At 41.9% G+C, this 144,179-nt stretch overlaps 1 long non-coding RNA gene across 1 annotated transcript; it reads left to right on the plus strand.

Annotated features, from left to right (window-relative positions):
* The first annotated feature begins 30,376 nt into the window (after nucleotides 1-30,376).
* On the plus strand, nucleotides 30,377-84,511 carry LOC132342586 (uncharacterized). Its single transcript, XR_009491008.1, has 2 exons — nucleotides 30,377-30,771; nucleotides 83,054-84,511. It is a non-coding gene; the product is annotated as an uncharacterized lncRNA (long non-coding RNA).
* The last annotated feature ends 59,668 nt before the right edge of the window (nucleotides 84,512-144,179 follow it).

Consider the following 144,179-nt stretch of genomic DNA (forward strand, 5'->3'; position numbering starts at 1 on the left):
CATCTGAACCACCAGGAAGCCTTTTAGAGAAGCTAGTGCTCCTCTATTACATGTGAGATATTAGGCAAGACACATGGTTCTTATCAGCTCTACTTTCTTTTTTTTGTGTGTTTCTGTTAGCTGTTTTTTTTTTTTTTCCCCCAGGATTTAAAAAATTGAAGTGTATTTGCTGTATAATGTTATGTTACAGGTGTACAGTATAGTGATTCACAGTTTCTAAAGGTTATACTCCATTTATAGTTACTGCAAAATATTGGCTCTATTCTTTGTGTTGTATAGTATATCCTTGTAGCTCATTTTGTACTTAATAGTCTTAAACCTCTACCCATATCTTGTCCCTCCCACCTCCCCTCTCCCCACTGGTAGCTACTAGTGTGTTTTCTGTGAGTCTATCAGCCCACTTTCCTCACCTATAAACTGGGGCAACTAATGTCCATTTAATGGAACTTTTTGGGTAAGGATTGAAAGAGGTAAAGTTTATAAAATGTTTAACCTATTGCCTAGCATACAGTAAATACACAGTAAATGGTGGGTATTAATAACAATGGGCTTCCCTGGTAGATCAGCTTGTAAAGAATCCACCTGCAATGCAGGAGACCCTGGTTCAATTCCTGGGTGGGGAAGATTCTCTGGAGAAGGAATAGGCTACCCACTCCAGTGTTGCTGAGCTTCCCTGGTGCCTGAGACAGTAAAGAATCTGCCTGCTCTGCTAATAGAAACGTTAGAGTGTTTCCTTTTAGAAGTTGAAACAAACTAGTTTTTTCAGTTCGTCCTAATGGATTATGAGATTAATTATAGTAAATGGTTTTGGAAAGACTGAGGCAGAATTAACAATTTAACACTTAGTTGAATATCTTAGGCTAAGTGGGGAAAAAAATAGAATGTCTTACTTGATTTATTTCTTTGGTGATGAGAAGTAGATAAATAGAACAGACTGGATGAGATGTATGAAACTGGGGGCTCTTAATTCATCTCATTATCAGACACCAGCGTGTGCTTGCTAAGACCTAAGAGCTGACAGCAGTGTATGCCAGGCACTGCTGAGGTGCTTCACGTGTATCCTAGGATCCATCTGAAGCAGGCACTATCATTATGCCCATTTTACAGGTAAGGAGATTAAGGCATGGAATGATTAAGTACTAACTCGTCCAAGGCCATCCCGGCTAGCCAAAAGCAGAGCCAGGATTTGAGTGTGTGAGGCAGCCTGGCTCCACGGTCCATGCTTTGGACTGCTGTCCCCAACACTCCTGTAGAGGGAGTGCTCCATAAATATTTATTTGTTCAGTAAGCAAATGATGGTTTATTTTCAGAGACTTATATCACCAATGGGAATTGGAATTCCTGGATAGCAATCAGATCCCTGATTCTTTTAAGACACTAAAATATGATGGGAGGTAGTGTGATGGGGGAGGGGTCAGAGAGCCATCTTAGATTTGTCGGATGCTAAAATTAACCCAGCATTCAAATTGAGGTCAGGAGATGGACACAACCCATCCTGGTGTGGTGCCTACTCTCTGGCTTGCAGAGATTAGGGCTCCACTCCAGTGTTCTTGCCTGGAGAATCCCAGGGACGGGGGAGCCTGGTGGGCTGCCGTCTATGGGGTCGCACAGAGTCAGACACGACTGAAGCGACTTAGCAGCAGTAGCAGCAGCATCCTGCAGGTAAGCCTAATGGGATTTGACTGCCAAGTACGCCTCAGTGTCCACCTGCAGCCCTTTGAGAAGCTTCTGATTGGGCTTGGTGTGCTCTTCATGGGGGTGTCAAGCCTCACTGTACCTTCTCCAGCAATCTCCTGTGGTTCTGAGGAAAAAGAAACATCCCTTGAAAATGGAGGCACATTTTACACTTAATATTCCTCAAATCACTCTTGGCGGCTTATCTGCTTTTCCAGCAATTTTATGATAGATATCACTGATTATTTTGTTACCAGCTACCTACAGTTGGTGATTTTTTAAAATAAAGATCATAACATGAGTGACAGTATAGCGTTCACTATCTTGTCTCCAAAGGTGTTCACATACATCTATCTATAGATAGATCTATATGAGGATGGGAAATAGACCAAGTTGACTTGTGATTCCTTTCCTCAAATTTCCCTGTGTCATGGCTCTGATCTTAAATCTTATTTGGCAAGTCACAGAATGTGCCAGTTTATCAAAGAGATAAAAAAGTAGACTTTCCCCCTGCCTTCTGAATTTCAATGAAAGGAGTATTCGTCTTTACTATTGATCTCTTCCATTGAGTAGTCCTTGTGATGATTACCACTTTTCTGTATTTATGGAGAATCAGCACTTCATAAATGTCAAAAGGCACTTTGCTTTACAGAACTGTCAGTGTTCTAACATCTCACAAAGTTAGCAATTATCACGAGAAACCACGTGTGGAAACTGGAAAATAAATAATTACTAAGGAAAGTAATTTTTTCCTTGATAGAATCAGGAACAGAGCAAGCCCTTCATTCTCTGTCTTGTTTTGATTGTCCTTATCCATGGAGGCATTGTGATCCAGGAACTTTCTTGTCTCCCTTTCCCACTTGCTTCTCTGCATCAGAGTTCTTCTCCTACAGGGTTTGAATATCAAGTGGGCTATAAAAATCTCCTGCAATGGGGGATGCTTGTATTGCAACAGAGGAAATTACATTTTGATCCTAGGAATCAGAAAGGGCAAACTTTTGGGGTCCAATGTAATTATTTTATTAAGGTTTATAAAGAAATTTCTCCATACTTTTATTGAGAGCATAAGTGAAGATTTCTGACAGTTTTCAAAATTGGGGGTGGAGGTTCTCTAAATGAATGTCCTGACTATTTACCCTCCACTGAATTGGCTTCCTCTTTCATGTCCTGTAGACATAATCTGTGCTTGGAAGGTGGCTTTTTATTATTTTGGTCCCTAGTAATGCTACTTTGAAAAGTTGTCATAGCAACACTGGGCACTGGTCTCAGATAATATAACAGGGTGAGGAGGTGGCCTCCACTGGACTTCAGGCTTTGTTAGCTCATGCTGTTGTGTGCTGGAATGGCTTGTTTGGAGATAACATTTCATTGCAGCAAAAACACTCTATGCCAGAGACCCCTAGAAAAACCGTATCTTGTTTTCAAAGTGGATAGGTCACACAAACCTCCCCCACTGTCCTCTGACACCCACCGCCTATATTATCTAGTGGGAACTTGGCACATGGATTGCTACTCTTCACATTTCTGATCACGTGCTTATAGAGTGATGTTAATTGGAGTATGCAGTGTCTTCTCAATAGATGTAGTTGGAACTGACAGGTTTTCAGCTTTGCGGGGGAGCCCTGTGTGGGTTTTTCTGGTTCAGTCTGCCAGCTAACTTGGTAACGTCCTGGGTATTTTTCAGCAGATTTCTGTCATCTACACACGGTTGTTATACATGTTATGGCTCTTGCATTTAATGGCTGTGTTAAATGATGTTACTCTCGTAATTCAAAGGGACAGTGAGCAAAGCCCTGTGTGTTTTTCTCAGCAAACTGCAAAGGAATGATGAATTCCATCTGTCTTCCTGGCACAGAATTTGGTTTCAAGTTTTCTGTGCTAAGGGTCCTGGGCTGTCACATTTATGTTGATTGACTTTTCATGGCTTTTCAACGGATGGAAAAAAAATGTCTGCTTTCGTAATTTTGTTCTTTGATTTCAGTGGTCTGATTGCTGGTATTTTGAAAAATCCTCAGAATTTCCTTGCGGCCGCTTTTCTTTCATCTGTCCAAGTTCTTATCTGCCTCTGTCTCTTCCGTTCTTATTTTTCTGGCTCCTCACTTTGACCTTAGGGGAACATGATAGGCACCTAATACATTTGGATTGTGTTGAATTTTAGAAGGCAGAGAGAGAAGGCACAATTTGGATGAATGCTATTTTAGTGGAACCTCTTTATTCTCATGTCTTTCAAAGGGTTATGGCCTTATGTCAGAAAGTAGAATAGAGCTGAGCTTTTCCTGCTGTTAACTGGCCATTCCCTGTTTGAAATCAGGCACAGATGTGCTGGCTGCAGGAAGAGTGTTCGGACTGACACAATTTTTCAGGCTGATCTGATAATTGAGAATATTCATATATTGAAAAGATGTCTGTGAGTGCTGTGGGAAGCTAGCAAAAAATAAATAAATAAATAAAATAAAGGAAGACAGTAATTCCTGTCTTGAATGAATACAGGAATTCCTGTGTTCTTGAATTCCTGCCATGAATAAGCCATGTTCATGTTTGGGTATTTCCATCAGATTTATTGCCATGATTATTTTAAATACTCTTATGTAGACTGAACAAAGAATGTCTTTTGCCTTTCATCCCAACAACTCTGGTGATATGTGGTCCTTGATTTTGATCAGCTGAGGTAGTGCCATGTGAGAGCAGTGTGATAATAAATGAGAAGGCAGCAAAGATAAACTGCCCTGTCCTGCCCACTCACCTCCATCCTTTAAACACAGATTGACTCCGGGACATGAAAGGACTGCCAAGTACAAGCCTGCACAAACAGCAGTAGAGCTGCAGCAGACGGACTGTCCTTTGATGGAAGCATCTCAGTGCCTCTTTAATTATGTCCCCAGGGATTCGCATATCGTAACAATCAGAATGGTCACGTTGCAATAGCCACACAGAAAATGAGAAGGATCAGGAACCAGCGGATTAAATTATTCGGGGGCTGTGGTTCTCAGAACTCTAACAAAAGGTTGAGGGGAAATCTGGGCAGGAGAGAGACTAAATCACAAAAGCATCTTAATATTGTTTCAGGTCCCCCACCTTCCTTCAAACTTGCGGTACCCACTTAATTCAAGAACAGAATTTTCATAACGGAAAAAAAATTAGGGTGAAATATTCACACGTTTGCTTTCCCCATGGAGGAGAAAGTCACATAGAAAGACTTGTTTACAGTACTGACTTACAGCTCTGAATGGCAAAATTTGAAGATATCAAATACCAGAATATCTCTAAGTCATAGCGACCCATAATGATATCACAACCAATGGAGTCTCATTTACTATTTAAGAGATACTGTAGAAAAATTAAATACCATAGATAGTGCTACAAAATACAATATCATCTGGCACAGAGTTGGTGCTCAATAATTATTTGAATCAAATATGATGTGGGTTATACAACTTGATCTTATAACTCAGAATAATCCAACTCAGTTCAGTAGATTTCAGTTACTTCAGCACCCGTTTACTGCCAGTAATTTGCAAGGCACTGTGTTGGGGGCTGCAGATACAATCTGGTATTGTTGATGATGGTGGTGGAGGTGACTGCCAGTGTAAGACAAATAAACAAATGTAATATCTATAAAACAGGCAATGTGAGCTCCATCAGAGAGCTACCTAAAAAGTACACCCAAGAAGCATATGTGGATGTGTGACTATATCTAGAGTATAGGTGATAGGAACCACCAAGTACAAGTCACATGCAGTGGTCATTCAGTTAAGCGTGATGGAGGTCAGACAGGATTGAATGCACACCTGTAGCCCAGAATGGCGGAGAAGGCAATGGCACCCCACTCCAGTACTCTTGCCTGGAAAATCCCCTGGACGGAGGAGCCTGGTAGGCTGCAGTCCATGGGGTCGCTAAGAGTCGACACGACTGAGCAGCTTCACTTTCACTTTTCACTTTCATGCATTGGAGAAGGAAATGGCAACCCACTCCAGTGTTCTTGCCTGGAGAATCCTAGGGATAGGGAAGCCTGGTGGGCTGCCGTCTATGGGGTCTCACAGAGTCGGACATGACTGAAGTGACTTAGCAGCAGCAGCCCAGAATGATGTGGTGGTTTTATGGAAAACTTTCTCTAGTAAAGGATGCTGCATGGGTCAGTGGGATAAACACAGATACTTTTAGTCCAATGACCTGTGATCAGATCCTACTTCCTCTAATGATTAGCATGGTGAAAACTGGTAAATCTCTGATTCTTAATTCTTTTATCTCAAAAATAGAAATAATGTGGCTATAAATACAAATTTGCAGGGTTGTCGTAAGGATAAGAGAGGATACAAATAGTATCCTTCATTCAGCACCTGGCAGGTAGAAAACCCTCAACAGAGATCCCTACTCTATCTTTCTCCCTTCCAGCAGAGAGTAAGCTTACACCAGTCAATATATCGGTCTGATGCTTTTGCCATAATTGTTCCAAGGAGAAGGGTAGGAACCCTTTTTGGGTTGTTTACTTTTTAGTAGTGCTAAGGAAACTTAAGAAAAGTAAGGGGCTGCAGATAAAGCAGGGCAAGTCTCCCAGGATGAGGGGACCCAGTCTACTGAGCAGGGTATTATCTGTGTTTATAAAACCTAGTGTTGCTGTTCAGAGAATTATTTCAAGCCTCTTTTACACATGATCTAAAATTCTCCTCATTCACTGTTGAATTATATTTGAAAAGTAGCCAGCTTCTGATTATGAACTGGTTTGATGGCTAAATATTTTATTCACAATATAGCTTAGATTTATATTCATTTCCTCCAATATATATATATATAATGTATATGTTAATATATATAATGTATATGTTAATATATATAATGTATAAATGTATATATATATATAAATGTCTATTTAAAGTTTTTGCTAAAATTGAATAACAGTGCACCTATGACTGTAGGTGGTGGTGGATTACATTTCTGAGTTTTTTTCTCCTAGAGTTTGGGGTTCTTTCAGGTGCTAAATGCCTTATATTTTGTAGTTTCCCCTCATATCCTATCCTGGAAGTTTCTAGTTTTTTTTTTTTTATTTCATTCTTGAAGGTTTTCTTGAAACACAGATTCCTCTTTATATTTTTTCTTTTTTTCCTCCTAAGATTCTTACTGAAGACGACCAGATTTTAAACTCTCTGAAAGAAGTCTATATATCTTAAATCTCTTTGCTCAGCAAATATTTACTCATATGCCAAAAGCCCAGGAAATTCTCTAGTAAGTCAACTGCTCCATTTGCAGCGTTCTCATCTATATTCTAGTCACCAAAGCATTGTTCATCATGGGACATTGTTTCTAATTCTCCTGATGAGTCAGAAAACCAGGCAACACTGTACTTGGAAAACTCACAGCAAGTGAATATTTTCACTCATTTTATACAATACATATTAATTTTTAGAAGATCTTGAAAATCCAATGGATTACGGAAGTGATAGTATTTAAGCACAATACTGTGTATTCCTATGCTAAGTAAAGATGGATTTCTCTTCTTTTTTCCCTCTTTTCTTACCCCTACTCCTTTCTTTGTTACCTAGACCATTTCATGAAAGGGGGAAGATGAAACTGTTGCAGTGGCTGATTTTCCAAGATTTACTGCTTTGCTTGCTCCAAATATTCTTCCATATTATTCTCTTCTTAGAGCTATGTCTGATGTTTAAATGGAATCGCAAACAAGTGAAAAAATAAATGGGAATCCACTTTATTTTTATGCCATCCTCTCTTAAAAGGTGTAATATAAACTAGTAGTTTTCACTTTATTACATAACGTGTATTTATGGAGTACTTATATGCCAGGCCCTGGGCTAGTTGCTCGAGACACAGCAGTGCACAGGGGCTCGGTGAATGAGAGCCCAGTCAGACAGCAAAGGTGTTGGAGGCCCAGTGCAGTCTGTTTTCAGTAAGGCTGTTTGGAGAAGTACATCTGGCTTCACAGAAGAGTGTGGATTAAGACTTCTGGTTAAATAAATTCCTATTCAATTACCCAGCCACAAAAAAGAATGAAATAATGCCAGTTTCAGCAAGTGGGTCTCTGGACCCAGAGATGATCTTACTAAGTGCAGCAAGTCAGACTAAGACAGTTATCATATGGTATTACTTTTATATGGAACCTAAAAAAATTATACAAATGAACTTATTTACAAAACAGAAATAGGTTCATAGAAAACAAACTATGGTTTACAAAAAGGGAAAGGGGTTGGGGGCGAGGGATAAATATGAAGTGTGGGATTAACAGATACACATTCAGTTCAGTTCAGTTCAGTCGCTCAGTCGTGTCTGACTCTTTGCAACCCCATGAAGCACAGCACACCAGGCCTCCCTGTCCATCACCAACTCCTGGAGTTCACTCAGACTCACGTCCATCGAGTCAGTGATGCCATCCAGCCATCTCATCCTCTGTCGTCCCCTTCTCCTGCCCCCAATCCCTCCCAGCATCAGAGTCTTTTCCAATGAGTCAACTCTTTGCATGAGGTGGCCAAAGTACTGGAGTTTCAGCTTTAGTATAATTCCTTCCAAAGAAATCCCAGGGCTGATCTCCTTCAGAATGGACTGGTTGGATCTCCTTGCAGTCTAAGGGACTCTCAAGAGTCTTCTCCAACACCACAGTTCAAAAGCATCAGTTCTTCAGCGCTCAGCTTTCTTCACAGTCCAACTCTCACATCCATACATGACCACTGGAAAAACCATAGCCTTGACTAGACGGACCTTTGTTGGCAAAGTAATGTCTCTACTTTTCAATATGCTATCTAGGTTGGTCATAACTTTCCTTCCAAGGAGTAAGCGTCTTTTAATTTCATGGCTGCAGTCACCATCTGCAGTGATTTTGGAGCCCAGAAAAATAAAGTCTGACACTGTTTCCACTGTGTCCCCATCTATTTCCCATGAAGTGATGGGACCGGATGCCATGATCTTCGTTTTCTGAATGTTGAGCTTTAAGCCAACTTTTTCACTCTCCTCTTTCACTTTCATCAAGCGGCTTTTTAGTTCCTCTTCACTTTCTGCCATAAGGGTGGTGTCATCTGCATATGTGAGGTTATTGATATTTCTCCTGGCAATCTTGATTCTAGCTTGTGCTTCTTCCAGTCCAGCGTTTCTCATGATGTACTCTGCATATAAGTTAAATAAGCAGGGTGACAATATACAGCCTTGATGTACTCCTTTTCCTATTTGAAACCAGTCTGTTGTTCCATGTCCAGTTCTAACTGTTGCTTCCTGACTTGCATCCTATTTGAAACCAGTCTGTTGTTCCATGTCCAGTTCTAACTGTTGCTTCCTGATTTGCATATAGGTTTCTCAAGAGGCAGGTCATTTAAAAATAAACAAACAACAAAGACCTACTGTATAGAACAGGGAACTATATTCAATATCTTGTAATAACTTATAATAGAAAATAATTTGAAAAAGAAATACATATGTATATCTAAATCACTTTTCTGTACAGTAACTGAATCACTCTGCTGTACGATTGAAACATTGTAAATCAAGTATACTTCAAAAAAAAAACCTCAATTCACGTTTCCCTAAATTACCAATAACGAGGAGAAAACTTGGCTTCCTGAAGTTCTAGCATAGATTAACAGAGAAATTATTAATCATTAGTTTAAATGATTTAAAATCATTTCCACTTCCTGTCATTTAGACAAACTTTCCTCTGTTGGAAAAACTGGCCATGCCGACCGCTGGTTACTCATCACAGCCCTGAGATGGGCATTAAAAGCTGCTTTAGACTCCGAAGAGTTCCCCTTACTGGGAAGTTGGTGATAATAGTTCTCTAACAGGCTTTCTTAATAAAGGATAAAAATAACCTTTTAGATACTTAAATCATTTGGCTGCCAAGGGCATTTAATCAGGCCCATTGCCAAATGCTAATTAATGATACAAGTGGAAGATTTTATTTAAATTTGTTATACTAATATGTGGAAATATAAATAGAAACTGCCGATGGAGGGAAACTTGTCAAAGGTGGAATGTGTCAGGTGACGGAACAAACACCAAACTTTAAAATAATAGACCTGCTGTGTTACAGGAGGTAATTGATGTAGAAATCTTGCAATGAAAATAATTTATTTGTAAAAAGCCTTTTGTAATTTAAAGTACTCAGAGTGCTGAAAAATATAAAAAATCATCAGGATTATTGTAGGCTAATACTTATTGAATAGGATGAATTCAACTCAGTTGTGAGGGAGGTAGGTTATGGTGAGGGGTGTGATGTAAAGGCCGTCTCCTTCGTTGACGGTATTTTCTTTTCCAGTGTTTATGTGTCCAGTTGGTGTTAGTCCTGAGTTTATTTCCAGCACCAGCTGTGTTGATGTCGTGTTTTAGATCTTTCTGATTTGCAAAGAAAGTTTATGGTAGGGCTGTGGTATCCCTGATGGCTAATGGCTGACATGATTTCTTCCGTGCTCAGTGGAGTGATGTTATACTGCTCAACCCAGATATGTCTGGGTATTTATCAACATGGTTTCCACTGGATAGCCTCATGGTTTGGCTTTGGCCACTTATGCTCCCGACATGTCCCAATGGCTTTATTGTGGATTAAAACAAGCGGAGTAGCTAAACATGGAAGATCCACCTAAAGTTAAGAAGGCAGAGAGGACTACATGGTGGTCTATTCTTGCTGGATGAGAGCAAAAATGGGAAGGTCTATAGATAGGTGTTTTTTTCTTGTGTTAATGGAAAGATTGGATTTACAGATCTCTAAACGTGAGTCTGGCAACTAACCACTTAATTTAATGAAGTGAGTAGTTCTGGTTAGAGGAACAAGTGCTCTGAGTCGAGTTGCTATGCCTAAGGATTAGTTTGAGTGAGGAGGAGCTGAAAGTAGTTGTCACATTGAGCAGCAGTGCCGGATTTGATCTGCTGTATTCTGGTTGCTTCTGAGACTTCCTCATTTAGTGCCTTTGTTTATGCTCATGTCCCTACCAGGAGTGAGCCTTTTTTCCATTCATTCCTCTCTTTACATCCCCCCAATACATTCAGCTCAAATTCCACTTTCACTGGAAAAATCTTGGAGCACTCCATCTAGAATTGATATCTTATTCAGCTGAAGAAAGATACTGAATACATTTAAAATCCACCAGATAAGCATCACTTATTGCCTAGAATCATGTGACTGACACTCAGGGTATATTATCTTTTTTATAATCAGTTGCCTAACTCTTCAAAATTAGATTTCACATTCATGGAAGGCAGGGATAGCACCTTTGCATTTCCCACATCTTAGCACAGTGCTTCGCTTAGGAGAGAGAAACAGTAACTGTTTATTGATGAACCAATGAATGAACCCAGAGGGTTGAACTCAAATGGCCAATGTCATCAGTCGACTGGTGACTATAGCGTGTCATTCTCACTATGAAGGCCAGCTGCCCTGTTCCTCCACCTCTCACTGTGGCTCTAATGCCAGAAAGGGGCCTGGGTGCATCTCATTAAGTGAAACATTAACTTCTTACCACACGTCCAAATGGTATAAACATCTGGGAGTGCTCAAGATAGACACATTCAAATCTGCATTGCCAAATGACTACAAAATGCCTGACAAGGCTTTTCAGTGTTTCTTTTTGCTTACAGAAGATCTCAGTCAACATTTGGATGCTTGTAAGCACGGGGTGATGTAACTCCCTTGGCATTCCAAGGAGACGGTACTTTAAACTATGCTTGTCAAGACCTGGCCTCTTCTATCTGGAACCCTAGGGTCATGAAATAGACTTTACAGACCCTTTCCCTTTACTGAGGTGGATAGTGAGGCTTACAGAGTTTAAAAGACTTGCTCAAGGTCACTCAGCTTGTTATTGACCAAGCAAATTGACAAAGGGTTACTCCAGTCTTTCTGCCACCTGTCTGAATAATGTATAATTCACAGATGGCTGTGCTATTTGACCGTCAGGTGTAGACCAAACCTTTCATTTTTTTGTGTGCTTTTATATGCTCTCTGTACCATATTGAGCTCTTTTGATCTTCATATATCAAAATTCTGGGAATCTCCATCAAGTAGACTATTACCAGACGAGGAGACAGCATCAGGTGTGTTAGAAGAGTTTGAGATCAGCAGTAAACAAACCCATGAAAAAATGACCGCTACCTACGGCTCTCTGAGCTTTTATTTTGGCATTTAGTCCTGGAAAAGAAAAAAGCCTTCATTTCTCTCTGCTCTTGGCTGGTCTCCCTTGGGACCAATAACTAGCATTTATGATGAAAATTGTTACTGTGACTCCTTACCCATCTGTAGACGCAGAGCAAAGCGTGGGGAGGGCAAGGACCTGGGGTTCCTGCTCTTGTCCCTTCTCTGCTCTGTGGGGCATAGAACTGTCCCACAGAGATCTTTCCAGGTGTGTGGGGCTCCCAAGGGAAGCCTGGCATGTGCTGACAACTGAATTTTCAGTTTTAGAAATTAAGCTTTCCTTGCTTTCTGTGATGATCCCTTACACGCAGCCCTCTGCACCATCTGGGGGAGCATTCCACTGCCATTTCAAACGGTGGCAGCTGTGAAGTCATTGATACTTATGTCAAGTCCTGTCTTTTGATTCTTCTAACGATGCCCATCTTTAGGTTTCTGTGTGGCATTGAAATCCACACAGAAATGCAGAATGGCTCTCTCCCTGTTTCTTAGCTTCACTTTATGATTTGGGCACACCAAATAATAATACAATAAATGTTATGTGCTTGAATCATCTTGAAAACACCCCCTGCCTGGTCCGTGGAAAAATTGCCTTCCATGAAAGCAGTCCCTGGTGCCAAAGTGGTTGGGGACTGCTGGTTTGAATTGTTTTAGAGAAATTGAAACCCCCACCAAGTGGAAGAAGTAACTGCACTGCCTACAAGCATGTAGACCCCAGACGGGTTGGAACCAGAAGGTTGATGATGCTGACTCCCAATTACCTCACCACCAACCCATCAGAAGAATGTCCATGAGCTGATCACATACCCCACAGCTCCCTCCCTCATCCAGTCTGGGTAACCTGGGTGTGCAGTCACAAAATATCTCTTAAGAAAATAGCTCCTAGAAGTTCCCTGGTGGCCTAGTGGTTAGGATTTGGTACTTTCACTGCTGTGGCCCAGCTTCATCCCTGGTCAGGGAACAGATCCTACAAGTTGTGTGGCATGCCCAAAATTCAGAAAGAAAGAGAGAAAGGAGGAAAAAGAAAGGAAGAAAGGAAAGAAGGAAGGAAGGAAAGAAAGAAGGAAAGAAAGAAGAAAGGAAGAAAGAAGGGAGGAAGGAAGGAATAAAGAAAGAAAGAGGTTCCTTCAGACCATAGCCCTAATTGCTCCTGTCTTGGGGACAGTCTGAAGTCATATGTGAGAATCCAGACAGGTCCCATGATCACCCTCTCTGTTTCTTCCTCCTCTTCCCCAGCACCCCCCCCCAAAGTCCCCTGCAACAAAAAATAGCATTTCTTCCTCTCCTTCAGCAAAACACCAAAGGGATCCTGTGTATCACCTCACACAGATGGTTGTGGGAAAGGGCCACAGTGGTGCGCAGTAAGGCCAGTGTACTGACAGCAGGTGCTGGTGAGGAAAAGCGCAGCGTTTAGTGCAGGGCGCCCAGCAGGGAGTCCGGGGCAGGAGCAGCTAGTGCTCAAGACCTGAAAACTCCCTGAAGGCTTTCAGAGAAAGGTTTTTAAAGACTGGATGAGGGAGGGCAGTTGTAGGGTGTGTGATCAGTTCATGGACATTCTTCTGATGGGTTGGCAGTGACGTAATCGGGAGTCAACATCATCCAACTTCTGGTTTCAACCCGTCTGGGGTCTGCATGCTTGTGAGCACTGCACAGTTAACTTCTTCCACCTGGTGGGGGTTTCAGTTTCTGTAAAACGGTTCACAGCAGTGGTCCTCAACCTTTTTGGCACCAGGGACTAGTTTTGTGGAAGACAAGTTTTCCGCAGGCGGGGCGCAGGGAATAGTTTCAGGATGATTCAGCACGTTACATGTATTGTGCACTTTATTTCTATTATTATTACATCAGCTCCACCTCAGATCATGAGGCATTAGATCCTGAAGGTTGGGGACCCCTGGGTCAAAGGATTTGGCTCAGAATATTATCTATAACCCTTGAAGTCATACAAAAGGTCCTTGACTTTGTTGAATGGCTGAACTATAATTATTTTGTCTTCTTTTTCTTTCTTCCTGCATTTTCTCACTTCTCTGATTAAATTTACTCTTTGGAACTTGGGGAAGGCCTGGGAGGCTAAAGTTTTCCTACAGACAAGAGGCAGCTGAAGGACATGGCAGGGAGTCTGTTCCCAGGAGGCTCCCTCAGTCCTGCTCAGTTACAACAGGTTCTGCTCCTTGGACAAGTGGGCAACACCCAAAGGAGAAACCGCTTGTTCCTCCTGTTTTCAAATTTCTACCCTGTGCACATATTTTGACATACATTATCATATTTAATTCTCACTACAATTGAAGGTTAACACCATTATTCCAAACTAGAGAGAGGTAACCAAAGCTCAGAGAGACTAAGTCAGAGTTAAGAAACTTGGGAGTCAGGCAGTTATAAGCAAAGTATCTTGGATTGCCAGCTAGGTCTGTCTGACTCCTTGGCTTTGGTCTTATGTAGTTGCTCATCAAACTTCGGACTTCCCAGGTGTGCTAATGGTAGAGAACCTGCCTGCCACTGAAGGAGAGGTAAGAGAAATGGGTTTCATCCCTGGGTCAGGAAGATCTCCTGGAGTAGGAAAATGGCAACATGCTCCAGTATTCTTGCCTGGAAAACTCCATGGACAGAGGAGCCTGATGGGCTACAGTCTGTTGTTCAGCCACTAAATCATGTCCAACTCTTTGAAATGCCATGAATTGCAGCATGCCAGGCTTCCCTGCCTTTCACTGTCTCCCTGAGTTTGCTCAAACCCATGTCCATCGAGTTGGTGATTCCATCCAATCATCTCATCCTCTGTTGCCGCCTTCTCCTCTTGTCCTCAATCTTTCCCAGCATCGGGGTCTTTTCCAATGAGTTGGCTCTTTGCTACAGTCTGTGGGGCTGCAAAGAGTTGGACACGACTAAGCATACACACACACACACACACACACACACACACACACACACACACATACATCAAACTTAAGGGTTTGTAAGAGTCACTTGGGGTGCTTGTTAAGAAAGCAAGTCCCAGGACCCAGTGGTGGTCATCTCTCCAGATTATACAAGCACAGGAAACTATGGGAAAGGCTGGTATGAAGGACGTCCGCGGGCCTGGAGCAGAGCTAGTGTAAATGCCATACTTGATCCACAGCTCTTTTTCTGCTTGAGCGCTCTCATCTGGGGCAAAGGTCACACAGATTGTTAATATCCAGGTTCAGGAGTGCACTTGGTTGAACACAGCATTTCATCAGGTCCTTGGACCATCTGCTTCAGAATAGAGCGTTTATTTAAAGACTGCAGTTACCCTGGTGCCTTCACAGATCCACTGATCTGTGGACTTTGAAGCTCAGGAACTTGCATTTTTACCATGTCCCTGGTGGTGGTGGTTTAGTCTTTAAGATGTGTCCAACTCTTTGCAACCCCATGGACTATAGCCTACCGGGCTCCTCTGTCCATGGGATTCTCCAGGCAAGAATACTGGAGTGGGTTGCCATTTCCTTTTCCTCCCATGCGCCTACCTGTGTATTATGTACAATCAACACTAGATATAAAAACAAACAAATGAACAAACAGTATAAAAACCTGAAACATATTCAGAAATGAATAAACTTGCTATGCTGGTTCCAAAATTAGTCTGTGTTTAAATGGTAAATAAATGGGGAAAAAATATGACCAAAGTCATCTCTAGGCACTATTTCAATTAAATTTGTCATCTGGGCTCTGCTTACCTGTTCAAATTGATTCAACAGAGAGGATGGTGATGATGACACTGTAAGAAACAGACAAAATCAGAGCCTGTTAGATTAATCTCTTTCTTCTCCTTGGGCCAGTGAAGTGTCCATTTCCTAGCTGTTTATCCCCAGGGGCTTTCAAAGCAGATCTGGGGACCAAGGTCCTGTGAGCATACGATTGATTAAAATGGCAAGAGTTTTGGAGCATAAGGGCTGGAATTAATTAGCATCCTTAAAACAGCAGCACCAGGCCCTTGAATTTTGGGAACATATGAATGGTAACTGTTGATTTCTCAACCCAAAGCAGAACATCTGTTCTTTTGCAGAAAGTCGAGCAAAGATTGCAATGCGGAGTCAGGTGGGGGTAGGGTTGTTAGGAAATGTTCAGATCATAGCTGTCCATTTGGATTTATTATTAGACAGCACTCAGTATAATTGCTTTCTCAAGAATTTTTAGATGTCTGACACACACACTGTATATCTTGTGCAATTTTATTGGTCCTTAATCCTCTGTAAAGTTATTCCAATCCCAACTGCACATGGGAAGTGTCCATAAAATGTAATGAAGAATTTGTATTCAGAATTAATTTTACATTAAACACAATTCATTACTTCCCATCCAGTCATCTTGCCTGTCTGGATCTTTGGGAGATATAGGCAAGTCAACAAGGAAAGGAAAGATGACAATGAAGCAAGGGAAAGAATGGATACAGATGGAGTTGTTTCTGAAGAAGTAAATGATTAGATCTAAGAATAAGTTCCCTGGTGGCTCAGACAATAAAGAATCCACCTGCAATGTGGGAGACCTGGGTTTGATCCTTGGGTTGGGAAGATCCCCTGGAGGAAGGCATGGCAACTCACTCCAGTATTCTTGCCTGGAGAATCTACATGGACAGAGGAGCCTGGCGGGCTAAAGACCATGGGGTCACAAAGAGTTGGACACTACTGCGTGACTAAGCACAGCATAAGAATAAGTTAACAATAAGATAACAGCAAAGTCAAAACTGAAAAATATTATATTGCTTATGTGTAGAATCTACAAAAAAGATATAATAAACTTATTTACAAAACAGAAATAGACTCACAGATACAGGAAACAAATTTATGGTTACCAAAGGGGATGGGGGGAGTTCCCTGGTAGCTCAGTTGGTAAAGAATCTGCCTGCAGTGCAGGAGACCCAGGTCTGACCCCTGGGTTGGGAAGATCCCCTGGAGAAGGAAATAGCAACCCACTGCAGTATCCTTGCCTGGAAAATCCCATGGATAGAAAATCCTGGTGGGCTACAGTCCAGGGCACGACTTAGCTACTAAACCACCAGCAAGGGGATGGGCTGGAGTATAAATTAGGAGTTTTGGATTAGCAGATACAAACTGCTATATGTAAAATAGATAAGCAACAAGGACCTACTGTATCGCACAAGATATTCAATATCTTGTAATAACCTATGATGGAAAAGAATCTGAAAAAATATATGTATTAAAAAAACCTCAAACAGAATTATTAAAGGTACCAAGTACAAACCCTCATCTTGTATAAAGTGTCATCATTTTTTATCATTCATTCATTTTCATTTTAACTCAAGGCATCTGCAAGACCTTGGGTACATCCCAGCTTTGCCACAAACTTGTTCTGTGATTTGGGGGAAGTTATTTAAATTCCCTATATAAAGCGAGTTTATGTAAAGTGGAGATAGTAATTCTTTCCTTGCAGAGTTCTTGTAAGGTTGGACATGAAAGAATGCCTGTCAGGGCCTACCAATGTGTTTGAAGGTATTTAAAACGTGGAAGGTATGAATATTTACAAATGCTAGTTACTTCTCTTCCTCCTCCTATGTCTAGGATCAACTATGCAGCTGATATTTTTATGTTCAGACTTGAGAGAATTGGATTTATTTAGTTGCTGCTTCACTAAATTAATTGGCAAGCGAATGGCTGACTACATTAATTTTCTGTCTGGCGCGCCACTAACAAACACAGTTCCTTGTTATGAGCTGAGGTGGGCGGAGATGGGTGCTGTCAGGAGCGAGGAGCAAGGTGATGCTTGAAAAGCAGATTCATTTTCATTTTTATGAAGTGGGTTAGTTATGTTTTTTATTCCATTGTAATAAAAATGCAAACATCAAAATATTGCGGCCTTCACTTTTGTTTCATTTTCTGCCATAGTTTTGGACAGGAGGCAGCCTCCAAAGTCTGGGAGGGAGAGCGTTTGGGATGAGAGGCGTGACGCGGCTGGAAGCACTTGCTCTAGTTCAGCCCCTTTTGGCTTCAGGTGCCTCTTTTAACCTTAATAAAAGCTGGTATTTTGGTGGGCTTAAAAAACACTGCAAATGCTTTCCATTAGTATTTTCACATTTTATAAACTTTAGTTGTTCAGTTGTCCAGTCGTGTCCGACTCTGCAATTCCATGGACTGCAGCACACCAGGCTTCCCTGTTCTTCACCATCTCCTAGAGTTTACTCAAACTCATGTCCATTGAGTTGGTGATGCCATCCAACCATCTCCTCCTCTGTTGTCCCTTCTCCTCCTGCCCTCAATCTTTCCCAGCATCAGGGTCTTTTCCAACGAGTTGGCCATTATAAAGTATAATGGGGACTGGTGAGGGAGAAATGGAAGGAGAGAGGTCAATAACCAGATTTAGATTATTAGAGTCATCAGGAACTAGGCTTTTTCCAGTCTGTACTTTAATGGTTCAATGTCTAGAGTTACACTGAGTTGGCTGGATGGTGATTAACACTGTTGTGGGTATAGCTGGCCTTCTGACTTCTCTAATGGGCTTCCAGATTATGCCATTTATTAATTAAATTAGATCAGCCTGATGATTTTATCTCTAGAGCTTCTTTTAGTGGTGAGTACCATCTCTGTGATAGGAAAACTTGAAAGCTTTCAGATTTTACTTGGCGATAGTTGGCTGCATTTCCCCTAGCTCCTTTGTCATTAGGGCTAGGAACTGGAATTCTTCAATACGAGGGAGAGGAAGAGAAATAAAGTTTAAGAATCAAAGGTAAATGACATTTTGTATTTTCAACTTCCCAGAAGATTCACAACGGTTTTCAAGGATTCCTCATGCCTTGACCTCAGGTAAGAGAGGGCCACCTTTTTATAAGACAAAACAATATTATAAGTTAGCTATAGACTGTTAACAGTTTAAAGTTATTCTGCTTCATTTCCCTTCTGTAAGAGTGAAATAGAGGCACAAACAGTGCTGCTTCAGGGTTAAGTGATAGAAGTGAAATTAGCACCACTATTAGGAATTGATACTCTGGCCTGGCTTTGGAAGAGAGGCCAAATCTACTTCCATACAGATAATACAGAAATGATTGATTCTGGGGTTTTCTGAAGTGGTATCTACATATCATTATCTATCATGTATCTTTCCATCTATTTATCAGAGGGCCAAGACTTTGGTTAAGCCTATGTTGGCCCCTGGAGATAGAACTGGCAACCCACCCCAGTATTCTTGCCTAGAAAATCCCATGGACAGAGGAGCCTGGTGGGCTACAGCCTGTGGGGTTGCAAAGAGTCAGACACAACCTAGTGACTGAGTTTGCATGTTGGTTGCCAGTCAAGCTGTAATGAATGTAGTGCTAACGTTGGACGTAGAGAATATAGAAAAAAATTTAAATTTAAAAAAGAAATATAGAGTGACTGTATTGACCCAGATTGTTGTTGTTCAGTCGCTCAGTCACATCCAACTTTCTGAGACCCCATGGACTACAGCAAGCCAGGATTCCCTGTTCTTCACTATCTCCCAGAGTTTGCTCAAACTCATGTCTGTTGAGTCGGTGATGCCATCCAGTCATCTCGTCCCCTGTCATCCCCTTCTCCTCCTGCCCTCAATCTTTCTCATCATCAGCATCTTTTTCCAGTGAGTTGGCTCTTTGCATCAGGTAGCCAAAGTACTGGAGTTTCAGCTTCAGCATCAGTCCTTCTGATGAGTATTCAGGACTGATTTCCTTTAGGATTGACTGGTTTGATCTTCTTGCAGTCCGGAGACTCTCAAGAGTCTTCCTCAGCCCCACAGTTCAAAAGCATCAATTCTTTGGTGCTCAGCCTTCTTTATGGTCCAACTCTCACTCCATACATGACGACTGGGAAAAACCATAGCTTTGACTATATTGGCCTATATTTGACTATATTGGGAATAAAAATAAATCCATGCTTTTGATACTTTTCCTCTGCCATCTTACATGAGGTATGGCATTCTGGTTTTTGTTTTTTTTTTTTGAGTGGGTGCCAGAAGGAAGATGCACAGGTGTCACAAATGTATTTTTTTCCTGGAGCCTCAAAAAGAGATTTCAGGCAGATTTTGTTAGGAAATGGTATTCATTGCTGAACTGCAAATTAGATGCAAGTGCTTTGGGCCTTCTTAGTAAATTATATAGCTAAAAGCTGGAGCTACACTGAACCCTTGGAATTTAATTTGACGGCTGGCAGTCATCAATGGTTAAAAGATTTTAGAAAACCTGAACGCTAATGCTTGAATGTGCTGGTAGGGGATGTTGCAGAAAAGAGGTGGCTCAGAGAGCCAAGTAAAACACTAGACTATTCAAAAACTAATACAATAGAAATGAATATACAGTATAATATTGCAGTAGTGCTACATAATCAAGGCACACAGAGACTTATGAGTCTTATAAGTTCATTTTCCACCTTCTGAGTTATTACAAATTACCTCTCTCCTCTGCAGTCTTCATTCTGGGGAAGCTTGTCTTTTCCCTGTCTTGCCAGCCTGTGTCCTTTTGCATGCTAATACAAGATTCTCTTCTAACCTGAGCGTAACAGATTAATGCGTATCTCTGACTCCTTTTCTTGCGTAATGCATTTTTAGCCAAGCAGGGAACCTGACATTCGTCTTAAATAGTCTTAAACATTTTTCATATGAAATTCAATTAAACTATTTCTGAGTCTGAATGTCTGTGCAGTTTCTTACCTTTCAGCAGAATGAAGTTTTCCTTCCAGTGAAAATACTTAAAAGCAAGCAATTGAAGGAAGTGGGGAGAGGGTGGGGGCGGGAGGGGGTGAACCATGCTGTTCGGCACAGTCAGCTAATTGTTTCAGCCTTTGTTTTTCTGTTCCCCTTGAAGATGAGCTGTATTTTAATTACCGCATGAAAGATTTGTCTTGATTAGATGGCTAGGAGGTGTCAGTGCTTCTGAAAGAGATGAAGCTGCAGAAGAAGCGAGGGAGGCAGAAAAAGTGAGTTCATTTCGGAAACTTTTGAGGCTTCTGCTGTCCTCCCTGCCCTCTTGCCACCATGCACCTCACTTCGTTTAGGCTCCATTTCAGGTATAAAAGGAGTCCTGAGATGCTAGATGACACAGTGGGCTGAATGAACATCCCCTTTGCTTGGGATGAGGAATGAGTAGATGAGAACGTTGGTGGAGTGTGCTTAGAAAGAAATTAGGCAAAATCTCTCCATCTTTAAAAATAGTTGTTATTGGAATATCATTGATTTACAATGTTGTGTTACATTCTGTTGTGTAAAACAGTGACTCAGTTATAGATACCAATATATCCACTTTTTTTTTTTACATTCCTTTCCCATATAGATCATTACAGTGTATCGAGTAGAATTCCCTGTGCCACACGATAGGTTCTTATTAGCTATCCAGTACTGGAGTGGGTAGTCATCTCCTTCTCCAGGGTATCTTCCTGACCCAGGTATTGAACTAGGGTCTCCTGCATTGCACCCGGATTCTTTGCCATCTGAGCCACCAGGGAAGCTCTATTTTATATATAATAGTATGCATATGTCAATCCCAGGCTCCCAATGTATCCCTCCTCCTTCTCTCCCTGGTAACCATAAGATTGTTTTCTCTGTGACTCTTTCTGTTTGGTAAATAAGTTCATTTGTACCATTTTTCAAGATTCCACATATAAGCGGTATTGTGTGGTATTTATCCTTCTCTGTCTTACTTCATTCATTATGACAATCTCTAGGTCCATCCATGTGGCTTCACATGGCATTATTTCGTCCTTTTTTATGGCTGAGTACATTTCATTGTAAACACGTACCACATCATCTTTATTTCTCTGTTAATGGATATTTAGATTGCTTCCATGTCCTGGCTATTGTAAATAGTACTGTAATGAACATTGGGGTGCATGTATCTTTTCAAATTATGATTTTCTCTGGATGTATGCCCAAGAGTGGAATTGCTGGATCATATGATAGCTCTAATTTTAGTTTATTAAGGAACCTCCATGCTGTTGCTACTGCTAAGTCGCTTCAGTCGTGTCCGACTCTTTGTGACCCCATGAACCGCAGCACGCCAGGCCTCCCTGTCCATCACCAACTCCTGCAGTCCACACAAACCCATGTCTGTTGAGTCGGTGATGCCATCCAACCGTCTCATCCTCTGTCATCCCCTTCTCCTCCTGCCCTCAATCTTTCCCAGCATCAGGGTCTTTTCAAATGAGTCAACTCTTCGCATCAGGTGGCCAAAGTATTGGAGTTTCAGCTTCAACATCAGTCCCTCCAATGAACACCCAGGACTGATCTGCTTTAGGATGGACTGGTTGGATCTCCTTGCAGTCCAAGGGACTCTCAAGAGTCTTCTCCAACACCACAGTTCAAAAGCATCAATTCTTTGGTGCTCAACTTTCTTTATAGTCCAACTCTCACATCCATACACGACCACTGGAAGAACCATAGCTTTGACTAGACAGACTTTTGTTGGCAAGGTAATGTCTCTGATTTTTAATATGCTGTCTAGGTTGGTCATAACTTTTCTCCCAAGGAGTAAGCGTCTTTTAATTTCATGGCTGCAGTCACCATCTGCAGTGATTTTGGAGCCCAGAAAAATAAAGTCTGACACTGTTTCCACTGTGTCCCCATCTATTTCCCATGAAGTGATGGGACCGGATGCCATGATCTTCGTTTTCTGAGTGTTGAGCTTTAAGCCAACTTTTTCACTCTCCTCTTTAACTTTCATCAAGAGGCTCTTTAGTTCTTCTTCACTTTCTGCCATGAGGGTGGTGCCATCTGCATATCTGAGGTTATTGATATTTCTCCCAGCAATCTTGATTCCAGCTTGTGCTTCCTCCAGCCCAGTGTTTCTCATGATGTACTCTGCATATAAGTTAAATAAGCAGGGTGACAATATACAGCCTTGATGTACTCCTTTTCCTATTTGGAACCAGTCTGTTGTTCCATGTCCAGTTCTAACTGTTGCTTCCTGACCTGCATATAGGTTTCTCAAGAGGCAGGTCAGGTGGTTTGGTATTCCCATCTCTTTCAGAATTTTCCACAGTTTATTGTGATCCACACAGTCAAAGGCTTTGGCATAGTCAAAAAAGCACGTTGCTCAATTCCCAATTTCTCTGCCTTTGTAACACAGCTTTTAAAGAGGACTGTTTCTCACAGGAATTTGTGAAATTATCTTCTCTTTACTCTGGACATTTTTGAATTTTTTAAAATAACTGAGATAAAGGACCTGGCTTAAATAAGTGTATGTGATACAAATGAATTTTAGTATCACATACTAGCTAAAGACGCAATAGATGTTTAACCTAAGGTGACATTTAGTTGTATAAAGCATTTTTTTTAACTCACAAACCACATTTGATTAATTCATTTTTAAAAATAGCAATTTTCAGCTTCTATATGAAAGTTGGTATGAGACCCACATATTCCATATTTTTGGCTTGTTTGTTTTCCCTTTATTATTAAACTGCATAGCATTTTCTGTGTTCTCAATGAAATGACTTTGCAAACACTGATTGTGTTAGGGGAATAAACACAGCTCTTCATTCTCTCACTTACCTCCTCCTCCCACCCCTCATGATTGAGAAAAAATAACCGGAAGTTAATTTTTGGAACAAGGTGGGGAGGAAGGGAGGAGTATTTGGGGTCTTGGGTGTCTGTGTGTGTGTGAGCCGGAATCAGTCCTTGATCTGACCCTGAGTTAGGTGGATTCTGGAATAAGCATTTGTGTTCACAGTGGGGTTTAAGCTTTCAGTATCCAGGACTACTGCCAATGAGTTGAAATGAGGTAAAAGAGGAAGGAAAGTGTTAAAGATAAAAATGAAAAAAAGCGCATTGCCAATTCTGGAAAAATTTGAGTCATAAAAGAAGGCATCATATTTTTATCATAGAGGGCATAATTTTCCCTATCGTTACCACTAGAGTCTGTTTTACTTAATGTAAGCAATTATTGAATGCCTGGTGAATGAATATGTGGTCTATATATGGCTCCTTCATTCATATTTAGGTGGATGCTATTTTTTTCAATCCTACTTCTTGAAATTTTTATATTTGAAAAATACCAGGGACATTTTGAGGTCCCAAAAGCTCAATAAATGTTGAAGCTGAATTTTATGGGATGTGAAAATACTGTAAGAAGTTTGATCACATTGTGAAAGTATACACTTATCTTTTTAAAACTTTAATGAAATTTTGGGAAAAGTTACCCCCAAATCAGGAAATGAATGTCAGAAATCATTGCACATTATTTTAATGGGGTGGTTCTCCTTCCTGCTGCCTCATGTGGAAAACACTGAGAAAGTAACTAGGAAACTTGATTTGAAATAGTCACATACACAGAAGAAAACCACTATTCCTCAAGACTCTGAGGGAGATGTTTAATTATTTAAAGGAAAAAAAGTCTGAGTCAAGAAGCAAATAATACAGGCCAAGAAAAATTTACATTGGAATTTTTTCCTGAATTTTTATTCTAATAAAAATTCATGTTTATATTTTTAGGAAGCTGTGAAGCTTCTTGAACTGAAAAGCAATAGGGATTCCTGCAGATGATTGCTCAGGTTTGCCTTTTAACTTGGTGACAATGACTCGCAATATTCCCAATAAAGGGAATGTTATATTGCTGAAAACTGGCAATAAATCAGTCTAAATCAGTTTCTCTTCAAAATGCCTAGTATTTTCTTAGGTTGTGGTGAAGATGGAGGGGCACACAAATTGTGTATAAATTAGGTAAAAAAAAAACAGTCTTAACAGAACTTGCCTGGCGGTCCAGTGGTTAAGACTTCCAAGTTACCAGTGCTGGGGCATGGGTTCAATCCTTGGTTGGGGAAATAAGATCCTGCATGCCACATGGCACAGCTCGGGGAAAAAAAGTCTTACTACTTTGAGAAAGGAAAGATCAAATGTTCTTGATGAAAAGTCTAGAAGAGGCATTTTGAATCTACTGAAGGGACAGATTTTAATATGTTATCTAGTGCAATAGAAGATATTTAAAGCTATGCCATGCATCTGATATTAAAATCTTCTTTCTGAGGTTGCCTTGTTACTGACTGTTATTCAATAAAGCATAAAAGAGTTTTAGTCCAATTTATCTTATTTGTTGTGGGGGGAGAAAAGCCATCTGAACCATTCATCTAAATTTACAGTCATTTCGAAAAAGACAGAGGCTTAAAAGTATCTTAAAAAGTTAATGCAGTTAACGTCCCTGTCAGTCAATTTATGATACTCCCTCAAAGAAAAGCAGTTTTAGAGAAATGGTATTTCTCATAAGGACTAAAAAGGCCTGTCTTAACTTTCGTAGTTTCAAATTTAAAATGAGATACGTGGACATATGGAGTGTCAGAGGCATCTGTTAATTCAAATCGTGGACATTGCTAGGGTTTATGTATGTGTAAATATGTAGGAGTGTAGAATTTCTGTAGATGATACTGACTAAAGAAAGGTCACAGAAGGACATATTTTTTCCCCAAGTTTTAGAGACTAATAATTTTAGGCTATTGAGTTTTAGGGTAATTGCATCTTGCCTAAATAGACTGATCTGGAATACAGAATGGTAATTGCTATAAATAACACCTATTTAGAAATTTTAATTGGATAGTTTAGTAGGGTAGTACAACAAAGAGAAATGAGTTCATTGTTTATTCTATGTAGGTAGAGTTCAGGTAGGGCAGAAATAGGGTATTATAAAAATCAAGTTTTATGTAGCTCTAGTAAAAAAGAAATATGTTATCAAGTAAATGAAAGTTTTTAGATGATGAATATTTAAAGAATATTTAGGATCCTTATTGGGAGGGAGTTGTATGTCCATGCTCCACTTCAGCCAAATCTTGATTAATCAGAAACCAACTCTCCTGACTAGGAATTACCTAGGGCTGCCTCTGCTGCTGGTCATTTCACTTCTTATTAGCATAATCCTCAAGCAGATGGAAGGGAGTTGGGAGATAAAACTCAAATCAGCTTTGTTCCTTGCTAACAACTCTGGCAAACTGTTGACACTTCTGGCTAAAATGAAGTTTGGGTATTCTCTGTGGATTTTTATTATTTGTGCTGTCCTTGTCTCCACAGATAATCAACAGTTCATTGCATAACATATAGCAGATGCAACCTGGCTCATTCTTTCAAATGAGTAATCAGAGGCAATGCAAATTAACATCTTCACCTCAGAAAAAAATCACCTGAGAATTCATCCAGTTCAGTAAACAGAGGAAGTAATCATAATGATAGGGTTTTAATGATAAAGGAGTCAAAGAAAAAGCCAGGCATTTCCCTCCTCGTATAGAAAATATACATTCTAATTATCTTACATCTACCAGAAGGAGACAATTCAAGTTGGATTGACCCTACATTTGGATGATGTTGAATACAAAATAACATATGTAAAAACAACTCATGTTAGTTCTCTTTTCTTTCTTCTTTCCCAGCAGCTGGGTTGATCATTATTATTGAGGAATACTTAATTGTTTGAAATTTAAAAGTAGCAATTAAAAAATGTTGTTTTATTATTTATTTTAAATAACCCATACTCCTACAAACTTTAGAAGCTACACCAAACTATTAACAAGTCAATGGAGATTTTGATTTTCTTAATTTTGCTTACTCATATTTTTTATAATACATTCCTAAAATAGAACCATGCTATTGATACTGTTCTATAATTTTTTTTTCAGTTACCATATTTCCTCATTAAAACACTACTTTTAAATGGTGCATAGCCTTTCATACCAACATACTAAAATTTATTCAGCCCCCTAATGCTGGACATTTGGTTGTTTCAGGTTTTTACTATTATAAGCAAATACAGATTGAATATCCTTATACCTAAATCTTTGCATAAGTCCATGATTTTTTTTAGGACAAATTCCTAAATGAGAAATTGCTGAGTCTAGGAGTATATACACATTATAGAGGCTTTTGAAAGGTATTGCCAAATTGCCCTCTACAAAGGTTAAGCTATTGATAGTTATGTTTGCGATCATTTAAAGACAGATCTAAGTCATATGGCAGAGTTTCTAGAATATCTATATGAGCTCTTGTTTGAACTCAACAGGTAAAATATAAACCTGTCTGTGTGTGGACACAACCCTGATGAGTATGGTACTGAATGAGTCATACTAGCCTTCTCTTAGATCTTGCTGAGGGTTTTTTTTTTTTTTTTTTCACTTATTTATTATTTATTCATTTATTTGGTGCCCCAGGTCTTAGTTGTGGCTCTCAAGATCTTTAGTTGTGGCATGTGGGATCGAGTTCCCTGAGATCAAACTGGGGACCCCTGCATTGGGAGTGCAGAGTCTTAGCCACTGGACTCCCAGGGAAGTCCGTTGCCTAGAATTTTGAGACCTCAAGAATATACCTGGTTTTCTCTGGGGCTCAGTGGGATCTGTTTGGTCCTCACGAGAGGCAGGAGTTCCCCTTAGAAATGGATTATTCTAAGTCTACAACCCGTTTTCTCTCTCTCCTCACTACCTCCCAGGTGGGAGTTTCTTTCCATTTCCTTGAAATCAGGGATCATAGTGTGTGGTACACAAGACCACGCCCAAACACTGACCTTGTCATTCCCGAGGTCTGTTAGGGCTGTGGGTGTGGGACCCTTGCTGCCAGCTCATCTTCTTCAGGGGACGTCTGTCACTACAGAATGAGCTACCTGGGGAGAGACCTGTGTTAGAGGTGCAGGTCTGGTCTTAACTACCACAGAGGCCTGCTGTAGTGGTTCAGGAGTCCCCCCACCTTTTGTATCCAGAGATGGGAGCATTTTTACATCATGATTGCCCTTTGAGCAGAGAAAAATTTCCCCTACAGATGGGGGAGTTGGAAGGTAGAGAAAATCTTTATTTCAAAGAAAGATTTTCAACACAGACTACATTCTGGATACATAAAAGCATGGGGTTTAATCAATAACATTAATAGATACCAGAAACTTCATCTCATATTCACAGAGACACCGCCTGAAAAGTCCCGCTTAGAGATATGTTTTCTTGCGTCTCTATAACTGTCACTAACTACAGTGGCTTCTGAGGGTAAAACAGACCACCATCAAGGCCACAGGACCCAAACACTATTTTAGGATGGTTTATTCTTAGAGTCTCTCTACACCATATTCCTTCCTGTCAACAAGATAAGAATAAAATGTATCTTCTAATGGCTCAATGGGTAAAGAATCCACCCTAATGCAAGAGACTTGGATTTGATCCCTGGGTGGGGAACATCCCTTGAGGAGGGCATGGCAATCCACTCCAGTATTCTTGCCTGGAGAACCCCATGGACAGAGGCTCCTGGAGGGCTGCAGTTCATAGGGTCACAAGGACTCATATACAACTGAAGCAAATGAGTGCATACACTTCCTACAATTTCTGACTTGTTTAGGCTATAGATTAGAAATATTTAGAGAGCTGTGTTATGGACCAAAAATTTCCTCTTTTAGACTATGTACTATATTTACAAAAATAGTGATTTGCTGATTTAATTTGTATGACACCTATACATTCTGATGTCCATCCACCTCCTCCCCCTTGCACTGTGCGTGCTCAGTCTCTTCAGTCGTGTCCAACTCTTTGCGACCCCATGCACTGCAGCTCACCAGGCTCTCTGTCCATGGAATTTCCCAGGCACGAATACTGGAGTGGATTGCCATGCCCTCCCTCCTCCAGAGCATCTTCCCAACTGGGGATCAAACCTGTGTCTCCTGCAGCTCCTGCATTGACAGGCGGATTCTTTACCACTGAGCCACCAGGGAAGCCCTCTTTGCCCATACTTCTTCTAAATTTAAGAACTTAAGATTTAAAAAAATTCTTTTATCAAAGGTAAAAAAATAAAGACTGCTCTCCATGTGTCTGTGGAGCTATAGTGACCAACATCTTGGATTTTTCAATTTTAATTTCAAAATGATTTTTTTCTTGGCCTCCATTGTATTGAATATAAAAATGTTTTTTCAGACTATAAATCACATTTTTTTCCTCAGAAAATGCAGTCACCATATTTCTGGTTAAAATACTGCTCATATTCCTTTTTCACCTTCTTTCTGTCTTCACCCTGAGAGTATATGCTCCACTCCCAGTCTTTCTGGACCAGATAGGCTTGGGGAAGCACTCAGAAAGAACAATGCTTCCTAGGGAGGACCACTTTAATACAGAACTTATTGTCAGGTTTCAACTTTTGTTTTCCGGTGGCACCTTATACACTCAGGTGGGCAATAAGGAGAGCAGACAACACACACATGCCCTCTGTGGCAGACGCCATCCATAATGGGCTGAGCTGGCTTCCTACTTGGGTCCATCGGCCTCTAGACTCAGTGGAAAGTCATGTGTGAAGGATGCTCTCCAGCTCCTCAGCTGCCCGTGGGAATCATTGTAAAGCAGTCTGCCAGAAGGAATGTGTGAGCAAATGACAAACGGTACCTGACTCCAGGGGAAAATAGACTTTGGGAAGCTTTTAATGCCAAGCTTTATAATGTTTAGGATGAAATACTGCATCAGATTTCTCATGAGGATGGAAACGACCTCGGATCCGTTTAACACAGCATTTTTCAGCCAAAGAGAACATGCTTGAATAGAAAAAGAAAATATTCCAGTCCTTAAAGTTTAGAGAGGGCTTCCTTTTCTTCTTCTTGCTGGCTCCCCACTCTTTCATCCTGACTTTCATTCTGTAACTCCCAGCCATACTCATTAAAAAAAAAAAAAAAATCCCTCTATATGGATTTTCTGAGTTGGTGCTGAGAGCAAATATTTTGCCCCATTTATCTCAAAAGTGCCCTCATGATTGTCAGGGCATGTAGCCCATTATTTTTGGTTCAGAAAACATGGTCCCCATATTTATATATAATGAGTCATCAATCTCTTTTTGCACTTTCTTTTAAAGTATATCTCATCTATCCTATTCTGTTCTCATTGTCACAACTTCAGCCCAGATCTTCATTTCTTACCTGATCAATGCCATCCTTTTCTTACTGTGTTCATCAAATTGATGAGCATAGAGAGGGCAGTTATATGGAAAAGATATTTGCAAAGTAAAATTCGTATGACCTGGAGCTTGGTATGGAGATAAAGGCATCAGTGATAATTCTTAAAGGATTTCGACCTTGTTAGGCAATGGAGAAAAGAATTCTGCTTTTGATAACTAAAGGCATTATATAACTATTCTAATTGCTTAATTTAATTTAGTATCTTAATTTAATCTAAGATTCTGATTCTAAGTATCTTCCCACCATTGTGCCTGCTCTGATATCTGTCTACAGTGACCTCCTGTAGCAGTCTTCTTTATTTCAACACAAAAGCATATACAAAATAAATTAGTGGAAGTAGTTGTGTTTAAAGTATCTTCCAGTCCTAAACCTTATGAATTTCTGACCTGCAAATAAGTGATTATATATATATATAGCTACATACTTACGTATGTAGCTATATATACATACTTACGTATGTATGTAGCTGTGTCTTTTCTCTACTTCTTTATTTTATTACTGTTTATTTCATAGTTGAGATCTTTTCATATCTTTTGCTTCTTTCTTATGTCTCATGAATGTGGTGTGATAAAGGGAACAGAATAATAATCAATAAATATTGACCAGGCTTCAGTGATGAGAAAGATACATTGCGAATTCACAATTTATTTTATCTTATATTTTTGTTATCTCACTGAATGAATTGACTTAATATTACTTTTCCCTGTTTAGGATTTTCTATTGATGTGTGGAGAGGAGCCTCTTTGATGTATTCAGTTGAAAAAAAAAAAGTGAGTGGCGAAGGAAGAAAAACTGTATCTTAAGGCTTTTTAAGGGTGTCCCGGAAGCCATCTTACCCTGCCTGTTTATGTGGTTGGGTCTGATTGCCCTGAAGTCACAGCAGATTAGGTTTCCTTGGCTTCAGTCAGCTTTCATACAATGGGAGTGTTTTCAAAACAGCTCAATCTGAAGAAAACATGACTGAGAATCCAGTTTATTTTTAGTACCTAAACTGTACTGAGCTGCATTTTCAGAAAAGCTAATCGCTTCCTGTGAAGTTCACGTTTACCACTGTGGAAGAAGTGCATGCTCATTACCAAACATTCAGAAACAAAACGGTGGGAGTGAAAAGCCTTCTGCGTAATCCAGCTACCCAGAGGTAAACAGTTAACCTTTCAGTTAGGATCTATTAAACCTCCGTGAAATATATATATAGTTGTAATCATACTTTTAGTATGATTTTTGTGCCTGTTTCCTTCTTAGGTAAAATTTCTTTTGTGTGCACTAGTCGCTCAGTCATGTCTGTCTGACTCTTTGCGACCCAAGTGGCTTCATAACTTTACAGCCAATCACCACAAGTAAGCTCTGCAAATGTACTTGCTGGACATTTAGGTGATATTCAATTTTTCACTTTATTAGATAATACTATAATGAGCATTTTTTAAGCTTTTCCAGTAATTAAGGTTATTTTCTTAGAATTGATTATGCAAAGTGAATATTTTTAAAGCTCATACTAAGTTTTGCCAAATTAATTTAAAAAAGTTCTTCTATCAGTATGTGAGGGTATTTTCTTTATCTCACCCTTATTAGTGCAAAATCTTCCTAGTTACAAAGATACTAGTTTTAGAGGTGAAAATTATGTTTCATTCAGTTTTCCCTGATTCCCAATGATGCTTATAATTTTCCAGCACTCATCATTATTCATTTGTTGAGTGTCCTCTTTTCTGAATTGTTTGCATGTATCTTTGGCTACTTATTTATCACAATCCTAGTGGTTTCTATTTTTTACAGAATTGATTTGGCAGACTCTTCATATGTTGAACATTAGTCTTTGTTATATGTATTTTGAATTCTTGCCTGTTGTTTCCCTTTTTACTTGGGTTATTTTTTTCTTAAAACACAACCTTGTAAACTTTTTGGTAGTAAGCTCATAATTCCCCAACTTTCTTGGTAATTAAAAATATTCTAGGTTGAGCTTAGAAATTTACCATCTCCCCAAAATCATTACCCTCTACCAATCAACTGAAGATTTAAAATAATGTAGTTGATACTTTTTATAGGAAACAAGAATCTTGGGAAATTTCTTAGAAAAATTAATACTCATATATTTTATTTAATCCCAGTGAAATAATCCAGAGAAAACATTTGTGATTTAAGTTTTTATTTCCCACTCTGTGGTTGGATTTCATAATGTTTAACAAACAGGAATCATGCCTTGGAGCAGCGGTTCTTAACTTGGGGCAGTTTTGCCTCTGAGGGACATTTGGCAATATCCAGAGATATTTTTGGTTGCCACAATGTGGGGGAGCGGCATGCCGATGGCATCTACTAGGTAAAACCAAGTTGTTTAGTGGCTAAGTCAGGTCAGACTCTTTTGCGAACCCATGGACGGTGATCTCCCAGGCTTCTCTGTCCATGGGATTTCCCAGGCCAGAATACTGGAGTGGGTTGCCATTTCCTTCTCCAGGGGGATCTTCCTGACCCAAGGATCAAACCCACGTCTCCTGCATTGGCAGGCAGATTCTTTACCACTGAGCCACCAGGGAGGCCAGGTAGAGCCCACGGTTGCTGCTAAACATCTTCACTCACAATTTCAGGACTGCTGCTGTGGAGAGATCCCATCATAGAGTTGTTGCTGGTTAGAATGACTATTTATGCTGTATTAGTGGGAGAGAAATTTAATGTCACATAATTTAAAATTCACTATTTCTTTGTCTCTCTTTTTTTCTGAGTAGAGTCCATTGCTTTTCACTTCATCTTCCTCATGTATTTTAATGACTTACTTTTGCTCCCCTTTTGGAAGTTAGCCAGCTTAGGGAAGTGTGTGCATGGGAACTGTGGTTGCCCCCCGCTTCCTGTGTTATAATTTTTAGGCAATGGAGATCCAGTTGTGGGCAAGCTCCACATACACAGGATTCCAGGTCTCTCGTTTTCCAACCCTTTCTTGTTGGGATATGGATAACTTGGAAATCATGATATTAAAAACCTTGGATATATGTTTGCAGACGACTTAGAGACATGTCACTGCGTTTGAGCAGGGGTACTTCTTCCAGGCTGTGTCTCCCAAGTTAGGCTCAATGAAGGTAAAGGGGTAAAAAAAACTTTGTCTCACCCAAGTTTCTTGAAGGAGAACCTACCGCCAAGTTTGGGAGAGTCAGTGCCAACAGAAAATCCAGAGATAAAATAGTAAATAGTAAATAGAAATGAGTTTGATGGAAGCAGAATGATAATTCAGAAAATGCCACAAATTGCATTGGAACATCATGGCTAGTTCTTCACTCAGAAAATAAACACATCTTTATTTAAGTGTGTTCCTACTACGCAGGATGTTCATTCCTATTCTGTAAAAACCTACCATCTTAGCCACCAAACAAGCAAACACACACAGCAAGTGTTTTTTTTTTTTTTGCAATTAAAATCTGCTGCTGCTGCTAAGTTGCTTCAGTCGTGTCCAACTCTGTGCAACCCCATAGATGGCAGCTCACTAGGCTCCTCTGTCCCTGGGATTCTCTAAGCAAGAATACTGGAGTGGGTTGTCATTTCCTTCTCCAATGCATGAAAGTGAAAAGTGAAAGTGAAGTTGCTCAGTCATGTCTGACTCTTAACGACCCCATGGACTGTAGCCTACCAGGCTCTTCCGTCCATGGGATTCTCCAGGCGAGAGTACTGGAGTGGGTTGCCATTTCCTTCTCCAATTAAAATTTGAGAGCAATTTAAATACATTTAAACAAATTAAAATAAAATTAAATTGGAATTTTTGTGGTAGGACTTCCAGATTCTTTGATGTGACCGATTGTACTGGGAATTTAGGAGAGGGGCTTATGGATGACAGTCTTTCATACTTACTCTGCCTTTGAGAACCCTTGTGTTTCATGGAGCATCTTGCGTAGCTGGTGCTGTACCAGCAGTTTTCATCCATGGCTGCTGATTTGAATAAGAATGTGTTTGGTGTGTGGGTGAGACTTAAAACCTCCAGGCTCTCCTCCCTCCAGCTTCTGACTGAACTGTCTGGGTAGGGGCGTTGGCTAGTGTAAGAAGTTCTCTGGGTGACTCCACTGGGCATGAGAACCCCTTCATAAACAGAACACACTTTGGGAAGACCCACTGATATCATGCAGACCAGTGTTTCCAAATTTGTCAGTTCATAAGGATTGTCCAGGTACTCATTAAATATTTATTCTCAGGTATCATTCTTGGAGATTCTGATTCAGTCAGGGTAGTAGTTTCCAGGAATATGTTTGTTTAGCAATCCCTCTGGGTGATGTCTATGCTGAGGCAAGTCTGAGGCACAGTCTGCTCTCCTGTGGTCTTCAGTGGCAGGACCTTAGGCTGGTGGGCAGGGCCCAGAGCACTAGAGTACTCGTCTCACCTTCGGTGCCTCTAAGGTCTGCTTTTGGTCCCTTGCAGGCTCACAAACCTCTAAGGTGTTTCTTTTTTTTTCCCTCCCAAGCAAATGAATAGATTCATCCAAAAAGACTTTGTGAGTGTTCAGTCCTCACAAATTCATCCCTTATTTCCTTTATGTCTCTAGGAGATTATTGGTTTCTACAAAGCCTTGGAAATAAAATAGATGGTTGGTCTTGAGTTGTGAACTTCCCTGGTGGCTCAGATGGTAGAGAATCTGTCTGCAATGCAGGAGACCTGGGTTTGATCCCTGGGTCAGGAAGACCCCCTGGAGAAGGAAGTGGCAATCCGTTCCAGTGTCCTTGCCTAGAGAATTCCATGGATATGTCAGGGGAGCTTGTAATTTCCTGGGTTCTGTCTTGTGGCAGCAAAAATTTGAAGTCACGGACAGACTAGTGTTACAGTTCTGTGTTACAGCTCAGTTTTATTTGGCAAGCAGAGGAAAATACATCCTCGTGGCGCGAGGGTGGGCCGACCCAAAAGATGTGAAGAGAAGAGAAACCCCAGGCTCAATTTTGGCTCCTCTTTTTATATGTTTTTTTCTCCTCGCCCTGAGCCTGCCCTGTGTAAATTGGGCTAGCCAGGAGGGTTGTTTGTTCCCACTCCGATCTTCAGACCTTCCATTGTGCTAGTTTTGCGGCCTTTTTCCTTTCTTTGTCTTTTAGCCACCACCATTATGGACTCCTTTTTCCTTTTCTAACTACCTAACAAACAGAGGAGTTTGGTAGGCTGCAATCCATCCATGGCGCAAAGAGTTGAACATGACTGGGTGACTGACAGATGCTTACAGGCTTGAGCAGTGAAAGGCAAATACTGGAGAAATTGCAAGATTGAGGGAGAGAGAGGGAAACAGAGACAGGGAGGGAGAGGAAGAGGGACACAGAGAAAGAGAAACTGGAATCTCAAAGTGCAATAAGGAGTGAAAACCCAGATTGTTTAAAGAAAAAAATAAAAGAAACAATAAAACCCAACTTCAGATGGAGCTTTTCATATCTGTCCTATATTAGAAGCCACACTAAGTACCCAGTGCCTTGTAAATCTTTGGAGTCTAGAGGTGAACTGCAAATTGGTCAGCTCTTGAGGCAATTGTTATTATACCAGTGCTAAAATGTTGCATTAATCCTGTTTATTCTTTTTATCTGATTTCTTTCTAGACTTCTAAAGCCCAAGTCAGCAATTATTTTAAGAAGAGGTCAAACAAGCAGGCTGAAGTTACAAAAGATTATTGCTGTTTTGGTTAAAGCTACTAGGGGCTGTTATCAGCTAAGTGGCAGGTTGGACGCTAAGGGAAGTTAAGAGTCAGAAAATATTTATTATCTAGGCAACTCCCTTAAAGGAACAGGACTTTCTTACCTTGCCTAGTCTAACTGGAAAAAGACTTCTGGTAGGTCTTCTAAATAGAGAGTACTGGTGACTGTGTAGTAGGCCATTACTCAGCAGACTCCCCATGTCTGACTCTCTGCTGGGCATAGAGTATGTGACAATGAAAGTTTGGTTCCCTCCTAGGAGATACAGTGTAAGAGGAGTGTCCCAGAGGTGAATCAAGGGCACGCATCCACTGAGATGCATGTGACGCAGAACCACAAGATGAGAGGGACCAATCATATTTTTCCTTCAGGAACTTGGAACTGGAAAGCTGAGAGGTGACAGCTGCTAGCACCAGAGGCGGAAGATGAAAGGCAGTGTTGTAGGAGTTAAGCCACATAGTGCAGGCTGGGGTGGGCTGAGCTGAAGTAGGGGAAACTGACTGGAAGAGAGAGAATGGGAGGTAGAGACAGGAGAAATGATGTTGTGACCTTAGGGTCTCTTAGGGGGTGACGGGAAGAAAGGCTTCAATTTCTGATGGTGTTTGTGTTCCAGTTCCTGGGAAGCTCCTGTTGTCAGTTGGTATGAGGCACCCTGCATCCTTACAATAAATCCCACCCAGTTTGGTTTGGCTTGAGAGTATCTCTGCCCTTTGCAGACAAAGTGGAATAAAAACCAAAAAGCTGGGCAGTTACTAAGCCCTGTAGTGAGGAAATGAAGGCAGAGTTAAAATTGATGAGACTAGAGAGAAAGACAATGAAAACCCTAGTAAATCATGTTAAAGGAATTGGGAGTTTATCCTGAGGCAAAGGGGGAAATATGTCAGAGTGTTAAGCAGAGGACTTCAATAATAGGGGTTGCTTGGGGGCTGTAGTGGGGGGAGCCAAGATTGGAAGCTAAGGACCAGCTGGAAAGGTGTTGCAGCTCTGTGAGGAGGTGATAAGGTTCAAATTAGGGCGGCGGCGAAGGGGTGGGGAGAAGTGGAACAGACTCTTGGCTCTGCAGAAAGGAGAGCTGTCAGCCTGGTTGTCACTTAGAGTGGGGATAAGGTGACAATGAAGTTAAGAATGGGCTCTGCAGCTTCCCAGGTGGCTCAGAGGTAAAAAAATCTGCCTGCCAATGCAGGAGGCACAGGAGATGCAGGTTCGATCTCTGGGTCAGGAAGATCCCCTGGAGAAGGAAATGGCAACCCACTCCAGTATTCTTGCCTGGAGAATCCCATGGACAGAGGAGTCTGGCGGGCTACAGTCCATGGGGTCGCAAGAGTCAGACATGACTGAAGTGACTTAGTACCAGTATTCTTGCTTCTCTGGTAGCTCAGCTAGTAAAGGATCTGCCTGAAATGTAGGAGACCCCAGTTCAGTTCCTGGGTTGGGAAGTTCCCCTGGAGAAGGGATAGGCTACCCACTCCAGTATTCTTGAGCTTCCCTGGTGACTCAGACAGTAAAGAATCCACCTGCAGTGCGGAAGACCTGGGTTAGATCCCTGGGTGGGGAAGATTCCCTGGAGGAAGGCATGACAACCCACTCCAGTATTCTTGCCTGGAGAACCCATGGACAGAGGAACCTGGCAGGCTACAGTTCATGGGGTTGCAAAGAGTAGGACGCGACTGAGCGACTAAACACAGCACCAGTCTTCTTGCCCGGGAAGTCCCATGGACCGAGGAGCCTGGCAGGCTACAGCCTGTATATAGTGTTGCAGAGTCTGACATGACTGAAGCGGCCTAACACTAGGTTTATAACTTGGGGTGTTTGCGTCTGTGGTGGGCCTTGGGATTTAGCAAGCTGTTATTAGAGTTGTTGTTGTTGGTTTTTTTTTGGAGTGATGAGCTCAAGAAGCCAGAATCTAGAGGAGTGAGGTAGGAAAGGAGTGGGTGAGGGGGAGTTTGACGATGAAGAAAAGGACAAGAGCTGGGTGGGGCAAGGGGATGTTGAGACTTTCGAGGAGCAACTGTGTGTTAATATAAATGACCCAAGTCTAGCCCTCAGGGTGCTCATGGCCTTGGGTCTGGGGGACGAAAATGTAAGCTCCTTGAAGTGTATTGTAACAGCTAGAGGAACTCCAACAGTTTCCCGGAGGTGACATTGATAAGAACTGTGAAACGCTGGATGGGGAAGGGGCAGAGAAGGGGAAGATGTGTCACAGAGAGAGAAAATGGAAGATGAGATGATTTTGAAGATGGAATTGTGTGAGCCTTGGAATGGGGATTTTCAAGGAAACCAGGGCAGACAAGTCTTTCTGAACATCTGTGCTCATTGTCTATAATCATTGTCCCGTCTGCAAGGATTTTAGGAAATGTCTAAATAGTCCATGTATCGAAAAATGACCTAAGGAAATTTGTGATGATGCAGGCTTTTATGGATCCAAGAGCAATTTTCCTTAGTATTTGATCTGTCTTGAGGAAAGTTTGTGTATATACAATGTATTTTTTCCCTCTCTTGCCCACCTCTACCCCTTCTCCATGCTTACGGCCTGCGGGTGGAAACCCAGTGCCCAAGCTGGTATATAACTTCTTGGGCTCCATGCTATACTGATTTACTGTTTAGGTTAGATATCTAATGCATAAACCTTGCCCTCTCACCATTGTCATTGAGTGGATTTTTTTTTTTTTTTTTGAGGCTGTAGCCAATTTATAGTAATTAATGTGCTAAGGACAGCAGCTGTAGCAGTCATTAATTCCTTAATCTTGGACTAGAGAGAAATGGATTAGTTAGAGATAAATATAGCTTATGGCATTTTCTCCTGAGAACAAACCCTATATAAACAGGGCTTTCTGCTGCAGTGTCGGGGTGGTGGGAAAATGAGAGCCTTTTCCCTTTTCCTTGAGGAATTTTTCTTGTGAGAAGGAAGGAGTAGGGGGCGGGGTGAGGTAAAATGGAGGTTCATCTAAAATGGGACATAAAGGCTGACCCTGGATGCCACGAAGGCTTCTGTCTTTACTCCCAGGACCCTGAGACCTCTGGGTGAAGATTTGCCAATTGAACTTAAATGTGTTTTGTGCACACATCAAATCTCTGCTTAGGAAGCCAAACTGAGGGAGGAGAGAGAGTGGGGGAAAAAAAAGCACCCAGATTCTCTTCTGTTGAGTGAGCCATTTGTTTTAAAATGAGATGAGAGGTGGCTCAAAGATGTTAATGGAAATCTTTGCAAATACAGGCTTAAAGTTTCTTGCATCCAAAGAGTCATTCAGCCATAAATATGTGTGGGTTATTTAGATGCTTCCAAAGGTTACTTGAAAATTGCCTATTTTCCCACAAAGAAGTGAGCTGTTTATTGCTTCAAAAATGTGTCTCAGAAAGAATGCTTTTCTTCATTCGAGAAAGGAAAAAGTACTGAAATGCATGTAATGCTGGGAAAAGGTTGATTGGAGAGCAGATAGTCTGGGGAGACAGGTTTAGTGTGGCTGCAGAAAGTATACTTGCTCTAAACCTTAAGACTGAGGGAAAAGCCGGTGATATTGTCCTCATGTGACTTCACGTGTTATTCTCTTAGTGGTTCGGGTGGAAAGTCACAGTAAGGCAGGCTGTCAGGTAGGGCTTCTCAGGTGGCGCTAATGGTAAAGAACCCACCTGCCAGTGTAGGAGACATAAGCAATGTGGCTTCTATCCCTGAGTCGGGAAGTTCTCCTGGAGGAGGGCATGGCAAACCACTCCAGTATTCTTGTCTGGACTGTCCCGTGGACAGAAGAACCTGGCGGACTATAGTACATAGGGTCACAAAGAGTCGGACATGGCTGAAGTGACCTAGCATGCGTGCATACAAGGGAAAGGAAGTTGAGTTTTGCAATCTGGATGGGTGGGGGAAGCTGAAAAGTATCGCCTCTATGAATACTTCATGATGGCTCCCTAACAGCAAAGGGAAGTTGCAAAGCTGTCGTTGGCATCTCATTAATTCATAGCTAGTCCCACTGTAGGGTTACCAAGTAAGAGGGCCCAGTTTTTTTACTCTTTGGGAAATCCTATAATAGAGAAGATTTTTCTGGTGACTTAGATGGATTTACACTGGATCTCAATAAGGTTGAGGCTGGTGTTTTATAATTCAGATACATCTCTTTGTGGATGGCTGGTATGGATGGCCTTAACTGGGATTGAATTTATGTCAAAATCAGGGTTGAAACCAGGGCTTGATAAGCATGCTGGTAATTCCTACATGTGTGCTCTGGGGAGAATGGAGGCTCCCCTTGCCATGAGATCCTTGTCACATGGAAATATAAAGCAGGTTGAGAGATGACATTTGTTGAGAATATCCTATATACAGTGCTACACCAGGCATATTTAAAAACCAACTTTTTTTTGTATATTGGGGTGTAGCCAATTAACAGTGTTGTGATAGTTTCAGGTGAACAGTGAAGGGACTCAGCCACACATACACATGTATCCATTCTTCCCCAAACTTCCCTCCCATCCAGGCTGCTATATGACATTGAGCAGAGTTTCATGTGCTATACAGTAGGTCCTTGTTGGTTATCCATTTTAAATATAGCATACATTAGGCATTTTTTTACTGTTGTATGATTCAACCTCAAGAATCATGGAAGGTATTTTCTCATTATCACATAAGTGAAAGTGAAAGTTGCTCACTCATGTCCAACTCTTTGTGACACCATGGACTGTACAGTCCATGGAATTCTCCAGGCCAGAATACTGGAGTGGGTAGCCTATCCCATCTCCAGGCAGTCTTCCCAACTCAGGGATCGACCCAGGTCTCCCGCATTGCAGGTGGATTCTTTACCAGCTGAGCCACAAGGGAAGCCCCATTATCACATATGAGTGAGGTAATTTGCCCAAGATTGAAAGAGAGATACACACACACACAAACACACACACATTTAGGCTTCCTCACACACTGGGTTCATTTGACCTCAGAGAGCCCTGTGGGTGAACATAGCTAAGTGTCCCAGTTCTTTGCAATAGCCTTGAGGTGGGAAAAGACCGTCAGAGTTACCTGGCTCAATGCATGTCTCTGAGTGCATTCCCCGCAAGCAGTGGGACTTCCCAGGAGGCTATGGGAAGCTTGGTCCAGCCACACTGATGTTCCAAATGCTTTGGTTTTCTTCTCCTTTCCCCAGAGCCCTGAGGACTGAGACCAAAAGGAATCACATAGTGTTGCTGTTTGTATACTAACTGAAAAATGTATGACTCTTCATAAAAATATAGACGAATCTGTTGTGTGCTAAGAACAGAAGACAAGGAATAAACCAAGTTATTGGCAGCATTTCCCATGGGTTCCGCTTGTGCAAGAATGCATCAGTCATTGGATGTTCGTGGCGACAATCAGCACCAACCTTTTTGCTTTTAGAAACTGAAAAAAGCAGTCAGATGTTTGTTGTCCTGCAGCAGCAGGAAATAATAAAGCCAATTAATTTTGAATTCACATGATGCCCATGTCCGCCTTTAGTCTGGCTTAGGTTTGTTGAATTGGAAGAGGCTATTTTCGCTTGTTTATTCTGATGTTTCGAATCTCTTGGAAGATACCCGTGCTTAGACAGTCTGGTTTCATGTTTTATCATATTTTGTTCCCAAAGCCTGACTCAACTTGTAGGGCTTTATGCAGGATAGTTTGCTTACAACCACATTTAATAAAGCTGGCTGTCAGTTTTTCACATGGTCACTTTGTCAACAACAGGCAATACGGAATAGTACGGTAGTCATAGTAGAAGGGCTTCATTGGAATTCAGTTTTGATCATTAAAATGGATAGAAGATAAACTGCTTAGCAGTTCTTCACAACCACATAAATTGGATGTCCAATAGTGCAAAACTCCAGAGTGTATCCTTTCAATCTGTGAAAAGAAGCATTAGAGGCAGAACTCAGAATTTATTTCAACTGAGTTGACGGTAATCCCAGACACAAGGGAGTGTCCTAGGTACTATTCATTTCTTTGAAAATTGATATGTTATGGTTAAAATCAGCCAATAGCTCTGGAAAGAAAAGCTAACACATTCATGAATGATCCTTGAGTTCTGTGTTTTAATTTAAAATTGTTTGTTAAAGTCATGCTTGATTCCATTATGAGCATTTTGACTGACTAACTTTGACTACCTGGTAAATATCCAATGAAGTTAAATGCAAATTATAAACAGTTTTATCTATTAATGCTCAGAATCAGTTTCTTCCTTGATGTGTAGATATGCTTTATAAATTTGGTATTGTTTCTCTTTGCTAGAGGTAAAAATTTCGTTTGTGGTAAGAGAAAAATTTCCAAGTTATTTCCTGCTCAAAAATCTGCAGCTAGCTCTCCTTGCACTCTAGGAAAATATCCAAATTCCTGAGCTGGCCATCAAGAACCTACCTTGCCAAACTCATCAGCAGGATTTCTTGGAGGCAATGCTTCCTGTTACTTGTGTGGACCAAAGTTCTTCTAACCTAGAATATTGCCTTCCATCTCTGAATTTATACCCATCCTTCAAACTTCAAGCTCAACTTGATCTCTTCCATGATTTTATTTTTTTCTCTCCAATCTAAATGAATTCCTATAGAAAATGTTTATATGACTTCTATGTGTAAAGGATATACCTCTATAGGCTGAGATTGAAGTAGTAAAGAACATAAGTATTAAGCAGGATTCCTAAACTCCCTCTATGGCTAATTCCAAGTTAAACATCAGTACCACCTTAGGTCTTTTGATAGAGCAGTTGAATAGAGTATTTCTGAAGGGTCCCTGGGACTGTCATAGGATAAAGTGGGGTTCATTCCTCCACATTCCATTTCCTGGCTGGTAAATGGGATTGTTTTTTGGAAGACAGGCAGGTTTTTCACTTCTGAAAATCCCTTTGAGGCCTCTCAGGCATTTGGCCTTAAAGGGAAAAGACTGGAAGGAGATCTGAAGCTATTCTGGGTTCTTCCCACTGCAGGGAGGAACTGGGCATTGTGTGAATTCAAAATTAATTTGCTTAATTATTTCCTGCTACTGCCCTAACTTTGGAAAACTCAGCAGTGGCCACAGGACTGGAAAAGGTCAGTTTTCATTCCAATCCCAAAGAAAGGCAATGCCAAAGAATGCTCAAACTACTGCACAATTGCACTCATCTCACACGCTAGTAAAGTAATGCTCAAAATTCTCCAAGCCAGGCTTCAGTAATATGTGAACCGTGAACTTCCTGATGTTCAAGCTGGTTTAGAAAAGGCAGAGGAACCAGAGATCAAATTGCCAACATCCGCTGGATCATAGAAAAAGCAAGAGAGTTCCAGAAAACATCTATTTCTGCTTTATTGACTATGCCAAAGCCTTTGACTCGGTGGATCACAATAAACTGTGGAAAATTCTGAAAGAGATGGAAATACCAGACCACCTGATCTGCCTCTTGAGAAATTTGTATGCAGGTCAGGAAGCAACAGTTAGAACTGGACATGGAACAACAGACTGGTTCCAAATAGGAAAAGGAGTTCGTCAAGGCTGTATATTGTCACCCTGCTTATTTAACTTATATGCAGAGTACATCATGAGAAACGCTGGACTGGAAGAAACACAAGCTGGAATCAAGATTGCCAGGAGAAATATCAATCACCTCAGATATGCAGATGACACCACTGTTATGGCAGAAAGTGAAGAGGAACTCAAAAGCCTCTTGATGAAAGTGAAAGTGGAGAGTGAAAAAGTTGGCTTAAAGCTCAACATTCAGAAAACGAAGATCATGGCATCCGGTCCCACCACTTCATGGGAAACAGATGGGGACACAGTGTAAACAGTGTCAGACTTTATTTTTTTGGGCTCCAAAATCACTGCAGATGGTGACTGCAGCCATGAAATTAAAAGACGCTTACTCCTTGGAAGGAAAGTTATGACCAACCTAGATAGCATATTCAAAAGCAGAGACATTACTTTGCCAACAAAGGTTCGTCTAGTCAAGGCTATGGTTTCTCCTGTGGTCATGTATGGATGTGAGAGCTGGACTGTGAAGAAAGCTGAGCGCCAAAGAATTGATGCTTTTGAACTGTGGTGTTGGAGAAGACTCTTGAGAGTCCCTTGGACTACAAGGAGATCCAACCAGTCCATTCTGAAGGAGATCAGCCCTGGGATTTCTTTGGAAGGAATGATGCTAAAGCTGAAACTCCAGTACTTTGGCCACCTCATGCGAAGAGTTGACTCATTGGAAAAGACTCTGATGCTGGGAGGGATTGGGGTCAGGAGGAGAAGGGGATGACAGAGGATGAGATGGCTGGATGGCATCACTGACTCAATGGACGTGAGTCTGAGTGAACTCCGGGAGTTGGTGTTGGACAGGGAGGCCTGGTGTGCTGCAATTCATGGGGTCGCAAAGAGTCGAACACGACTGAGTGACTGATCTGATCTGATCTGACTGCCCTAAAACAGGCAACTGACTTAAAGCATCTGGGTTGGTACTTCTGGGGTTCCTGAAGTACTGCTGGGGTTCTGGGTTCCTCTACCCTTCCTCTGTCTGCTTCCTCAGAAGATACATCTAGATGTTGGGTTATCTCTGCTGAGATCTTGGCTTGATCTGGTTTCTTGGCCAGAGCAGCACAGTTACCTTAGAGCTGCTCTATCTTCTTCCACCTCCTGTGCTGAGCTCACCTAAGTTTCCAGAGACCTCCTGAGGCCCCTGCTCTTTTGTGCCAGTTTCTGCTGTCCCATTTGTTTGTACATCACCACAGTCTGGGTAAGACTTAACCATCCCAGTTAAAAAAGTTACCTAACAATCCTGAAGGGTTATTAGTAGGGTTACAACCCAGTAGGACTGCTGACTATTCTTTATCCTGGGATGCAGGGGTGAGGGTAGGGAGGAGAGGGACTGACTCCGAAGTGCTATTGAAGAGAGGGGACCTAGCAGGGTCTCTGCTCTTTGCTGAGTTCTCTTTTCCTCTCAGGGGGAGGCCAGCAGTCTGTGTCATACCTTAGAATCCCCTTTCCTCTTGTCTGGGGTTTGCAGTTCCCCTTTGTGGCATTAAAGAAGGTTCTGGTAAAAAATTATAGAGGTTGTGAAAGGATCATCTATGACAAACCTAGACAGCATATTAAAAGCAGAGACATCACTTTGCTGACAAAGGTCTGTATAGTCCAAGCTATGATTTTTCCAGTAGTCATTTGTGGATGTGAGAGTTGGACCATAAGAAGGCTGAGCACTGAAGAATTAATGCTTTCAAATTGTGGTGTTGGAGAAGACTCTTGAGATTCCGTTGGACTGCAAGGAGATCAAACCAGTCAATCCTAAAGGAAATCAACCTTGAATATTCATTGGAAGGACTGATGTTGAAGCTGAAGCTCCAATACTTTGTCCACCTGATGCAAAGAGCCAACTCATTGGAAAAGACTCTGATGCTGGTAAAGATTGAAGGCAAAAGGAAAAGGGGCGGCGGAGGATGAGATGATGAGAAACCATCACTGACTCAATGGACGTGAATTTGAGCAAACTACGGGAGACAGTGGAGGACAGAGGAGCCTGGCATGCTCTAGTGTATGGGGCTGCAAAGAGTAGGACAGGACTGAGTGACTAAGCATGCATGCATGCGTGGCTGGAACCCATAGAAGCATATGGGGTAACTGTATGAAATAATTGTGGCAAAGTAGGTGTAGCAGGTAGATAATGACTTTAGAGATATCCATGTCCTAATTCCTGGAACCTTACACAGCAAAGAGGCTTTGCAGAAGTAATTAAGGTTAGGGATCTTGAGAAGGGAGATTGGATTATGTGGGTGGGTCAGATAATGTATTAATATGAGAATGAGAGAAAAAAGGAGAGAGGAAGGGGAGGGGAGGACCGGGAAGACACAGTGGGAGAAATGATAGATATCAAGAGAGAGACAGAGAGAGAGAGAGAGAGAGAGGAAGAAAGAAGAGAAGAGAGATACCAAAGATTCTACACTGCTGGACTTGAAGGGAGGAAGCCAGAAGCCAAGGAATGCATGTGACTTCTAGAATCTTGAAAAGGCAAGAAAACACAGATTATCCTCCGGCACCTGTAGAAGCAATGCAGCCTGGCTGACTCCTTGACCTTGGCCCTCTGAAACCCACTTCCGACTTCTGACCTCCAGAACTGTGAGATAATAAACTTATGTTGTTTTTATGCTACTAAGTTTGTGGCAGGTGGTTCTACAGAACATGAAACTACTATGGAAGCTAATATTCTTGCAGGTCAAAAGTGCTCCTGCTTAGAGTGTGCTCTGGGGTGATGAGAGGTAAAGGAACAGCTGCGGTGAGTGTGGCCATCCTGATAGAAGGGGTAGGGGCTGGGTGACACTGGGAAGAGAAGAAGGGATGAACCTGAAAGGTCATGAGAAGTGGCAGGCTCCAGTGACTGGCTGGTTGTGAAGGACAAAGAAGCAGCTCCATCATTTAAGGTCCCCCACTCCCCACAACATGCAATGCAGGAGACACAGGAGACGTGGGTTCAATGCCTGGGTCTGGAAGATCCCCTGGAGAAGGAAATGTCAACCCCACTCCAGTATTCTTGCCTGGGAAATCCCATGGACAGAGGAGCCTGATGGGCTACAGTCCAAGGGGCTGCAAAGAGTTGGACATTACAGAGTTCACACACCCATATTTATTTATTTATTTTTGTCTGCACTGGGTCTTAGTTGCATCATGCGGGCTTAGTAGTGGCTGTGTGGGCTTAGTTGCCCCACAGCATATGAGAATTTTAGTTCCCCAACCATGGATCACATCTGCATCCCCTGAATCTGGAGGCAGATTCTTAACCACTGGACCATGAGGGGAGTCCCCCATTTAAGGGTTTTGATGCTGGAAGAGTGAGAGGATAGTGATTCAATTCAACAGCAGAGGAAGAAAGAAAGGGGAGCTGGAGTGGACAGCAGACTGCAGGACACCATGGTTGGGTGGAATTAAAAGTGAATTTGGTTTTATTGATGTTGAACTTGAAAGAGCCCTTGAACTTGGAGCACTAGGATTTGGGGCAACTTGGAGTGATAGTAGATGAACAGATAATAATTAGGTTAAGAGAGTGAATAATGGCTGAAGAGTTGGGATTGAAGGTGTGTCTCTGGAGGATGAAGATTGAAGTGGGAAGTGTTAGTCACTCAGTCGTCTTAGTCACTCAGTTTCGAGCCCATGGGCTGTAGCCCACCAGGCTTCTTTGTCCATGGGATTCTCCAGGCAAGAATACTGGAGTGAGTTGCCATTTCCTTCTCTAGGAGAACTTGCTCACCCAGGGATTGAACCCAGGTCTCCTGTACTGTAGGCAGATTCTTTACTATCTGAGCTACAAAGGAAATCCAAAGATTGAGATGAGAGCTGAAGCAATGAAGAGAAAAAAATTTTCATTGAGACAGTCAGAGAAGAGGGAAGGTAAGCTAGCATTCACTGAGCACCTCATTCGACCAGGCATTGAAGTATATTTTATTTTTTAAAATATATGTTATGTAATTTAATACCTGGGCTTCCCAGGTGGTGCTAGTGGTAAAGAACCCAACTGCCAATGCAGGAGAGTTCAATATAAGAGACACAGGTTCAATCCCTGGGTAGGGTCACAAAGAGTTGGACACTACTGAAGTGACTTACCACACACACAATTTAATACTTTTAACAGCCTCCCATTTAACCATTGTGACATAGTGTTGGAACTGTTTTTGAAGATGATAAATACAGAATCAGAGAAAGTAAGTAACTATCCCATAACCTAAGAGCCAGTAAGTCCTCTTCTACGCCATGTGCATAGTTAGGAGAAGCCAAGAAGCAGGTCAAATATTACTCATAAAAGATTAGCCAACCAGAATTCAGAATACTGAGTGATACTTCACCAGAACCCAGCACTGGGTATTAGCAATACTCTTTTGAGGTAGGTTTCATTGTCGGTGGTCTCTTCAGTTATGTAAGGGCTTCAATGAGGTGTCTATTCTGTGATGATGGTGATGATGATGTGTGTGTGTGAGAGAGAGAGAGACAGAGAGAGAAACAGAGTCAGAAAAAGAGAAATGACATCACTGTTCTCACAGGCACAGTTAGTCTTCCTGACTAGAAAGTAAGCATATAGAAAATGATTTTGATTTTTAAGATGCCAGGCCTTCCCAGAAGTACTGGTTATAATTTTAGTGACAACCATTGTGGGAAGTATTTGACTTTTGGCTCGGAAGTTTCATGGACCAGATGAATCAATAATATATGACACATCTTTTCAGTTCCCCCCAATCAGGTCTATAAAAGGCGTGCTTGCATGGCTCACCCACATTCAGGCAGAATCAGATGGTCTATTAATTCAGATTTGAATTAAAAACTCTCACCTCTCTGTTTTAGCTGTTCAGGATGCCGCATGCAACTAGTTATTAAAATGAGCACTGACAGTGACCACAGCCCTGAATCTAACACTCCATATGGCACCAGAGTGAGGGCTCTCGACGTGTGCACGTTTGTCTTTGGTCATTTCAGACTGACAATACAATTAGACTTGGCTGTCAGACAGATGAATTCTGTCATATTTCCCCTATAGGACCTGCACTTGGTCCAGATCAATAAATATAAAACCACTTGCCCATAAATTGCAAACTAAGCTTGCAGCTTCAGTACATGTGGGCTTAAATTCACTTGTATCTGGCATTCACTGCTTCCTGGCCAAACAGTCTGTTTCTGTGATTAGTGCAATTTCATAGCTGGACCAGAAAAACAAGGCTGCAGACCATCACTATAAAGCAGCAGATGGCTTTGCCACACCTTCCCTGTAAGGGCAGTTCCCTCCGAAAATGCGGTTTGAGCTGCTTGCTGTCTAGAATGGAACTTTAAAATTGGGATGAGTTCAAGTCATTATAGCTCCATGGAGTTGTTGTTATTTTTTTCCTATTTCTTCTTGAGATTTCAAACAGAATTTGTAATAAACTTTGCCTGGACACAACTTGTCACTCGGAAGAGACGTGCTTTATGTACAGAGATACAAGATTCTCTGTGTATGCTTGACAGAGCCAGCTTTTACTGGATGGTACGAGCATGTTGGAGGCTTCTCAGGTGGCGCTAGTGGTCAAGAACCTGCCTTCCAGTGCAGGAGACACAAGCGATGCGGATTCGATCCCCTGGGTCAGGAAGATCCCCTGGAGGAGGGCATGACAACTCACTCCAGTATTCTTGCCTGGAGAATCCCATGGCCTGAGGAGCCTGGTGGGCCACAGTCCGTGGGGTCACAAAGAATCAGACGCAACTGAAGCGACTGCGCATGCCTGGAGTCGCTGGATTGGCCTCACGGAGAATGAGATACGCTTGCTTTTGCTCCGGAGACCACTAACCGAGATAACATTGATTTTGGGGGAAAGGTACATTCTTAACACCTGTTTTCTTCCCTCATTTAGTTTAACTTAGAGGCCTGGTGTCAGGCAAAGGGAATTTTCTCTAGTGTAACACAGAATTAGGCTGTAGAATTTGCTGGTGTGGGACATTAAGTGAGACAATTAAAAGTGAGACAATTAACCTAGACTCTTTAGAGGCAAGAATTAGACACTGGCTGTATCTGAATAAGAGGAACATCTCTATTTTCAGGAGCTACTGTGGAAGCAAAACCTTAATACTTCCAAATACGGGGCTTGCTAAGCAAAGTGATTATAAAATCAGGTCAAGGAAAAAATTCCTTGGAGACAGACAGTATAAAAAAGATGTGTCAAGTGAGCTGGTGGTGTCACTTCCTTGAAGGCCACTGCTCTTGGAGTTAGAACATATTCTGGGATCACGGATACAGAGCACAGACTGGTGGCTGCCAAGAGGGAGAGGTTGGGGAATGATAGATTGGGAGTTTGGGGTTAGCAGATGTAAGCTTTTATATTAGAATGCATTAACAAGGTCCTACTGTGTAGCACAGAGAACTATATTCAGTATCCTATGATAAACCATAATAGAAAAGGATATGAGAAAAAGAATATAATATATGTATTATTGAATCACTTTGCTGTACAGCAGTAATTAACACCACATTATAAATCAAATATACTAAAAAAATTCTGAGAATGGTTGAATACTTTTGGCTGAGTGCTGCTTCTTTGCTTGGGTTGGTCATTCCTCTTTGTGCATTCATGAAGATCTGGTAATGTCTGAAGCTGCTCTCTTTGATGTGTTCATGTTATTAACAGAAACTTCTCATGAGTGGTAAATTAGAATATCCCTTTGAGGGCCACTGATAATCAACACTTCAAAATAAGTGGAGCAAACAATACATACTGTGTCCACAGGGCATGCATTTTTGGGAAAATCATATGATTTGGATAAATTATTTTTGAAGTCATGTTAGACTTTTAGCTGTTTTTAATTCTAGTAAGTAATTTTAATTTTTAATTCTAGTAAGTAAGATTCTAAAATCTGATCAAGGTTTGAATTGGTGTAGACCAAGAATTACAGTCTTTCAGACATTGTAGGTGAGTGTAAGATACTGGACTGGTCCATGAACACAGCAGATAATGAACTTCAACTTAAAAAAAAAAAATCAAAGCACAACAGTAGGCCTCATTTTACTAACTTAATATTAGTTTATATCAAACAAGCTGGCTTCCCCCTTGCCCCTCAAATCCAGCAATACTTAACAGGAAACAGATAAAACTCTCAAATTAGGGTAGCTCAAAGCAAATAGATGGGGAAACAATGGAAACAGTGACAGACTTTTTTTTCTTGGGCTCCAAAATCACTGCAGATGGTGACTGCAGCCATGAAATTAAAAGACGCTTACTCCTTGGAATAAAAGCTATGACAAATCTAGAGAGTGTATTAAAAAGCAGAAAAATCACTTTGCCGACAAAGGTCCATATAGTCAAAACTATGGTTTTTCCTTTAGTCATTTACGGATATGAGAACTGGACAATAAAAAAGGCCGAGCGCTGAAGAATCAATGCCTTCGAACTGTGGTGCTGGAGAAGACTCTTGAGAGTCCATTGAATTGCAAGGAGAGCAAACCAGTCAATCCTAAAAGAAATCAGTCTGGAATATTCACTGGAAGGACTGATGCTGTAGCTGAAGCTCCAATACTTTGGTCACCCGATGTGAAGAGCCGACTCATTGGAAAAGACCCTGATGCAGGGAAAGATTGAAGGCAGGAGGAGAAGGGGACAACAGAGGACGAGATGGTTGAATGGCATCACCAACTCAGTGGACATAAGTTTGAGCAAACTCCAGGAGATGATGAAGGACAGGGAACCTTGGTGTGCTGCTGTCCATGGGGTTGCAAAGAATCAGAAACAACTGAGTGACTGAACAACAAAGGAATAACCAATAAAGAAGGAGAGAGTGTGTAGTGGGAGGCACTAATCAATGAGAAGGGCTTCCCAGGTCGCCCAATGGTAGAGAATCCACCTGCCAACCAGGAAATGCAGGTTTGATCGTCCCTGGGTCAGGAAGATCCCCTGGAGAAGGCAATGACAACCCACTCCAGTATTCTTGCCTGGAGAATCCCACGGAGCCTGGTGGTCTGCCATGGGGTCACATATGCTATGCTATGCTAAGTCACTTCAGTCGTGTCCGACTCTGTGTGACCCCATAGACGGCAGCCTACCAGGCTCCCCCGTCCCTGGGATTCTCCAGGCAAGAACACCGGAGTGGGTTGCCATTTCCTTCTCCAGTGCATGAAAGTGAAAAGTGAAAGTGAAGTCGCTCAGTCGTGTCCGACTCTTAGCGACCGCATGGACTGCAGCCTACCAGGCTCCTCCGTCCATGGGATTTTCCAGGCAAGAGTACTGGAGGGGGTGCCATTGCCTTCTCTGATGGGGTCACATAGTCGGACACTACTGAGCGAATAAACTGCAACACCAGCATCACTCTATGTATGAGTTGATTTTTTTCTTCTGTTTTTCAAATTGAAGTATAGTTGATTTATAATATTATATTAGTTTCAGGTGTACAGCATAATGATTTAATATTTCTATGGATTATATTCCATTTACAGTTATGAAAAAATAATGGCTATCTTTCTCTGTGCTGTACAATACATCCTTGTTGCTTATCTGTTTTAATCATAGTAGTTTGTATCTCTTAATCTCCTACCCCTATCTTGTCCCTCCCCACTTTCCCTCTCAACATGGGCAACCTCTAGTTTTCTACATCTCTGGGTGTTTCTGTTTAGTTATATATATCTGTTTTATTTTTTAGATTTCACATATAAGTGGTAACACATAATATTTGTCTTTCTCTGACTTCTTTCACGAAGCATAATATTAGGTGCATTCATACTGTTGCAAATGGCAGAATTTCACTCCGTTTTATGGCCATGCAATATTCAATTATACATTGAGTATATAATTGAATATATAATCTTGTTTGTCCATTCATCTGTTGATGGATACTTGGGTTGCATCCATATCTTGGCTCTTGTAAATAGTGCTGTTGTGGACATCGGGGTATAAGTGTCTTTTCAGATTAGTGTCTTTGCCTTGGTTTTGGATATGTACCCAGAGCCAGAATTTCTGGGTCATATGATAGAGTCAGACATGATTTAGCTACTGAACAACAACAACAATGGTAGTTTTAGTTTTTTGAGGAAACTCCATATTATTTTCCATAGCGGCTGAGTTAACATTTTAAATTATATTTTCCTGTGTTTCAGGCAGAAAAATATATGAATGTATCCTTGGAAACTACTTAATGCTCATTGTATATAGTTTATCTATGCCTCTATCCTCTATCTGGCACCACTGTGCTAGGTGTTAGGTTATAAGGGAAATAGTAGTCATGGTGTTTCCTGGCAAGTGGTTTACCAGCTACACTGCCTCATGTATGGACTTGAACATCACCTTCTGTTTTCTGTGGCATTTCCCTTGGTTTTGGTGAGAGCCTACTCTTTAATCTTCTCCTGGCCCTCTGTGCATCCTCCTAATGGCGCCCTTCCTCCTTAATTCTTTCTTTGGCTTCTGTGATGCCATTTGGTCCTGTTTTGCTTTCACTCTTGTTCACTGCTCCTGCTCATTCTCTTTTTGAGTTTGAATGTTGGCATTTCCTGGGTTCTGTTCCCAGACCTGTTCCCTGTGGACTCATTGCCTGAGAGGAGGTGATTGTTTTTAGAAAGGAATTGAGCATGAAACCTCCAGTTCGCTGAACTTAACATTGACTGACCTGGAAGAATCATGAAGGCAGAAGAGTGAGGCATCAATAAGTGATGTGTTGGCTTCTGACATAAAAGCAGAAAGCACAATAACATCAGAAAGCAAGGACTATGTTGGGAGTTCCTCTGATAATTACTGGTGGAATGCATTGAGATCTCCCTTTGGAGCTGAATGCCTTTAAAAAAATCATGATGGCTACAAAACACTGGAACTCTTGAAAACTTCTAAACAGGAAATAGAGATATTGAAGAAATGGCCTGAGGTAGGGGAAACAGAACCTTAGAGAAAATTATAAATGATGCATTAAAATAGGAAAAATATGACGTTGAAGTCCTAGCATAATCCATACTGAGTTATGGGCATATACCTGTTAGGTATAGTTATAAGTAAAGATGTGTTTTTGGCACATAGCTTCTGCCCTAGAGGAACATACTTATGGCATGTAAGTTAGCTACTGCATGAATAAGTTAAGACAGAGATTATTAGATCATAGTCGTTTATTTTTTGTACCATTTTGCTTTTTATTCACATTGAACTTTTTTTTTTAACCTGCTTTCTTCTTTCTGATGTTTCAGAGTATGCACAGTGATTTGAATTCCAAGGTATCTGATGCAAGAAAGTTGTGGTGAGATTTACACAAAGAATCAAGCTTTGAGAAATCTTACAATAAACCTGTATCATCATATAACATAAGTAGATTTTCAATAAGCATTTCCTGGTGAAACATACAATTGTACATACAGGGTGGGAACAGCGAAGCAGACAATACCTCAGGAGACAGCTTCTTATGCTTGTCTAGCTAGAACCTCACTTTTTTTTTTTTTTTCCCAGCCTTTTTGAGACTACAGTTTTCCTGGATTTTGCTTCCAAGAAAGGAGGTTGTCTTTGCCAGGCTATGAGACTTTAAAGAAGATTACCAAGCTTAGCTGCCATTTTAGGATGCAGACATTCATTCCATGCACTATTACCTAGAGAGAGGGAGGAAAAATTGAGACAGGCTTTTCATGTTCATAAAGTACAACAGGCGTTAAACCTAATGGACAGGAGAGATTTGAGCTGTGCACTCGTCTTGTGCCGGACAGAGGCCACACCTTTTTGCTGTCTTTGCTAATGGACAGGCAGTGGCTAACTGAATGTTCCCAGGGGAGTGGGCATGATTACCATCCCCTGGCCTCATCCGGGGGTCAAGATATAAAAAGTTGGTGCTTGGAAGAGTCAGCAGGTCTGATTTATATCCTCTAGGCGGTACTTATGAGGCATTTTTGGCCCATCAAATGGCTCATGATAAAGTACAGTAGTGCAATTTGTATTTTTACTGCAGGCCAATTAAGAAGGGGGAGAGAGAGTGATAAGGAAAATGACATGTCCTTGCAAAGCAGGAGCAACAGTCATAGCAGCGGGAGAAGGGGAAAAAAAAGATCCACAGAGAGGAAACAGCCAGCCACTTAAAGCAGTTAAAGGGGTCAGGCCGCTCATGGGTTGTGGCCCACCCACTGCCAGAACATTCCCTTTTCCTGCTGGTTTTTGGGCAGTGGAGATCTTCAAAAGGGAATAATTGTGTGGTAACATATGTTCATCCAGACATAGATTGGTGAGTTTCAAATCAAATAGTATTTTTTTTTAAATGTCATTTGAAGAGGAAATAATGTTTCTTGAGATTCTTATCAGAGTGCTCTTAGTCTTGCGTTTTCTGGTTTTGTGATTTTTGTCTTCTCACCTATATCTGTTTCTATCCTGCCTTTAGAAAGCCAGAGAAAAGCTTTTGGAAAACTTTTATCATTTGATTATTATTTTTCCAGTTTCACCGAGGACAAGTTTTTGAGTGTAGGTTTGTAAAGATTTGCCCTTTCTGTAATGTTGAGGGTGTATTGCCCAGGCCATGAAATTCTCTTGGGGACCTGTACTCACCAGGCTGCTTCTTAACTTACTTTTATTTTCTTTAGGTGCCTGGGATTGCCAGAGACTAGAAATAAGAAGAGAGAGTGAGAGGAAGGGAAGGATGCATAAAAGGGGAAATAAATCAGGAATTACTTAATGAAGGAAGAGAGGAAGGAGGGAAAATAGAATTGATGGAAAATGTTAGTAATTTGAACAACCAAGAATAACACTTGCTAGTTAAAATTAATGATAGGTAAGCAACTCATCAATACTGCTGACCACCTATGGGAGGAGAGACAGAGTAGGAAAGCTAGAGTAAATACGTCAAATTTATGAATATCTAAATGCATTTGGTCATTTAGGACATAATGATTGATCCTGAGACAGGGCAAAATGGAGAAGAAAGTTTCTAGGTAATTTGATACCTAAATGCTACTACTGAAAAAAATTTGGGGGCAACAGAAGTAGGAATGGGGTGAAATATCGATTTCCAGCTGGCTATTTAAGAGATTAGATCTGATAGACAGAGTGCCTGAAGAACTATGGATGGAGGTTCCTGACATTGTACAGGAGGCAGTGATCAAGACCATCTCCAAGAAAAAGAAATGCAAAAAGCAAAATGGTTGTCTGAGGAGGCCTTTCAAATAGCTAAGAAAAGAAGAGAAGCTAAAGGCAAAGGAGAAAAGGAAGGATATACTCATCTGAATGCAGAGTTCCAAAGAATAGCAAGGAGAGATAAGAAAGTCTTCCTCAGTGATCAATGCAAAGAAATAGAAGAATACAATAGAATGGGAAAGACTAGAGATATCTTCAAGAAAATGAGAGATAACAAGGGAACATTTCATGCAAAGATGGGCACAATAAAAGATAGAAATTATATGGACCTGGAGAAGGCAATGGCAACCCACTCCAGTACTCTTGCCTGGAGAATCCCATGGACGGAGGAGCCTGGTGGGCTGCCGTCCATGGGGTTGCTAAGAGTTGGACACGACTGAGCGACTTCACGTTCACTTTTCACTTTCATACACTGGAGAAGGAAATGGCAACCCACTCCAGTATTCTTGCCTGGAGAATCCTAGGGACAGAGGAGCCTGGTGGGCTGCCGTCTATGGGGTCGCACAGAGTCAGGCATGACTGATGTGACTTAGTGGCAGCAGCAGCAGCAACAGAAGCAGAAGATATTAAGAAGAGGTGGCAAGAATACACAGAAGAACTATACAAAAAAAGATGTTCATGACCCAGATAACCACCATGGTGTGATCACTCACCTAGAGCTGGCTGGAATGCGAAGTCAAGTGGAGGCATCACTATGAAAAAAAGCTGGTGGAGGTGATGGAACTCCAGTTGAGCTATTTCAGATCCTAAAAGATGATGCTGTGAAAGTGCTACACTCAATATGCCAGCGAATTTGGAAAACTCAGCAGTGGCCACAGGACTGGAAAAGGTCAGTTTTCATTCCAGTGCCAAAGAACGTTCAAACTACCACACAGTTGCATTCATCTCCCACGCTAGCAAAGTAATGCCCAAAATTCTCCAAGACAGGCTTCAACAGTATGTGAACAGTGAACTTCCAGAAGTTCAAGCTGTATTTTGAAAAGGCAGAGGAACCAGAGATCAAACTGCCAACATCTGTTGGATTATCAAAAAAGTAAGAGAATTCCAGAAAAACATCTACTTCTGCTTTATTGACTACACCAAAGCCTTTGACTGTGTGGATCACAACAAACTGTGGAAAATTCTTCAAGAGATGGGAATACCAGACCACCTTACTGCCTCCTGAGAAATCTGTATGCAGGTCATGAAGCAACAGTTAGAACTGGACGTGGAACAACAGGGTGGTTACAAATTGGGAAAGGAGTAGGTCAAGGCTGTATATTGTCAGCCTGCTTATTTAACTTATATTCAGAGTACATCATGTGAAATGCCAGGCTGGATGAAGCACAAGCTGGAAACAAGATTGCCGGGAGAAATATCAATAACCTCAGATATGAAGATGACACCAGTCTTATGGCAGAAAGTGAAGAAGAACTAAAGAGCCTCTTGATGAAAGTGAAAGAAGAGAGAGAAGAAGTTGGCTTAAAACTCAACATTCAGAAAACAAAGATCATGGCATCTGGTCCCATCACTTTGTGGCAAACAGATGGGGAAACAATGCAATCAGTAACAGTCTTTGTTTTCTTGGGCTCCCAAATCACTGCAGATGGTGACTGCAGCTATGAAATTCAAAGATGCTTGCTCCTTGGAAGAAAAGTTATGACCAGTCTAGACAGCATATTAAAAAGCAGAGATACTACTTTGCCAGCAAAGGTCCATCTAGTCAAAACTGTGGTTTTCCTAATAGTCATGTATGGATGTGAGAGTTGGACCATAAAGAAAGCTGAGCACTGAAGAATTGATGATTTTGAACTGTGATGCTGGAGAAGACTCTTGAGAGTCCCTTGGACTTCAAGGAGATCAAACCAGTCAATCCTAAAGGGAATCAGTCCTGAATATTCATTGGAAGGACTGATGCTGAAGCTGAAGCTCCAATACTTTGGCCACCTGATGCGAAGAACTGACTCTTTGAAAAAGACCCTGATGCTGAGAAAGATTAAGGGCAGGAGGAGAAGGGGACAACAGAGGATGAGATGGTTGAGTCGGCATCACCGACTCAATGGACATGAGTTTGAGTAATCTCTGGGAGTTGATGATGGACAGGGAAGTCTGGCGTGGTGCAATCCATGGGGTCACAAAGAGTCGGACATGACTGAATGATTGAACTGAACTGAACTAAGTTGATGGAATTCCCTGGCTATTTTCTCACTCTTCTCTTTGTCTTTGCACATTCTGTTTTGACTTCCTATTTTCAAAGACAATTTGAGCTTTATGTTTTTACCTGATTATAATAATATAACCCAAGAATCAGCCCTTTTCTTTTCTGTCCCAGGGATCCCACTTCTGTAGTCTTGGGGCAGATGGTGTGTGTATGTGATATCCCTTTCTGAATTGTGACCCTGGCATCTGTTTGTGTGAACCACGCACAACCCTTGGATTTTTCTGGGTGAAAAAGAGTGACCATCTGAAAAGTGAGAGGGTTGAGCATTAGCTTCATCTCGTGATCTGGATCTCATATTATCTATGAAAGTGTATCTTAGAGCTAATTCTACCGAATATGAAAATCTTCTGCAAATAAGCAATTGTTAGCAAGCAGGAAAAAAAAAAAGCATAATACATCTAACCTATAAATTCACTGAAGTCCTGTAATTTCTTCTCTGAGGGACTCCAACCAATACTTCCATAAAAAGTTCACTCGACACCCCATTGAATTCTCGAGACAACCTTCTCTCACCCTTAATTTCATCAGTAGGCACCTTGAAGTCTTTAAACTTGTAGCTGGATGCAGGAGTATTTAAGAATCAAGACTCAGGGAACATCCCTGAAAATGTAGCCTCAGGCCACTCTAGTTACTTTTTACTCTGTGTGAAGAGAGGAGGTGTCTCTAAAACATTTTAGCCAATTCACAAATCTGAATTCTACAAATTTCACCAGTGATTGCCCATTTCTAATATCCATTATGCTCATTAACAACCCATTAATTTCACCTATGAAAATCCATTTCTGAAATTCAGTATGCTAATTAGCAGAACCATTTCTTGTTCATTAGAGACATGGATTACAGAAGGGCTTTTAGTAATCGCCTCTGGAGTGTGGCCTTTCTGATAAGATGCTAGCTGACATCAGGGTGTGTATTCCTGATTAGAACAACTGTCTCCTCCTAGGGTGTAGCCTAAACTATAAAGAACCTTCCCATGCCTATCTGTATTATACTAAATTTGCTAAAGTAGTCTATATTTAGTAATTATGGATATGATAGCTCATGTGTATAAATACAAATCTTTATATTTTATGTTTCTCTGTAGAGTATTAATCATGTGAGTGCCAAAATAATGAATCCCCTTTTGTTTGGATATTTAGGTTGGAGCATTCTTACTTTTACTCACCTGTTTGGTTTCTTCCTTAAAATGAACTCCTAGAACTGGAATTGCTGGGTCAAAGGTATGCATATTTAGATGTAAACTGGTATATATAAAATTGACAAACAACAAGTTCCTACTTTATGGTACAGGAAACTGTATTTAATACCTTGTAATAACTTATAATGGAAAATAATCTAAAAAAGAATGTATATATATTTTCATATATATAAGTACATAAAACTATATATGTATATATATATAAATAGATAAAACGATATATATATATATACATATATGTATGTATACACACACACACACACACACACACAAAACTGAGGGCTTCCAAGGTGGCTCAGTGGTAAAGAATCTGCCTGCCAGTGCTGGAGATGTGGGTTTGATCCGTGGGTCAAGGAGATTCCCTGGAGAAGGAAAAAGCAATCCAGTCTAGTATTCTTGCCTGGAAGATCCCATGGATAGAGGAACCTGGTGAGCTCCATGGGAGCTCCATGGGATTGCAAAAGTGGGAGTCCATGGGTTGCAAAAGAGTCTGACATGACTTAGCGACTAAACAACAGATATATAACTGAATCACTTTGCTGTTCAGCAGAAACCAACACTACATTGTAAACCAACTATACTTCAATTAAAAAGATATGCATGTTTAAATTTTGATACATGTTGCTAAGCTTTCCAGAATGGTTTATCTTGATTTAGATGGAAGGCATATGAGAATGTGTGTTTTCTTAGGTATCTGTCAATATTTGGTATTGTCAATCTTCTTAATCTTTGCCCATCTTTTGGTAATCTCACTCAGCCTCATGGCTTTAAATTCCACTCTATGCTGGTGGTTCTATCTCCAGTTCAGAGATGGAAGAGACCATGGGAATGTACTTCGTAGATACAGCTGACTATTTGACATTCCACTTAGATTCTTACTATTAATATTGGCTCAGATGGTAAAGAAACTGCCTGCAAATGTGGGAGACCTGGGTTCAGTCCCTGAGTTGGGAAGATCCCCTGGAGAAGAGAATGGCAACCCACTCCAGTATTCTTGCCTGGAAAATTCCATGGGCAGAGGAGCCTGGTGGGCTACAGTCCATAGGGTCGCAGAGTTGGACACAAGTGAGCAACTAATACACACACACACACACACACACACATTCATATCTAAGCCTGCTTCATTCGCAGCTTTCCCATCACAGTTAAGTTACTTCATCCTTTCCATTGCCAAAAACTTTGATGCCTCCTTCGCCTCATTGCTCAGACATTCAGGTCCTTGCTATCACATGGCCCTCCATTGCTATCACATGGTATCACTATCATCTCTCATCTGGATTTGTGCAATAGCCCCGGCAGGTTGTCTTACCTCCAGGAGACTCTAGTATTTGTGTGGAAGCTGGAGTGATTCTGAGAAGTTATGAGATAACATCACCCCCTGGTCAAGACCCTCTTACGCCATCCCATCTCATTCTGAGTAAAAGCCTGAATCCTTGCACTGTCCCACAGGGCCTGGGTGAGATTCGCCCCCGCCACCTGTGTCCATTCTTACCCTTGTTTTCTCCCACTCTGGCCACATTGGCCTCGTTGCTTGCAGATCAAGCAGCTCCTGCCTCAGGATTTCACTCCAGTTCAGAGTTCTGCCTGGATCACTAGCCTGGCTCACTAGGGAGACCTTCTCTGATGATCATATTAAAATGCCACCCGTCCCACCCTTAGTAGCCTTCATCTCCTTTTCCAGCTTTGTTTTATTTCATTGCACTTCTCTAGTATATTATGCAGCTTATGTATTCATCTTACTGTTTATCTGGACCCAATGGAATGTAAATGTCACAGGGACAGAACTTCTTTTAATGTTTTCTTTATATCTGGATCCCTAGCTCTTAGTGCAATGCTTATCACATAATGGACACTTGACGGACATGTTTTTGAGGAAATATAGGACTGAATCTGATAGGTAAAAAATTAAACCTCATTTTTATTTGCACTTTTGATTACTAGTAGGTGAAATTTTAATAATCTGTCCAGAAGGCCTTTCTGAGCTTAATAATCAGTTCACAATGCATGAGGGAAAAAACTGGTAGTTTGAATGATTACAAATTTAAAACATCTGCATAGAAAAATGTCCCTACCACAAATAGGACTGACAAATAGAAAATACTTGCAATTCATATTTCGGAAGAAAATGGTAATAACCTTAATACACCAAGAGTGCATACGATCAATAAAAATGATGAACCCTATAATAGAAAAATGAAAAACTGTAAATTTTGTACATTTACAAAAGAAATAAACAGAAGGTATCTGAAAAAATGTTTATCATCACTTCACTTTTTCTTAAAAGTATCTGCTTTAAATCAGAATTTTCATTTCCTCTTGTTTTCAATATTATCTTCCCTGAATTTAATTTTCAAGAAACTTTCTTATTTTCTCTAACAACTGCAGTGTATTTCCAACTGTTTTTCCCTTAGTAAATAGAGCCCCATATCCTGTCTCTCAGTTTTACAATTGCCTTCCCCCCTCCTTCGTCCTTACTCTCCAAAATACTCTATTATCATGGGCAAAACTCCCCAGAGCTATACTGCTGGCTACAATGCTTTCCTTCACCATCAAGAGAGAATTGGAATGTGAAGACTGATGCCATGCTTGTATATTGAGTAGCAATTCTATTACAAATATTTTGAATCACACAAAATGCGCAGATTTGCTATTTCAACGACGATAAAGACCTGCTCGACTCGCATAGCATTTAATGAGCAAATGTGCCAGGAATGCTGATTGACACTATTTGGCTGTCTGAGTTTCCCAAGATATTTTGCACAAAGTTAGTAAACTTGCGCTCTGAGATTATTTTTCTTTTATGCAGGCCAGTTGCAGCACCCTTGTCTCGCTTTGGAATGAGCATTATGTCTTATCCTGAACTATGTTACTCCAAAGACAGGGAGAGATGAAACAGGAGAGAATCGTTAACTGGGAAATGCAGAAGTGGAAATAAGTAGCAAGCAGAATGAGCAGAGACAACAAAGATGGCTTGGAGACTTTGATAATGAGAGTGTCCTCTGGCAGGCACCCACTCTCCACTCTGATTGGACCATCCCCAAATTCCCAGAAGACTGTGGTAGACAGAGGACCACTGCCACCTCCTGCCCCCCATCCGTGTCTAATCCCCAGAACCAGTGAACATGGTATTTTACATGGCGAAGGGGACTTTGCAGATGTCATCAAATTAAGGATCCTCAGATGGGAAAGTTTATCCTGGATAATCTTAGATTGCCCAGTGCAATCACAAGAATCTTTTTTAAGTCAAAGAGAAAGATAGGAGAGTCAGAAGCCAAGAAGCAGAGATCAGAGTGATGCGGTTGCTGGCCGGGGGCCACAGGCCAAGGTTTGCGGATGCCTCTGGAAGCTGGAAAGGGCAAGGACACAATCTCCCTTTGAGCTTCTAGAAGGAACACAGCTCAACCAACAACTTGGTGTGAACCCTCTAACACTCTTTCCCACTTCTGATCTCTTGAACTGTAAGACAATACATTTGTATTGTGTCAAGCCAATAAGTTTGTGGCTTGAACAAATTTAGAACAGCTCAGGGGAACCTGCCGAAGGACCTCCCACCTAAACTTCTCCCTATAGTCCACAGGGAGGAAGTGCATGGTGAGAGATGCCAGTCACAATTGGCTTGTGAAGATCCAAGGATGACGTTTTCTCCATTTTGGGAGCCTGGTTCTGCCTTACGTGGTTAGCTTTTCTTCTTATTTTCTCTTTCCTTTTTAATAAAAGACATTAGGAAAAAAAACACAGAAGATAAGACAGAGTATAGGTACATAAACATGTTACTTTGTAGGAGAAATCTGTCAGTACTTTTTAAAACATTAAAAAAAACGTTGAAATATAGTTGCTTTACAATGTTGTGTTTTAGGTATACAGCAAAGTGACTTGTTTATATGTATATATATTCTCTTTTTTACATTCTCTTCCATTGTAGGTTATTACACGACATTGTGTATAGTTCCCTGTGCTGTACAATAGGTTCCTGTTGCTTTATATACTTTGTATATAGTGGTGTGTATCTGTTAATCCCAAACTCCTGATTTACCCGCTTCCATTCCTGTTGGTAACCATAAATTTGTTTTCTGTGTCTATTTCTGTCTCATAAATAATTTCATTTGTATCACTGTTTTAGATGCCATGTACAAGCGATAACGTGTGGTATTTGTCTCTGGCTTACTTCACTTAGTATGACAATCTCTAGGCGCATCCTCGTTGCTGCAGAGGGCATTATTTCATTCTTTGTTATGACTGAGTAATATTCCCTTGTATATATGTACCACATCGTCTTTATCCATTCCTATGTTGATGGTATTCTGCAGTCCATGGGGTTGCAAAGAGTCAGGCACGACTTAGAGACTGAAGCACAACAACAAATATTGATGGATATTTAGGTTGCTCCCATGTCTTGGCTATTGTAAATAGTGTTGCTATGAATATTGGGGTGCATTCCTCTTTTTGAATTATGTTTTTCTCCAGATATATGCCCAGGAATAGGATTGTTGGATAATATGGTAGCTCTGTTTTTTTGTTTCTTAAGGAACCTTCATACTGTTCTCCATAGTCTATCAATTTGCATTCCCACTAACACTTTAGGTGGAGAAGGAAATGGCAACCCACTCCAGTACTCTTGCCTGGAGAATCCCATGGAAGGAGGAGCCGGTAGTCTACAGTCCATAGGGTCACAAAGAGTCAGACACGACTGAGCGACTTCACTCACTTTTCACTTTCTCCACACCCTCTCCAGCATTTATTATTTGTGGACTTTTTGATGATGGCCATTCTGACCTGTGTGAGGTGATACCTCATTGTAATTCTGGTTTGCATTCCCCTAATAATTAGCAATGTTGAGCATCTTTCCATGTGTCCTTTGGCATCTGTATGTCTTTTTTGGAGAAATGTCCTTTTAGATCTTCTGTCTAGTTTTTGATTGGGTTGTCTGTTTTTTTGGTATTGGTCTGTAAGAAATCAAGGCGTGAGAGTTCTCTTCAGAGCTGTCACTCATTCGACTCAGTCCAGGATGGAATGCATGGAAAGGATGGTCAAAGAAATTGACTCCACCCTGGTTGAACACATGCCTGATGCCCCCCCCCCAGCCCAATCCTGCCTGTGGAAGCCTGGGGTCCAGAACTGCGGTCAGTGGGATAGGCTCCATGGGGCTAGACAAGGCTGGCCAGGTCACCCCTCAGGTCCCTGAGAATGCTGGGCCCAGTGAACTGATATCCATTTGGGAAGCAGCTGGGGTATGCCCCCCGAACCCATTTCTGGCACCCCTGGAATTTCTGGGCCAGGTGGCCACCCCTGCAAGGTGAGGGTCTGGCAGGCAGGTGACCAGACATTGGTGACCCCCCAGCCCTCCATCCTGCTTGGGCTGGCATTAGGTTGTCTTGAGGATCTTGCCACAGTGGAAGTTCCCTGTTGGTGTGTAATACAGCATGACCTTTAAGATGCTCAATACCGTGGCAGATCTTGGAAACTGAAGCACAATTGTATGGTCATAGAACTGGGACAGGCTTCCAGCCAGGTGACTGGGCTAAAACCACCATCCAATACTCCTCTCACTGGTTCTTCATCCCTTCTGACATCCTATATCCCATGTCCTATGACTGTGAATCAAGTTCTTGTCAGTTCTTCTGGCCAAAAAAAAAATTGATTCCTCATGCTTTTATATGACATCATACTCTTGCACAACATTGTTGGGCAGATCATTAAATTTAGTCCTGAATAAATTGACTCTCACTGTTTCAAAGATGCTGAGGTTTGACCTAAGGAGGAGAGGGCCTTTTCCTCTCCATGGATGCCCAGGGAAAGTACAGGGAGATTTTATGGCTGCTCTGTGGCTCCCAGGAGTGCTGTAGGATGAGCTGCCTCGTTTCCAGAGGGGAATTGAAGAAGGGACAGTGGAAATGACACTCGGGTGCCTGCAGGGAGGAGGCAGGAAGTGGGTTCCAGGATGAGTTAATGGTCATGGGGTTATTGATAATGTCTGGCCAGAGGCCAGTGGGGCTTATTAGGTTTCCAGAATTGACCCAAGCAGTAGATTTGTCTCAGGATGTCTCAGACACTGGGAAATTGAGGGGGAAGAAAAATAATCTTAGGATTTTCTTTGATTTAAGAAAAAGGCCAGCTGAAATCTTTCTCCTGGATTTGTAACTCATGTTTTCATGACACCAAAAGCTTTTTTAGACTTTTATTTTTTCCTTGATGCAGAAACTTTAGTTCATGGACAAGTCTTTAAGGAAGGAGATATGGAAAAGAAAGGAAGACTTTTCTTGGAAGCTCCCAAGATAGGTTTCTTATCAAAGTGTATAAATGTGTTATTATCATTTTCTTCCTTGGGGAAAACATTATTTATTTGTAGGAGAAAAGGACACATTTGTTGGTTGATGGCTCTGTTACCATGGAAACATAAATTTAAAAAACTAAGAAAAATGTTTTAATACATTAATTTTTAGACCTCTGATACCAACCTGCAGTTCCCTTGAGGTATGACATGGCAAAATGAAGACAGAGCCCCGACCCGGCTCATTGTTGCGATGCTGTCACAGAGGCAAACCTAAAGCCTCCCTTTCTCTCTTGCCTCACAAATTGGCCAGAAGTGCATTTTAAACACACACTTTCAATGTAAGTAGCTTGCTGTGGGTACATTCAGAAAAATCTTTAGGCTCCATGTAAGCTTTGCAAAGGTTTTGCATATTGCCTGTGGGACTTGGCTGAATAGATACGGAGAAAGAAGTCACTGGAACTGGTGACAGACCACCGTCAGGATTTCCAAGTGGATGCTTTGCTAAGTCCTCTAGATGTTGTAATGAGCTCTGCTCTGCCTTCCTTGTGGGTGTGATATGGTGAAAATTGGGATGGTGTCAAGATATTAAAAAGCTTTATTAAAATAACCCCAGTATTATTTTGTGTTCACATTTAAACCCCACTCCCTTCACTGCGTTGGAGAAACTGTGTTCTATGGAAGGGGGAGCCTACGAGACACTGGAGACGAGCATGCACTTTGGAGGCAGGCACGCATGGTTTTCAGTTCTTGCTCTCCCTCTAACTAGCTTGATACCTGGGGCAGGTGATGATCTCTTTAAGCCTTGATTTCATCATCTGAAAAAAGGGGATAGTAATTCCTGCATCGGGGCTTCCCAGGTGGCTCAGTGGTAAAGAATCCGCCTGCCAATGCAGGAGACTTGGGCTCAGTCCCTGGGTTGGGAAGATACCCTGGAGAAGGAAATGGCAACCCACTATGCTATACTTGCCTCAGGAATCCCATGGACAGAGGAGCCTGGTGGGCTACAGTCCACAGGGTCACAAAGAGTTGGACACGACTGAGTGACTGAGCAGGCATGCAATTCCTGCATCACTGTGATTTTATATACATTTAAAGAGATACTGCTGTCTGCATAAAATGCTCAGCATCTTGTTGGGTGCTCAGTGAGTCTGTGGTGTAGCGTGGCTGTGATTTCAACCATTGCTGAAATATACCAGCTGTGTCAAGTGCTTCATAAGGCTTCACATGGAAGGGGGGCGCTCTCTGTGGGTGCCCAGGGCTTCCCCATTTCTCAGAGAAGACCCCCCCGCCAAGTCCCTGCTCATTTATTTATAGCTCTATTGGAAGCTCAACACCATTTCAGTTCACTTTAATGCCAGTGTCAATTTGAAAATATTTCCCTGAATTCTCCTCAATAAATGCACTTCTCTCTTTTTTATTTATTCAAGCAATATTTCTTGAGGACCCATTATATGCTGGGCCCTGTACTAGTGCTGAGGATAAAATGGATAAAATAGAAATGGCTTCTACTCTCATGGATGTTATTAATGCAGTGTAGTGGGGATGAAAAAAGATCAGTGAACACAGGTTCTGCCAGGTCTCTGGCAAAGGAGCATGGAGCTGCTGGAGCATTCTGCTGGGGCACTGCACTGGGGTTTGGGAGGGTTGTCTCAGGAGTGGGATCATTTTTAGAGCCATCTCAGAGTTGGGACTCTTCTCACTCTCCAGTGCTGCCCCGATTGATGGAATTCATTCATTTATGCCTTCATTCATTCATTCACTCACTCACTGAGTGAATGATGTGCCTGTTAGTTCCCAGGCTCTGTGCCAAGCATTGGGAAAACCATGGTGAGTAAGACAGACATGGTCCCTTCCTTTAGGAAACTGAGGGGCTAACAGAAAGTGGGATGGCCCAGAAATAAATAGAAGAACTACCTGGGGTGGAGACGTGAAGGAGCTGTGAGATCATCTGGCAGGTGGACTGCATCTCTCTGGGGAGGGGTTTGGATCTAAACTGATGCCTGAGGGGAAATGGGATTCAGGTGCGGGGAGAGGGCACCGCGGTGTCCCAGTGGAGGGAGCAGTAGGGTGTGTGTGCGAAGATCCTGAGGTGAGAGAAAGCCTGGCCCTGGGGGTGATGGAGGGTGGGGTCGGGGAGCAGGAAGGGACGGGAGGTCTGGAATTTGCTGGAAGCTGCAGGGCAGCCCTGGCAGGAGGGAGGCATTCCTGTCCTTTGGAGGCTTTCAGGCTGGGCGGGCTCAAAACCCCAGGTAGCCCTCCCTGCCCCCACCGCCTCTTCCCTCCCTCTCTGGTTTTCAGTTTGGTGGCGAATGAGGGAGGCTTTCTCTAGGAATTTAGGGTTCTCCTTTGTGGGGGATGCTGTGGTGTGTCGCCCATATGCCCCTCCAGGAATGACAGACTCATTTCCCAAACTGCCCAGGTGCCACGGACAGAGGTCTCAGCTTTCAGCTTCCTCTGGGGATTTCTAGGGGCTTCCCGGGTGGCTCAGATGGTGAAGAATCTGCCTGCAATGCAGGAGACCCGGGTTCAATGCCTGGGTCGGGAAGATCCCCTGGAGAAAGAAATGGCTACTCACTCCAGCATTCTTGCCTGGAGAATCCCATGGACAGAGGAGCCTTGTGGGCTACAGTCCCTGGGGTCGCAAAGAGTGGGACACGACCGAGCAACGAACACTAGACCACACTAGGCTGTGGAGGGCCACCTTGCCCACTTCCAGGGTCCACAGCCAGACCACCTCACCCTAACCTGAGACACCGCGGAAGTCATCCCAGCTCCAGGGCTCCCTGAGGGGTTGGCTGAGCACTTCCTGGGGTCATGTTGTCGCCCAGTGTCCCCCTCCACCCACTCCTGCCTCCTCCCCCATTTCCCTTATACAGGTGGTGATCCAGGGGCGCCCCTTAATAGACCTTCTCCCTGAAAGTTGGCTTCCCCCGGAGCCCAACTGAGCGCCTTGTGAGAACACTGTACAGATATGTGAACATCACTTAATAGAGACAGACCGATTCCCAGGAAGGCAAGGATTTGGTTATAACCTGGCAGAATTTCCCCTCAAGGAGGAGGATCGTTCAGTCATGAGTGGAGAGCACAGAGGTGCTCAGAAATCTCCCCACCTCAAAATCTTGTCCATGGAAGAGGAAGCCTCAGCCACTTGAAGAAAGGCCTGATTCACACGGCTGTCTCTACTGCGGAGCTAGATTTGGTGATAAGCCATCCTGCAGAGAGGCCACGAAACCCGCGTCTAAGGACAGGTATTCCAGTTCACCAGCCCCCTGCTGGTTACCAGCTGACTTCCTGTGGGTCAGTCTACAGGGAGACTGGGGTGGATTGTGTTCCATTGTGTTTCACGTGGCGGATCAATTTTTGTTGGAATTTAATACTTTGGGATTCTGGTTTTATACATATTGCTCTTTCTTGACTGCCTCTGAGATAGACTTGGGTCCACTCTGTGCAGCAAAGAAATTAGACTCTTTGGAGACAGCCGGCTGACCACTCCCTGGAGGCAGCGCACTGCCTGGCTGTGCTCAGAATAAGCTAGCTTTCTCCTTTAAACATCCACACCTGTGTTTCTTGATTCTGTTTGGACTGATCCATCCATTGCCTTGTAGGCTTGAAATTTACCTGGCTGGCTTTTACTGAACTCATGACTGGAAGGCATTTTAAGTATTGTTTATGTGCAGGGGATTTGGCCGTCATAATCTAATGGATCTCTAATTTTGGGAGGGGTTGGTGTAAGAAGCAGTTTGGGCTTCCCTAGTGGTTTAGTGGTAAAGAATCTGCCTGCCAATGCAGGAGACACAGGTTTGATTCCTGGGTGGGGAAGAGCCCCTTGAGAAGGAAGTGGCAAACCACTCCAGTATTCTTGCCTGGGAAATCCCATGGAAAGAGGAGCCTCCTGGACTATAGTCTGTAAGGTTGCAAAATGTGAGGTCAAAAGAATCTGACATGACTTAATGAGTAAACAACAGCAAGGGAGCAGTTTAGAGCAGACATTGTATCAGAGTGATGGGTTGGGGGTCAAGGGCCAGCTAAATTGGGCTTGCATTTGGGGTCTGCGGGTTGTGTGGCTTGGGAAGCTTCCTTTCCTGATCCGTGGTTCAACCTGCTCCTCAGTTGTTGGGAAAAGGAAAATGCTTAGAGTGATGCCCGGCACATGAAAGCTACTATTATTATAGAAAAAAAGGTACCATGGCAATCATTCATATCACAGCCAGTTTTATGGTGCTCTAGAAGCTTTGCTTCTGGGGTCTTGGATGTTTTTTAAGTAATATAACAAATAAAGCCTCGATGCTCCCGTCCTATCCCAAATAGATTTCCAACATCTCTTATGATGAAAAGCAGTAAAATGGAGCTCTTAATACGTCCCCAGGTCGCAGAATCAGGTCTGACCAAAGGGCTGGAGTGGTGGCGTCTATGATTGTCAGTTGCTGATGGTGGGGAAGCGTGCAAACATGGGGAGTCTGTGGTATGTGATGTTCTTTCCATCTCCGTTTCTCCCCAGTTGCATTTTTTAAAGTAATGCAGTTAATTTTCGTGAGCATTTTAAGCCCAAATTAGAGATCTTATGTTGTAAACGCTGCAGAAGCTGAGAAAGATCTTGTTAACAAAAGCACAGTTACCAAACTCCCAGAAATCAGAATCAGACCCACAGAATTCAAACTTAGATGAAGTCTGTGCCCACCAAATCCATCCTGGGTCATTTCTGCAGGATCAGAGTAAATGCAGGCGCTTGGAGCTGCATGCCACATTAGTGACCATGGTCTCTAATTGCAGCAGTCTTCAGACAGGTCAGTGGAGGTATGATGATCTCGGGGATTATTTGTCTTTAAGGTATTTCTCTGCTGTAATATATAATCCCTCAAGGAGGGGCCTTGTCAGTGTCAGCTTCTGTTCCCAACTGTAATGGAATAAAGGACTGGTAAACAGGTGATTCTTTACATCTCTCTCCTTTGTCCTGCATAATGTGAACCAAATGGATGGGCCCATCTCTGAAGGTGGCAATGGGGGGGGTTCTACCCCTAAATGATTCTGGGCTTGCTGTATGCTGTGATTGGGCTCAGTTGCATGTGCAGCTGCTCCTAGAGTCTTGCCACACTATAATACTGTGTGCAATAGTCAGAGAGCGGTTTTCCACTTTGCATCTTAAGTCCTATCTTCTCTGCTCACCCTTGAGAGAGCCAAGCACCTCAAATGGGGTGGAGTAGAGCAATCCGAAGAAGTAATTGTGCTGTCTTGAGATGCAGGAGCCTGGGAGGGCGAAGAACTCATTTTCTCTGTGTCTGAACATATTAGAAGTGCTCTGCTAAAGTGCAGATGGTCCGGCAGTCAGCAGGGGTTGATAGGAAAACACACAGCATAGGCAGTATGAAGCACAACCCTACTCTCGACATTTCAGGTGTGCGTAAGAATGGACGGGGTTTCTGCCCTCCAACTTTGTAGTCTGTTGCCTGAGCCTCCCCTCGCCCCTCCATCCCCATCCCAGGCTGTTTGTAGATAGACCAGAAGCTCTTGCGGTGTTTCCAATAGGGAGAGTGTGGGGAGCCTTGGTCAGGTGGAGCTGTGGTTTGGTGCAGTTTGGGGAGGAATCTCTCCTTAAGCCAGGGACTTCTCTCCTCTCCCTGCCCAGTACCCAGGACTGCATCACTGTATGTTCATGCATGGCAACTCTGTGCTGGGATATAGCAGAACCAGGCAGAATGAGCCCCCCACGTGTGAATGTGTGTCTGTGTGTCCCAGCTCCTTCCTCCCAACGGGGAGAAGGCGCTCTCCAGACCCCAGCTGGCCTCTCTCCTCAGCATCCTTTCTCTCTTTCAAGGCTGCATTGCACAAATACCTCCTTCTGTTCTGAAATCCATTTACCTCCATTTTCGCTTCCTGACCTCCCTCCCTTCAGTTTCCTTTCTTTTCTAATCATTATATAACTTAGGTAGACAAATAGCCCTCATGTAAGCTATTATGTAAGTAAAGATGAGAGTCTACTGAAAAGGTCAGCAATTGTGGAGAAATTAATAGGCAAAGCTTCAAGGAGGAGGTGGACCTTGAGCTTCTTTTATTTATTTATTTTTACTTGTTTTTACGGTGAAAGTGAAGTCGCTCAGTCGTGTCTGACTCTTTGCAACCCCATGGACTGTAGCCTATCAGGCTCCTCCGTCCATGGGATTTTTCCAGGCAAGAGTACTGGAGTGGGTTGCCATTTCCTTCACCAGGGGATCTTCCCGACCCAGGAATTGAACCCAGGTCTCCCACATTGCAGGCAGATGCTTTACCATCTGAGCGGGGTGACTCTTATTTTCAAGGTTACCTTCATTTTATTTTTAAAAATTTTAATTTATTCTTTAAAATTGAAATACAGTTTGTTTACAATGTTGTGTTAGGTTCAGGTGTACAGCAAAGTGACTCAGAACGTATATATATACACACACACACACACACACATATATATATATACCCATCTCCTGTAAGATGGGTATAATCATATCTGGCTTCTGCTTTTGTGAGAATGACAAAAAAGTGAACAAGCATATAATTAAAACGATATTATGAACCCTGAAGGATGCAAACAGAATAGTGTCAGTGAAGGTTCCTGAGAATGTGGGAATGTCACCAGAGCTCCTGGCACAGGGTGAAACAAGCTCTTAGTTGATTTTTTCTGAGGGACACTTGCAAGAGGACGGGAGACTTGGGGAAGGGCTGTGGGAGAAAAGCACAGATGTTATTAACACAAGGGGTTGTTATAGCAGTGGCCTTTCCTGCTTTCCCATCATGCTGTTTTTCTTTGGAAAAAGGTAGGTTCACATACAGCTTCAGGAGGAGGAGGAAGAATCTGCTCTGGAGTTTGCTGGTTCACCCTGCGTCCTTGGCCGGCACACTCTCTGTAGTCCCTCAGCCTGCCGTCCAGCATTAGGACACGGTGGCAAGGATGTCCATCAAACCATCTCGACCCTGGGAAGAATGCATCCGGCGTGGTGGCAATATTAGTGACACGGTTGCTGGACTTTGGATTCACAGAGTGTTTTCTCTCAAGTGCTCGGAGAAGAGGTGGTCACAGGGTTTGTTGTTATTGTATCTTGGGAGAGAAAGGAACACCAAGGCATGGAGGCATCTGCTAGAAATGTCACGGCTGGAATCAGTCAGGCCTTTTGTGTGGGTCCTCGTCGCCAGTTCAGGACCTGAAACACCGGGCTGTTTGCTTCAGGTGGATATTTGGATGTCTCCCCCTCTGCCTCTGGCTACTTCTCCTCATCTTGTCCTTTCCAGGCTCGGCCAGCCAGTGCCCTTGGAGGTCTTCTCTGGGCTTGTCAGCTCCCCACCAGGGCTAGACAGGGCTGCACTTTCTTCTTATGATAGAAGACTGGGAAGCAAGACGGAGAGATTTTCTTGGCAGCTGCAGATTTTTAATCATGAAAGTAATTTAATATGAGGTGGTCAGAGGTCAGATATTTTAAAAAGGCCAGTTTCTGGTTTAGCCTCAGCTAAAACCAAGGATGACGAATGGTTCAAAAGGGAGGCAAAATGTATTTTTCGAAGGTTTAGCGACTCAGCAGCAGCAGCAGCAGCAGCAGGGGACCCAGAGTAGGAAGGGGTGAAAGACCATGATTTTCCACTGAATTTCCTTTCTTAAAAATTGAAGCGTAATTTGCAATATTGTGTTAGTTTCAGGTGTACAGCAAATTGAATCAGTTATATATGTTGTTAGTCCCTCAGTTGTGTCTGACTCTTTGTGATCCCATATGGACTGTAGCCCATTCATGGAATTCTCCAGGCAAGAATACTGGAGTGGGTAGCCATTCCCTTCTCTAGGGGATCTTTCCAACCCAGGGTTTGAAGAACCCAGTCTCCTGCATTGCAGGCAGATTCTTTACCATCTGGGCCACCACGGAAGCCTCTTATATATATGTGTGTGTGTGTGTGTGTGTATTATTTTTTAGATTATTTTCCATTATAGATTATTACAAGACACTGAATATAGTTCCTTGTGCTATGCAACAGGTCCTTGTTGTTTATCTGTTTTGTATATAGTAGTGTGTATCTGTTAATCTCTTCATTTGTCCCTCTTTCTTTCCCCTTTGGTCACCATAAACTTGTTTTCTCTGTAAGTCTTTTTCGGCTTTTTGCTGAATTTCCAGAGAGACCTTGGAAAGGAGGTGGATGAGTTCCTTGGTCAGAAGTGGGTGTGGCAGATGCCAAAAGACCAATGCAGGGTGCCTGGAGCCTCCAGGGCCTCAGGTGAAAGGTGGAAGGGCCGGGCAGAAGTTCCCTCAGAGGATAATTATTATTTTTGCATTTGGTTAAAAATTGACAAACTAATTGCTGAGCCCATTGTCAGAAAACTGGCAATGCATTAGAGATGATTGTCAGCAATTTCTATTATTCCTAATGAGCCGGACGTGGCCTTCTCTTTTGTCCTTACTGCTTGGAGAGAAGGGAGGGTTTTTCTTCTCGCTCTCCCTCAGAGCTGGAGAGGGTCTGCTGCACCCGCCTGCTCTGGGCTTTGGGCAGGATGCTCTCCCTCCCTCGCCACCCGAGCCGGAAGACAGATGATTTGTTTGTCTGATTGCTCGAGTGAGTCCCTCGCTGCCTCTTCATTTTCCACTTTCTCTCCCTTCCAAACCCCCTTGTTACTCCTGGCCAGCTCTCAAGACACCGTTAATTTAAAAACCAAGAAGACAGAATTGGATAGAAAAACAAAACCCAGAGTCTTTGGGATGTGAAACGTCACTGAAAGCAAAAGCTTCTAGGGGTTCAATATTTCAGTGGGGCTTGGGAAAGACCAAAATAGTCTTATTAAAAAAAACACATAAGAGTATTTCCCACATTCAGGTATTAGAGTAAGTATTTGCACAACAGTGGAATGTCCAGGGTCTTGATTATAGAAGAGAAAAGTATCCGAGAGCCCTTCACTTTGGGACATTGTGTCCCAGCGTATTCTTCCAGAGCTACCCTAGAAGGAGTCCATGTTTAGAGTCCAATTCAAAGGCAGCATTTACGAAGCTAAGTCAGACCCTGGGTTTCCCTCTTGGTGAGGGCGTGGCCATCATCTTCCCTCTGTGATGGGAGCTGGGGCTCCGGGAAGCCTTCCCCTTGCACTCATCCCTTCCGTGGTCTTCCATGACTGGGAGGCGCATATCCCTTCTGTTTTTAGCAACAAAATTGAGTTCTGGTTCATCTGGTAGAGATGCAGGTCAGGAAGTCCATTTTAGTGGGGCTCTCTGGCTCACTTAAGAAAACCTGTTTCTGCAGACTCACAGTTTTAGAAAAACAAACTTATGGTTACCAAAGGGGAAAGTGGCGGGGGGCGGGAACAGAGTTTTGAGATGAACAGACATATGCTACTATATATAAAATAGGACCTACTAACAAGGACTAACAAGGACCTACTGTATAGAGGGGGAACTATGTTTAATATCCTATAATGGCCTTTGGTGGGATATATGTGTGTGTATAACTGAATCATTTTGCTGTACACCTAAAACTAACACAACATTGTAAATGACTATACTCCAATAAAATTTTTTAAAAGAGTACGCGATGTGGAAAGATAAATTGGGAGATTGGGACTGACATACACACACTACTATATATAAAACAGGTAATTACTACTAATAAGGACCTGCTGTACAGCACAGGGAGCTCTTTTCAATACTCTGTAATGACCTATATGGGAAAAGAATGTAAAACAGAGTGCATACATATATACGTATAACTGATTCACTTTGCTATGCACCTGGAGCTAACACAGCATCGTAAACCAACTGCACTCCAATAAAACAAACACCAGCCATTTCTGTGTTAGTTGTCCACTCTGTTAATCACGAGGATCAGAGGAAATGATAAAATCACCCACATGGCTTCCAGGTCAGTTTCCATGAGTAGATTTCATCCTCCCAGTGTCCTCTGTGATGAATCCTTAATAACTTTGACAAAAATGCTCAATGGTAATTTGCTTTTGCGTTGGTAGTTGGCGCCCAAGGCTGTAAAGTATGTGTGGGATCGTAATGATGCCCAGGAATATCACCGACTTTGAATGTTTGGCCACCGCCGTGTTGTCCATTTTTGAGACATAGAGACTGGCTGTCATCACTCCTTTCAGAAAGGACTTGGAGACTATTCTTGTTGCTGCCAAAACAAATGTCTGCTAGTTTAGCAGCTTAAAGCTTCACAGATTTTGTATGCTATAGGGCTGAAGTCCAAAATGGGTCTCACGGGGCAGAATGCAAGTGACGACAGGCCTCCAGAGTTCCTGGAGGCCACCCGGATGCCTTGGACAGGGGCCCCCTTCCATCTTCAAAGCTAAGAGTCACGTCACTCCTCCCTCTGCTTCCAGCATGGCAGGTCCTTCTTTGAACAAGGTCCCCTGCTTCCTTCTTGGAGGGACCCTTGTGATTGCATTGAATCCACCAGATAATCCAGGATAATCTTCCCAACTCAAGTTCCTTGACTTAATTGCATCTGCAGAGTCCCTTTGCCATTTAAGATAACATAGTCACAGATTCGAGGGTTTAGGCTGTGGATATTTGCCAATGGAAGGATCAAAAGCAGAGTAGAAAATCTGTTTTTATAAACAAGCAATATCAATACATTTTTGGATTCCTTTTTTCCACCCCCTTTGCTTGAAACAGTTGTTTTCAGCCTCATACAGGGTTGAAAATAGCAAAAACATTAATTGAATTTCTGTTCGACTGTGTTCTTTGCGATTTATTTCATGTGTATGGAATATAGTAGTTTTGGAGGATGAAAAATTTACCTTCTGCTCTTCTTCTAAAGGTCAGGTGGCAAAGAGAGCTAGTTTTAAATGCAAGTTACCCACATGGAGCAATTAAGGAGAGATATAAAGTGGTATGGATTTTAAGATGTGACATAGGCCAGATACAAATGGAGAATTGACAAAGACATTAGCTGATTTAGGAAAATTCAAATCCTACCTCTGGGAAAGTACATGGATTCATATATATTTATTGTAATACATTAAAAAAAAAAAAACCCTTCTCTCTTCTAAACTGTTTTATCGTTAAATTTGCAATTTGCTTCTCTTTGTGGCCAGACATAAACACTAACAGCCAGCCTCCGAGGTAAATTCTTGTCCTAGGCCTCTCTTTGCTGTAGTGACTTAGGAACCACTTCAGCAGATGTATTGAAATTCTGTAGCAAATTAAAGGATGCTCTGTAATATTCGATCTCTCTCCCCAAACAAACAGACCTGACATGGCCCTCATATCCCTCCTCAGAATAGACCAAAAGGCTCTTTTCTTTCTTTCTTTTTTAATCAAATGAAAGATTCTTTAAATTCTATAGTGTTTACAGTTTTCAGAAGTTTCACACTCATGATTTCATATAATCCCGTAATAGCCCTTTCCCCCCCCACCCCTGAATTGCCCCTCCCTGCTTCCCTCTCTCCACTGGTAACCACCAGTTTGTTCTTTATTTCTGTGAATTTGCTTCTGTTTTGCTTCATTCACTCCTTTGTTGTATTTTTTTAGATGCCACATTTAAGTGCTATCATATGGTATTTGTCTTTCTTGTCTGACTTCTTTCACTGATTATAATATTCTCCAAGTCCGTCTATGATGCAATGGCAGAATTTCATTCCTTTTTATGTCTGAGTAGTGTTCCATCTTCTTTATCCATCCATCTGTTGATGGAAACTTAGGTTGTGCTTCTGTGCCTTGGCTATTCACAGTACTGCTGTGAACACTGGGGTACTCTGTGTACCCTGGGGTACATAGAGTTTTCCTCTTTTCCAGATATATATGCCCAGAAGTAGAATTGCTGGATTATATGATAACTCTAATTTTTTTTGTTGAAACCTCCCTACCATCTTCCACAATGGCTGCACCAATTTACATTCCCACCAACAGCGTTTGAGGGTTTCCTTTTCTCCACACCCTCCAACAGGCTGTTTTCTTAATATCATTCAGGCTTCTAGAACTTCCTCTGCAGCTGTTGCTCTTGAGCATCAGCTTAACCCCTGGGACCTTCCTCGTCTCACCATCAGCCTGCTCTCCCTTTGGGGTGAGCGCAAGGGAGATTCCTTTTCATGACTGTCCTCCAGTGAGCCCAGCCTGGTGGCGCTGAGGTCCTGCCCTCCTGGCACACGGGCAGTGGAACTTGGAGGGTCTGGTTTTTCTGCTGGTGACTGAGGGGATGGTCTGCAGAGCTAACAGACCTCCTTTCATCCTCACAGGTTCCCTGAGGCAGACACAGCCCATTTCCATCTCTTGCTGTGCCCCGCTGTGACACATCCGGCAAACAAGGGGAAATGAAATACAGCCCATCGGTCCTGGCCCCCAGCCACACGCTACAGCATGCATGGAGACAGTCTGGCTGCGCGGGCACCTCAGCCCAGCTTGGCAGGACCAGGGCACAGTCCATTCTCACCACGCCCTGGAACTGGATCAGATGACAAGTGGCTACGAAATGATGACAGAGAGAGGCTGAGAACCGTGGGTCAGGGGAGGGGACGGGGAGCAGGAGGCAACACCAGGGGCAGCCAGTCCTGTTCAGAAGGGGTGACAAATAGCCAGTACTACTTGCTTGGATTTCTTTTTATTCTTGGTTTGTTTTCTTTTTGTCTTTTTTTGGCTGTTTTTGTCAGGTTCTTCTCTATGGGGGCTGAGAGCTGTGTGGTACTCTCATGGTTGTCTTATCTTCTGATATAGTGAATTATTTCTTCTTGTTAAGTCGATAAGTCATGTCTGACTCTTTGCGACCCATGGACTGCAGCACGTCAGGCTTCCTTGTCCTTCACTATCTCCTGGAGTTTGCTCAGATTCAAGTCCGTTGAGTTGGTGATGCTATCTAACCATCTCATCCTCTGCTACCCTCTTCTCCTTTTGCCTTCAATCTTTCCCAGAATCGTGGTCTTTTCCAGTGAGTTGGCTCGTTCCATCAGTTGGCCGTTGGAACTTCAGCATCAGTCCTTCCAATGAATATTCAGGGTTGATTTCCTTTAGGATTGACTGGTTTGATCTCCTTGCAGTCTGAGAGACTCTCAAAAGTCTTCTCTAGCATCACAGTTCAAAAGCATCAGTTCTTCAGTGCTTAGCCTGCTTTATGGTCCAACTCTCACCTTGGTACATGACTATTGCAAAAACCATTCCTTTGACTAGACAGATCTTTATTGGCAAAATGCTGTCTCTGCTTTTTAATATGCTGCCTAGGTTTGTCATAGCTTTCCTTCCAAGGAGCAAGCGTCTTTTAAATTCATGGCTGAAGTCATCATCCACAGTGATTTCTGCTTAATCAATCATTTTATGCTACTTCCTGATAGGGCTTTTCAAAAGCATGGCTTTGGGGTAAGAAGTACAGTTGGGAAACAATCAAGTCGTGTTTATGATTTGGGTTTGTTTACTAGCTGAAGAGTGCCTTGCATGACCAAGTGATATCTTTTCATTTTTGTAGAAAATCAAGCAAATGTATCAATTGATAGATTTAAAAAAATTTTTGGTTATCCTTTATCTGTGTAATGTTTGGGAATTCCTGAATAGGAGAATTTTCTTAATGGAAATTAAAAATTTCTATTAAATTTTATTCATTGGAACTCAAGGTTTAGTAAGAGGCAAGGTAAATGCAGACTTCTAGATCCTAACCGGAGTTTCAGATTTAACAGACCTTGACTGGGCCCCCAAATTGGCATTAACACACTCCCAGGTTATTCTGATGCAGGTGGTTGGAGTCGTGGTTTGAGGAAACAGATCATATAATGCTTGACCGTGGAGGGAGGAGCTCTCCACTCAACCCCTCCTCACGTGTTTTCGTATAATTTTCTCTCAGATAGCTGTTGTGTTTTCACGCAGTTCAGGAGGGCGGCTTCTGATAGTGCAGAGCGTCACCTGCATTGTTCTCAGTCTCAGGTTTATTCCTGCTACAAAGATTGAAGGATGATCTGAAATCAAATACGTTTGTCTGGGAGCTGAATGTCTGTCAGGCCCAGCATTGATTTCTCGAGCTTGAGTTCTCAGTAAATGTCTTTCCAGTGAGAATTCCAATCAGGATTCTAAAGGTTATATAAAATAGGCCTGATTTCTGAGCCTTCTCTGGGGAGAAAGCTTAATTTATAAGCAAAAAGGGGGAGAAATCCACTCCCCACCACTGCTTGTTTTGTAATCAGCACACAGTTCATGTTTTAGAATAAAACGGCTATGTTGATTACGGGTGTGAACCAGCCTGAGCCAGAAAATGTCTCTGTGCAGAGGATCTTTAAGGATGAAATATTTGCACTTCGGAGAATGAAAAGATAGCAAAACGAAATCTAGGCAGAACTGTAAGGAAGTTTGCCTTGGAGAGTCTCGATTTCTCCAGGTGCTCTTACAGTGTTCCACCATCAGGGGGCAGCATTGCACTTTGGTTGGAAAATGGGCTCGGTGGCAAGCAGCCCTTTAAAGGAAAATACATCCAAGTGAGCAAAACTAAAAACCAGAATATTAGCAAGAACCAGAAAACCAACAACATAGAACCCAAACCCTCTTTGTTATAACGTGCCATCTTTGCTTTTCTTGGTGTTCAGAGTTTAATATTGTCGTATTAAGACTCTCCAGGGCATACTTCAGCGGTTCATTAATACACACTTAGGGGTGGTGGATAATGCAGTGAGAGATTATTTTTCCTTTTCCTCACTTTTTGTTTGGCTCTCCCATCTTTTCTCACTGTCCTTCTGTCTTGTTGCCAAGTAGCTACTCCCCTACCTACTCCCCTCTAGGAACAGACAGGCCTGGCAGCCGGTCGTCTTTGGCATTGCTGGTCGTCTTTGGCATTGCTGGTCATCTTTGGCATTGCTGGTCGTCTTTGGCATTGCTGGTCATCTTTGGCATTGCTGGTCATCTTTGGCATTGCTGGTCATTTTGTGGAGCTGGCAGATGTGTGCAGAGCTGACTGCAAAGCCCTGTCTTTCCTCTTTCTTGGTGTGAAATTACACTCACAATTTGCGTGATTCTGGGAAGTTTCTAGGGATCACACTACTTTTATGCACCCATACAAACACACTTTTAAAGGAATCAAGCTATCATTTTACAGGGAGTGATACAAAATAAATAGATGCTCAAATGTTGCATCTTTTAAATTGACTCATATTATTACTGGATAAAGTGTGGGTGGATTAAAAACAAATCCAACCGTCGGTTTTAGGAAGAAGTTCCATCAATACATGGATTTTGTGTTTGTTCACGATGTAGCCCACCTTCTGGCTTTGCTTTTGAGCAATGAGTTTCTTGGGGACTGAGGTCAGGCTGGGTATCTGCATTGGCTTTCTTCTTTGTCCCAGTCATTGTTTTGTTTCTGGGCTCATGGAATTACACAGGCTGAGGGTTTCTTAAAGGCAAGTTCTAAAATTCACCCTCCAAGAATAGCTATGAACCCCAAGTATCTTTGTTTCTCTGAAATTTGTTTATAGACAGTTACATATGCTTATGGGCTTCCCTGGTGGCTCAACTGGTGAAGAATCCACCTGCAATGTGGGAGACCTGGATTTGATCCCTGGGTTCGGAAGATCCCCTGGAGAAGGGAAAGGCTACCCAGGCCTGGAGGGTTCCATGTACTCTATAGCGCATGGGATCGCAAAGAGTCGGCCGTGACTGAGCGACTTTCACTTCACTTCACATATGCTTTCCAGTGTGATTCCACCATTTTTGGAGGGGGATTCATAAAGACTAGCTCCAAAGGTAATTTTCTATTTATGTCCTTCTACAAGGAAGTCTGTTTCGCTTCCTCTGCCCTTTTCTTTTTGTGCAAGAAGCAGACAGTTTGGGAAACTTGACTTTGAACAGGAGCAGAAGTATGCACAGGGCAGGGGATAACAGGCACTATGAAGATTAATTATCCTCATTGGAATCTAGCTTGACTGGGCAAGGTGAGACCGTGCAATTATTTAATCACATTGGCTCTCTTGGCTTCAGAGGCCTGGAGTGCTGGGGTAGCCCTGCCTTCCCACTTCATTTATGTGAGGAATTGCTCCTCACCTCCCTGCTCCCCGCTGGACCCTCAGGCAGAAGAAAAGGAGCAATCGATCTGGCAGGAGATGCTCCCGTCTCTGCCTCCTCCTGGCCTGCGTCGTCCGTGGTGAATTCTCAGTGTTCAGTTGGAGCCTTGCTGCTGGGCAGCAACGCCTGCCCTGCCCGGGTCAGGCCGCTCCCCTCTGTGTGTAGTGGTTGGATTTTCCCTCTTGCTCATGACTTTGTAAGGCTTTCTTCTGGCTCAGGAACGATTCCCCATGTTGCAGGTCAGAGTATGCCATTGGGTCAGAATATGCTGGAGCAGCACTGTCTGGCAGGACCTGCTGTGCTGAGAAGGAAGCTCTGTATCTGCTCTGTCCAATATGGCAGGCATTGGCCCATTGTGGCTATTACCATTTGAAATGCGGCTGCTGTGATTAATGAACTACATTTTTAATTCATATTAACTTAAAGTTAAGTAGTTACCTATGGCCAGTGAAAGACCCAGCTGCACCCACAATACCCAGACTTTTCATGGATTATTTTTGTTTATTTTTGTTTTTATGATGGAGCTTGACTGTTGCACTGTGATACGGAAGGGCTGGTTTACACCGCAGCCCCTCTGTTATTAATGTAGTTTTCCACATTTCAGCAGACTCTCTTGTTCTTCATCATACATTGTGCCCTCCTGTTTGTGTCTTGGCCAGGTCTCTCCTCATCATCGTCCAGAGAGGGACAGGAGAATGGAGGTTTACTCATTGTCATAGTTCCTTGTTTCATGGTGGGGTGAAAGATCTTAATCACCATGGAAGCTGCTCTCTCAAAACAGAAAGAGTTAGGTTGTGTCTTCTCCAGACACTGGAGTCTTGCATATCCATGGATTTCTGCCACAGTGGTGCCTCCTGCTTAGCGACCCAGTCTGGCAGTCAAGCACCCTGTTTAGTGAGGTTTTCAAAGATTTTTGAAGAGATTTAACGCATGTATAAGGCCAGGTGACAGTTTGTCAAGATGAACCCTTAAAAAAAAATTGCTTTAGGATCCAAATGTCCATGGTCCCAGCTAGACCTAGTGAGAAAGGGATAGGACATAAAATATCAAAGAAATAAGAATTGGGCTTCTCAGGTGACCCAGTGGTAAAGAATCCACCTGTCAATGCAGAAGACGTAGATTCATTTCCTGGGTCGGAAAGATCCCCTGGAGGAGGAAATGGCAACCCTGTCCAGTATTCTTGCCTGGAAAATCCCATGGACAGAGAAGCCTAGTGGGCTACCGTCAACGGGGTCACAAGAGTTGGACATGACTTAGTGACTAAATGGCTGAGGGACCGCAAGTCTCTTAGTCATCCAGGCTGAGCTGTGGAGTCATGATCAGTGATATCCCATCTTCCCATCCTCCAGCATCCAAACTGACCCCAAGCTGATCAGTCAACACATTTTTCTTCTGCTGCCTCCACCAAGCTGACACTCAGACCTGTGCACCTCACGCCTTAGTCACTGAAATTACACAAATAGAGAAAAGGAAAAAAGTTTCTGCGAAACCATTCTCTGGGTTCCTGTGGTTTACACTTGCTAGTTAATTTGAACCTTACCTTCAGTCTCTCAGAGTGACAGAAACAGCAGCCAGTCTGCTGTTGTACAAGCACGTGGATGCAGTCTAGGTGCTAACACCCTTGCAAAATGTCCCCAGAAATGCAGCTCACGGAGAGAGTTCTTTAAATTAAGCTAGATTTGTAAAGAGCCCATTTACTGCCTGACTTAGAGCTAAATTCTGTGGCAGAATGGAATTCGAGGCGTGTTGCCAGCAAACAGAAAACAGCTTGGGTACCAAACCGTGAGCTGGTGAGTGGCAGGGAAAGGAGGGATGTTAGAACAGAAGGCTTCCTGAAGTTGGAAGGGAGAGAAAAAAACCCAAACAGAAGGAAGTGTCTGGAGGCCAAGTATAGAGACGTTGTCCAAGAAAGCTGGGACGCGGAGAACAGAGAATGAGGGAGAGGAAAAGAATAAGGAGGCTTCCCAGTAGAGAAGAAGGGGGTAGAGGAAGGAAAAGAGATAGCGGCTGCAGTGTTTTCCTGCTTTATATCCTTAAAGGGCTGGGGCTGAATAGCAAGTCATTTCAACAGGCGACCAGACGGAAGCCAGCCAGCAGGCAAAACTGCTTACCAGCCTAGGTCATGAGTGCAAACAAGTAAGTAGGCAGACAGACCCCGTCTTTACGTTCTTGTCCTCTGTTCTTTCTGGGCCACTTTCTCTTCACTTATTTATTTGGCTCTGCTGGGTCTTAGTTGTGGCGCTCTGACTCTTAGTTGTAGCATGTGGGATCTACTTCCCTGACCAGGGATCAAACTCAGGCCTCCTGCATTGGGAGTGTGGCGTCTTAGCCACTGAACCAACAGGGACGTCTCTGCTTTTTTTTGTAAATTGAAATATAGTTAATTTACAGAGTTGTGTTAGTTTCAGGTATACAGCAAAGTGATTCAGTTACACACACACACACATACATATTCCTTTTCAGATTCTTATCCTTTATAGATTATTACAAGATATTGTGTACAGTTTCCTGTGATATGCAGTAGGTTCTTGTTGTTTATTTTATATGTAGTAATGCGTATCTGCTAATCCCAAACAATTTATCTCCCCCAGAACTTTGTTAGCCCCTTTGTTAACCTTAAGTTTGTTTTCTACAGGGGTAAGAGTTGGACTGTGAAGAAGGCTAAGCGCTGAAGAATTGGTGCTTTTGAACTGTGGTGTTGGAGAAGACTCTTGAGAGTCCCTTGGACTGCAAGGAGAGTCAACCAGTCCATTCTGAAGGAGATCAGTCCTGGGTGTTCTTTGGAAGGAATGATGCTGAAGCTGAAACTCCAGTACTTTGGCCACCTCATGCGAAGAGTTGACTCATTGGAAAAGACTCTGATGCTGGGAGGGATTGTGGGTAGGAGAAGGGGACGACAGAGGATGAGATGGCTGGATGGCATCACTGACTCGATGGACGTGAGTCTGAGTGAACTCCGGGAGCTGGTGATGGACAGGGAGGCCTGGCGTGCTGCGGTTCATGGGGTCGCAAAGAGTCAGACGCGACTGAGTGACTGAACTGAACAGAAGTCTGTTTCTGTTTTGTAAATGAGTTGATTTGTATCATTTTTGAAGAGTCCATATATAAGTGATATTTATTTGTCTTTTTCTTCCTGATTTACCTCATTGACTGTGATGATCTCTAGGTCTGTCCATGTTGTATCAAGTGGCATTACTTCATTCCTTTTTTTGGGCTGAGTAATATTCTATTTGTTTATATGCACCACATCTTCTTTATCCATTCGTTTGTTGATTGATATTTACATTGCTTCTTTTTTCTTTTAATGGGAGAACTTTTTCAGATATTCCTGTATAATTGATTTTAAACCTCTTGGAGAAGAATTTGGACAGTGATGAGAAAGTGGGTTTCCCTACAACCAGCCCACATCTCAGGGCCTCCTGTCCAAACTCAGTCCTTCCACATTTTCTCCATAAACAAAGACACTGACTGCTTGAGATCCAATCACAAATGCTAACCTGCCTTATACCTTGGGCCTCTCACTTTGTTTGCTCCAGAACCTTCTGGGGCGGGGGGAGCTGTTAAGAATATGGTTGCCTTGACCCCACCTCCATAGATCTTGGATTCTCAAGTGTAGGCAGCATCTCTAAGAGAAACTCAGGCTGGGGAATACTAAGAAATGGGGTAAAGTTCTAAAATGCAAATATTTTAGGGCTCGGAGGATGAAGCAATCTGAGTTCTGTAGTTGAATACAAGATTCTTTAAACTCTAGAGTGAAATACAATTTTCAAAAGTTTCGCACACATGACTTCATAGAATCCCATAGTAACCTGCCCCCCGGCCCCGCCCAGCTACATTGCCTCTCCCCTCTCCCCTCTCGCCTCTCCCCTTTCCCCTCTCGCCTCTTGCCTCTCCCCTCTCGCCTCTCCCCTCTCCCCTCTCACCTCTCGCCTCTCCCCTCTCGCCTCTCGCCTCTCGCCTCTCGCCTCTCGCCTCTCCCCTCTCCCCACTGGTAAACTCTAGTTTGTTCTCTGTGAGTCTGCTTTTTTTGTTTGTTTGCTTTATTCACTAGTTTGTTATATTCTTTTAGATTACACACATAAATGATACCACATGGTAGTCGTCTGTCTCTGACTTTCATTGAGCACAATATCCTCTAAGTCCATCCATGGTGCAGCAAATAGCAAAAGTTTGTTCTTTTTAATAGCTGAATAGTATTCCATTATATTATATATGTGTGTGTGTGTGTGTATACATGCAAATATATATTACACCTTCTTTTTCCATTTATCTACTAATGGACACTCAGTTGTAAAGCAATCTAATTTGATCTTAGTTAAAAATTCCCCGAAAAGAAAGTTTCCTGGAATGACTTCAGTATCAGTTCAGTCGCTCAGTCGTGTCCGTGACCCCACAAACTGCAGAACGCCAGGCCTCCCTGTCCATGACCAACTCCCGGTGTCCACGCAAACCCATGTCCATTGAGTTGGTGATGCCATCCAACCATCTCATCCTCTGTTGTCCCCTTCTCCTCCTGTCCTCAATCTTTCCCAGCATCAAGGTCTTTTCCAATGAGTCAGCTCTTTGCATCAGGTGGTCAAAGTATTGGAGTTTCAGCTTCAACATCAGTCCTTCCAATGATTGGAGATTAAGGACAAAGGAGCTAGAGGGTGACTTCTTTCTCTCCCACCATAGTTTTTGGTCTAGTAAACTCCTCTTTTTTCTTTATAGTTAATTACTGAAAGTAGACCAAATTATGAACCTATTTTATGGAGGGTTCGGGTGAGGAGAGTATTTGTGCTCAGAGATCTCCCCATCTTGGCATCTGGTTTATGGTTCTATCCATCCTGTTAGCAGGGACACTTTCTGAGTCCCCAGGCCCCCAAGTCAGCTCCCGCCACATTCCATTTGTCTGGAGGGCTGGGCTCTGCCCAGGGCCACTATAGGATGGGAGCTGCAATATTCGACTCTCCATCCTGCTAGGCCACTTACTTTATCTGGGACTGTAGGAAAACGACTCTCTGAGCCCCCAGTTCCCTCCACTGAAACAGTGGGTGTAATCATCATTCTACTGAGTTGTAATTTTTTTTTTTAATTTTTAAAAATGTTTTTGATGTGAATCATTTTTAAAGTCTTCATTGAATTTGTTACAGTATTGCTTCTGTTTATGTTCTGGTGTTTTGGCTGTGGGGGCTATGGAGATCTCAGCTCCCTGACCAGGGATTGAGCCTGCACCCGCTGCATTGGAAGGCAAAGGCTTGACCACTGGGCTTCCCTCCTCTTACCCAGCAGAGAACTCCCTACCCTCCACGATGCCCAGGTTTTTTCTCTCCCATCTGCTGGGTTCTTAGAAATAACTCTTACCTCAAACCTGGGCTTCCCTGGTGGCTCAGACAGAAGAGAATCTGCCTGCAATGTGGGAGACCTGGGTTTGCTCCCTGGGTTGAGAAGATCCCCTGGAGGAGGGCATGGCAACCCACTCCAGTATTCTTGCTTGGCGAATCCCCATGAACAGAAGAGCCTGGCGGGGTACAGTCCATGGGGTTGCAAAGAGTCAGACACGACTGAGTGATGAAGTACAGCACAGCACCAACCTGACACAGGTGAGGTGGCTCTCAGTGGTCATAAGCCTTGTCCGCCTTCAGATACTCTGTGTGTGTGTGTGTGTGTGTGTGTGTGTGTGTGTTAGTTGCTCAGTTGTGTCTGACTCTTTGCAACCCCATGGACTGTAGCCCACCAGGCTCCTCTGTTCATGGGATTCTCCAGGCAAGAATACTGGAGTGGGTTGCCATTCCCTTCTCCAGAGGATCTTCCCAACATAGGGACTGAACCCGGGTCTCCCACATTGCAGGCAGATTCCTTACCATCTGGGCTTCCCTGGTGGGTCAGAGAGTAAAGCGTCTGCCTACAATGAGGGAGACTCGGGTTCAATCCCTGGGTTGGGAAGATCCTCTGGAGAAGAAAATGGCAACCCACTCCAGTACTCTTGCCTGGAAAATCCCATGGGCAGAGGAGCCTGGTAGGCTACAGGCTATGGGGTCACAAAGAGTCGGACATGACTGAGCGATTTTACTTTACTTTCCTAAGGGAAGCCCTTAGATACTCTAGTCATTATTGTTGTCAATTGTTCCAAGAAGACCCAAGAAGCTAGCATAGGTTCTTCCTACAAAGGGAGGAAGCTAGTACAGTTTCCTCCTACAAGGCAAGGTCATCCTGGTTATTTCAGGACCCTCCGAGTTGTGAGTTCCTAAGATCAGAAGAACCCAAGAGTTCTCCAGTGGCGTGGTGAAGCACAAGCACTTGTGGGTGGAGTGGGATTTGCCGTGTGTTTTCAAGGACTGATGTGTAAAATTTTGACTGCACCTTGTCCTTGATCCTACCTGAGCAGTAGACAAGATGGAGAGTCTGACACCCCTCGTGGGAATTCAAACACCTTAGACTCACTGACAGGCAATCATGCTTCTAATGAGGGCAGAAGAATTTAACTCCATAAAAAACCAATTAGAATTGACAGTGCAAATGTAAACAGGTCCCTGGTGAATAATTTTGCTGAGCCTTCTTTCTTTGCTGCTGTATTTGTTGATGAAGACCATAACCAAGCACGGAAGGCAGATGCTCAAGTCTGTTCCAGCGGGGTGGGACGGATGTGTGCCTCCAGCTGAAGATATGATGTGACACACCATATGAATCGAATCCACAGACACAGTACCTGGGAATGGTCCTGTGAAAATGGCATTTTTTGTCTCTTTGGAGGCGAGTGTTTGATCCTGTGATGACTTGGTGTAGATGTTATTGTAGATCATTTTTTGTCATTTTCAAGAGATTCAGGCAGTAAAAGGAAGTGTTTGGTTACATGTTTTGATTTCCCCTGAGATTCTTGGCCAATCACACTGAGTAATTGTGTGAATGTTTGGGGTTTTTCCTTCTGTTTTAACAACTGGATTTTAAGGACTTTCCTTTGGGTTAGTTTATGAGTTGTTCCCTTTTATGGCAAATTGGGGTTTCATCTAGCAATACAGAGTTCCATTATTAAAAATTGTAATTAATCAGTATTCATTTAATCAGAGTCTCTCTCAGTCAAGAGACTCTGAGATAAAGCTGTGTCATTGTGCCAAAAAGTCATTGTGAAAACAGTGGCCTTCTCTTCATTATTGTTTTCTTCTAGTGCTTCAGAATACATGTATTAGGATGCTTGTTCTCTTCTTTAAGCAAGATTATAATCCTAAATATTGGTCTTACAAAAAACTCTTTGGTTTATTAATAACATCAGGGATAAATAACATATAACAGGGATAAATAGCATAAATAACATCAGGGATAAATATACTCTCAGGAGTTGAATGTTGTCTTCATTTTCCTATTAAAAATTTTTTATTTTATATTGGAGTATAGTTGATTTACAAAGTTTGTGTTAGTTTTAGGTATACAGCAAAGTGATTCAGTTATACATATATGTATTTCCATTCTTATTCAGATTCTTTTCCCATTTATGTTATTACATACTATTGAGTAGAGTTCCCTGTACTATACAGTAAGTCCTTGTTAATTATCTATTTTTACATATAGTAGTATGTATATGTTAATTCCAAACTCCTCACTTATTCCTTCCCCCCACTTCCCCTCTGGCAGCCATAAGTTCGTTTTTGAAGTCTATGAGTCTATGTTGCAAATAAGCCCACTTGCATCATTTTTCTAGATTTCACATAAAAGTGATATCATATGATATTTGTTCTTTCTCTGACTTACCTCGCTCAGTATAATAATCTCTAGGTCCATCCTCATTTTCTTATTTTAAAGTCTTTGCTTCAAAACTACACAAATCATTATTCATCCTCAGCTTCTTTTGATGGAGATTTTATATAAAAGAAACCAGAGACTCAGTGCCCCAGTGAGTGGCTTTTCATCTGTGGGCTCTGCACCTCTAGGAGAAGGGAGTTTGTTTACAACACTGCTGTGATGGGTCCAGAAAGCTGTTTTTGCTCTGTATCTTTTGTTGGTGAGATAAATAATATTTTACACACATATGTCATGATTATTTTTTAATGTATGTGGGTACTTTGTTGTTCGTTTGCTAAGTCGTGTCCTACTCTTTGTGACCCCATGAACTGTAGCATGCCAGACTTCCCTGTCCTTCACTATCTCCCAGAGTTAGCTCAAACTCACGTCCATTGCACTGATGATGCCTTTCAACCATCTCATCCTCTGTTGCCTCCTTCTCTTCCTGCCCTCAATCTTTCCCTGCATTAGGGTCTTTTCCTAATGAAAGTCAGTTCTTTGTATCAGGTGGCCAGAGTATTGGAGCTTTGGCTTCAGCGTCAGTCCTTGCAATGAATATTCAGGGTTGATTTCCTTTAGGATTGACTGGTTTGACCTCCTTGCTGTCCAAGGGACTCTTAAGCATCTTCAGCATCACAGTTCGAAATGGGGATTCACAGTTGTTTTCTATGATTATGGATTTTCCTAATTGATAGCTACTGAAAGGGCAGCTCTTAACACGTGGGGAGTTGGCATGGCAAAAAAGACATCTCATATTTTTTAAATATTGGAAACACCTGTCCTAAACTGAAATTGGATGTCCAAGTGTTTTGAATCTATACCCTTACTTATATCATGAGTGTGTTGGTTATTTTTAAGATATCTCTGCTCAAGTTTCTACTCTGAAAGGAAGATGGCTCACTGCTTCTGGTGGTCAGCTGCTTCTGAGCAGAGGCGAGCACTGAGAAGGGGGTGCCTTCTGTCACAATTCAGTGGTGTCAAAAGGCCCTCTGTAGTAAGCTCTCAGTGCATGTGTGGGCATTTTGCTCTGCCTGCTAGGAGACATTAGCAGTAAATATTCATTCTATTTTTGCAGTGACTGAGAACAATTTTTCATTTCTGAGGATTGCTTTCCTTGTGCTTCATTTTTACTCGTTAGTTCACTTCTCTTTTCTGGCTCGTGACTGCTGTACCTCCACAAATGGAAGTTCAGGACTTTATAAAAGAATCCAGTATTGCTTACCCAAAGCCATTCTGAAGGGAGAAAGGAGGGAAATCATCTTCCCTGAGTGCCTGCCCCATGCTCCATGTAAACCTTACCTTCTTAGATGTCATGATTGCCATTATCACGGAGAGGGATGTGGGGCTTGGAGAGGGTCAGTGTCATGCTGATGGTGGCTGCAAAAGAGGTGGGGAGTTTGGGAATCAGTCTTGGGTCTGGAGATTTCTAAAATCTGTGCTTTCCTTCCCTCCCTTCCTTCCACCTCTGTAATACTTAAGGACTTATTAACCACTTTGGGTTTTAGGGTGGAGTTACATTTTTCATGGATACATGAGCTTTATTTTGCACTCGAGACTTCGCTTATATTCTCAAATAAGTCCCAGCCTCTCCTCTGGGATTCTTATTTAATTTATTTATTTTCAATTGAAGGATAATTGCTTTGCAGTATTGGTTTCATTTCTGTCATATATCAACGTGAATTAACCATAGATGTACATGTGTCCCTTCCCTCTTGAACCCTCCCTCCCACCTCCCACTCTTTCCCACCCCTCTAGGTTGTTATAGAGCCCTGGTTTGATTTCCTTGAGTCATATAGCAAATTTCTATTGGCTATCTATTTTACATATGGTAGTGTATATGTTTACATGCTACACTCTCCATTCATCTGGGATTTTTTTTTATGTCTAGGAAAATCCAAACATAAATTTATATATTTTCAGGTTAATAACTTGAAAACCTACTAACAAACAGTTCTAATTATATGTTAGAAAGTGAAGTGTTTTGCTTTGTGCTTTCGGACAAGAGCGTGCTCACAGGAACAATAGAAACAAATTCCAAATGTGGACTCTCTCAACCGACAACTAACCTTTTGCTAATAACATTCACCTGTGTTGTAGTGTTATTGTCTTGAGAGGTCAAAGCATTGGGATGCGTTTACCCCAAGGGTCTTTCCTGTGTGCTGATATCTATCATTCTGCCCTCCTCTGTGTTGAGAGGCAGTGAATATAGAATCTAAACATACTGTCAAACCTTGCTGGTTTGTCATTTCCCCTTTGTTCAGTCTCCTGTTTCATCATTAATTCTGTCATTTTCCTATTTCTTGTCAAGACTTTGAGCCATGAGCTGTGATGGACAGCTCACAATTCTGACCTTTCCCGCCTCTCACATTCTTTGGCAGAAGCACTTACAGTAGTAAACAGCCGACTGGAGAACTGCCGTTGGTGGGACAACCAGCCCCGGCCTCCTTTCCCAGGCCAGAGTCCTGTTCCCAGGCAGCTCCGGCGTGGGGCCGAGTGTGGCCCTGACACCGAAGCTGGGTCCCAGCCGTCTTTCTGAGCGCCCAGCGTGCCTGGGCCCTCTCTGTGGGCTGTGACTTCCTGTACCCTACCCTCCTCAACCACTTTGCAGAGGATGAAGCTTTGGGGCTTCCTAAGACAAAATGCAATGCCTTCCAAAGAGCTGCTCCCCAGCACTGAGTTACTGACCCCAGGCTCCTGAGACCTCTGGTCTGGAAGCACTCCAGCCCAGCTCTCCTTCTCTGGGGCCTCTCAGAACACACAGGATGCCCCTCTCTTCAGGGCTGCTTTCTGTTTCTTGGTCCCCATGGCACGCAGAAATTAGCCCTTCAGGCTCTCAGCGTTATTCTAGTGGTCCAGGGAAGTGAGAACGGGGAACACACTGGATGCTGCCTCTGAGAGAATGACCTGCTTCATCTGCTCCTGCTGTGGAGGTGAGGCTGGCTGGCGGCTCAGGTGAGAGGGAGCATCTTGGAGTCTAGATGAGCTGTTACATGTCTTGTACTAATTAGCCCGTCGTTCCCCTCTGTCTTAACCAAGGTTATTACCTTATTACCCTGGACTTGTCATTACTGGATCTGTTCTCTTTGTTTACGGTCTCCAGTTCCCTTAAGGCCTTATAAGAGCAAAGTAACAAGATGAAAGAAACATGGTGGCCCTGTCAGGAAGCAAATGCTTGAGGCTGTATTGAAGCAAAACTCCCATTCCTTTATCATCCATTCGTCCATCCATCCATTCGTCCATCCATCCATCCATCAATCCATCCACTTGTCAAAATTTTTTTTAAAGTGTGTTCAGTGTGCCCAAAATCATGTGAATTGCTCAAAATATAGATGTAACTCAAGTGTATAAAAAATTGTCAGCCTTCCAGGATCACTCTTCATTTTGTGAGCCTAAGTGACCTGTACCTTTATTCTGTGAACTGCAGAAATCCAGTCACTCTTTCTAAGGGCTGTGTGAGGATATACCTATGCCTGCTGGTGTCACCTCTTTCTCTGGGTGCTGCTCTGTCTTGGGATTCTCTCATCACCTCTTCTCCTCTGCCTCTACTTCTCCAGGAGCTGTCTGTGCTCTGGTTTGTTTCAAAACATAAACACACTTTCTTCCTTCATTGCCTAAGGCTGCTATTCGGGGGTAGGGGTGAACAGGTCACAGTGGCACCTTAGAAGTCCTTGTGAGAGAATTGTAACCTAGACAAGGAAAGCCTGAGGAATATGTTGGCCTTCACTGCTCCAAAAGCATCTCCCATCACCCACCTCCCATCTCCCTGGCCAGCCATCATTTTGCTAGTGAGTCACTTGCCACTCATCCAGGCTTTCCCTTTCTCTAGCCTCAGGCTCTTCACTTGAGAAGAGCAGGGAGGACTGTCTTAGCAGCTGGATAATGTCTCCTTAGGGGTGCCCCAGGCCCCCCAAGGGCTTGATTTTTGACATTGTTTGGTTTCTTATTGTCTTCCTCTTTTCATATCTGACCTCAGGCACATTCTTTGCAAATTAAAAAGCATGCCATAGTGTTTTCCCCAATTAAAAAAAAACAAACCAAGTTTTCTCCAAAGATAAATCAGTCACACCAGCTAGAATGTAGAGATAGCTATGGGCAGCTTTTACAGTTGCATTTTGTTTCATAATTAAGATGGCAGCATCCCTGCCAGCAATCTGGGCATAGCAGGAGAGACAGTGCACTAAGCAACTTTGTAGCAAAATATTATGAGTGATGGAACAGGGGTGTGCAATGGCTGCTATAGGACCACACAGGAGGAAGTGTTTAGTCCCACCGGCTGCTTCCTGGAAGGCTTTGTAGACTGACTTGAGTTAGGAATTTTCCAGGAAGATAATGGGGAAACGGCATTCTAAGCAGCTAGAACAGTATGTGAAAGTCACAGAGGTGTTCAGAGGCCTGGCAGCTTGGAGGAACAACGAGTGTTGGTGTGTTAGGAACATGGGATGAAAGGATGGGCAAGGACTTCCTAGCATGCTCAGGATTGACAATTCTCCCTGAATCAGCCACGCCACTGTGAACTCTGTGCTTTCAAGGCGGCTGTGGCAGAGGATGTGCAGAGGATGAACTGGGGAGATGCCAGGTGGGAACCTTCTACTCATGAAGGCCTGAATTCCAGCAGGGCATGGAGATCAGATATACATGTGAGCGTGCGTAGTCACTTCAGTCATGTCCGACTCTGTGCGACTCTATGGACTGCAGCCTGTCAGGCTCCTCGGACCGTGGGATTCTTGAGGCAAGAATACTGTAGGCAGTTGCCATGCCCTCCTCCAGGGGATCTTCCCAACCCGGAGACTGAACCTGTGTCTCTTATGTCTCCTGAATTGGCAGGCAGGTTCTTCACCACTAGCACTACTTGGGAAGCCCAGAGATCAGATACATGTGCCAAGTGCCTTCATCGCCACCATGGGTTTGCTGGGGCTGCCCGGCTAGTGCATTGCATCCACCAGTGTGCCTGAGGTTGTGTCTGATTCATCACACAGAAAGTCAACCAATAAATGTGGGTTGAAAGAATGAACGGGGGAAGTTGGACATGGTGTCCAAAGATGTATTCAGTGATTGTCATTTCATGTCATACATCTCAATGTGACTGACAAGTCTTCCTTGTACTGACATGCACAATGTGAGTTCCCAAATAAACAGGGCACTTACATGCTACCATTTTAAAGGATAACTCCGGGATGGTTTAATAAAGAGATAAACTACAAAGCCGTAGGCAGGTTACAGGGAATCTGCAAGTGATGGTAAAGTGCCCGAGGGCAGTCTTCACCCCTATAAACCCCCAAGGTGAGAGGAGGGATGTTCCTGGAGCCTGGAAGGAGAAAGTTATGTAGGGCGGGCCACCCTGACGGGCCCTGTAGCCTTTAGTGGAGGTTCACAGTCAGCTGGAAGAACCCAAGGGAGTGCTACCTTGCCACGACTTTCCTCTCTCCCTCCATCTTCCAGCAGGCCACCCAGTTGGCTAAATTCCACCAGAAGCTGAAGGGCAAGGGGGCCTGTGGCCCGTCCCAGGCAGAGGGCAGGGTGTGTCTACCACTTTTGGTGGTTCCACCCTTTTTACTTGAGATCAGAAGGCAGAAGGCGTGTGGAGGCAAACAGAATTCTTCCTCCCTGGAATGTCATCTGTGTGAATCTTCTGCTTTGGCTACTGTCGCAAGGCAACACAGGCTTCACATTAGACTCAGGCAGTTCTGTGTCCCTGCTCTGCATAGCTTCTGTGTGCCCTCTGATCTCTACAAAACCGACTGACAAGCCCAGCTCGGTGGCTAAGAGTGATTCAGTTGGGCGCTTAATTCCTACAGTAGCAAAGCGGAAGGACCTCCTTAAAGACGTGAACTTTGATTAGGAAACATATAGTCTCAGACAGAAGTTAGGGCTACTATTTAAATATTTGTGCTATGATTGAATAGAGGCCTGCGCTTTGATTGCCTTGAATGGGAAGGGAAGTGACACTTGTTGCACACCTATCAGATTCTATGTCACATGCTTTGCAAGACTGAAGCTCTCAGGTCATTGAAATTGGCGGTCCATATTCATCATCACCCATCGGTCACAGCTCTGTTAAAAACTTGATAAAACTTGCCATCTCTGTGTAGTACTTCTGTAAGACTAAAGCATTTTTGCAAAGCTTCGAAAAATTAAACTAATGTAAAACCTCTGTGGGGAATTGTTTTCATAGCTGGCTTGAAAGCATCAACGATTAAATAACAATGCTTCACGAGGCAGTCGAGCATGGTGCCCTGCTGAAGCTGCAGAGAAATCTGAATAAACAGAATGCAGAAGCTCAGTAGGAATTTGACCAGGCTAATAATATTTCATGGGTCTATAAACCTGTAATTTAGCCTCAGGATTTCTGCCCTTTGTTTCCCTTCTCAACTTGGTTTTCCCTTGTACTTTGTGACAAGGAAAATAAGGTTGTCATAAACCTTCCACCTTAGATGGTGGATTCATTGCAAGCAGCACTGGTTTTTACTACCGACCACAAATAAGAGACAATGGGGCTCGATGATACTATTGGATTTTATGCAGTTGGAGTTGGTGCTGCTGGATTTGTAGGAAGTCTCCTGAGGCTCATGTGCCCCTTCTGGGAATTTTATTTTTCCAAATGAAGCCGACTGGAAGAGGTTTCAACTTTGATCACTTTTCTTTAATGACGTCATAATAATGGGGCTGGGTGAAATCACATGTCTCTTCGCCAGATTTCCCTAACACCCAGGTCCATTGCCCAAATGAAGAAGATAACCGACTGTGCTCAAGGAGACAGAGGATGCATGTCTTTAACAAGGTGTTACTGAAAGAAATATACTGACCAGAGGCTAACATTAAATCATAATCTATCTGACTTTGCTACAGCCAAATTGAAATGGCATTACCATCAATCACCAGCTCTTCTTTTAAAAATCTCACCGTTATAGAGATCTTTTCTTGAACTGTGACTTCGGTAGCCCTAGCTATCTAGCTAGGCACACACAAAAAGTCTTTCTTTGAGACAATTCACATTTTGTTCACTCTTGCTCTTACCTGCTAAGATATGAACTCTAGCACCTTGCAGAATGACCTCCACCTCCTCCAGTAATTTCTGGAAGTTTCTATGATGTGACTTATGTATGCTTATGAGCTAGAAGGTTATCTCCCACGAGGTGTCTGGTCGGTTCCCCACTCCCCACTCCTGCTTCTGCTGGCTTGCTGCAGCCACTCAAGGCACCAGAATGCCTTGTCATCAGAGCTTTGCTGTGTGCTCTGAACCACCAGTGTAGCTGGCTATGCTATTTTAAGCCCAGAAATAAGGATACTATTATTCTCTATTAGCCAGGCAGCAAGGCAGCACCGCTTATGCTTCAAAAACTAAAAACATTTAAAAAATAAAAATAGCTTCTTTAGTTTTAATTTGAAGTCTATTTCCCTCCCCTTCTTCCCAAAATATGGGAGTTGGAAGAAATACCCAGGTGACAGTCACCACGCTCTTTCTCACTGGCTGCTTGTCTTCCAGGCCTCTTTTGGGTCAGTTTACTCCAGGAACTTAGTCTGTCAAGTGACAATAGGGTCCTGGCCATCGTGCCTCACCAGACAATTAGACACGCTCATATTGGAGGCCTGGCACTGAACACCATTTAGTTTAAGCTGGGATTTCTTCATCATGGAGTGCGATTGACTTGAACATCAGTGCTTTGAGATTCTCTCAAGCTCAGGCCTAAGTGGACAGTGGGGTGAAGTGAACCAGAGGGATGGTCTCTGTTACAGGATGTTGTGTGCAGCCCCTCATTCGTATACTGGGGTCTTCACCCCCCAGTTTCTTAGAGTGTGACTACATTTGAGATGGGGTCTTTATGGAGGATTAAATGAAAATGGGACATTTAATGTGGGCTCTAATCCAGTATGGCTGGTATCCTTAGAAAAAGAGGAAATTAGGGCAGAGAGATACCACATGGAGGGAGAGGATGTGGAGACACAGAGAGAAGATGACCGTCTACAAGCCAAGGAGAGAGTCCTGGGACAGTCCTTTCCTCCCTGTCCTCAGAAGGAGCCAATCCGGCCAGTACCTTGATCTTATCATCTTGATCTTTAAAAAAAAAAAATTTTTTAAAGGATTAGTTGCTTTATAGTGTTGTGTTAGTTTCTGCTGTGCAGCAAAGTAAATCAGTCATATATATATACATATATCCACTCAGTTTTAGATTTCTTTCCCATGTAGGTCGCCACTGAGCACTGAGTAGAGTTCCCTGAGTTATCCAGTGTTTTCTCATTAGTTATCTATCTTATACATAGTAGTGTATATATGTCAGTTGACATCTTGATCACTCGCCTCCAGAGCTGGGAGATGATGCGTTTCTGTTGTTTAAGCCACCTGATCTGTCTGTGGTCCGTCCTACGTTACGGCAGCCCTCGTAGCCCCACAACATCCCAGGAACAGTTCTCAGGTGGGGCCTGAGAGGCCGACTCTGCCTGCAGGGATGGAGCAAGCCACCCTGCGTGCTGTGGGTTGTTCTGAGAAGCACCAGTGTGAAGGCCAACCAGCAAGAGGTGACCAGCGGTGTTCTTGTGGGGAGGTGCAGCCCAGGAGTGAGGAGTCTGGAAGAGGCAAGATGGGACTTCCCTGGTGGCCCAGAGGTTAGGACTCTGGGCTCTTACTGCAGGGGGTGTGGATTCGATCCCTGGTCGAGGAACTAAGATCCTACATGCCATGCCGTGTGGCCAAAAAAAAAAAAGTGATACAGACCAGAAGAGCCAAGATGCCTAGACTCAGGAAGATGTTCATCATTGTCAAGAAGTCTGTCAGAGCCCAGACCGAATGACAAAGAAAATGATAGGACTCTGGTTTGGGGAAAAACCGAGGATGAGCAAGGCTAGGATTTAGTGTCTGGACACTGAGGGAATGTGGGTACCGTTATGGGAGGAGGGTCAGGTCCTGTCACTAGAATCTGACCCTAAAATCAGATGGGACTACCAAGGTCATTTTCCATCCCAAACACTTATATTTCTGACCTGTCTGTCCTTAAATCACCCCTGACTGGTGATATATAGGGTCCTAGCGTCTAAAGCAAGCTAAACCTATAAGAAATAATGTGAAATGCCTTCAGTGCTGAAGTGGTGGCCCAGGGAGGCAGTGGGGTCATTGCACAGCCACTATAGTTCTGCTGAATGAACAAGGGTACATCTTCCACAGGAGCCATTTGCTTGGTATGCTTATTAATTTTCAATGTGCCATTCTGGGATCTTTCTCAGAAATGTCATCCGTGACTCCTGGGAGGAATTTTTCCAAGCAGGTGTCCCTGTTTTGCTGCTAGTAGCGGGAGCTTCTGAAGCAACATGAGTTGCCTTTCATGTACCACATACCCCAGGCAGAAGCAAAAATGCCCAGCACAGGAGAGACTGTAGACAGTGTAACTAGGGTTTCAGTTTAGTTTTGCCTGCAAATGGAAAACAATTTAAGCTGCTGCTCTACTGGTTCATGAAAGTGGTCAGAGCTACTAGCACAGAACATAGTCTCAGATTTGCTGGGTCTAAGACTCTAGAACAGCATTTTTCAGACATTTTGTAATAGAATCCTTTGTTCAGATGGATTCTTAAGGAGAGCTCATGACAACAGAGGGAAGAGGAGCAGCTTTAGTTGAAACAGAGAGGGGAGGCCTGCCTGCTGCTCATCCCCCAACCAGAGAGAGTTTTTGATGAAGGGCAGTTTAAAAGCCACCCTCAGATTTTAATTCACTCAGAAAGAGTAGCTCATTCATTAACTGGCCAGGCTGATATATTATGAATATATTACGAATATTTAAAAACCTAAGAAACTTTTAGATTTTCAAAATATGAGACTACGACCTTAAAAGATGAAAAGAAAGTTAGCTAAGCAGTTGTCCCAATTATTTGCTGTTCTTTTGACAAGTGATCCCAATACTTTAATGGCTTGAGATAACAACATGCATTTAATTTGTTTCTGAATTGCAATTTGGATGGGCACTGCTCTGCTCCAGTGGCCTCAGGCTGGGGCAACTTAACAAGGACTGGAACATTCACTTCCAAGATGGTTTACTCAGATGGCTGGCAGGTTGGTGCGCTATTAGCTGGGAGCTCAGTTGGGGCTCTTGGATTGGAGCCTTGATTAGTTTTCACAGAAATCTCTCCTTGGGCTGCTGAAGATTCCACTGCATGGCAACTGCCTTCCAACAAAGAAGAGATCCAGACAGGCAGTGAAAGCTGCCAGTCTTGTAAGAGTTTCCCCTGGAAACTGAGATGGTGTCATTTTTCCTTCATTTCATTGGTCAAAGCTGCTACAGAGCCCACCCACATTCGGGGCCATAGACCACACCTCTTCATGGGAGGAGCGTCAAAGAATTGATGGCTATCTGTAAACCATGGCAGTGGTTTCTTTCTTTCTTTTTCTTTCTCTTCATTCTGTCATCATCCTGTTCTTCCTCCACTAGTGATAAAAATGTATGGAATCATTACTGTGTACCAGACACTTTGCTTAGTGTTCCAGCAGCATATAAGAGAGAGAAGTTCAATTCAGTTCAGTTCAGTCGCTCAGTTGTGTCCGACCCTTTGCGACCCCATGAATCGCAGCACGCCAGGCCTCCCTGTCCATCACCAACTCCCGGAGTTCACTCAGACTCATGTCCACTGAGTCAGTGATGCCATCCAGCCATCTCATCCTCTGTCGTCCCCTTCTCCTCCTGCCCCCAATCCCTCCCAGCATCAGAGTCTTTTCCAATGAGTCAGCTCTTCGCATGAGATGGGCAAAGTATTGGAGTTTCAGCTTCAGGGTCAGTCCTTCCAATGAACACCCAGGACTGATCTCCTTTAGAATGGACTGGTTGGATCTCCTTGCAGTCCAAGGGACTCCCAAAGAGACAATCCCATATTCACAAGAGAAGATTTGTTTCCTCCACAAACTATCACTAAAGAGAAGCAGTCACAATTTATGATCACTTACATGTAACAAATATTTAGAGATTGCCTATTGTATGTGCCAGATGCTGGAGGGACTACCAGAATCACTAAGACCCAGGACTTGCCTTCATTGAGTTTACAGTCAACAACTATCAGACAAGACGGCACACTGCCATTTTTATTATAGACCTATAAGCAGTGTGTTGGGAGAGCACAGGGCCGGGGAGACTGATTTTGGCTGAGGGGTGGGGAATGGTTCATGGTGGAGGCAGCAGTTGAAGACACTTCAGATGGAGGCTGAGAATGAGGCACATTCCAAGATAGGAATCCGAAGAGAAGATGCTCAGAGGTTGGAAAATGCTGGTTTGATTAGAAAATGATGCTTCAGGTGTTTTGGTAGGAGTTTGATGTCTGCATAGGGGAGCTTGGGGAAGATAATGCTGGGAAGATGGCTTGGGGGCCTTGTTGGGAAGGCCCCAGAATTGTATTTTTAAAGCTCTGGTTTGGAATACTTAAAAGTTCTCATGTTTTATTTGAGAATAAAAATTTTTTTTGAGTTCACAAAGATGCACAGTTCTGAAGTGCCAACCACAGCTGCTGTGAAAGGAGGTATGGCCTCACAGCAGAGGATGGCTAGAGACATGGGCTGTTTATTCCTACCATCCTCGATTCAGCATCAGCATCAGTTCAGTTCAGTTGCTCAGTTATGTCCGACTCTTTGCAACCCCATGAATTGCAGCATGCCAGGCCACCCTGTCCATCACCAACTCTTGGAGTTTATTCATACTCATGTCCATCGAGTCAGTGATGCCATCCAGCCATCTCATCCTCTGTCATCCCCTTCTCCTCCTGCCCCCAATCCCTCCCAGCATCAGAGTCTTTTCCAAGGAGTCAACCCTTCACATGAGGTGGCCAAAGTATTGGAGTTTCAGCTTCATCATCAGTCCTTCCAATGAACACCCAGGACTGACTTCCTTTAGAATGGACTGGTTGGATCTCCTACACCACAGTTTAAAAGTATCAATTCTTTGGTGCTCAGCCTTCCTCACAGTCCAACTCTCACACCTATACATGACCACTGGAAGAACCATAGCCTTGACTAGATGGACCTTTGTTGGCAAAGTAATGTCTCTGCTTTTGAATATGCTATCTAGGTTGGTCATAACTTTCCTTCCAAGAAGTAAGCGTCTTTTAATTTTTTGGCTGTAGTCACCATCTGCAGTGATTTTGGAGCCCCAAAAAATAAAGTCTCTCACTTTTTCCACTGTTCCCCCATCTATTTCCCATGAAGTGATGGGACCAGATGCCATGATCTTCATTTTCTGAATGTTGAGCTTTAAGCCAACTTTTTCACTCTCCTCTTTCACTTTCATCAAGAGGCTTTTGAGTTCCTCTTCACCTTCTGCCATAAGGGTGGTGTCATCTGCATATCTGAGGTTATTGATAATTCTCCTGGCAACTTTGATTCCAGCTTGTGCTTCATCCAGCCCAGCGTTTCTCATGATGTACTCTGCATATAAGGTAAATAAGCAGGGTGACAATATACAGGCTTGATGTACTCCGTTTCCTATTTGGAACCAGTCTGTTGTTCCATGTCCAGTTCTAACTATTGCTTCCTGACCTGCATACAAATTTCTCAAGAGGCAGATCAGGTGGTCTGGTATTGCCATCTCTTTCAGAATTTTCCACAGATTATTGTGATCCACAGAGTCAAAGGCTTTGGCATAGTCAATAAAGCAGAAATAGATGTTTTTCTGGAACTCTCTTCCTTTTTCCATGATCCAGCGGATGTTGGCAATTTGGTCTCTGATTCCTCTGCCTTTTCCAAAACAAGCTTGAACCTCTGGAAGTTCACAGTTCAAGTATTGCTGAAGCCTGGCTTGGAGAATTTTGAGCATTACTTTACTAGCATGTGAGATGAGTGCAATTGTGCTGTAGTTTGAGCATTCTTTGGCATTGCCTTTCTTTGGGATTGGAATGAAAACTGATCTTTTCCAGTCCTGTGGCCACTGCTGAGTTTTCCAAATTTGATGACATATTGAGTGCAGCGCTTTCACAGCATCATCTTTCAGGATTTGAAATAGCTCCACTGGAATTCCATCACCTCCACTAGCTTTGTTCGCAGTGATGCTTTCTAAGGCCCACTTGACTTCACATTCCAGGATGTCTGGCTCTAGGTCAGTGATCACACTATCGTGATTATCTTGGTCGTGAAGATCTTTTTTGTACAGTTCTGTGTATTCTTGCCATCTCTTCTTAATATCTTCTGCTTCTGTTAGATCCATACCATTTCTGTCCTTTATCGAGCCCATCTTTGCATGAAATGTTCCCTTGGTATCTCTAATTTTCTTAAAGAGATCTATAGTCTTTCCCATTGTTTTCACTATTTCTTTGCATCGATCACTGAGGAAGGGTTTCTTATCTCTCCTTGTTATTCTTTGGAACTGTGCATTCAGATGCTTATATCTTTCCTTTTCTCCTTTGCTTTTCGCTTCTCTTCTTTTCACAGCTATTTGTAAGGCCCCCTCAGACAGCCATTTTGCTTTTTTGCATTTCTTTTCCGTGGGAATGGTCTTGATCCCTGTCTCCTGTACAATGTCACGAACCTCATTCCATAGTTCATCAGGCACTCTAGCCATCAGATCTAGTCCCTTAAATCTATTTCTCACTTCCACTGTATAATCATAAGGGATTTGATTTAGGTCATACCTGAATGGTCTAGTGGTTTTCCCTACTTTCTTCAATTTAAGTCTGAATTTGACAGTAAGGAGTTCATGATCTGAGCCGCAGTCAGCTCCCCATCTTGTTTTTGCTGACTGTATAGAGCTTCTCCATCTTTGGTTGCAGAGAACATAATCAGTCTGATTTCGGTGTTGACCATCCTGTGATGTCCATGTGTAGAGTCTTCTGTTGTGTTGCTAGAAGAGGGTGTTTGCTATGACCAGTGTGTTCTCTTGGCTAAACTCTATCTGCTTTTGGAGATACTCTATTTCCTGTTGAAAACCTTTGAGTGAGGATCATCACGTGTTCCTGGGCTTTCCTTTTGGAGTCTCAAAGGCCTGGCTGCTGGCGTGGAAAAGCTTTCCAGAATAGCTGTTGCTCCCTTTGGGTGAGATGCCTATGGTCAGCTGGAGAAGAGCAAGCAGGATCTGGAGCTGAGGACCTGGAAAAGTGGCTGCTGTTGCCGCTTCTGTTGCCAGTTGACAGCAGGATCTTGGAGAAGAACAAAGCAGCAGATATAATCTATTCTGAGGATAACAGAGAAAAGTAGTTTTCAAATTAGAGGTCAGGGTAGTGGGGGTTTCTTTGTGGTTTAGGGGCTGTGGGTGGAGGAAGAGTGTTAGTGATTATTTCTTGTTTCAAGTGAGAAGATAATGCCATAACCCGAGGAATCGTGATAAAGAAGGTAGGAAGATCACTTCAAAGAGAAATAAGAGGGTCAGAATTAGCTCGTTTGTGGATGATAGCAAGGCCTGGAAACATTTTGAAGGAAGAGATAAAATGATTTGAGAGTTATAAAGACATAGAAAACTAAGTAAAATAGAAACAACTCTTCAGATTTTTATTTTGATGTCCCTGAAGTCTGATAGAAAAGCTGGGAAGATCTTTAGGAATGAGGATAGAATCGTGAAAGTAGGAGAAAAGATGCATTTTTAAATCGTTATGAGTTTCTTGGCCCATATGCTTGTGGGTGAACACAAATATAATTAAAAGAATATGCTCGCCCCTATTTGGGGGCATTCTACATACAAGGAGAGAGGTCACTTCACTAGCCAGCATAGCTCCCAGCCTACTGGATGATGGAATCACAAGCAGGACATTCCTCTGCCTATCACAAAAGAACCCACACAATCACTTTCTGAGAAGTGGAAGGGTTACTGCACGTTAACCGTAGAATCTGTTGCCCTCTCCCCGAAGCGGTGTCAGATTTGGGGCTTGTGTTGGAAGTCTACTTTGAGGGCCCATCAGTGTGTAGTCATCCAGCTTATTTTTATTTCCTTTTCAGCCCTCTATTTGTCCTCTGGCCTCCCCTCAATTAGGATGTATGTTGTATGAGAGCGGGACCTTGCCTGTTGTCCACTGCTGTATCTCTAGTATACAGTGTGGTAGAGAGTGGTTTAATGAGTGAACAGAACTGCTGTCCCTTGGAGCTGTCTTTTCAAAAATTTTGGAGGAAACATTTTCCCTCTTGCTAGTCATGCGATATCACTTTTTAAAAGAAATTGTGTCTGAATTTAGAGGAGTATCGAAGTCCAGGGAATGAAAAGACAGGAGAGTATTGTGGCAGTAGAGCCTCAAGCATCCAGTAGGAAGTGGTAGTTGGACACTAAGAATTGTGACCAGTCTGAGTGGACCAGAGGATGGGAAACACCACACATTTGCATGATGCTGCCCATGCTTCAGGGTCCCCAGGAGGAAACGGGAGGACAGGTGGGCAACAGTCCTAGCTGGTGTGGGAGGCCAGGTTGCTAAGCGTCATGAGGAGCTGTCAGTGGAGCTGGAGTCAGGGTTATACTCACCAACTGTGGGGCTGCCAGGGGTCAACATTCATTTCCGGGATATGATAACCTCATGTCTGCAAGATGAACAGTGAGAATTTCAAAGGATGGTTTTGTGGAAGAAGGGAGGATGTTCCAGTGGGAACGTGATGGGATATGGTGTGTGTGATGGGACAGTTTGTGGTTACCAAGAGAGAGGGCTAAAGGGGTGAATAACTAGAGTTTCAAGGCAACTTCTAGCTTTCAGACTGAGCTCAATTCAGACAAGTGAGTAGATGCCATAGAAACATGGACCACTCTCTCTAACTTTAAAAATGTATCCAAGGAGCTGAGCACCTGGGAGGCAGGGGGCCATTTGGTTTGTTGTCATCTAAGGCAGGGGTCCCCACTCCCATGGCAGAGGTCCAGTACCGATCCTTGGCCGGTTCGGAACTGGGCCGCACAGCAGGAGGTGAGTGGCTGGCACGTGAGTGAAGCTTCATCTACTACTCCCCATCACTTGCATTGCCTGAACCATTGCTAATATTACCACCTGCACCATCTCCCCAACCCCATCCATGGAAAAATTTGTCTCCATGAAATTGGTCCCTAGTACCAAAAAGGTTGAGGATCAATGATTTTAAGGCCATTTCCTTTACAAACATGAAACACCCAAGCATGTGATGCCACAGTCATTCTGTAAACTCACGGTCATGATGTCTGGGGATGGGAGAGAAATGTTTCTCTCAGTTAAGCCAAATACACACCCAGAAAGTATGTCTGAATATTGTTTCTCTTCCCTTCTAGTCACTAGCAGCCTAGAAGAATCTTTGGCAGGAACATAGGGATATCTAATTTATGTGAAGAAAGTTTATACAGTGGTGGCCTTGTCGCTAGTGGGACTATTCTGAGAAGTTGTGTTCTATTTTAACTTTTGAACAAAAACAATGTCAGTTAAGATGAGGTCTTTGGAATATTGTTGGTTTGCATGGTCACTTTGTGCCATGTCCCCATATGAAATATGGTAGGGCATTCTCTGACCCACATTTTAATTAATCTTTCAACTCTATCTGTTAAAGAGCAGAGATTCTCAATTGCTTTGAATAGAAGGCAACATTAAAACCCTGAGTAGGTCAGCAAAGTGTGTGTTTCACTTCAAATGAGGTTGTTTAGGATTTTAAAGTTCTCTAACTTCTCATCTACTAATGTCTTTTGAAGATGAAGTATGGGATGCCAGTGTAATAGGGTCAGTACTCAACTCTCCATGGGTAATTGAAGTCCACAGACAACAGTTCCATTTCCTCTGTATCTAGAAGTTGTAATCCCTCCATCCACCCCTCCACCACCTAACATTTGTGTGAACTCCTTAACAGGAAGCAAAATAACGTTTTTTGAGTTTCCTGATTAGGTTGTCTTTAGTCTGCTCAGGTTGTGAAAACAGAATACCATAGACCAGTGACTTGTAAACAACTTAAACTGATTTCTCATAGGAGGCTGGAAAGCTCAAGATCAAGATGTGGGCAGATTCAGTGTTCAGTGAGAGCACACTTTCTGGTTCATAAACGCCCAGGCAGCCTCGGTGGGGCACTTGAGGGTTGCCCCTGCTAGAATGAGCAGAAGTCAAGGTCAGCACATGGCAGAAGGCGTGAGGGAGCCCTGTAGAGTCTGTCTTATAAGGGCACTAATTCTGCTCACGTGAGCTCCACCCTCATGACCTAATTACCTCCCTGAAATTACCTCCTGAAATTGCCTCCTGAAATTACCTCCCACCTTCTAATACCCTCACATTGGAGCTTAGTTTCAACATATGAATTTGCGGGAGGACAGACTTAGTCTGTAGCAAGAATTGTTCTCAAATGTGTAACGAAAAAAAAAAAAAGGGTAAATGATAGAAGGGAGGAGAGAAAAGAGGGATGATGAGACATAATATAAGTGGTTGTGTTACAGGAAGGCAGAAATGAATTGTCTGAGAGGACATAACGTGGTGCTGGGGTGGAGAGCAGCAGGGTAAGGGAACTCAGGAGGACCGCCCTGCCACGTGGCTCACAGGTTTTCTGGTAATGGGGTGAGTTTCTGGTTTGTCTCTGGCTGATCATTCTGACACAGCATCCTTCCTGGTGGTGCATGCATTGCTCAGCCAAGATGTAGTCTAGCGTGAGGGTTTCTGGGAGATTGTCAGGACCCATTCTGTCTTCCCTCTTCCTTTTGACCCCTCCCAAACTCTCCTGGTTAGTTTCAGTGGGGACAGCACTGAGCTCTTTACTGGGACCTCCTGTTGCGAGCTGTTGTCATCGTGCCTGGCCAAGGTGAGCAGTTTTGGTCACCCAATTCCCTAACAGTTGAACTGTCTACACTGCCCCAGTCACTACAGTGTTCTATCCTGATCAGAACTCCCTAGGCCCTGGGGCTTTTCCTGCTTTGTCCACAGATTTCCTCAACTGAGAGGGAAGTCTGCTTGTTCTAGCAGGGCAGCCCTCGAGTGCCCCACATATGCTGACTGGTTCTCAGATGGACTCACGGATTCTGGATGCTCTCAGCTCAAGGCCTTTGATATTTGGAACTTTTGTGGAATCTGATGAATCAATCAACCTCCACCTTGGTGCCTGCCGAGCCCATCTCTCTGCTGTTGCCTTCTCTGGTAGGAAAGATAAACGAAAATCCCATTATTCAACCCACGGTATTGCAATGGCAGTTTCCTTTGAGCCTCTTGGCAAAACCCTGCCTGCTTTAGAACTGTACATCATATTGGATCCATTGAGAGCCATTATTTATCTGACAGGATATTTATAAAAGCCAGCATTAGCTGCAGCTCCGAGTCAATATGTTTCTTTCTTGCTGACACATATCACACCAACAGGCTTGAAATATTTAAATACAATAGTCCCTTCAAGAAATCATTAATTTTTCTATCACTGCTAGAAATGATAATTTGATGGATATGGATTCAGTTGGAATAGCTGAGCTGACTAGAATGGATACTTTCAAGTGTCTGGGCAGAGAAGCCTGTGTAGGATCCAGTGAGGGACCAGTGAGAACCGGAACCCAGTGCCCTTTGCTCAGCCCCCAGTGCCATCCCACCCACTTCAGCCAGGAAGGTGAGTGCTCCGGGGGAAAATGCTTAAATATCAAGAAGAGGAAATGCAACAGGACAAACCACCTCATTACTGGTCTGTCTCTTTCTGTCCCAGCCTGTCTCCTTCCTCTTTCTTTCCCTGGCTCTCCTTTGCCCTCATTTCTCTTTTATCCCCTTCTCTCTTTTTCTCTGCCTCTTCCCCTGGTTTCATCTCCTGCTCTTTGATCTTTGCCTTCTCATTCACATTCCCTGCTTCATGTGGCTGTGCTGAAATTGATGACAGTCATAAGTGCCTCCCCCAGGGTCACTGCTCCAGAGAGGGGAGGGGAGGGGAGGGGCCAAGAAATAGCACGTGTTTATTTGGCTGTTGGCTCAGTCTGTCCCCAGGGGTCCTCATGCATAATTAATGCAGAAAGTTTCCCTGGCCCTTCACAGTACAGATCGGGGAGTCTAAAGTGCGAGACTTTTTGGATGGATGAAGGACTTGGACCTTTTAAGAATGTACGGTACCTTGTATTCCGGAGTCTGTTTCTTGACCAGACGAAAGGGGTCTGTGCAACTGTGTGATCATGGGCCTAGCATTATGTTACATTCTTTACAATAGCAGCTTCGTAGCCTTTCTGTCCCAGAAATGGCTCATCTGCTTTGAAGATGAGGCAGACAGTAAGGTAGGGGACACATTTTCCTGTGTGGTTCTTGATGACAAATCATGAATCAACCAGGAAAAAGAAAAAGGCCAAACATTTCAGCGCAGCCTTAGATTGTCACCTTGGGACAACCTTGGCCTTTCCACTCAGCCAAATTTGCAGGGAAAAAGGAAGTCAGAAGCTCAGAGAGCTGTTGGCAGGATGGTGAGGAGGGTTCCCTGTTGCCTTCTGTAGTTCTGTCCACCCTGGTGGCAGTGACCACCCAGCCCTGCTTCTCCCTGTTTGCTCCCTTATCAAAACAATCATCTCTTGTATCACATTCCTTCTCTTGTCACTTTCGACCTAATGTCTGAAAAAGTTGTGATTAACTTTTAGCTCTAGGATATTTAAAAAAAAAAAGAATAATGATTTAAACTCTGTTTGAAGACCTTAAAGCGTATTTGAGATTCAGCTGGAGAGAGAGAGAGAAGTTAACAACTATAAACAGTATGTGATTAAAAGCATAAGAAGTAAGCCAAGAGGGAGGTTCACTCTCAAATGCAGTGGGAAAGGTCCTGGTAGGAGGTGAGCATTTAAGCAGAACCCTGGAGGGTCTACTGGATGAAATTCAGAGCACAGGAGAGTGCAGGGTATTGTGGGAATGATGTGGTGAAGCGGCAGAGCACTAACAATGGTTTGACAATGGGAAGTGGCTAATATTTTGTGGAAGTGTCATCCCTCCACAGGGTATTTGTTTACAAGGAAGAATTGGAAATGGAATAATCAATTTTTTTTATGGTGTGAATTTCAGGCTCTAGGACAGGTGGGTGGGAGCTATTTGCATGGGCATCCTGTCCTCGTTTCCATGGTAGATTCTCCCCTAGAGCCTGCAGTGAGTCCTGCAGAAAAGCCTGACTGGTCAGCCAGTTCCCAGGGCCCCCTAAGAACAAAGTCTTATATGTGGAAGCGTCCCTCCCTCTCATCGCCCTAGAAACATGTCATTGTGAAATGCCATGGAGTTCACTTAGTGCCAGTTGTGAGATGTATCTCTTGTTATTTCTGCTGAGAAAGCTGTTTAATCTTTGGATTCAGCCTCAGAGTCCGTGAAGAAAAGTGATTTAAAGTTTAAGAGAGTCGACAGTGGCATTCAGGCATCAAACCACCTTTCTGGGTTGACTTACCTCAGTTCACTGGGAGACAAAGAATGTCTGAGCTGGCAAGGACCTCAGAGACCCTCGAACTCATAATTTCTCAAGTTAACCGCACAGTCTTGAGAATTTGTGAGTGATACACTCGAATTTTTTGAATTTTGATTTTTTACTTAGATAATAACCTAAAAAGAGAGTCAGGCTGCACTCTGAGTGATCACCTCATTACCAAATCCTGCTCTTTCAGTGCCTGATAGTATTGATGACCAAGTGGACAGTAAGCATTATGACTTTAATTATGCAGACTGGGGAATAAAGAAGAGAGGTAGCTTTCATGTGGAAAAGAAGCCCTTGGATCACTTGAAGCCTGGATAGTATTACAAAGCCATATGTGAACAAGATTTCATGAAGTTTCAATAAATATGCCCCCTCCCCAAATCCCCAGGTCAACTTTGGAGACATCTGTTTAGTATTACACCCTGCCTTCTATTATGTAGATTGAGCTTAACAGCTGGGTGAAGTGAAAAAAAAAAGATTCCAAAATGGCAGACTTGTGTTGGAGAGTACTCATTGCACTTGTTTGGTCCAGTTGGGAAGAAAAGAGGAGAGGGTGGAAGGAGCAGGGAGAAAATAAAGGAGTCTTCATAATCTCTGGGAGAGTTTAGGTAGGAAATTATGGATGAAGATGAGCGAAAGAGAGGACTTAAACCAGTTTTGGTATGAAAAATACAAAAAAAATAAAAGGAAGAAAGGAAATGGGATTTTACACAGAGCTGTTTCACAGTTAAAAATGGGATCTTCTTGTGCCTCCTGGGACCCCAGATGAATTGAAACTCACAGCTAGAAATTTAGCTCCACCAGGAGTTAAGTAGTGGCTGTGTTGGTTAACATCTTTTTCTCATACTATCCATGTGACATTTTCATTAAGGCTGAGTGTTTACAGTTTCTAAATGGCTTTGAATAGTGTGCTTACATTGCAGAAGAATAAGGGGTGAGGTGAGAAAGGGTAAGGCTGTATACCAAAGAAACCTGTTGTTGTTCAGTTGCTCAGTCATGTCTGACTCTTTGTGACCCCATGGACTGCAGCACACCAGGCTTTTCTGTCCTTCACCATCTCCTGGAGTTTGCTCAAACTGATGTCCATTGAGTCAGGGATGCCATCCAACCATCTCATCCGCTGTCGTCCCCTTCTCCTCCTACCTTCAGTCTTTCCCAGCATCAGGGTCTTTTCTATGAGTCAGCTCTTTGCATCAAGTTTCCAAAGTATTGGAGCTTCAGCTTCAGCATCAGTCCTGCCAATGAATACAGGACTGATTTCCTTTAGGATTGACTGGTTTGATTTCCTTGCAGTCCAAGGAACTCTCAAGAGTCTTCTCCAACACCACAGTTCAAAAGCATCAATTCTTTGATGCTCAGCCTCCTTTATGGTCCAACTCTCACATCTGTACATCACTACTGGAAAAACCATAGCTTGGACTAAACGGACCTTTATCAGCAAAGTAACGTCTCTGCTTTTTAATACACTGTCTAGGTTTCTCATAGCTTTTCTTCCAAGGAGCAAACGTCTTTGAATTTCATGGGTGCAGTCACCATCTGCAGTGATTTGGAAGCCAAAGAAAATAAAGACTGTTAATGTTTCCATTGTTTCCCCATCTGTTTGCCATGAAGTGATGGGACCGGATGCCATGATCTTAGTTTTTTGAATGTTGAGTTTTAAGCCAGCTTTTCCACTCTCCTCTTTCACTTTCATCAAGAGGCTCTTTAGTTCCTCTTCGCTTTCTGCCATTAGGGTAGTGTCAAGTGGTGTCATCTGCATATCTGAGGTTATTAATATTTCTCCTGGCAATCTTGATTCCAGCTTGTGCTTCATCCAGCCTGGCATTTCGCATCATGTACTTTGCATATAAGTTAAATAAGCAGGGTGACAACATACAGCCTTGATGTACTCCTTTCCCAATTTTGACCCAGTCTCTTCTCCCATGTCTGGTTTTAACTGTTGCTTCTTGACCTCCAAACAGGTTTCTCAGGAAGCAGGTTAAGGTGGCCTACTATTCCTATGTCTTTAAGAATTTTCCAGTTTTTTGTGATCCACACAGTCAAAAACTCTAGTATAGTCAATAAAGCAGAAAAAGCCTATGGCAGGGCACAACTCATGAGCATTTATCCGAGAAAAAGATAAAGATATAACTCAAATGGGATTCCCTGATGGCTCAGTGATAAAGGATATGCCTGCAATGTGGGAAACTCAAGAGGCGTGGATTCGATCCCTGGGTCAGAAAAATCCTCTGGAGGAGGAAATAGCAACCCATTCCAGAATTCCTGCCTGAAAAATCCCATGGACAGAGGAGCCTGGTGGGCTATAGTCCAAAGGGTTGCAAGGAGTCAGACATGACTGAATGACTGAACACATATAGCTTAAGTGGAAAGAAAAGTCTGACTGCCTTGGGGGGATTTTGAACATGGTTTGGGGCTCATTAAGTAGATGACCCTTAAATGGAAAAATCTGCCATTTCATGTTCATTTTGAAACCTCGTGCTTGTCATGGTCCCACTGATGGTGGCTAGTTCTTTATATAATGGCATTTTCCCATTTTCGAGGCTTTAAAGAGAAGAGAAGAATGTTCAAAACCACTGAAACTGCTCCAGGAGGCTGTAGAGCTTTCAAAGAATGGCCTTCTCCAAAGGGAGGAAATAAAAGGAAGCCCTTCCTTTCCTAGATTTTAAAAATTGAAGCCCATATGCTTTGTATTATACTTTTGGAAACTCGTGTCAGTGTCCATTGTTATCCGATTGTTTAGCAATCCAGGCAGGTTGACATGGTTAGTTTGATTCCACAGGCTATCTTGGTCAGAGTAATAAAATGCTTGGCACTGATGCCTGTAGCAGTTCTGTTTACCATGGAAGGGAAAATGCTTTGAGATTGGGCAAGATCTCAGTCACAACACAATGCCATCCTTCTTGGCCAGCAAGATGGAAGCTCATCAGATTTCTCAGCCATATTTGAAATGACTTTAAAGCCAGTGATTTTTTTTTCTTTTTATTTATGGTTGATAATTTTTTTTTTCTAAGAAGTCATTATGAAATTAAATTAAGAAGCTACAGAAGAAAGTTGTTCTTGCTAGACACAGTAATGTGCATATGCCTGCTTTTCTTTTCTTTCCTTTTTTTTTTTTTTTTACAGCTTCTGTATTATGGTTTTGGAACAGTAACATACCCATTTGTTAATCAAATGCCTAAGTTAGGGGGCTAGTGCCATTTTTAGTGGATGGTTCTTCTGCCTTCCTAGATTCCAATCACTGGAAGCAATAATAAAATGGTTCCAAATACCTTTGTGTCTTTGCTTGGAAATATACATTTTCAAGAGATTCACCAAAGACCAAGTCTTGTCTAATGATGTTGCAAACTGCTTTATCTACTTTTTCTAACAGTATAGCATGCCCTAATGTCCTTTAATCTTATTTTGTTCAACCATATCACTTATGTATTGTTCACCTCCTGTTTTTTGACTTTTCTCATTACGTCATGACAGTTAAAGTAATGATATTTGGCATAGTTCCACCATATATACAGATTTAAACATGGGTAAAATCACACTTCAGTTCTGGCTCAAATAACTGTAAGGTGGTCTTCTAGCTTAACATTTAAAGTAGTAACTTATAATCAATATGAAAACCTAAAAAGTAAAGTGTAAAAGTTCTTGAGGAAAAATTGCAAACCACTGAGAATGAATTTATAAAATCTAATGTTAGTTGCCTACCCAATATCCATCTATCTTTCTTCCATAAGGACTTAAAAAAAATTACCATCCCATATTACTTTACATTAAGGGGTACCTGTTGGCGTAATTTTGACTAATAAGATGCAAGCAGAAACATATTAGCGATTTCAGAGAAAGTTTTACAGTTCTTTCATCCTTCACTCCATTTTTTCTTGTTTGGAACTTGAATGTGATGCCTGGAGGCCATGTTGCAACCGTGAGGCAACAAGTATGAGACCAAAGGCCACATGCTAGGGTGGTAGAGCGGAAAGATCGGTGAGTGGTTGGTTCCCGATGGTATCACTGAGCCACTTTATCAGCCTTGGTTTATCTACTCCTGGGCTGTAGTTGTGGAGACCTCTATCTGTTTAAGTTAATACAGCACGTTTTTCTGTTATTTGCAGAAGTATATGATTCTAGGTGAAATTCTCAGATTGAATCTGTTTACAGTTATTCTTTCTTTCATAAACCATGAAAATAATTGATGAGCAGCTTCTATGTTTGGCCTTTCTATAAGATTATATACTTGTAACAGCTACTCCCAGAACCGTTTCTCTGAGTTAACTGATTTCAGTATCCCTTTGATTTCCTGTTCTTCAAATCAGCCAAGAATTTTGACTAGTAAGAATTAGGCAAAATTATGGAACAAGAATCAGGTTTCAGATTGGGCCTCTCTAAAGTTAAGCGTAATGGATGGTTGTAATTTTAACATGTTAACAGTCTAATTAGATACCTGGAATCATTGCTATTTTATTAAAAGAAGCATTTTGTGACTGCTTGTATGTAGTCAGCTAAATGATTTTATGGCATATCCACATGCCATGCTCCTTTTGATTTGTATAGAACAGTTTTCCTCTCTCAATATAGTCATTATTGATACATTTAATATTTTATTAACATGTCCTCAAAATAACCTGAATGGGCATAAATACTGATGAGTTAAATGAGATTTAATCATAGTGATTTAAGGCTGTAGTTGTTCATTTTGAATGAACTATTATTGTCTTCTTTGATTATATCATTATCATATGTATTAGGCACCCCTGTAACTATTGCATGATAATCTTTCATGTTTTGAACTTTTAAAAAATCTAAGATAACCTTATTGGACATGCATGCCTTGAAACTACAACAGACACACTTCATTTTAATATGAAAATTTTGTTATTGAGTTAAAAGACCCACAAGACTTAGAAGTGAAATCTAACAATTTTTATTTCCTATTTTTAAAAGGGGGACATATTAGTGACTGTTGGGGTATAAAGAAGTTTCCAGCAGAACCTTTGTAATCAGAATGCATTGATGAGGAGAGCTCAGGGCTGAGGCAGGAATTGTAGATAGTGGATCTGCTCTCCATGGCAAAGTGAGGGTAATTATTTTTCTATTGCTGTGGAGGAAGAAGAGAGGGAAAGAGAGGACTGAGCAAATTAATGCATGTCTGGGACCTCACTTGTGGAAACATCTGAGAACTCTTTCTTTTATCTAATGGTCTTTCAGTTCAGTTCAGTCGCTCAGTCGTGTCTGACTCATTGCGACCCCATGAATCGCAGCACGCCAGGCCTCCCTGTCCATCACCAACTCCCGGAGTTCACTCAGACTCACGTCCATCGAGTCAGTGATGCCATCCAGCCATCTCATCCTCTGTCGTCCCCTTCTCCTCCTGCCCCCAATCCCTCCCAGCATCAGAGTCTTTTCCAATGAGTCAACTCTTTGCATGAGGTGGCCAAAGTACTGGCGTTTTAGCCCTAGCATCACTCCTTCCAAAGAACACCCAGGACTGATCTCCTTTAGAATGGACTGGTTGGATATCCCTGCAGTCCAAGGGACTCTCAAGAGTCTCCTTCAACACCACCGTTCAAAAGCATCAATTCTTTGGTGCTCGGCTTTCTTCACAGTCCAACTCTCACATCAATACATGACTGAAAAACCATAGCCTTGACTAGACGGACCTTTGTTGGCAAAGTGATATCTCTGCTTTTTAATATGCTATCAAGGTTGGTCATAACGGAGTAAGCGTCTTTTAATTTCATGGCTGCAGTCACCATCTGCAGTGATTTTGGAGCCCCCAAAAATAAAGTCTGCCACTGTTTCCACTGTGTCCCCATCTATTTCCCATGAAGTGATGGGACCAGATGCCATGATCTTAGTTTTCTGAATGTTGAGCTTTAAGCCAACTTTTTCACTCTCCTCTTTCACTTTCATCAAGAGACTTTTTAGTTCCCCTTCACTTTCTGCCATAAGGGTGGTGTCATCTGCATATCTGAGGTTAATGATATTTCTCCCAGCAATCTTGATCTAATGGTCTTATTGAGGTATAATTCACATACCATAAAATTCACTTTTTTGAAAGCATGCAATTCAGGGTTTTTAGTATATTTATAGTGTTAGGCAACTGTCACCACTGTGTAATCTTAGAGCATTTTCAGTACCCTCAAAGAAACCCTGAACCATCACCAGTGACTCCGCACTCTCCCTTTCTCCTGAGTCTGACGATCACTCATTTAGTTTTTGTTTCTATGGAATTGCCTTTCCTGCCCATCTCGTATAAATGGGAACATACAATATGTGGTCTTTTGTAACTGGCTTCTTAGCATCATGTTTCAAGGTTCACCAATGTTGTCGCACATATTAATACTTCATTTTTTAAAAAATTGTGGAATAACATTCCATTGTGTGAATAAACCACATTTTGTTTATCCATTCATCAGTTAATGGACACTTGGGTTGTCTGCATATTGGCCAGAATAAATAATGCTCATATGAACACTAGTGTACAAGTTTTTGTGTGCACTGATAAAGGTTCTCTCCTTGACCAAACTTTAGTCAGGCTCCTCTGATCCCCTTCTTAACTAAGCCTTGACCTTAGCCCTGTCCTTGCCAGACCTGCATAGCCCAGTTTTAGCAAGTATCTTGCTAAGTCGAGTCCTCCAACCCTTGATAGCTGATAACCCTAAGATCTGATCAAGTTCCTCAACCTCCCTTTTGATGGATAAATCCTTGATCTGCTTGCAGCAAGAAATCCTGATAAGTTGGTTTAGCAAAATTCCTTCTATCCTTCATGTCTTCTTTTAATAATTTTCCATCCGCTGACCCCTCACTTTGTTTTTCCTGTTCTCAAAGGACAAAGAAGGAAATAAGAGAACAAAGCCTGTAAGAATGAGTGTCTTCCCTTCCAAATACCCTAATACTTTACTAAACGTGTTTGTACGTGTATGCGTGTGTGTGCAGACACTGGAATGTATTCTCTAAGGAGGGTGAGTACACGATTATGAAGACTCTTCATAGCCTCCACTATATTCTCTGCCACAGTGGGGTTGGGCACACAGCAAACACAGCGGATTGATTTTCCCAGCTTCTGCTTGCTCAGTTATTAAAAGCCTCGATAACTAAACAGCTTTTCTTCTGTGAAAGTGCAAGTCACTCAGTTGTGTCCAACTCTTTGCAACCCCATGGACTATACAGTCCATGGAATTCTCCAGACCAGAATACCGGAGTGGGCCTTTCCCTTCTTCAGGGGATTTTCCCAACTCAGGGATTGAACCCAGGTCTCCTGCACTGCAGGCGGATTCTTTACCAGCTGAGCCACAAGGGAAGACCGTCCTTCTGTAATATGTATTTTTTTAGAAGTCAAACATGGACCATTCATTTTCTTTTGAAATAGGCTCTTTTACAGACAAAATGTTGTAGGTTAATTACTTCATTTAAAAGATTTGTCTTGCCAGAAGTGAAACAACAACAGCAGCAAAAGAACCTATAATCCCATTGATTAGAAATTTTAACTGAAGTAAATTTTTTATAGTGCTGTAACTCAATGCCTTTGATGTAGGAAGTAGATGGTTTTCCATGAAGACAAAGAGCTCTTAATTAATATTCTTAGCAATTGATGTATAATTTTGGTCACTGGAGGACGATTATGGTTTTCCATTGATGCAATAGAAATATCTTGAGGCCAACAGAAAAGTAATTAACAATTGAATATGAGAGCCATACAGTTAAATTATTCCCTATTTCATAGTAAGCTCTACATGCATACATAATTATTTTCTGAAAGTCAGATAATACAGAATATCATATTTTTCTTCTTCTCTAAATTGTGTGTTTTATGTTTTTTCTTAGGCACAGATGACTTTCGGTGCACTTTGGATAATTAAATGCTAAGCAGATCAAACTTAAGTGTGGAGAAGAATTTAGGAATAACGATAAGAGATATAATAATAGATAAAAGAAAAATTCTGCTGTATTTAAATTTCTTACATCTGAAATGTGGAAAGTGTTATTTAAACTCAGAAATTTGGAGGGTTTTAGTGTTTGAAATAGTCACATGGAAATCTGTGTTCTGATCTTCTTTCTAACACTGAATCAACTGGTGAAGATCGATAAGCTATTTATGTGTTTATTGGCCAGCAAACGCTCATTCCATTCAAGTTAGTTCAGACCCACGTAGCTACCTAGCACCTTGTTTTGCCAAGGTTTCTGGTGGTACCAAAAGACTCAGTCCTTTTCCTCTGGAAGCTTCAGAAGAAAACTGCATATGTGATTGTGGAAAGCTGTGGTTTATGGTGCCAAAAGTACTTGGCATTTTTTTTTTTTGCTCCGTTGTTTTTAATGAGTTTAATATACTTTTCAGAATAGTTTTTCTGGATAATAGCAAAGCTGACAGATAAAATATAATGTGACGTATGTAGCAATGTCCATTCAGGAATGTTTTCCTTTTAGATGCAGTCCGAACTTTTCTGTCCCCACAGTAGGCTAATTACATAATAAAATAAAATAATAAAAAATAATTAAAAAAGGGCATGATCACCCTAGACATTAGGTGCCACACTGGAGGCTGGCTGGACAGAGATGTTATTATATTAATTCCAATGTGCTTTCGGTCAAACTGTAGCTTTGGAAGATTACTATCTAAGAGAACTCACAAATATGGAAACTTTTGTTTTGCAATGTAATTCTATAATGATCCTCATATGTCTCTCCGAGAGATGACATGCTGTGTTTTACTGAACTCCCTGTCTACTGCCTGGGAGAGGGGTGATGTAGGCTTTGAGTGGAGGCAGAGGAAATGTGCTGTTGAAAGAAGTCTCTGTACTTTAATCTTGCAGACTCTGTGTGCTTGTTGGGGAATGGGATGGGCAGCAAGGGGATGCTGGTGGGATTAAGTAGAAGGGACAAAAGGTGCCTGAAAGACCTACACTTCTCACCCCCATCCCCGTCATCTGTATGTTCTACTAGTGCATCATTGTAGTTAGCCAGCTTCTCTTAAGTGCTGTTTATTCTGGGTGAGGAAGGCTGGTTATTCCAGTAATCATATCAGCAAGACAAGGGACATATAAGAGACAAAGAACATGGGTTTGGGAAATGAAAGATGGGTAAGCGAGATGTTCCAGGTGTGGAAAGTGGATGGTGAGCTTTAAATCTGGAGGAGAGGAGAGGGTGCTGGGTTGGGGGCCTTGGGGTCAGAGTGTGGGTGCTAGAGGCTAAGCAGTATCCGCCCAGATTCATATATCGAAGTCCTAACCAGGATCTCACCGTGTGACTGTATTTGGAGATAGAGCTTTTAAAGAAGTAATTAAGGTTAAATGAGATCATACGGATGGGCCCTAACTGATATCCTTATAAGAAGCAGAAATTAGGATGCACACATACACACACGCACACACACACACACACACACACACACACACACACAGGGAGGCCCATGTGAAGACAGAGAGGAAAACCATCATCTGTGATCCAGGGAGAGAAGCCTCAGAAGAAACAGCCCTGTTAACACCTGAATCTCGCACTTCTAGACTCCGGAAGTGTGACAGAATGAATTTCTGTTGTTTGAGCCACCTGTCCTGGGTATTATATTATGGCACTCCTAGCAAATTGATACAATAGGACCTGGGGAGACAAATTCATAAGGAAGTAGGGGGTTGATAGAGTTGGCCTTCTTTGAAGTTTGTCCAAGGCCCTTGCCGCAGGTGGCCGGCGGCTGCGTGCTGGTGGTTGGCTGCAGTCTGGACACGAAGGCTGTCAGGCTCATTTGGAAGGCTGCACAAACTCATCTCTGACTCCGCAGGCCGGGCTTCCCTGGCTCTGTTCTCCAGGAGAGCCTTGATCCTTCCTGTCCTCTGCCTGCTCCTCGCTGTGCTCAGAAGGAAGTGGGGAGAGGCCGTAATGCCCAGGGGCAAGGGGGAAGGAGATATTTCCTGAAGTCTTCCTGGGGGGAGCCAATAAAAGGATGTTTTGCCTACTGAGAATTGAAAAGCAGTAATAAAACTGTGAGTTGGTGTGCTTCTCATTGTCACCAAGCTCCAGCAATTTTAACAATGCCAGGCCCCAGCACCACTGCCTCCACCTCCAGCCAAATCATACATTTTGTTGGCCTAAGTACTCACAAATTGCTGGGGTTACTGTTGAGTTTTATGGATATATATCTAAGCTTCCCATTGCACTTGTTTTTATTCCCTTTCCTTTAATAAAAATTGTGTTCTGTGTGGAAGAAAATTTGGAGAAGTCCAGATCATACAGTTGGCCCTGACATAGGCCAAGTCAGCAATATGCATTGGTTTGGAGAGTAAGTTCTCTAGGGTTGGGAATTGTTCGCGCTCCCGTGGAGCACAGTTTCTGTCTCCCAGCTCATGGTACATCATATTCTTGCTTTTAAACCATAGGTTAGACTCAGACATAGAGAACAAATTTATGGTTACCAAAGGGGAAAGATGGGGGAGAGATAAATTAGGAGGTTGGGATTAACAGATACACACTAATATATATATATATATAAATATATATATAATTAACAACAAGGACCTACTGTATAGCTCAGGGGACTATACTCAATATCTTCTAATAACCTATAATGGAAAAGAACCTGAAAAAGAACACTATATATTAAATATATATATATATATATGTGTGTGTGTGTGTGTGTGTATACACACATACGGAGAAGACAATGGCACCCCACTCCAGTACTCTTGCCTGGCAAATCCCATGGACAGAGGAGCCTAGTAGGCTGCAATCCATGGGGTCGCTAGGAGTCGGACACGACTGAGTGACTTCACTTTCACTTTTCACTTTCATGCAATGGGGAAGGAAATGGCAACCCACTCCAGTGTTCTTGCCTGGAGAATCCCAGAGATGGAGGAGCCTGGTGGGCTGCCGTCTATGGGGTCGCACAGAGTTGGACACAACTGAAGTGACTTAGCAAAGCATACACACACATACCTGAAACTCACACAACATTGTAAATCAACTATTTACATTGTAAATCAATCTTTTCTTTAATTAAAAAACCCCCCAAAACCCAGTAGGTTAGAAATTAACCATGGCGACATGTGACCGTAAAGATGAAAGAGGGGAACTCGAGTTACTTGAATTCTGTCACACTGTGACTGTTTGGAGTTTCTGTTTGTGTTTAATATTTTAAAGAGAAAACTGAGCACAAATGGATTGCAAGGTGTAATCTTTTGTTTGGCAAGTGTACCTTCTAGTTCATTCATGAGATATTTTACTGAATTTGAATCCTACCAGGAAAATTAAAAGTAAGATTTATTCATTTTAAATTGATAATTAGAGCACTTCAAGAAAATAATGCTTATGACAGAAAATAATTTTGTTGTGTGAAGGAGAGGGATATTAAGAAATGACCGGCTCCAAGTGATACATGTACTAGCTTCATCACTGTGCTATATTCTTTCTTCTCTCTTATCTCTAAGGGGAGAAGAGTATTGATATGGTTCCAGCGTTTGAGGGGATATTTAGACCTCATGCCCTGGGAACTTAGATGTTAGCCAGTGTAAATTGGGGAATGTTAAGTCATAGTTTCTCACATTGGCATTATATAGACATTCAAACATAAGGTGTAAACCAGGCCCAGATTAATGTGAAATTAATTCACTTCCTGCTGGTATATTCCACCAGCTCCCCCTGAGGGCTGTGTGTCTGACACTTTGCTTGGTACTGAGGATACAAAGATGATTAAACCTGATCCCTGCTCTTCAGAACTCCTAGTCTAGGAGGGGATACAGATATTGAAGTGAACAATTGCAACACAAGATATGTGTGTGTGTGCTTAGTCGCTCAGTCATGTCCTACTCTTTGTGACCCCATGGACTGCAGCCCTCCAGGCTCCTCTGTCCATGCTGATTCTCCAGGCAAGAATACTGGAGTGGGTTACCATGCCCTACTCCAGGGAATCTTCCTAACCCAGGGATCAAACCCAAGTCTTCTGCATTGCAGGTGGATTCGTTACCGTCTGAGCCACCAGTGAAGTGGGTAGCCTATCCCTTCTCCAGGGGATCTTCCTGACCCAAGAATTGAAGTGGGGTCTCCTGCATTGCAGGTGGATTCTTTACCAGCTGAAGTACCAGGGAAGCCCAACTCAGGGTATAAAAGTAGTGAATATAGAATAATGAGCAAGTATTTCGCTCTGTTGGGTTGAAACTGGATGATGATTTTTAAATTGGTGTTTTCAAGGAGTGAGTCTTTGCCAGGAAAGACAGAGCAGAACACTGTAGAGAGGGGAAGAACTTCCATGAGGTAGGGAGACATGAAAACACATGGAAAGTTGAGGGGGCGGTGAGTAGTTTCTGATGAGTGTGCACAGTGGGTAAGGAGGCTGGTGACTGGCTGGATGGGCGGGACCATCAAAGGATTTATAGAAGAAGGGCGACTCCATCAGACCCACACTTTGGAAATAGCTTGGGTAGGATGAGTCAGGAGGAGAGGCAGGAGGAAGGGGCTAAAGACAATGGGCAGGTTCTCTGTAAACAAGGCAGTTCAGATAGCTGGCACCAGGGCCATCTGGGGGTGGACCCCAGAATACCCACGTGTGCCTGCGTGCTCAGTCACTTCAGTCGTGTCTAGCTCTTTGCGACCCCATGGACTGTAGCCCACCAGGCTCCTCTGTCCCTGCGATTTCCCTGGCAAGAATACTGGACTGGGTTGCCATTTCCTTCCCCAGAGAATCTTCCTGACCCAGGGATTTAACCCATGTCTCTTACATCTTCTGCATTGGCAGGTGGGCTCTTTAGCACTCATGCCACCTGGGAAGGCCAGAATACCCATGCCTCTCCCTCTAAGACACTCTTCCTACAAGTAATAGACTATCAAGCAAATGCTCTCAAACACATGTGACTCTGCTCTGACTGGGCTGACTCAGCCTAAAAAATTTCTAACTTGCATGTGTCATTTTGTGTAATTTTATTACAGTCCCCATCTGTTAGATTTAATCGTGTTTTGCTAATAAGATCAAAAGTGGGGAATATATCAACTCCTAAGAGCCTATACTTTGGTTTCTTTGAAAGGTAAATCTTTAAAGAAGTATTTAAAGAAAGTTCAAATTAATACATTTTTCTGTGATTTATTAGTATTCAAGAATTTTACTGTCAATATAGGGGTTCCCAGTCCTGTTAGGCAACCACTTTTCATGCTTTTGGCTAGTCTTCTGGTATTTACCACCATGGTTTTGAATCACCAGTTAAATACATAAGTAGGATATATTTTATGCTTGTATTCATGGGATGTGTCAGGTGGTTGAGAATTTTTGGAATGAAGCGGAAGGGTGAATCTCGATGTTCAGTACTTGTTGTTGTTCAGTCTCTAAGTAGTGTCTGGCTTTTTTGTGACCCCACGGAGTGCAGCATGCCAGGCTTCCCTGTCTTTTACTATCACCCAAAGTTTGCTCAGACTCAAGTCTATTGAGTTGATGATGCCATCCAACTATCTCATCCTCTGTCAATCCCTTGTCTTCCTGCCTTCTGCCCTTTCCCAACATCAGGGTCTTTTCTAATGAGTCAGCTCTTCCCATCAGGTGGCCAAAGTATTGGAGCTTCAGTTTCAGCATCGGTCCTTCCAGTGAATATTCAGGGTTGACTTCTTTTAGGATTGACTGGTTTGATCTCCTTTTAGTCCAAGAGACTCTCTAGAGTCTTCTCCAGCCCCACAGTTCAAAAGCATCAATTCTTTGGCACTAAGCCTTCTTTATGGTCCAACTTTCACATACATACACGACTACTGGAAAAACCATAACTTTGGCTGCACAGAACTTTGTTGGCAAATTACATCTCTGCTTTTTAATATGCTGTCTAGGTTTGTTAGAGCTTTTCTTCCAAGGAGCAAGTGTCTTTTAATTTCATGGCTGCAGTCAACATTGACAGCAATTTTTCATAGCCAAGAAAATGAAGTCTGTCCCTGTTTCTATTTTTTCCCAATCTATTTGCCATGAAGTGATGGGACCAGGTGCCATGATCTTTATTTTTTGAATGTTGAATTTTAAGCCCGCTTTTTCATTCTCCTCTTTCACCCTTATCAAGAGACTCTTTAGTTTCTTTTCACCTTCTGCCATTAGACTGGTATCATATGCATAGCTGAAGCTGTTGATATTTCTCCCAGCAATCTTGATTCCAGCTTGTGATTCATCCATCTGGGCATTTTGCCTGATATACTCTGCATATAAGTTAAATAAGCAGGGTGATAATATACAGCCTTGATGTATTCCTTTTCCAATTTTGAACCAGTCCATTGTTCCATGTTTGGTTCTAACTGTTGCTTCTTCACCTGCATACAGATTTCTCAGGAGGCAGGTAAGATGGTCTGGTATTCCCATGTCTTTAAGAATTTCCACAGTTTGTTGTGATCCACACAGTCAAAGGCTTTAGTGTAGTCAATGAAACATAGTAGATGTTTTTCTGGATGTCCCTTGCTTTCTCTCTGATCCAACAGATGTTGGCAATTTGATCTCTGGTTCCTCTGCTTTTTCTAAATCCAGCTTGTTCAGTACTTAGCCCTACACTTAACTCGCTTGATTTCTGTGTAATGTCTCTCTCTCTATATATATATTGTTCCTGTTACCATGAAACAGGATCTTCTCCATACATAAAAGAAGTGACTGTAGAAGTTCTAACTACTCTTGATCCTCAGATTTCCTTTTAATTTTTTTTATTGAAATATAGCTGATTTAGAATGTTGTAATAGTTTTCAGGGGGCTTGCCAGGTGGTGCTAGTGGTTAAGAACCCATTTACCAATACAGAAGACATAAGAGATGTGGGTTCAATCCCTTAATTGGGAAGATTCCCCTGGAGGAGGGCATGGGAATCCACTCCAATATTCTTGCCTAGGGAATCCCCATGGACAAAGGAGCCTGGCAGGCTGTAGTCTGTCAACTGAAGTGACTTAACACACTCATACACATTATATTCAGGAGGTGTAAAGCAAAGTGATTTAGTTATATACACACAGACATACACACATTCTTTTTCAGATTATTTTCCCTTATAGGTGATTACAAGGTATTGATTATAGTTCCCTGTGCTATACAATAGGTCCTTGTTATTAGTCTGTTTTATATGTAATAGTGTATATCTGTTAATCCCCAAATCCTAATTTATCCTTCCCCTCATTTTCCCTTTTGGTAACCATAAGTTTGTTTTCTATATCTGAGTCTCTCTGTTTTGTAAGTATCTTGTATCATTAAAATGTTTTTATATCAAATTTTTAAGATTCACATATCATTGATATCATATTCAACTCCCTTAGTAGAGCACCCACCTCACTCACGCCTCCTGAAATGACTGATGCCTCTAACTTCTGAGCATTTGCTAGTTTGGGGGTATGAATTGATTCTGTCTCTAGCCACTTGGCACTCAGCTTTCTCCTCACTCTTGTTCTTTGATTCATTTTACCTTTTCCAAACATGTGAATTATTTCTCATCTCCTGTTGTTTGTGCTTCGTATCTGTTAAACAGTATTATTCATATTTTGCTTCCCTTTTAGGGAGCAAAGGGAAATGTGTGTGTTGTTTCACCATGGTGAACTAAAAAGCAAATGGCATAATGATAACAACCACCATCTCAATCAATTACTGTTTTAAACTAATGAATGCACTTTAACATTTCATTTGTTGCTTAGAACTCCCTGTGAGGTGGTATGAAGGATTTATATACCTGTTACATGGACTCCCACAAACAGGTAAAGTAACTGGTCCAATTTCATAGGATGCATTGGTAGAAGCATTAGGATTAGAACCTGGTTTTCTGACTCCCAGCCAAGGTTCCTTCCATTAACCTGTGAGGTTTTCTGGAGGTTAATATTAGGAATAAAGCACTTTTAGATATGAAACTGCAGATAATTTTAACAAGAAATGTCAGTCCTTTTCCTCCATGACTTTTATAACTTTACATGATTGCATATTTCTAAAGATAAGCTTTTTTTTTTTTTTTTTTTTGCATGTGTAATATACTACTCGCCTAATGGATCTTGAAAGCATGAATTCTCCCTTATGGGCTTATGATCTAATGAGACATATAAGACTTAAGGGCAGAACATGAATAAGGAGAAGTGGGGTAATTCTCCTTCGGTAGACATATTTGGCATCTGGCTTTGTGTTCAGAGGGATTTTTCTCGGTTGAATCTTCAGGCACCCCCAACCCCAGCCCCATTTAAGAAGGGGGCAGGACTTCTGAGGAGAAATTTAAAGAAAAGAAACAAAAGTAATCACTATAGATTTTGGATATAGAGCAGAATCTTAGGTTTACAGTATGTGAAATAAAACATAACATTTTCCTGGTTTATGCACAACAAAATAGCCTGCCTAGAAATAAAAGCTCAATGAACACAGAGCAAGTGATCGCAAATATTTTATAAGTGTTTGCTCCCAGATTGTTCTTCTCTCTATTTGTTATCTCTAGAGTGTTAGTCTGAAGACATCTCCTATCTAGCCCAAGGACATTTTCAAACAAGGATGGAAAAACATTACAAACCTGATTGCCTTGTTGAGAGACTCTCAAAATAATCACACTAATTTTACATTAAGATTTTAATTTTATTTGTCTTTCTAGTCCCTCCTTTGATCTGCAGTTTAGTGCAAGGATAAAAAAGACCAAGGTGAGTATAGGCTCCAATGGCATTTTCAGGGTGTTTTTTGAGTTTTTTTCTCAAGGAAAGGGATAGGGGAGGTGGCTGGGGCTTAAACCAGGGGACCCTAGAGAAGAAGGAGCAGATTTCATCACACCTAGTGTTCCAAGCCATGAATCTGAAAAGGACAAGGGATTTCTTGTATTCCCAAACACCTGGGTACATAATGGCTGTCCCCCAAACTTCCCCCTGCCTTTACTCCGTTTTTCTAATCAATAAGAGATATTTTTCTTGGGACTTTCTAGGGCACAGCCTGTGATGTCAGTCCACTCCAGTCTACTTTCTTTGTGGAGTCCTCACCCAGCCATCATAATTCTCCCTCTAAAGCAGTTGATGAGGTTACAGTGGGACAGAGTTGAGAGAGTATGGGTACCAGTATCAGATTACCTTGCTTTGATGCCTGACAGTTCCACAAAGCCAGCCCTATGATCTGGGACTGATTACTTCTCTGAGACTCAACTTCTTTATATGTAAAATGGATATAAAATTGTATCTGCTGTACTCTACAGGTTTCTTTGGCAGATGAAATGATACAATGAGTGCATTATGCTAAATCAGTACTTGGCGTACAGTAGATACTCAATAAAAGGCAACTAGAGCCAAATTTATGAGTAAAATGTTCATAAATTCTGCTCCCTTTCCTTTCAAATTAAGAATAAAACTCAAAAATGCACTTAAACTTTTAATTGTAATATTTTTATGTAAAGCTTAGAAATTAAAGCAGTCAAAAATAGAAAATAATACTAACAATATCAGGTAACTAACTTTGGTGCTGATATAAGTGATTGTCTCCAGCTCATCAGAATAAACATTGATTCAGCAACTAGTATATGCCACATATTTTTCATGTGAAAAGAATGCACACATAAATAAATTTAGTTCTGGTTTCAAAAAGCTCACAGTCTTGAGGGAAGTAAGGCTTAAACCTAAGTATGCTATCAGTTCAGTTCAGTTCAGTCGCTCAGTAGTGTCCGACTCTTTGCGACCCCATGAATCGCAGCATGCCAGGCCTCCCTGTCCATAACCAACTCCCAGAGTTCACCCAGACTCACGTCCATCGAGTCGGTGATGCCATCCAGCCATCTCATCCTCTGTCGTCCCCTTCTCCTCCTGCCCCCAGTCCCTCCCTGTATCAGAGTCTTTTCCAATGAATCAACTCTTCGCATGAGGTGGCCAAAGTACTGGCGTTTCAGCTTTAGCATCATTCCTTCCAAAGAAATCCCAGGGCTGATCTCCTTCAGAATGGACTGGTTGGATCTCCTTGCAGTCCAAGGGACTCTCAAGAGTCTTCTCCAACACCACAGTTCAAAAGCATCAATTCTTCGGTGCTCAGCCTTCTTCACAGTCCAACTCTTACATCCATACATGACGACAGAAAAAACCATAGCCTTGACTAGATGGACCTTTGTTAGCAAAGTAATGTCTCTGCTTTTGAATATGCTATCTAGGTTGGTCATAACTTTCCTTCCAAGGAGTAAGTGTCTTTTAATTTCATGGCTGCAGTCACCATCTGTAGTGATTTTGGAGCCCCCAAAATAAAGTCTGACACTGTTTCCACTGTTTCCCCATCTATTTCCCATGAAGTGATGGGACCAGATGCCATGATCTTCATTTTCTGAGTGTTGAGCTTTAAGCCAACTTTTTTACTCTCCTCTTTCACCTTCATCAAGAGGCTTTTTAGTTCCTCTTCACTTTCTGCTATAAGGGTGGTGTCATCTGCATATCTGAGGTTATTGATATTTCTCCCGGCAATCTTGATTCCAGCTTGTGCTTCTTCCAGTCCAGCATTTCTCATGATGTACTCTGCATATAAGTTAAATAAACAGGGTGACAATCTACAGCCTTGACGTACTCCTTGTCCTATTTGGAACCAGTCTGTTGTTCCATGTCCAGTTCTAACTGTTGCTTCCTGACCTGCATATAGATTTCTCAAGAGGCAAATCAGGTGGTCTGGTATTCCCATCTCTTTTAGAATTTTCCACAGTTTATTGTGATCCACACAGTCAAAGGCTTTGGCATAGTCAATAAGGCAGAAATAGATGTTTTTCTGGAACTCTCTTGCTTTTTCCATGATCCAGCGGATGTTGGCAATTTGATCTCTGGTTCCTCTGCCTTTTCTAAAACCAGCTTGAACATCAGGAAGTTCACGGTTCACATATTGCTGAAGCCTGGCTTGGAGACTTTTGAGCATTACTTTACTAGAGTAAATTCAGTGTTGGAGACAGGATTCCATTGGAGAACAAAGAAGCAATGACTGATCCTAATGAGTGGGCGGCATGAGTGTAGCTTCACAGGGTGATGGGTGTGGTTTGGATGAGTAGGATTTGGATGTAGTCAGAAGTGAAGAGGAAGGGAGCTCTAGATTAGGAAGAAATTCTAGCAAATTATGAAGTGGTGGAAGCTCATGTTCAAAGGTGAGCTCTAGTCTTGCTACCCATGAAATTTTATAAAAGGAGATAAATGGAGATGAAAAGATGTTTGGGGTATATTTTCAAGGCTTTATATACCTTGTAAGAAGCCTCTGTTTTAGTTAGGAGGTGATGGGAAACCAGTGAAGGTACTTGAGCCTAAACAATGACATTGCCCAGTTAGAATGTTAGAAGAGATAGCTCTGTGGAAGGAGAATTGCAAAGGGTGGAAATAGAGTCAGGAAGCTCAGTCAAGCAGTGAGCTCCTGGGCTATTATGTTAATACCTGAGACACTCAGAGAATTGGCAGGGGTGAGGACAAAGTGAGGGAATGGTTAGATTTGAACATCATCTCAAAAGTATTGTCTGTAGCATTGGATGGCTAGTTGACGCAGGTGAAGAGTTGTTCCTCAAAAAATCCATATTGTTTTTCTTAAAAAAGTAATAAATCCTGGATGTAAAAATTCAAATACCATCAAATAAAATGAGAGATGTTAAAGTCCCTCAGAGATAACAGCTGTGTGCTTGGTAATATTTTTGGGGAGAAACTTTGGAAAAAGGGTGTGTGGATTATGCATTTGTATATTGTATGATGGTTGCTCAAAGATGTGTTTCCAGCAGCGGAACTGTTGGGCTAAGGAGTAACTTCCATTTTGTGAAGAAGTAGGAAACGGAGGCTCTGCCTCAGAGACAGAGTATGGAAAAGAAAAATGGATTGACTGATGGCACCTTATCCTGGGTGAGCCAGGAAAGCTAGGACTGCCATACGGAGTGTGGAGTTAGTTAGGAAAGGGATTGGCTCCTGTTTCCTCTAAAGTCAGAGAGGAGGAGGAAATGATGGATGAAGGAAGGTGATGAGGGGCTAGAAGGTGAGTGATTCTGATATTCTCAATTATTTCAGTGAATTAATCATCAAAATAGTCATTAGTAGGGTCAGAAATGTGGAAAAAAGGGAAAAGGCTTGAAAAACACATTTTGGAAGATAGAAAAGAGAATCCATTGGGAGAAAAGTGAAATGTTTTCAAGCAACAGTTAGCTGGGACCCAACTGAGGTTGTGATTCATGAATTTGTATTAGAACATCCAACATGCATATAAAATTGCATCAAAATGGGCTATCATTTTCAATCTTACCCCGTAAAACCTTGGAAAGTAATGCAAGATTATCCTGAAGGTCTCCTGCAAATGCAGAAAGGAAGCAATTATATCATACAATATATAATAAAACTTCTTGAAAGTAAATTTTAGTGTTTCCCCTCCATCGTGTCACTTATCATGGCGGCTGTTACCGCACATCTCTCTTTTCTCTTTCATAGAGCTCTACCCAGTGTTGCCTTATCCTCATTCTCTGTCCCTTCTTTCCCCACTGCCTCCTCGAGGCTCTTAGATTTTTCACTTTACTTTTGAGGATAATTCTGTGGCCTATTTTATATAAATCAATTTTACCTTTCTGGACTTTCTCCAACTCCCTGCTCTACTCATTGTCTTGATCATTTCTGCAAATGGCCAGGACTTGAGTGTCACCAGCAGATAATTCTCTTGAGAAGAAAGGACAGAGGGAAAGATAGCAGATACATATTTTCACCTGTCAGACAGCAGTTCTCAGCAACTTTGGCGTAGCAGCAGAGAAAACTGGTGTTTGAGTCGGTCCAATGAACTATCAACCCAACTATTAAACATGTAATTATCAAAGATAGATTTGAAGTTGTAGAGTCATGTATGAATAACATTTATTGGTATGCAAGTTGTTATAGTTAATATATATATGGATGATTCTGATGTAACATAACTCTCAAATATTTCTTTCACTGTGCTTTTATTTTATATCAGCTTCCTTGGTATGTTTTGAGGCTTACTTACAGGTATTTCTAATATTTTGAATTCCTGAATTTTTGCTTTATTTTCTGAACAGGTTTGCTTTGACTGATGCTCTTGTTCCTTTTGAACATCTTTGGGATGTTGCCCAAGACTGTTCCTTTCCCTGAATTGCTTTTCCCCCCAGATCTTTGTATAACTGGACCATTCTCATGCTTTAGGTTCTAATTCAAATATCAGTTTTCTGGAAGGTCTTCCTTGACCGACTTATCTAAAAGAGTACTATCTTTATTCTCAATCTGTTTCATTTGATGGTTTATTTATTTACTTATTCTTGCATATCTTTTCTCTAGAATATAAATTCCATTAGGATAGGTTTTTTTTTTTTCCTGTCTCTTTTACCACTGTAATCCCTACAGGGTGAAGGACACAGATTTCAATTTGATAGATTCTTTCTGGATGCTGAGGTTGTTTATTTGGCAATTAGGATTTTCCTAGGGTGATACTTTCTATATTAATATGTACATATACTTATGATCCTTTTATTCTCCTTCTTAATTAAGTGCCAGTGGATTTATGGTTGATAATAACTTATAATAATATTTGAAATTACTTTTATATTACTGCTATTAAATTTTTTTCCTGAATTCTGTGACCCTTTGATAGTATTCTCTAGTAAGGCAAAAAGCTCAGGCATGATGTCAAGCAGGTAATTGTTTTACAAGAGAAAGGTGACTCCGAAAGGGAAGAAAGTTCAAGAGGGATGGGGGCTCTTGGGATGAAATTTGGAATGCTCAATTATGGAAAGTGTGGGTGCAGAAAATGTTGGTTCTTTGAATGTAGATTTTAAAGGAGCAGATATAGGTGGAAAAGAGGAAAATACGACAAATACAAACACCCTCACAAGGTTTATGAAAAATGTAAAAACAACAAAGGGATGCTTTTAGAGTTATAGTAATAAAAGGATAGTCAAGAATTTTCTCAAAATTTGAAACCCCATTTCAAATCATGCCAACCTTAGTTCAAAACCTCCAAAGGGATCATTCTTAGAATTGTTGATGATTTGTTAAAATGGCAAATCCTTTCATATGTATTAAAAAGAAAATATCCAAAAAGAGGGAGGGAGCCCTTTTGCCTTGAGAGAAACACCCTTGGCATTTTCCAGCTACATTATTAATGTAGAAATAATGTTCCTATGATGACATATTTTCAAAGAAACACTTTCTTATTTACTGCATGGTGTAAAATGTTGCTAAATGTGTTTTAGCGTTATGATGTCACTGCTGAAAGTTATTTGCACTATAATAAAGGAATTTTCTACAAAAAAAAAAAAAGGAATTTTCTCCTAGTTGTAGATGGTGTGATGCAAACAGAAGGGAGACGGCAGAGACTGTTCAAATTCAATTCTGATTTTGTTTCCTCAGGGAGAATGGTGCTCAGACTGGGCAGATGAGAGCACAAGTATTTGGTATGTGATTGAAACATGAGATGAATAGTCTCACTCATTGGGTAGTCTCTAACTATTAAAAAACAAAACCTCAAGTTTTTTGATGGATGACATGATCCCAGGCCACTAAAGGACTCAGTGCGTGTAATATTGGGTTTTTGTTTTGGGCAGTTATTTTAAAATCATGGAAAAATGAAGATCTAAATGATCAAACATGAAAAAATGGTGTCTGTATTATGAAAATGGGAAAACCTGTCAGACACGTGGAAGTTCAGCACAGTTCTAGAAATATACCAGGAACATAAGGAGGGAGATTCATGGCTAGTTCATATCCATTCCCAAAGAATTTAGTCTAATGAGTGACTTTTCCACCTGGAAACAGTATTTAGACACTCTTTAAACAGAGGTTTAAATCTAGTTAAATTTGTTCAAAATCTGTCTTGGATTTTTTTTTTTTTTTTTACCCATGATTTGTATAAAGACATAAAAGTTGTGCTTATCAAATTTGTGGATGACAGAACCTGGGAGAGAAAGATAATATGATGGATGAGAATCATCATTCAAGATGACTTCATCATATTGGAAAGATAGGTAGAACTCAAAAAAATCATATTTCAGGTGGATAAAAGTGACATCCTGTATTTAGGATTAAAAAAAAGGTTTTGTAAGTGTTGTTAGGCAAATACATATGATGAAGACACCTGGGATATTCAGTACATTCCAACAAAAGGCAATGAAAGTTTGCATTTTATGAAAGTATATAACCTAGATCAAAGTTGGCAGTAATTCCTATGGTCTTCTGACTGTGTCTGAAACATTATATTCACTGTAAGTAGGGCACTGACAAAACTCAGTGAAAAGACAAAGATGATAAAGGTCTTGTGAATTCTAGCCCATGTGGAATAATTGGGAAAACTCTAGACATTCAACCAAGAGAAGACAAGACTTAGGAGAACTTGAAGGCTGTCTCTCAATGTGTAAGAGGATGCTACATGAAAGATGTGAAACAGGAAACCAGAAGTCTACAAACCTTTTTTTGGCTGCGCTTCAGGGCCTGCAGGATCTTCCCTGATCGGAGATCAAAAATGCCTACTGTGCAGTGGAAATGCAGTCTTTTTTCAAAACTTTTTTATTTTGTGTTGGGGTATAGCCGATTAACAATGTTGTGAGAGTTTCAAGTGAACTGTAAAGGGACTCAGCCATACATGTATCCATTCATGAATCCGCCCGCCAGTGCAGGAGATGCAGGAGATGAGGGTTTAATCCCTGGGTTGGGAAGATCCCCTGGAGTAGGAAATGGCAACCCGCTCCAGTATTCTTGCCTTGAAAATTCCATGGACCAGAATACAGTCCAGGGCATCTGGAAGCACAGAGTCTTAACCGCTGGACCACCAAGGAAGTCCTAAAATGTTGTTACATGTAAGATTGAGTAGTAGGTATGATTCTACATAGTAATAGTTTATGGCTATCACTAATATTTCACTTTCCCAGGAGAGACATGTTATAATTGCTTATGACTCTCTTGGTACATTTTCACCCCATTTTTATTTCTTATACTTTTCACTTTATCATCATTATAGTACTATCTTACATTGTATAAGTAGTTATACCTTATATTTTATAAATATGGTTCACATTGCACTGATTGGATCTTTATAACAAGTGTGGAAGATAGTGAGGGGATTATTATGGTTCCCATCCTGTAGAGGAGGAAGTTGAGTCTAAAGAGGAGGAAGCTGAGTCTAAAGAAGCAGGTGACAAATTTTCCCCAAGGTGTGCTGTCTTTTGAGTGGTGGAAACACACTTGGCTGGGCAATCCCATGGACAGAGGAACCTGGCAGTCTACAGTCCATGGAGTCTCAAAAGAGTCAGACATGACTTAGCATCTGAACAACAACAACTCTAGACACAATTTTTGATTTTTAGGGCTTGTGCTATTTCCACTAATACTTGCTTCTTTTAAAGGTAAAACCTTTCCAATTAATTAGGACTCAAAACAGTATATATATATATATTTTTTTTTTTTTTTAATTTATTTTACAAGAAAAATGGTCGGTTCATGCTCTTTCCAAGAGTCCTTCCGTTCATCACCTTGGGCATGTGGCATGGCACAAACCCTAATAGTGCTTATCAACTGAAGTGACACAAGGCCTTGGGTGAAGTGTACAGGAAAAACAATGAGCCAGTACAGATTTTAAGGGAATGGGAAAGAGTTCCTCTTTAAAAAATTGGGTCAATTTTGAGGGCAGAAAGAGCTTGAGGATGATTAGTTTGCATGTTTTTCCTATTATACAATTTTGTTTTTGGCTTCAGCACCTTTTCCCTTCTTTCAGCAAATTTTTTAAAGTGATTAATCTTTAGTTTAATCACTTTAGAGCATGTAAAGACTCTTAGAGCATATAAATATTCTAGCAAAGATGGAGATAAATGTTTAAATTGTTGCGAGTTGCCTATGTTTATAAATTATAACAGGCTATTGTACAGCTTCCAAAGCATTCGCATTCACTAATATTATAGTGGTTAGGAGGGTGGCCTCTGGCATATTGTTGTATGACTCCTCCATTTTTGGCCTGTGTGGCCTTAAGCAAGCTATTCAACTTTTCCAAGTCACAGTGTCCTCATCTGCAAATGGATACGATATTGACAGAATAGAGATGTTGTGACAATTAAATGAGATAATCCTTTTAAAAATGCCTAGAACAGAATAAATGATCTATACATAGTAGCCATTTCTATTGTTCGCTATGTAGTTCTTAATTAAGGTTGGGATGACACTAAGGGAGAAGAATGATTAAGAAATTTGCTCCTTCTCTCTTTGTGTATGGGAATGGGGAGAATTAGTGATACTAGACATGTGTCTGGATCTGTCAGCTGATGTTTGTTTTTCTCTGGCAGAGGCAGAATATGTGATGTGGAATGTTGGCTTTTTGCATCCTGGAGTTTGTGCAGTTTTTGGTAGAAGCGGGGTCACCAAGGCAAACGCATATTTCTGACTCATTTTGAAGCAAAGGGGTGGATTCTCCCATTCCGAGATTCCACAGCAACTTCTTTTTCCAGAATGCACTGATATTATTTATGGCTTTATTTGATCTTCATAAAGCATAGGCTGCTTCAGTGCCTTAGATTTATATGAAGGGAAAGAGCTGAAGACCTCTGTTAGTTGACTTGCTAAGATTACCTAGAAAATCAAATTTTAGAGCTTTTCCCAGAAACTTTTCAGTAAAGTTCAGCATTCTAATCGTCAGAGGGACTATGAAAATCAGAGCTACCCTGAGTGTGATTAGTAAAAACAGAGCAAGGACCATCCTGAAATGTCAGGCATTAGTGATGAACTTAAACAGTTTTTTCATAATAGAGTTATATTTTCAACATGACATTTGCAAATGAGCTCCCAGCCCAAGATGATTACTTGAATCTTTTCCCCTGAACTATGATTTTTCTAATAGCAGACAGTGATATTCTGGGTATCCTTGTTGCCTGGCTTCTGACACAGTGACATATTTAATATGTTTTAGTGCTGGAATAAATCCTCTTTATCCATTTGCATGGACCCACTGCCCATGCTGCTCAGCTCTCTGTGACCCACGGGCTCACAGTACATGGAACACTGAAACATTTTCCTGCAAAAGGCCCAACAATTTAAAAGATTTTAACATTTCAACATACTGTTTTATGAACTTACTCAGTTTTCTACTTTATGATTTTTTAGTATAATTCACATTTTCCTAGAAAATTATTCATATCATACAACCTTTCAAATATACTATTGTAAAATTTGACATATGTTCTAACATTTACTCTCTTCTCAGTTGGTGTTTGTGACCCTACCTCTTTTCTAATGACGTTTCAATTGAATTTTTTTCTTGGTAAGATTTTCTAAAAGGTTATAGTAATTATTGTTTTCATTTTTTTGGATTAGAAAAAGATTTTAACAAATTCTGATGCAGTTTTGGTAAAAGTGGTTGCCTACTTCCTTGCTTTCCTAAATAGGATATGCAGAACAGAATTTGAACATTTGCTTAGAATCATTGGAAGCCAAGTCACTGTGTGGAACGTATGAATGGGATGGTGTTAGGGTTTATTCACTGGTGCAGGCTGTATGCCTATGACATAATTGCCGCCACTCTGAGAACATTTGCTTTTGTTTATTTATATATATATATTTTTTATTGAAGTATAGTTGATTTATAATATTGCATTTTAGGTGTATAGCAAAGTGATTCAGTTATATATATTTTTTCAGATTAATTTCCATTATAGTTAATTACAAAATTAAAAATAATCATTGGAGTCTAGTTGGTTTAAAATATTGTGCTAGTTTCAGGTGTACAACAAAGTGAATCAGTTATATATTATATATACACAATCTATTATATATTAATATATAATATATTATTTTACATATATTAATTATATATAAAATAATATAAAATATAATATAATCAGAATAATATAAATTAATATATATTAATTACATAATAATATAGTAATTGTATATATTATATACATTATATATAATTATATATATATAATCGATTATATATATATGTATATATCTATATCTCCACTCCTTTTAAAATTCTTTTTCCATATAGGTTGAATAGAGTTCCCTGTGCATACAGTAGGTCCTTATTAATTATCTATTTTGTATTTAATAGTGTGGAAAGGGTACATATGAACTTGTCTACAAAACAGAAACAGAGTTATATGTGTAGAAAACAAACTTATGGTTACCAGGGATAAGAGGGGGAGGGATAAATTGGGAGATTAAGAGTGTTTGCTTTTGATTGTCTTTTGTTCCTTCTGCTCTTGCCAAACTACATACTATTTATTTGTGTTATTGGTGTGACTGTCTTTAGCAGTTTCTTCCAGTTTTCTCTCTTTAATCATCTGTGGGCCAGGATAAAAAGTAAGTGGTGGTACACAGAATATGGGAAAGTGGGTACTGAGTTAAGGTGGATGAGACATACTTGACATACGAAATACTTGAGTTTCAGTGTTTGGAATTTGCTTTATATCTTTTGACCGTGAGGTATGTTCTTCTTTTTCTGTTTTAACTTCTCATTCTTGTCTGTTTGGGAAGTATGTACTGGGTTTTGGAGCAGTGGCCCGTTTCGTTTCACTGTCACTTTGAGGACTGTCTTTTCACTGTTACTGTTGTTTGTAGCTCTTTTATAGAGCTCTTGTTTCTGTCTTGCACTCGAGTTAAGTGTATGTCCGATGTAAGCTACATGTTCAGTAAATATTTGTGGAATAAACGAATGTTCCTCCTATTTTATGTCATATTAATTTGTGAACTTTGAGATTTGTCTGTGCTTCCACCCAGCACCATGTATATGTTCGAAGTTTGCCAAGTGACTGAGTAAAGTTATTAAACTACACAGCGTTGTTGGTAATAAAGAACTCCTGAGGATTCTGAAACATATTTTTATTATAGAACTTGATTACTAGGGGTTGAAACATATAGGAAAGAGGAATCCATGGGGAACATGATAAACGAGAGAGTTTACAGTAAAATAAATGTTAAATGCTTACTAAATTCTGTTTTATATTCTAGAAATGTGTTTCACTTTTTCTTGGGTCAAAGAATGATTGGGAATGTGTGAATGATTGAGGCTGGAGGTACTGAGGAACAGAGGGAGCCTGAGCTTAAAGGGAGTATGGAGAGGAAGTGGATTTTCCAGGGGGAACCATCCTAGGACAGGGTAGACTCCAGGTCCTGAAAAGGTTGCTTTTGATGTCATTCTAATTCATTCTTTCTTAATTGTTAGGAAGTTAGAGAACTGTCACAAATCATTTTTTTAACGTCTGTGTGGTTACTGTTTTCAGAAGTATCACTGTATTAGTTTCCTAAAGCTGTTGTAACAAATGAGCTGCTGCTGCTGCTGCTAAGTCCCTTCAGTCGTGTCCGACTCTGTGTGACCCCATAGACGGCAGCCCACCAGGCTCTGCCGTCCCTGGGATTCTCCAGACAAGAACACTGGAGTGGGTTGCCATTTCCTTCTCCAATGCATGAAAGTGAAAAGTGAAAGTGAAGTCGCTCAGTCGTGTCCGACTCTTCCATGGACTGCAGCCAACCAGGCTCCTCTGTCCGTGGAATTTTCCAGGCAAGAGTACTGGAGTGGGGTGCCATCTCCTTCTCTGAACAAATGAGCACAGGTGGCTTAAAACGACATAAGGTTATTATCTATAGTTCTGCAGGTTACAAGAATACTACAGGTTTCCGTGGGCTTCAAATCAGGATGTGGGCAGGACTACATTCCTTTCTGTGGTCTCTTGGGACAAATGTATTTCCTTGTACTTTCTAGTTTCTCGATGCTGCCTGTGTTCCTTGTCTTGTGGCCTCCTCCTGTTTTCTAAGCCAGCAAAGGAGGGTCGATTCTTTCTCCCATTGTATCATTCAGACACTAAATCTTCTGTCTTTCATATCCATGTTTAAGGGACTCTTGTGATTACATTGGTATCCTCTAGCTAGTCCAGGATAATACCCTTATTTTAAGGTCAGCTGATTAGCAACCTTAATTCCATTTTACCACACAGCCTAACAGATGGGTTCTGGGAATTAGGATGTGGACGTCGTTGTTGTTTAGTTGCGAAACTGTGTCTCTTTTGTGACCCCATGGACTGCAGCCCACCAGGCTCATCTGAAGTGAAATAAGAGAAGAAAATTAGTGGTGAATTGAGATATAGAACCTAAGAATCATGTTTTCCATATACCATCCAGGTCTCTTTCCATGGTAAGTGGAAAGAATGAGTCACTTATCCACAGGCTTGATTCAAATAGAAGGATGGATTGTGGTACAGATAATAGCTAATGTAATGCCAGACCTCTCTCAGGAACTGTGGACACTTCAGATCGATATGTAGTCAAAGAGTACATGGTGATGACTTTCTGAAAACTTGATCAATAAGTATACATCACCAAGATCAGAATTTATTTAAAATTACGAACAGCCTGGAAGACTGCCAGTGCCTGAGTAATAACTCCAGGCAGTCCAAATCCATGCCAGCTTCCTCCGTTTATATAAATTGTTGGACTCTCTCATGCCTGACCCCTCTGATGTATCAGCTTTGTTATGTCAGTTTAGATATAGGTAAATTTCCTATGGGCATTTATTAGCTTTATTAAAAAAGAGGCAATTGTCCAAAGGCCTCTAGGCATATGCACCCAAAACATAAAATAAAAGAATGAAATTAAATACATAGGCTGCCAAACAACTCGTAAAAAAAGTCAGGCCGGTTTAGCCTACTGAGCCTGTCAGACTGGCAGGCTCAGGCTTGTGTTTTACCCCTGAAGGTTCACACACTCTTCTACTGGCTGGTGGGATGGAGAAATAAATTGCAAAGGCAAAGGCCATCAGCAACCGTGTTTGGGGGATTCAGATCTGGAGTCCTTTATTAGAAGTAGGATGGTTGATTTTAATATATTTGAATGAGCCAGTGGATGGGAGAAACCCTCACAGGAAATCTCTTTCTTTATTACAACATACCTACCCAACATTCTCTGACTTCCTGTACCAGTTTGATTGATGGCTTTCAACCCTCAGAATTCTTCACCTTGTCACTTCCAAAAAGCCCAACATTATTCCCTGTCTGCCTTCTAACTAAAACAATTATTCAGAAACCTTATGCTCTAATCAGTGATTTTCCACCCATAGCAATTCTTCCTCCGGGGGGATATTTGGGATCATCTGGAGACATTTTTGGTGTCATGACAATGAAAGGAGGGAAGCTTTGGCTTCCAGTGGATAGAGGCCAGTGAGCATGGTAGCATTTCTACGATTTTCACTACTTTTGTCAAATCCACATACAACCTGCATTGTTTTTGGCATAGTGTTTTCCCCAAATGGAACTCACTTGAAAAAATTAAGTATATTTATTTTAAGTTGAAATGTTGTATTACTATCATAAACAGAACAACAATCATAGCTTTCATAAAAGTAAAGCCATCGTAAAAAAGTACATCCAATAAAGACAAAACAGTATCATTAAATTATAAGTTGATACCTGATGGCTGCTGTCTTTTTGATGAAATGAGAAAGTAGCAAGTTTTAGGGAAGTGCTAAAGAGAAGCATCAAATTTAAATAAAGTTAAATGGAATGGGTTGATGGATTGAAAAGAGAATAGCTTTCTCATTCTGCACTTCATTGGTGTTTAATTCTGTGTCTTATATTCATTTAATACTGAAAAACTGTCTTCCCCACTGATTAAAGTTATCGTGAACACGTCTCACATTTTGTGAAATGCTGAATTATGTTATTCCTCACGTATATAGTCTTCTGCCTTGATTCTTGGTTTTCTGTTAGTTTGCCATATGTTGAACTACTGCTCTGGGCCCATTTTTTAGGGTGTGGATTTTTAAGTGGTGCACCCAGATAATGGCTACCTATAACTGGGGCTGTTGCTCTGAATCCAAAAAAATCATAGGAATCTTAAATTGCAAAATAAAAACCTGGAGCCTATTATTCCCAACCAGTGGCAAATCCCCTCATGGAGCTTTATTGCCCACTCCCAGCCCATTACAAAGGCCATTTAAAATGAACTTGTAATTCTTTCTGTAGTATTACAGTGACTCTGCTTCAGAATGCTTATTAGAGTAATTATTCTGGGTCATAATATTCTAAAGAGAAGGACTACATTCTTTGATATTAGCTGATTGCCCATTGAATGTTCCAGTGCTTGAGGATGAGTCAGTATCATTATTCACGATCTCCACTTTTTGTTCTAATTTTTATCATGTGAATCAGTTTACAGGTAACGTCATGTTTGTAAACTGCAGAACATACTGCAGGGGTCTGCTATCTTTTCTGTTTGCTGGCTGGAGGACCTGCAGCAAAATGAGTGAGATGGCATCCTGGCTGCCGTGGCAAAAGGATGGAAAATGGCAACGGGCATGCACGTAGAGCTTTTGAGTTCCCACTTGCTGCCTGGTGCTTTAAGTCAGAGCCTCTCATCCAGGAGACTGACATTATGAGAATTTCGCCCCCTCGGGGAAAACCAGTTAGTGTTTCATGTTAAAAGGCAGCTCTATTGCGTTATGAAAACAGTCTGGGCTTGGCTAAATTATTTTCTCTTTCTGGAATTGGTTTCTAACCCTATAATTATCTTCAAGCACCACCAAAAAAGCCCTCCAATCTTTACCTCACGTTGTTCTTCCCTCGGGGCATGGGCTCTGGACCCATCCAACTTTTCTACCAAGCTATAATTAGTAGAATTATAACTAATAATTCCTCCCTTATTCTGAAGGGAGCAGAGCGGCATCCACAGGGGCAGATAATGAGGGTTACAGAGGTTCTGCCTGAACTGTATCACCATAGTCCTAAGCCAGCAGTATGCTGCCACTGTCACAGAGCGTCAGCCTCAACCACCCAGCAGCCTCTGCGTCGGGGACAGGCCCAAACCAGGGAGAGACACATGCTACCCACGTTTTATTTCTCCTCCCGTTGACTAAAAAAGCCATCTCCTTAAAAGAGCATGCACAGTACTGCTCTGTTCATAGCTCCGAGATTTTGCCAGGTGTGGAAAAAGGTATTTCCAAATTTCCTTCCATGTAGGATTAGGTATTGCATTATTGATTCATTTCACCAGTGGGATTCAGGCCCACTAAAAGATATGTGATTTTAGAGTGAGATGAACAGAACAAGATCTCACTCACTGGAGAGTTTGTTATTTTACTCTTAATGTGAACCATCATGTATGTTACTCCAAATGCTTATTAGAACCTCTTTTTGTGAGAAGTCAACAGTAGGAAATAATTTTCCCAACAGTAAAAATTATATATGAAAGGGCACAAATACTCCATGTTTTTGTTCTTTCAGAAAACAGACTCCTCTTCCAGACACTTGTTTTGTTTCTATTTGTTCTAAAAGGATCCTAAGTAAAATGGTTTTGCTTTTAGATTTAGAGGAGGTCCCGCCTGACATGAGCTCAGATAAAAGAAAAGCATTTATGTGTAATCTCTAGAAGATAGTGAAACTGGTTTTTATATAGAGTCATAAATTTTACTGCTGGGAAGGACCTTAAGGAACATTTAGTTCAACCCCTTGTGGGTGGTAAATGGAGGTAACAGTGTGATACCATTAAGATTGAAGTGGAAGTTACTCTCTGAAAAGAAACTTAGGGAAAACAAAACAAACAACCAAAGCATGGAAAGAAGGTGATCAGTCATTTATAGAAGCAGTTGATCTAAAGACATAACCTGTAAAAGACCAGTCCCCAAACCCAATTCTGAAGACTTGGTATTATATGAGGTTTGCGTGACTTCCCCTTCATGGATCACAGCTTTGTTGTGGCGAAGGGGCTTATGGAACCCAGGGAAGCTATGAGCCATGCTGTGCAGAGCCACCCAAGATGGACAGGTCATGGTGGAGAGTTCTCACAAAACATGGTCCACTGGAGGAGGGAATGGCAAACCAATCCAGAATTCTTGCTGTGAGAACCCCATGAACAATATGAAAAGGCAAAAAGACGTGACACTGGAGGAAGAGCCGCCCAGGTTGGAAGGTGTCCATTATGCTACTGGGGAAGAGCAGAGGACAATTACTAATAGCTCCAGAAACAGTGAAGCAGCTGGGCCAAGGCAGAAATGATGCTCACTTGTGGCTATGTCTGGTGGTAAAAGTAAAGTCCAATGCTATAAACAACAATATTGCATAGGAACCTGGAATGTTAGGTCCATGAATCAAGGTAAATTGGATGTGGTCAAGCAGGAGATAGAAAGAGTGAACATTGACATTTTAGGAAGCAGTGAAATAAAATGGATGAGAGCAGGTGAATTTAATTCAGATGACCATTGTATATGTACTACTGTGGGCAATACTCCCTTAGAAGGAATGAAATAGCCCTCATAGTTAGCAAGAGTCTAAAATGTAGTACTTAGTGACAATTTCAAAAACAACGAATGATCTCCATTCGTTTCCAAGGCAAATCATTCAACATCATAGTAATCCAAGTCTATGTCTTAACCACTAATGCCAAAGAAGCTGAAGTGAAGACCTACAAGACATTCTAGAACTAACACCAGAAAAAGATGTTCTTTTCATCATAGGGGATTGGAATGCAAACGTAGGAAGTCAAGAGGTTTCTGGAGTAATGGGCAAGTTTGGCCTTGGAGTGAAAAATTTAGCAAGACAAAGGTTAACAGTTTTTTCAAGAGAACACATTGATCATAGCAAACACCCTATATCCACAGCAGAAGAGATGACTCTGCGAATGGAGATCACCAAATGGTCAATACCAAAGTCAGATTGATTATATTCTACGCAGCTGAAGATGGAGAAGCTGTATACTGTCAGCAAAAACAAGACCTGGAGCTTACTGTGGCTCAGATCATCAGCTCTCCATTGCAAAATTCAGGATTGAATTGAAGAAACTAGGAAAAACTACTAGGCCATTCTGATATGACCTAAACCAAATCCTTTGTGATTATGCACTGGATTAGACTAAACAAATAGATTCAAGGTATTCGATCTGGTAGACAGAATGCCTGAAGAACTATGGACAGAGGTTTGTAACACTGTACAGGAGGTGATAACCAAAGCCATCCCAAACAAAAAGAAATGTAAGAAGGTAAAGTGGTTGTCTGAGGAGGTTTTACACATAGCTGAGGAAAGAAGAGAAGCAAAAAGCAAAGGAGAATGGGAAAGATATACCCAGCTAAATGCAGAGTTCCAGAGAATAGCAAGGGGAGATAAGAAAGCCTTTTTAAATGAACAATGCAAAAAAATAGAGGGAAACAATAGAATGGGAAAGACTAGAGATCTCTTCAAGAAAGTTGGAGAGATCAAGGGAACATTTCATGCAAAAATGGGCACAGTTAAGGATGGAAATGGCAAGGACTTAACAGAAGCAGAAGAAATTAAAAAGAGGTGGCAAGAATATACAGAAGAACTATACAAAAAATGTCTTAATGACTTGGATAACCATGATGGTGTGTTCACTCACCTACAGCATGGCATTATGCAGTCTGAAGTCAAATGGACCTTAGGAAGCATTACGGCAAACAAGACTAGTGGAGGGGATGGAATTCCAGTAGAGCTATTTCAAATCCTAAAAGATGGTGCTGTTAAAGTGCTGCATTCAATATGTCAGCAAATTTGAAAAACTCAGCAGTGGTCATAGGACTGGAGAAGTTCAGTTTTCATTCTAATCCCAAAGAAGGGCAGTGCCAAAGAATGTACAAACTACTATACAGTTGGGGAGTTCCTGGTAGCTCAGCTGGTAGAGAATCTGCCTGCAATGCTGGAGATCCTGGGTTGGAAGATATGCTGGGTTCAATTCCGGGGTTGGGAAGATCTGCTGGAGAAGGGATAGGCTACCCACTCCAGTGTTCTTGGGCTTCCCTGATGGCTCAGCTGGTAAAGAATCCACCTGCAATGTGGGAGACCTGGATTCTATCCCTGGGTTGGGAAGATCACCTAAAGAATGGAAAGGCTACCCACTCCACTATTCTGGCCTGGAGAATTCCATGGACTGTGTAGTCCATGGGGTCACAAAGAGTCATAAACAACTGAGTGACTTTCATTTCACTTCACTTCACCATGTAATTATACTCATTTCACATGTTAGTAATGTTATGCCCCAAATCCTTCAAGCCAGGCTTCAACAGTATGGGAACCGAGAACTTTCAGATCTACAAGCTGGATTTAGAAAAGTCACAGGAACCAAAGATCAAATTGCCAATATTCACTGGATCATAAAGAAAACAGGAGAATTCCAGAAAAACATCTACTTCTGCTTCATTGACTACCTGAAAGCCTTTGACTGTGTGGATCACAACAAACTGTGGAACATTCTTAACAACATTGGAATACCAGACTACCTTACCTGTCTCCTGAGAAACCTGTATGCAGATCAAGAAGCAACAGTCAGAACCTTACATGGAACAATGGGCTGGTTCAAAATTGGAAAAAGAGTATGACAAGGCTGTATATTGTCACCCAGTTTACTTAACTTATATTCAGGGTACATCATGCCAAATGCCAGGTTGGATAAATCACAAGCTGGAATTAAGATTGCTGGGAGAAATATCAACAACCTCAGATATCCAGATACCACTCTAATGGCAGAAAGTGAAGAGGAACTAAAGAGCCTCTTGATGAAGGTAAAAGAGGAGAGTGAAAAAGCTGGCTTAAAACTCAACGTTCAAAAGATGAAGATCATGGTATCTGGTCCCATCACTTCATGGCAAATAAAAAGGAAAAAAGTGGAAACAGTGACAGATTTTATTTTCTTGGGCTTCAAAATCACTGTGGACGGTGACTGCAACAATGAAATTAAAAGATACTTGCTGTTTCGAAGGAAAGCAATGACAAACCTCGACAGCGTATTAAAAAGCAGAAACATCACTTTGCTGACTAAGGTCCATATAGTTAAAGCTATGGTTTTTCCAGCAGTCATGTATGGATGTGAGAGTTGGACCATAAAGAAGGCTGAGTGCAGAAGAATTTCTGCCTTCGAATTGTAGTGCTGGAG

This window comes from Bos taurus, chromosome 17 (genome assembly GCF_002263795.3).
Source record: "Bos taurus isolate L1 Dominette 01449 registration number 42190680 breed Hereford chromosome 17, ARS-UCD2.0, whole genome shotgun sequence".
NCBI classification, from domain to species: Eukaryota; Metazoa; Chordata; class Mammalia; order Artiodactyla; family Bovidae; genus Bos; species Bos taurus.